The 127,605-nt window shown below is 48.0% G+C and overlaps 9 protein-coding genes and 1 pseudogene across 13 annotated transcripts; 7 read left to right on the forward strand and 3 right to left on the reverse strand.

Annotated features, from left to right (window-relative positions):
• Nucleotides 1-36,640: 36,640 nt before the first annotated feature.
• On the forward strand, nt 36,641-39,777 carry LOC120698090 (annotated as a pseudogene).
• Nucleotides 39,778-40,212: 435 nt separating this feature from the next.
• Nucleotides 40,213-42,593, forward strand: LOC120698091 (nuclear pore complex protein NUP35-like). The gene is made up of 3 exons (XM_039981571.1): nt 40,213-40,943; nt 41,217-41,328; nt 42,076-42,593. Exons 1-3 carry the CDS (start codon nt 40,414-40,416, stop codon nt 42,412-42,414), a joined length of 981 nt encoding a protein of 326 aa, XP_039837505.1. The 5' UTR covers nt 40,213-40,413; the 3' UTR covers nt 42,415-42,593.
• A 2,794-nt stretch (nt 42,594-45,387) lies between these two features.
• Nucleotides 45,388-51,626, forward strand: LOC120698093 (dolichyl-diphosphooligosaccharide--protein glycosyltransferase subunit STT3A-like). Its single transcript, XM_039981573.1, has 23 exons — nt 45,388-45,622; nt 45,724-45,786; nt 46,050-46,105; nt 46,211-46,282; nt 46,367-46,472; nt 46,555-46,605; nt 47,161-47,256; nt 47,339-47,398; nt 47,467-47,580; nt 47,673-47,759; nt 48,325-48,428; nt 48,606-48,701; nt 48,961-49,081; nt 49,164-49,244; nt 49,333-49,473; nt 49,567-49,800; nt 49,890-50,033; nt 50,111-50,297; nt 50,380-50,477; nt 50,607-50,686; nt 50,835-50,922; nt 51,029-51,118; nt 51,210-51,626. The coding sequence occupies exons 1-23, from the start codon at nt 45,491-45,493 to the stop codon at nt 51,264-51,266; spliced, it is 2,358 nt and encodes a 785-aa protein (XP_039837507.1). The 5' UTR covers nt 45,388-45,490; the 3' UTR covers nt 51,267-51,626.
• A 335-nt stretch (nt 51,627-51,961) lies between these two features.
• LOC120698094 (probable transcriptional regulatory protein At2g25830) lies at nt 51,962-55,461 on the reverse strand. 3 transcript variants are annotated; one of them, XM_039981576.1, is made up of 7 exons: nt 55,177-55,461; nt 54,953-55,068; nt 53,974-54,130; nt 53,232-53,509; nt 52,718-52,838; nt 52,309-52,418; nt 51,962-52,247 (listed from the first exon to the last, which is right to left on the reverse strand). In XM_039981576.1, exons 1-6 carry the CDS (start codon nt 55,444-55,446, stop codon nt 52,320-52,322), a joined length of 1,041 nt encoding a protein of 346 aa, XP_039837510.1. In that variant the 5' UTR covers nt 55,447-55,461; the 3' UTR covers nt 51,962-52,247; nt 52,309-52,319. The 3 variants fall into 3 exon arrangements, with proteins under 3 accessions (XP_039837510.1, XP_039837511.1, XP_039837509.1); XM_039981577.1 differs by adding an exon at nt 54,566-54,627 and having other exon boundaries at nt 51,962-52,418; nt 55,177-55,369; XM_039981575.1 differs by having other exon boundaries at nt 51,962-52,418.
• A 394-nt stretch (nt 55,462-55,855) lies between these two features.
• LOC120698092 (chaperone protein ClpB1) lies at nt 55,856-59,594 on the forward strand. Its single transcript, XM_039981572.1, has 6 exons — nt 55,856-57,400; nt 57,528-57,809; nt 57,910-58,250; nt 58,350-58,629; nt 58,729-58,926; nt 59,037-59,594. Exons 1-6 carry the CDS (start codon nt 56,063-56,065, stop codon nt 59,334-59,336), a joined length of 2,739 nt encoding a protein of 912 aa, XP_039837506.1. The 5' UTR covers nt 55,856-56,062; the 3' UTR covers nt 59,337-59,594.
• A 10,628-nt stretch (nt 59,595-70,222) lies between these two features.
• Nucleotides 70,223-72,501, reverse strand: LOC120698095. 3 transcript variants are annotated; one of them, XM_039981578.1, is made up of 3 exons: nt 72,106-72,501; nt 71,444-71,767; nt 70,223-71,368 (listed from the first exon to the last, which is right to left on the reverse strand). In XM_039981578.1, exons 2-3 carry the CDS (start codon nt 71,707-71,709, stop codon nt 70,441-70,443), a joined length of 1,194 nt encoding a protein of 397 aa, XP_039837512.1. In that variant the 5' UTR covers nt 71,710-71,767; nt 72,106-72,501; the 3' UTR covers nt 70,223-70,440. The 3 variants fall into 3 exon arrangements, with proteins under 3 accessions (XP_039837512.1, XP_039837513.1, XP_039837514.1); XM_039981579.1 differs by having other exon boundaries at nt 72,071-72,501; XM_039981580.1 differs by having other exon boundaries at nt 71,509-71,767; nt 72,106-72,499.
• Nucleotides 72,502-74,326: 1,825 nt separating this feature from the next.
• LOC120698096 (periodic tryptophan protein 2-like) lies at nt 74,327-78,722 on the forward strand. The gene is made up of 7 exons (XM_039981581.1): nt 74,327-75,621; nt 75,969-76,220; nt 76,303-76,395; nt 76,562-76,933; nt 77,333-77,677; nt 77,765-77,992; nt 78,069-78,722. The coding sequence occupies exons 1-7, from the start codon at nt 74,428-74,430 to the stop codon at nt 78,237-78,239; spliced, it is 2,655 nt and encodes an 884-aa protein (XP_039837515.1). The 5' UTR covers nt 74,327-74,427; the 3' UTR covers nt 78,240-78,722.
• A 389-nt stretch (nt 78,723-79,111) lies between these two features.
• LOC120698097 (vesicle-fusing ATPase-like) lies at nt 79,112-86,217 on the forward strand. The gene is made up of 20 exons (XM_039981582.1): nt 79,112-79,412; nt 80,085-80,180; nt 80,266-80,350; nt 80,430-80,480; nt 80,661-80,831; nt 80,925-81,079; nt 81,159-81,267; nt 81,806-81,905; nt 81,987-82,042; nt 82,472-82,537; nt 82,625-82,707; nt 83,330-83,463; nt 83,735-83,945; nt 84,456-84,587; nt 84,669-84,729; nt 84,814-84,932; nt 85,037-85,124; nt 85,280-85,402; nt 85,619-85,684; nt 85,767-86,217. Exons 1-20 carry the CDS (start codon nt 79,237-79,239, stop codon nt 85,908-85,910), a joined length of 2,226 nt encoding a protein of 741 aa, XP_039837516.1. The 5' UTR covers nt 79,112-79,236; the 3' UTR covers nt 85,911-86,217.
• Nucleotides 86,218-86,795: 578 nt separating this feature from the next.
• LOC120701285 (metalloendoproteinase 1-MMP-like) lies at nt 86,796-87,858 on the reverse strand. Its single transcript, XM_039985399.1, has one exon. The coding sequence runs from the start codon at nt 87,856-87,858 to the stop codon at nt 86,806-86,808; it is 1,053 nt and encodes a 350-aa protein (XP_039841333.1). The 3' UTR covers nt 86,796-86,805.
• Nucleotides 87,859-88,189: 331 nt separating this feature from the next.
• On the forward strand, nt 88,190-88,831 carry LOC120700683. Its single transcript, XM_039984928.1, has one exon. The coding sequence runs from the start codon at nt 88,190-88,192 to the stop codon at nt 88,829-88,831; it is 642 nt and encodes a 213-aa protein (XP_039840862.1).
• Nucleotides 88,832-127,605: the final 38,774 nt, after the last annotated feature.

A 127,605-nucleotide genomic window follows, 5' to 3' on the forward strand; every position in this document is an offset into this window, starting at 1 on the left:
ACAAAGATGATTAGCTAGGGCAGCCTTGCTAATTAATACTCCCTCCGTTCTAAATTATAAGTCATTTCAAGAATTTTGGAGAGTCAAAGTTTTTCAAATTTGACCAAATTTATATGACAAGATAATAACATTTATGATACCAATTAAGTATTATTAGATTCTTTGTTAGCTATATTTTTATAGTGCACCCATAAATTTTTATATTTCTCTCTATAATTTTAGTCAAACTTTGAGATGGTTTGACTCTCTAAGATTCTTGAAATGACTTATAATTTGGAACGGAGGGAGTGTCTCTTTCAATTTCCTTGTCGCTTTGTGTTTTATTTGGCCATGTCGCTCTAATCTCTTGTTAGTACAGAGCGGGTAATGCGCTTCGGTATCCTTCACGGAGGGAATGCTCTGTTTCGCCTTGCCTCGTCACGTACCCGGGGTGGGGGGAGGAGGGGGGAGTCAGGCGGGGAGGGTGACACCGACACGCACAACAACACACAATCTGGCAGCAAATTAAAAGGCGAGAGAAAAAGGAGGGCTTCGGTTTGGTCACCAGGCACAAATTTCGCCTTTCTTACGACCATCGATCGAATGGCGAGCGCTTTCACGTCCGAAAACGAAGCTTTGCACCGCAGAATTGCAACAAATTAGGCGAAGATATATATAGATGCAAGTATTCTGCTGTCCGTGCTACGCGCCGAACTCGCTTTCTGCCAGACTAGAATGCCTGCCCAAATGAAGAAGCACGGGCGACGACGACACACACGCATACGATTGCCAAGCATACGTTTGGGAAATCCAATGCGAATGTAGCATGCGTGGGAGCAACATAAGAGCATCTCCAAGAGCTCTTGTATCTTTGGTGAGTTTTCTACTCCCTCCATACTACATGTTGTTTCAGACCAGAACTTTGAACTAAAATGAACTAAAAGATCTTGTCAGAACGTCATCTATTGATGATCGGAGGGAGTAAAAAAAGAAAAGAAAGACAAAATATCCTCATCCAACAGAAATTCTATCTACCTCGTCTTCCATCCTCGTTTTCTATTCAGGGGATGACGCTAGGCATCGTTGCCTAGCGCTGAGCGCTAGCCATATTTTTTTAAATTTTGGAGAAGCTATTGAATTTAATCCTTTTTCGCTAGCTATTTTGTTTTACATAATATCTATATTAGAATTTTAACTATTCATAGATGTAAAAGCTCTTGAAGATGCTTTAAGCACGCATCGCCTCCCGTTGGCACGAGCCCATGGGAGATCAATCGACCATTCGACCCCCCTGAGGTACGTACTCCTTGGCAATTGCAAGTAACGAAACACATGATCATCCGGACATAGAGAAGAAATGGAACGAGACAAGTCGGCAACTTTTGCATGCTGACTACTTCTGCCCATCGTCGATGATTGATTGTGTCGTGTCCGTCTTTCACTAGTTTTTTTTAGAAATGTCTGTCTTTCACTAGTGTTCTTCGATGCCATGCTATAAAATTTCGGCCTTCGTAAGGAGCGGTTTTTTTATTTTTTTATTTTCGTTTTTTACAAAAATATATTTTCGATTTGGAAATTTACAGGAATATACCCTGGCCGCCCAGCTGCCGGGCGGCCGGGACCTGGCCGCCCGGCAGCGGGGCGGCAAGGGCTTCTGTGCAAAAAAATTTGAAAAAATAATTGCACGCAGGTCCCTGGGGCCGGTCGCCCGGCAGCCGGGCGGCCGGCCCCCCCAGGCCGCCCGGCTGCTGGGCGACCGGCTCTCCCACCCTTATATAAGGGTTGGCTGGTCCCCCGCCCCTCATTTGCTCTCCCACCCAGATTCTGAACATGCCGCAATGACATGGGAGCATGGTAAGTGAAGAAGCTGTGGCTTCTTGCATCTGCAAGAAACCTTGCCTTCCGGCGTTATCAAGCAATCCTGAACGACCCTTTGTCTGCGGACACCCTGCCCTGTCCTTGCATGAAACCTCAAACCTTTGATCCTTTGTGCCCATGGAGACCACTCTGTGATATTGAGCCTTTTCAATCTTTTCTTTCATGTAGTTAGTGACCCTATTACAAAAAATCACTCCTGGATCATTAAATAAGACAACAGCTACCTGGTACCGCTCTCTAAAGTACCTTGTGCATCCGTACATGATGAACTCAACTATACCAACAAGAGGAAATCCACGAACATGACGCATTACCATATTGTAACACTCTGCGTGATTGGTTGTCTCGATCCCATATCGACGACCACTAGTGTCGTATAGAATTGACCACTTCTCCTTAGGTGCATCCTTAATCCACTGTGTGAAAGGCCCGCCGCAGGAACGTCTCCGGCTGGAGGTTGAGGCCTGTTCCTTTAGCAGCTCGGCGTACATGTTATCTAGCACCTGCCACAATGCATCAAACTTCCGCTGCTGATTCTGAGTGCACAATTTCTTGAACAAATTCATAAGTTCCTTATTCTTGAAGCGCTCATAAAAGTTTGCACTCATATGTCTTATGCACCACCTACTCACAACATCTGGCCATAGAGGAGGCTGTCCTCGACTTCCTTCATGTAGTTGCCTTATTGCTGCTAGAAGACCAGCATGTCTGTCACTGATGCGGCAAACATCAGGCCTTCCAGCAACAACGTGAATCTTCACACGTTCAAGGAACCAGTACCAGCTCTCTGTGTTCTCATTCTCAACAAAAGCATAGGCGATGGGAACCACCTGCTTGTTGCAATCAACTCCTATCGCTGTCAGTATTGTCCCCTTATATCTTCCTGTCAAGAATGTGCCGTCAATACATAAAAACAGGAAGACAATACATAAATGCCCTCACACATGCATCAAGGTAGAAGAAAGCACGAAGCAGAAACCCAGGTCCCCCATCTAAACTCAGTACAATGTAGGTATCAGCCGTGCTTCCAGGATTTCTCTGCACAATTGCTGACAGCATGTGAGGCAGGTTATCATATGATGCCTCATATGTACCAAATCTCATCTCAAACACCTTTTGTTTTGCCCGCCAAGCCTTTGTATAGCTGATTTTGTATTGAAAACGGTCGTCGATGTTCCTAATTATCAATTTTGGCTCATAATCAATTTTGTCCATAATCACCCCATACATCTTCTTGGCCACGAAAGTGGATGTGATGTTACGGTGAGTTTGCGCAACATCAATTAATCTACATGTATGTGGTGTAACAATTGAACACTCCCAGTGTGTCTTGTACTTGCCCTTGTAGGCAAGTACTCGCCATGTATAATCGCCATTGACACACTGCACCTCATATTCTTTGCTGCTAGACTTCACAACTCTGAATTCCTTCCTCAACGATATAGCCCAAAGCTTCACAACATCTTTCATAGCTTCAATGCTAGGATACTTTGCCCCCTGCACAACCTCATTTTCTCTGTATTCGTACTCATTACTCATAATATCCTGTATCACTGGATTTCCAAAACCCTTGCCTCGCCATTCACCTAGCAACAGGTGTAAGCATCTAGGCCCTCAAGGTATGTTTCGGTGATTAATGACAACCATTATTGTGACTAATGAGTTTGTGCAGCTTAATAGATCATTATTGCTCATTTGGTCATATGTCAAAAGAGGCCCCTCAATTTCATTATTCAAAAAGGCGATCTCGGTATTCAACTCAATTATATGTCAAGATTAAGGATCTTTCTAGTCCTAAGTGTCATAAGGATGAGAAGGACACTTAGGTTAGTATATGTTTTATAGTTTTGTAGTGATCGCACTATTAAGAGGGGTTAAGGCCAAGTAATTTGAGCATGGACATGGTCAATCAAAAATGGATGCACACTATGGTCTCTCAGGTTTCTAGAAGTTCAAATAAGTGGTTTTCAACTTATATCTCAAGAATATTTGGATTTCATTCAAGACTCAAATCAGAAAAGGCAAAATCAGAAAAAGTCTTTAACACCGGTTTAACCGACGCTTTCATTTTTCTATACGTCGGTTAAACAAAGTCAGAAGAGTCTGGACAAGTCAATACACCGGTTAAACCGACGTGGTTGAATTTAACATCGGTGCATTAGTCCAGAGTTGGTTTTTCCAGGGTGTTTCAAGGTTCTATACACCGGTTAAACCAACGCTATTTGAATTGAGACGTCGGTGCAATTGACCAGTGAGATGGTTTTTCCAGGGATTTCTGAAGTTGTACTCACCGGTTAAACCGACGATGGTTTTGAGTTAACGTCGGTGCAGTTGTCCAGAGACTTAGTTTTTCAGTTGATCAGTGGACAACTACACTCACCGGTTAAACCGATGATACGTCGGTTAATCTGCCCAAGTTGTAACGGCTAGTTTTCAGAAGGGGCAGTTTACATTCATCGGTTAAACCGACACTGGCTATTGGAGGATCGTCGGATTAACCGGCGCTACGCAGTTTTCTGGCAGCTTTTCTCCAACGGCTCTATTCATGTGAGCTGCCTATATATACCCCTCCAATGGGTCATTTTGCACACTCTTAACACCAGACAACATTCATACACTTATACTTTGTTGAGAGCCACCTTGAGCTTCATCTTTCACATACTTGTTCATTCAATCAATCAAGAAGCAAGACTAAGGACTTGAGTAGAGAGAAGCTTGTGTGCATCCGTTCTTGGTGATCGGTTCTTGCTCAAGTGAAGGCCCTAGCTTGTTACTCTTAGTGATTGGCAGCACCTAGGCGATCTTGGTGATTGAAGGTGTTTCTTCCGGAGCTTGCCAACGATTGTGGGAGCCCGAAGAAGTTTGTACGTGGCTTGAGCTCCACCACGCCGGGATGGTGAACAGAGACTCTTAGTGAGCGCCCTCGTCTCTGTGACTTGGGAGGTGACAAGACTCTTAGTGAGTGTCACAACGTGGATTAGGGGTGTGTTCCAACACATCGACACCACGGAAAAAAATCCGGTTGTCTCTTGCCCACTCCTTACTTTCAAGCACTTACTTTCATGCAATTATTCATGTGCTTGACCTTAGAGATTATAGCTTAGCTCTTCCTTGCTTAGTTTAATATCTAGTTTTATCTTTGTAAGCTTGTGTAGTTTGCTTAGCTAGCCGGTTGGTGAATTGAGCCTTACTAGTTTTGCATAGGTTAAGATTGCTTTACTTTGTTTTAGAAATTTGAAAAAGGCCCAATTCACCCCCCCTCTTGGTCCATCGATCCTTACAATTGGTATCAGAGCCTCGTTGCTCATTTGGATCATTAGGCTTCACCGCCTAGAGCTATGGCCAAGATGGGTGGTTCGCCGCCTCACTTCGAGGGCAATAACTTTGCTTATTGGAAAGTTCGCATGGCCGCATACCTTGATGCGATTGCCCCCGAAGTGTGGTTGGCAACAAAAACCGGGTTCACCGGAACTCCCACCACAGAACAACTAAAGTGGAATGCAAAGGCTAGAAATGCAATTTTCGAAGCCATTAGTGAGGAAGTCTTTGCTAAAGTAAATGGCATGGACTTAGCAAGTGATATATGGAAAGAGCTAATTGAAATTCATGAAGGCTCTACAAAAGTTCGTGAACAAAAGTATCACTTGTTTAGAGCTAAATATGATTCCTTTAAGATGCTAGCTCATGAAAATTGCAATGATATGTATTCTCGCTTGAATGTCATTGTCAAGGACATTAATGCTCTTGAAGTTTCTAAAATTTACAGTGGCTCCATCAACCGCAAGATTCTCATGCTCCTACCGAAGCCCAAGTATAACATCATCAATACTATGCTTCAAAAGGAGAATCTTGATACAATAGAAGTGGGAGAGCTTGTGGCCGAAATTCGCGCTCATGAAATGGGAATCCTTGGTATGTCCGAAGAGCCAACTACAAGCAAGTCAATTGCTCTCAAAACCAAGGCAAACAAGCCCCGCAAGCTCAAGATGGTTAAGCAAGAATCAAGCTCAAGCAATGAAGAAGAAGATCATCATGAAAGTTCATCCGATAATGAAGATGATGGAGAACTTGCTCTCATGATGAGAAAGTTCACTCGCTTGAATGACAAGATCAACAAGAAGGGTTTCAACTTTGACCCTAAAAGAAGAATGTTCCGGCCATGGGGAGATGTCAAGAATAGAAATTGCTACAATTGTGGAGAAAAAGGTCACATTGCTCCAAATTGCCCCAAGCCGGACAAGAGAAAGAAGGACAACAAGAGCAAGCATCGCCATGATTCAAGTGATGATGATGAAGATGAGAAGAAGAACAAAAACAAGAAACTTGGGAAGAAGAAGAGCCATGACAAGAAGACCAAGCTCTTCCCAAAGAAAAAGGGCAACACCAAGAGAAGCTTCTTGGTAGAAAAACAAGAGTGGGTGACCGATGTCTCCTCAAGTGAAGATTCAAGTGATGAAGAAGACATCGTCACCATCGCCCTCACCAATGAAGAACCACCACTACCTCCGCCTCCCATGTGCCTCATGGCAAAAGGTAAAACAAAGGTATGTAAGGAGGATAGTGATAGTGACAATGATAGTGATGAAGAGATTGACCCTTATGAATTCACTAACCTCATTAATGAGTTGTAACACCCCGAAAACTCACCAAAAATAAATCATGCGCTAAAGTTGTTTTTATCGTTGAGCTCGACTCAAACCCTGAACCCTAATCCCCAGAACCTCTCCCAAACAACCCGACACCCGAATTCAATCCACGTCCCATCTCTTCCCTATCCTACGCGATGCGTCGTGACCGGCCGCCGCGAATCCCGCCCCCCTCTTTTCCCCCTCTCCTCCGACCGCGTGCCCCACCTCCCGCGTTCCGCACGCCACGCGTGGCCAACCGCAGCCGCGGTCGCCGCTGGCGCGCACCGCTTTCCCCCTCCCTCCTTTTTCCTTTCCCTCCCTCCCATTTTCTTTTTCCCTATTTCTTTTTCCTTTTTCCCATTTCTTTTTCCTCTTTCCTCTTTTTCTTTTCTCTTCCCCCCTTCCTTTCTCCCTCCTCTGCCTCGCTCCCACTCGCCCCGAGCCCCGCCAGGCCCGGTTTCCTTCCCCGACGCCTTTGGCCAGCTCGGCCTGCCACCGGACGTCGCGGACGCGCCTCGCCCCGGCTCCCAGTGCGCGCCCCTTCTCCCTCTCCTCCCCGTGGCCCACGCACCCGCGCGTGCCGAACCCAGCGCGCGCCACGGTAGGCCGCGCCGCCGCAGCCTCACCGCGCCCGAGCCGCACCCCCGGACCACGGCACCGCAGCGCGCACGCGTGCGCCCACGCACGCCAGGCCGAGGCGGCCGAGCCACAGCCCAGGCGCCGCGGCGTGCCCCGCCGAACCACGACAAGCACGCGAGTCACGCGCCCGGGGCGCCGCCGTGCTGCCCGACGCCTCCACACCGCGTGCCCTTGATGCCCGCCGGCCGCACCAGCACCAGGGCCGCTGAGCCGCTCGCCGCCTCGGTGCACGCACACACGCGTGCGCGCGCCGCTCGCCGGCCACCGGCCCCGCTTGCCCTGTTCCCGGTCCGCCCGCGTGCGCTGCCCCGTGCTTGCCGCGGCCTCGCCGCTAGCGCCACCGCCCTGGACCGCACAACCCCGCCCTGTGCTCGCCGCTGCCGCTCGCGTCCCGTCACCAGTGGCCGCCCTCACCACCCGTGCCCCGCTCCGCGACGCTCGCAAGGGGGCCAAAGCGCCATCAATGGCCGCCGCGGGCCTCGCTGAGCCGGCCACCCACCTCCGCTGCTCCACCGACCTACTTCCGCTATAAAAGCCCCGGCATCGCCTTCGCCCCCACAAGCTTCCCTGCCAGCCCTAGCCCTTCTCCCCAGCCGCAGCACCGCCGCCGCGCACGACCTCCGCCGCCGCCACTGGCTGCCGTGGCCAGGCCACCACGCGCCGCCGCCGCTCGAGGTGAGGCGGGGAATCAGTTTCCCGCGGCCCCCTCTCCCTGTTCCCCTCAAATCCGGCCGCCGCCGAGGACCAGGGAGCCCGAATCGGGCCGCCGCCGTCCCGCACGGCCCCTCCCCTGTTTCCCGAGGAGGGAGGAAGGGGATGGAAATTTTACCAGAAGCCCCTCCCTCTTTCCTCTATTCCAAAAAGAACCCCCCCACCTAATGGCTTATATCCAAAGAGAACCCTGCCCATTGCTCTAATTTCAAGTAAACCCTTTCACGTAAAAACATAATTCTAAGCTTACCCCTGACTTTTCCAGCTTAGTCCAAATATTTCTAGAAATTACAAATAGGCCCCTACCTTCTCCAGATTATTTACAACTAGGCCCCTGCCCCTTTATCCGATCCCAAACCTTTACTAAACCTATCATTTCATGTAACAAACAACCTCTGATCAACCCGAAACTGTACCACGCCTCTCATAACTAAGTCTTGGCCATGCCATTAGGAAACCACTCAAAGATGTCACTTCCATCTCCATATTTTATGTGTTTCTGATTCGAGCTCAACGATAGATCTTTGTGTTGATTGGATGCTTGTTTGTGTGTGCTGTAGACCACGGTGTGAACGAAGGAGAGCCCGCTAGCGAGCAGTACTGTGAGCAAGGGAACGAGGATCAGATCCACGACCCCGAGCCCAAAAGACAGGACTTTCCCGAAGGCTACGAAGACGGCAAGTTCAATCTCATCCTTTGATGCATGTTTCGGTCCTAGTTTTTATAAACACAACCCAATGGCTTGTTTTATAAAAAATTGCATATGTTTTGCTTGCATGAAAACACGGTTGGATAGCCACCCCTTGTTTTGTGATGACCATTCCTTGACCACCTAGATTAATGTCTGATTTTGCTTGGACGTTAATCGACACTAGAACGCTTAGGACTTTACTCATAATATGATTTATTTGATAAAGAAAATGTGTGCGTGTGGGATGGGATAAATGTGGTGTTTTTGTAAAGAAAGTTTAGACGGGATGGATGGCATTTCTACGGATTTGCCATTTGGTGTGCTCGTGCCGATGTGGCAGGGCAAAGAAGGGAGATATCCATCTTGTCGTGTCTAAGGACCGAGTTGATGTGTCATCTCACCTAACTCCACTATCGTGCAAACCACTCGACCGTTGAATGGGCAACGGCGTAGCATAAATCCCACTAGTTGGTGTGGTAGCCATCAGGAGAGCTGAGAGCAACGGGTGACTAAGGAAAAGGGATAAGCCCCGAGTGACTTATGCCCGGTTATACCTAAGTGAACGGTCGATGACCCCTTGGTACATCCCGTGATGGCTAGTCAGGCTTAGCTATGGTGGGTAATGGCTATGTTGGGATCTACACCGACACGACGGTGTTCGAGATGTGGTATCCTACTTGTGGGTAAAGTTGCACACCTCTGCAGAGTTAAGAATCTATTCGAATAGTCCGTGCCCACGGTATTGGGCGAGTTACGGTGTGGTCACATAACTAGTGTTTCTTTGGGATGGGCTGGTGTGAGTTGTTTTGGAATTGGTTCCGGTAGTTGTGCCGTGTGCTACGACGGACGGGGAGTCCGGTAGCAGTTTTAAAACCTGAACTCTGTGTTACTGCCAAAAAACTGATTTCTAAATGGTTTTCTATAAAATAAACCCCTGCATAAAATATCGTTTTTCTGCAAATTAAACCGTAACCTTATCCTTGACTTACCTATGCATATTATTCTGTTATAACCCCTCCGTGGGTGTGGTTGGACTTGCTGAGTACGTTTGTACTCACCCCACTCTTACTTTTTACAGAAGAAGACCCAGACTTCGTACCAGACGACGCCGAGTAGGGTTATCGTTCTACACCCAACCTTGCCTGTGGAACCGGCCCTGTTGAGATGCCTCCGCTGTCGCAGTACTCAGAGCCCGTGGTAGACCCCATGTGGTTTGCGGTCTGGTGTTACGTCGTAGCTTGGTTAATTATTATTATCATCTGTATCGAGTGTCCTCCAAGGTTTGTACGGTTTTGAACCATCTGATGTAATAAATGTGGCATCAGCCTCCTGGGACTGGTGCTTTTTATCACATTTAAGTCTTCTCTTATGAGGGGACGCTTCAGGTGGTATCAGAGCCGTAGGTTGGCCGTAGGACGTGACCCTAGGAGCGAAACCCGTTTTCAGGACCTTTCACCTTAGGACTTTTCTATCTTTAATCCTTCCCTCACACAAACACTTACCTTTGGTTCTTGCCCTGTTCCAGATGGCTGACAATGGATGGATCGGCGGAATCTGTTTCGCAGAGCCCGGCCTTCCTAAGTTGCTGATACTCAGCCTGGAACGCATTGGAGTCGTGGATCCGCCAGAGTTTCTTTACCGGGAGTACGACTCCAAGGGCACTCTTCGGTGTGACCTGATGATCTTCATAGCAAGGAGCACCCGCTACCCTGATGTGGACCCTTGGTTCATCTCCACCACTGGATTTTTCCCGTAAAGCCCTGCGACGGCTCCGAATGATCTACAAATATCACCTTCAGAGGACTCCTATGGGATTTTTCCCGCCGACTGAAGGAAGAGGACGCACCTGGATCGCCCGGATGAGAGGACTCGGAAGGGAAGAAGAAGATTTGGAAGACACAGTATCTCACCTATCCATCTATCTCACCGGCCTGGATGAGCTCTACCGCGAGCAGGCAGCACAACTGAAGCAACAAGTCCGCAGAGCAGAAAAGGCAACCCAGGAGCTGGATGAACAACGGACAAGAATTGTACACGCCGAGTATTCCCTAGCCGCCCTCCAAGTCCAAATGGATGAAAAAGAGGCAGAACTGGAAGAGCAAAAGGCAAGAGCCACACGTGCCGAGAATTCACTAGCCGCTCTCCAAGCTCGGATGCAGAGGTACGAGGCTCGCTGTGGAATAGGTGGATGGATAGAGGAAGATGAAGAAGAAGAACCCATGGAAACCCATTGGGACGTAGGTACTCAGACAGAGGAAGAAGAGCCCGAGGAAACCCATTGGGATAAGGGTACTCAGACCGATGACACCACGAATCATTATCTCCCACTGAAGAAGCGCTCCCTTAGGATTGAGGAAGAATCCCCATGATAGGAGTAGTCTCTCAGCTAGAACCTTTGCTCTAATAATCATGTACCCATGAAGTTGTACCCACCATGATGCCATAAATAAAAATCATCTACCCCTTTTGTGTACCGCAAATATTCGTGCAAGATCTTCACCCTATCTTTGTTTTCAGATGGCTGAGGAAGGATGGACCCAGGGCGACTGCCAAGCTACGCCTGGCTTCCCCAGCCTGTTGATCAACACCCTGGAGAGCCTTGGCGTCACGGAACGCCCAAGGTACTACAGCAGAGAGCACGAACATCATGGCACTCTCCGCTGCAGGGTGATCCTAGTCATCGCCAGAAGTGATCGCTACCCCGACATCCAGTCCTGGTGAGTGACCGCTACGGGATTTAGGCACCATGACACCTATCCCTTGGCTATCAGAAAGACACTCCGCTACCTGTGCCGGATTTTCGAAGAACACCTAGCACCCACACCAATGAGGTTCTTCCCGCCGGCAATCAGGACCCCTGTTTGGGAAGCTCGCATGAGGAGTCTGGAATGACGCCGCCATGAAGAGGACCCTCTGTACCAAGTGGCTAACTACCTAGCCGCTTTGGATCAACTCTTCGATGAGCAGGCCCACCTGCTGAGGGAGCAGACCCATCGTGCCGAGCAAGCTGAACTCGCGGTGAGGCTCCAACAGGTCCGAGCAGCCCAAGCCGAGGCAAGAGCCGCAGCCGCGATCAGCAGTGAAGCAGTTGCACAGGAGAGTCTCAGACAGGCCCGAGACCGGCGCATGCAAGAATGGACCAGAAGTGGGACCCCAGTTCTGGCCATCGGAGAAGACCATGTTCTACTTGGGACACCCGTCATAGGATGGGGAACGCTCTTTGGAAGCCCTCGAGCCCCACCCGAGAACCCCGAAGGGTCTACTGCTGTCGGAGAAAGAGAAGTTGCTGCTCAGCCCCAAGAGAACGGGAACCCGGAGGACGGCGAGCCGTTTGCTTCCCCGGAAGCACGTACCGCCCCAGAAGAAGACTCGCCACGCGAGTAGAATGTCCAACCCTACCCTGTTGTTGTACCCTTCTAGCCCTTTCAGTTTAAGTTGTATCCCTAGTTTGAACCTGTACCCGGACGTGTAGTACGCGTTCTAGTCGTGTTCCCGTGTCATACCCTACCTCGCTCTAGTGAAAGCTGCTTGTTTGCCTTGTTGTGTGCTTGTTGTGTGTGTGCCTTTCGGCAGAAGGTTAAATCTGCCTTTTTCAAAAATGCGAATTAAACAACTTAAACATCACCTAGTCCCAATCTCACGAAAACCCTACCCAATCTGCAGATGGTTTCCCGAAGTGTCACGAGGGCCTCCCGTGTCAGGGACCCTGCAGCTGCTGATGCAGGAATGCGTCCTAACGGGCAAAACCATCCTCAGGAAGAACAAGAAGTGAGTCAGGGCAGAGGAGAAAACCATGATGCACATCTGCCACCACCACCACCCCCCTTCGTGGACCTGGCACAAATAATCCATAACCAGACTCTCATACTGGAGACACTGGCCAATGCTCTAGTGAACAGGCAGCCACGAGAGCAGACCTTCAATGACAAGCTGACAGCTTTTCTGAGGGCCAAGCCACCTACTTTTGCCGGATCCAGCAACCCCTTGGATGCAGATGATTGGCTCCGCGTGATCCAGAGGAAGCTCGAGCCGTTTGGGTGCCAGGATCGAGATAAAGTCCTTCTGGTAGCACATCAACTCACCGGGACTGCCTTAGCCTGGTGGGAAAATTACTGCGCTGCTGCCAGAGATGCCACCACCATCACCTGGAATGAATTCGTGAGGGAGTTCCGCCGTTATCACATCCCCTCGGCCACCATGAAGCGCAAGGCAGATGAATTCCGCGCACTTCAGCAGGGGAATATGTCGGTGGAAGAGTATACCCATCAGTTTATGGAACTGGCTCGCTATGCACCAGAAGAAGTGAACGACGACGAGAAGAAGCAGGATATGTTCAAGAAGGGACTAAACCCAGAACTCAGGACCCTGCTCACCCCTCAGATTTATCCTGACTTCAACACCTTGATGAACAAAGCAATCCTCACTGAGAAGGCCAAGAGTGATGAAAGAAAAGATAACAAGCGCAAGTTCCTGGAGAGCAAGGCCCGCCAGCAGGATCGTTCCCAGAAGGCCAGAAGCTTCAGCTACAATGCACCAAGGTCCCAAGCCCCAATGCAGTACAGAACTCAGTCGCAAGCAACAGGACCACGGGCCCCTAACACCCAGCTTAGAAGCCAGAACACCATGAGGGCCCCTCAGAGTAATGCAAGCCAGGTCACCAACAGCAACAACAATGTGTGGGCCTGCTTCAACTACCGAGAGACAGGGCATTTCATCGCCGACTGCCCTTATGCCAAGAACAAGCCAGCTACTTCAGCTTTCTCCAACACAGTGAACGGACCCAAGCCAGTGCTGACCGGTGCCAACCGAGTGCCCCTCCGTGGCAACACCACCAACAACAACAATCAGCAGAGGCAATCCCAGCAGTCTTTCGGACAAGCCCGCGTCAACCACATCGACGCGCAGGAAGCTCAAGGAGCTCAGGGCGTAGTACTCGGTGAGTACCTAGTCAGCTCAACTCTTGCAACAGTACTGTTTGATTCTGGAGCATCACACTCATTTATATCCTCGAGTTTTGTGGAGAAACATAAAATACCTACAGTACTACTAAAGACACCCCTATTGACCCGGACGCCCGGAGGAGACATCAGGTGTCAACTGGGTTGTCTACGGGTGAGGATTAATTTAAGTGGGGTAGAGTTTCTAGCAGATCTAGTAGTACTTAAGTCAGAAGGGATAGATGTGATCCTTGGAATGGATTGGCTGAGCAAACACAATGGCCTCATAGGTTGTACGGACAAGGTAGTCCACCTAACAAACCCAGAGGGAGTCCGAGTGACCTGTCATACCCGGGACAGTGGAGCAAGCCCGATGGTATTCAGCATGGAGGCCAAGTCCTTGGAAGAAGTCCCAGTAGTAAACGAGTATCCAGATGTCTTCCCGGAAGAACTTCCTGGTATGCCACCAGATAGGGATGTAGAGTTTGTTATTGACCTTGTCCCTGGAACTGCCCCTATAGCCAAGAGACCTTATAGGATGGCAGCCTCCGAGTTGGCGGAGTTAAAGAAACAACTAGAGGAGTTGCAACGGATTGGCTTCATCAGGCTAAGTTCGTCGCCTTGGGGAGCCCCGGTTCTATTTGTCAAAAAGAAGGACGGAAGTATGAGATTATGTGTAGACTACCGAGCACTGAACGAAGTCACTATCAAAAATAAGTACCCCCCTTCCCAGGATCGATGATCTTTTTGATCAGTTAAGAGGCGCCAAGTACTTCTCCAAGATCGATCTGAGATCCGGATATTTTCAGCTCAAGATTAGGGAAAGCGACATCCCGAAGACAGCCTTTGTCACCCGATATGGGCAGTTTGAGTTCACGGTGATGTCTTTTGGGCTGACAAATGCACCTGCCTATTTCATGAACCTCATGAACAAAGTGTTTATGGATGAGTTAGATAAGTTTGTCGTAGTCTTCATCGACAACATACTTATTTACTCGAAGAGTATTCAGGAGCACGAGCAGCACCTGAGGGTAGTCTTGGAAAAGCTGAGAGTGCATAGGCTATACGCCAAATTCAGCAAGTGTGAGTTTTGGCTAGAGAAAGTAGCCTTCCTTGGTCATATTCTGGCCGCAGAAGGAGTAGCAGTGGACCCCGAGAAGGTCGAAGCGGTCTCCAACTGGCAACCACCGACCAACGTCAGTGAGATCAGAAGCTTTCTTGGATTAGCTGGGTATTATCGGAGATTCATTGAAGGATTTTCTAAAATAGCCCGACCCATGACGGTGCTGCTCAAGAAGGAGAAGAAATTCACCTGGACAGAGTCGTGTGAAAGGAGTTTCCAGGAACTGAAGCGAAGATTGACTACCGCTCCAGTACTGACCCTACCAGATATTCATCGGGATTTTGTCATCTATTTGTGATGCATCCCGACAGGGATTGGGTTGTGTACTGATGCAAGACGGGAAAGTCGTCGCATATGCTTCCCGCCAGCTCAGGTCTCATGAGCTGAACTATCCAACCCATGATTTGGAGCTTGCAGCCGTAGTGCACGCACTTAAGATTTGGAGGCATTATCTGATCGGAAATAAGTGCGAAATCTATACCGACCACAAGAGCCTAAAGTACATTTTCACCCAGCCAGATTTGAATTTAAGGCAAAGAAGGTGGTTGGAGTTGGTTAAAGATTATAACTTGGAAATCCATTACCACCCGGGGAAAGCAAACGTAGTAGCCGATGCCCTAAGCCGGATATCCTACGGGCCCAAGAATGACCATCTACGAGAGGAAATGGCACGATTAAATGTGCACATTGTTCCCCGAGGCTCCAGCCAAGTGCTGAACGTTCAATCCACTCTAGAAGAAAGAATCAGGAAAGCCCAAAGATCAGACAAGGGACTGATGGAAATCCGGAGACAGACCGGAGAAAATAAGGCACCAGACTTTAGAGTGGATAATAAAGGAACGCTATGGTACAAAAATAGAATTTGTGTGCCCCAGAAAGGAGATTTCAGGCAAATAATCATGGATGAAGCCCACAACTTGGCCTACTCCATTCACCCGGGATCCACCAAAATATATATGGATTTAAAACAGAAATATTGGCGGAATGGGATGAAGGCAGATATTGCACGATTCGTCGCCCATTGCGATACTTGCCAGAGGATCAAAGCTGAACACCAGAAGTCGGCAGGATTGTTGCAGCCCCTACCCATTCCGGTTTGGAAATGAGATGAAATAGGGATGGATTTTGTAGTAGGCTTGCCCAGAACCCAGAAAGGACACGATTCCATATGGGTAATAGTGGACCGACTTACTAAATCAGCTCATTTCATACCCGTACGGACCAACTATGGCGGAGAGAAGCTAGCCAAGCTCTATGTGGAGAATATAGTGAAGTTGCATGGTGTGCCCAGTCGTATTGTTTCAGATAGAGGGACCCAGTTCACCTCTAGATTTTGGAAGAGTTTGCATAAAGCCATGGGTACCAAGCTAGACTTTAGCTCCGCTTATCACCCGCAGACAGATGGTCAGACAGAAAGGGTGAACCAGATTATGGAAGATATGTTGAGAGCATGTGTCCTCACTTATGGCAAAGATTGGGAGCAGAGTTTACCCTATGCCGAGTTCTCATACAACAACGGGTATCAAGCAAGCTTGGGCATGTCGCCGTTCGAGGCTCTCTACGGAAGGAAATGCAGAACCCCTCTGATGTGGTCAGAAGTTGGAGAACGTGCTCTAGTCGGGCCCGCCCTCATAAAGGAAGCAGAAGAAAGGGTTGCCGAGATTAGAGGAAAGCTGAAAGCAGCCCAGTCCCGACAGAAGAGCTATGCCGACAAGAAAAGACGGGAAATAAGTTTTAGTCCAGGGGATTTTGTGTATCTCAAGGTATCACCCATTCGAGGAACCCGAAGATTTCAGGTACAAGGAAAATTGGCCCCTCGGTACATTGGACCATACCGAGTTCTGAAGAAAGTTGGAGCAGTAGCATACCGTTTGGAACTACCAGAAGAAATGACAGATATACATCCAGTATTCCACGTCTCGCAGCTAAGAAGATGTTTGAGAGTACCCGAGGCAGAGCATGTGCCAGTGGAAGCGATTGATCTACAGCCAGACCTACGATATCAAGAGGTACCGGTCAAGATTCTCGATACTATCACCAGGAAGACCAGAAACTCCGAAGTACGGATATACAGAGTTCAGTGGAGCAGACACGGAGTGGAAGAAGCTACCTGGGAAAGCGAAGACGCTCTAAAGAAGGAGTTTCCCCACCTGTTTAGGAACCAGCCGAATCTCGAGGACGAGATTCATTTTAAGTGGGGTAGGTTTGTAACACCCCGAAAACTCACCAAAAATAAATCATGCGCTAAAGTTGTTTTTATCGTTGAGCTCGACTCAAACCCTGAACCCTAATCCCCAGAACCTCTCCCGAACAACCCGACACCCGAATTCAATCCACGTCCCATCTCTTCCCTATCCTACGCGACGCGTCGTGACCGGCCGCCGCGAATCTCGCCCCCTCTTTTCCCCCTCTCCTCCGACCGCGTGCCCCACCTCCCACGTTCCGCACGCCACGCGTGGCCGACCGCAGCCGCGGTCGCCGCTGGCGCGCACCGCTTTCCCCCTCCCTCCTTTTTCCTTTCCCTCCCTCCCATTTTCTTTTTCCCTATTTCTTTTTCCTTTTTCCCATTTCTTTTTCCTCTTTTCTCTTTTTCTTTTCTCTTCCCCCCTTCCTTTCTCCCTCCTCTGCCTCGCTCCCGCTCGCCCCGAGCCCCGCCAGGCCCGGTTTCCTTCCCCGATGCCTTTGGCCAGCTCGGCCTGCCACCGGACGTCGCGGACGCGCCTCGCCCCGGCTCCCAGTGCGCGCCCCTTCTCCCTCTCCTCCCCGTGGCCCACGCACCCGCGCGTGCCGAACCCAGCGCGCGCCACGGTAGGCCGCGCCGCCGCGGCCTCACCGCGCCCGAGCCGCACCCCCGGACCACGGCACCGCAGCGCGCACGCGTGCGCCCACGCACGCCAGGCCGAGGCGGCCGAGCCACAGCCCAGGCGCCGCGGCGTGCCCCGCCGAACCACGACAAGCACGCGAGTCACGTGCCCGGGGCGCCGCCGTGCTGCCCGACACCTCCACACCGCGTGCCCTTGATGCCCGCCGGCCGCACCAGCACCAGGGCCGCTGAGCCGCTCGCCGCCTCGGCGCACGCACACACGCGTGCGCGCGCCGCTCGCCGGCCACCGGCCCCGCTTGCCCTGTTCCCGGTCCGCCCGCGTGCGCTGCCCCGTGCTTGCCACGGCCTCGCCGCTAGCGCCACCGCCCTGGACCGCACAGCCCCGCCCTGTGCTCGCCGCTGCCGCTCGCGTCCCGTCACCAGTGGCCGCCCTCGCCACCCGTGCCCCGCTCCGCGACGCTCGCAAGGGGGCCAAAGCGCCATCAATGGCCACCGCGGGCCTCGCTGAGCCGGCCACCCACCTCCGCTGCTCCACCGACCTACTTCCGCTATAAAAGCCCCGGCATCGCCTTCGCCCCCACAAGCTTCCCTGCCAGCCCTAGCCCTTCTCCCCGGCCGCAGCACCGCCGCCGTGCACGACCTCCGCCGCCGCCACTGGCTGCCGTGGCCAGGCCACCACGCACCGCCGCCGCTCGAGGTGAGGCGGGGAATCAGTTTCCCGCGGCCCCCTCTCCCTGTTCCCCTCAAATCCGGCCGCCGCCGAGGACCAGGGAGCCCGAATCGGGCCGCCGCCGTCCCGCACGGCCCCTCCCCTGTTTCCCGAGGAGGGAGGAAGGGGATGGAAATTTTACCAGAAGCCCCTCCCTCTTTCCTCTATTCCAAAAAGAACCCCCCCACCTAATGGCTTATATCCAAAGAGAACCCTGCCCATTGCTCTAATTTCAAGTAAACCCTTTCACGTAAAAACATAATTCTAAGCTTACCCCTGACTTTTCCAGCTTAGTCCAAATATTTCTAGAAATTACAAATAGGCCCCTACCTTCTCCAGATTATTTACAACTAGGCCCCTGCCCCTTTATCCGATCCCAAACCTTTACTAAACCTATCATTTCATGTAACAAACAACCTCTGATCAACCCGAAACTGTACCACGCCTCTCATAACTAAGTCTTGGCCATGCCATTAGGAAACCACTCAAAGATGTCACTTCCATCTCCATATTTTATGTGTTTCTGATTCGAGCTCAACGATAGATCTTTGTGTTGATTGGATGCTTGTTTGTGTGTGCTGTAGACCACGGTGTGAACGAAGGAGAGCCCGCTAGCGAGCAGTACTGTGAGCAAGGGAACGAGGATCAGATCCACGACCCCGAGCCCAAAAGACAGGACTTTCCCGAAGGCTACGAAGACGGCAAGTTCAATCTCATCCTTTGATGCATGTTTCGGTCCTAGTTTTTATAAACACAACCCAATGGCTTGTTTTATAAAAAATTGCATATGTTTTGCTTGCATGAAAACACGGTTGGATAGCCACCCCTTGTTTTGTGATGACCATTCCTTGACCACCTAGATTAATGTCTGATTTTGCTTGGACGTTAATCGACACTAGAACGCTTAGGACTTTACTCATAATATGATTTATTTGATAAAGAAAATGTGTGCGTGTGGGATGGGATAAATGTGGTGTTTTTGTAAAGAAAGTTTAGACGGGATGGATGGCATTTCTACGGATTTGCCATTTGGTGTGCTCGTGCCGATGTGGCAGGGCAAAGAAGGGAGATATCCATCTTGTCGTGTCTAAGGACCGAGTTGATGTGTCATCTCACCTAACTCCACTATCGTGCAAACCACTCGACCGTTGAATGGGCAACGGCGTAGCATAAATCCCACTAGTTGGTGTGGTAGCCATCAGGAGAGCTGAGAGCAACGGGTGACTAAGGAAAAGGGATAAGCCCCGAGTGACTTATGCCCGGTTATACCTAAGTGAACGGTCGATGACCCCTTGGTACATCCCGTGATGGCTAGTCAGGCTTAGCTATGGTGGGTAATGGCTATGTTGGGATCTACACCGACACGACGGTGTTCGAGATGTGGTATCCTACTTGTGGGTAAAGTTGCACACCTCTGCAGAGTTAAGAATCTATTCGAATAGTCCGTGCCCACGGTATTGGGCGAGTTACGGTGTGGTCACATAACTAGTGTTTCTTTGGGATGGGCTGGTGTGAGTTGTTTTGGAATTGGTTCCGGTAGTTGTGCCGTGTGCTACGACGGACGGGGAGTCCGGTAGCAGTTTTAAAACCTGAACTCTGTGTTACTGCCAAAAAACTGATTTCTAAATGGTTTTCTATAAAATAAACCCCTGCATAAAATATCGTTTTTCTGCAAATTAAACCGTAACCTTATCCTTGACTTACCTATGCATATTATTCTGTTATAACCCCTCCGTGGGTGTGGTTGGACTTGCTGAGTACGTTTGTACTCACCCCACTCTTACTTTTTACAGAAGAAGACCCAGACTTCGTACCAGACGACGCCGAGTAGGGTTATCGTTCTACACCCAACCTTGCCTGTGGAACCGGCCCTGTTGAGATGCCTCCGCTGTCGCAGTACTCAGAGCCCGTGGTAGACCCCATGTGGTTTGCGGTCTGGTGTTACGTCGTAGCTTGGTTAATTATTATTATCATCTGTATCGAGTGTCCTCCAAGGTTTGTACGGTTTTGAACCATCTGATGTAATAAATGTGGCATCAGCCTCCTGGGACTGGTGCTTTTTATCACATTTAAGTCTTCTCTTATGAGGGGACGCTTCATGAGTATACATCCGTCATCAAGAGGGAAAAGGGCAAAGTCAAGATTCTTGAGAGCACTCATGCCAAGTTAGAGCTTGCCCACTCCGACTTACTTGGCAAGTACAATGACTTACTCAAAAAGCACAATGAGTCAATTGTACTTGCTAAACAAGTTGAAGAGAGCCACAAAAAGCTTAAACAAGAGCATAGGGAGTTGGCTCACAAGTATCAAGAACTTGAATTTGCCTATGAAGCAATTGACCCAAGTCTTGAGAACTTTGTCAATGAAACTATTGAAAAGGTCAATGCTTCTACTTCATGTGATGACCTACTCATTGATACAAATGACACTAATATTGTGCCCGAGCTTGCTCCTTCTAGGGAAAAGGAATTGATGGATCAAGTAGCAAGTCTCAAAAGTAGTGTGGAGAAGCTCTCAAGAGGAGAATACATCCACAAGAAAATTCTCTTCAACAATGTATGTGACTATGGCAAGAGAGGTCTTGGTTCATTTCCGGAGCCAAATCAAGGTACCACTCCTTCTCCGGAGATCAAGACTAGCTTCATCAAGAAAGTTGGTTCATATTGCCAACATTGCCAAGTCACCAGGCACCACACTAGTGAGTGCACCTTACCATCACGCCCTCTTCCCACTTTACCTAAGAATTACTCATCAATGTTTCAAAATAACCATTTTCTCTTGAGTAAAGTGAAGGGCAAGGTGAAGGCCAAATTCATTGGCAAAATTGCTAAGGAGTCAAAGAAGAAGCTCCCCAAGCAACTTTGGGTCCCAAAAGCTCTTGTCACATATGTGCAAGGCCCAAAGCTTATTTGGGTTCCAAAAACTCAAAAGTGAATTCTCATGTGTGTAGGTGAACTACAAAGCCGGTGGAAAACATTGGGTACTTGATAGCGATTGCTCTCAACACATGACCGGTAATGATAGCATGTTCACCTCTCTTGAAGACCCCGGCGATCATGAACATGTCACCTATGGTGATAACTCAAGGGGAAAAGTTTTAGGTTTGGGTAGAATAGCAATCTCTAAAGATTTATCTATTTCTAATGTCTTATTTGTTGAAGCACTTAGTTTTAATCTTATTTCAATTGCTCAATTATGTGATCTTGGACTAACGTATACCTTTGACAAGAATGGTGTTGTAGTAACTCTTGAAGAAGACAAGTCATTGGTATTCACGGGGTTTAGGCATGGCAACATTTATTTGGTGGATTTCTCTTCAAAGCAAATAAGCTCTATGACATGCCTCTTCACCAAGTCGTCTCTTGGGTGGTTCTGGCATAGAAGAATTACTCATATCGGCATGAGCAACCTCAAGAAAGCCCACAAGAGAGGGATGATCACCGGGTTGAAGGATGTCACTTTTGACAAGAACAAGTTATGCAAAGCATGCCAAGCCGGGAAGCAAGTTGCAACACATCATCCCATCAAGACGATGTTGTCTACCTCCAAGCCGCTCGAGCTACTACACATGGATCTCTTTGGTCCAACTACATACAAGAGCATTGGTGGTAACCTCTATTGCCTAGTAATCGTTGATGATTTTTCACGTTACACTTGGGTCATGTTTCTAGGCGATAAGGGTGAAACTCCGGAAATCTTCAAGACATTTGCAAGAAGAGCTCAAATGGAGTACAACTCCCCAATAGTGAAGATCCGGAGTGACAACGTCACCGAGTTCAAGAATATGAAGATTGAAGAATGGTGCGATGAAGAGAGCATCAAGCATGAGTTCTCCGCCACCTACACGCCTCAACAAAATAGAGTTGTGGAAAGAAAGAACAAGACACTCATCACCCTAGCAAGAGCAATGTTGGATGATTATGGCACGTCCAAAAAGTTTTGGGCAGAAGCAATCAACACGACGTGTCATGCATCCAACCGAGTGTATCCTCACCGACTCCTCAAGAAAACTCCATATGAGCTCATCACCGGGAAAAAACCAAATATATCCTACTATCGAGTCTTTGGTTGCAAATGCTTCATCTATAAGAAGAAAAGGCTCGGTAAGTTTGAAAGTAGATGTGACGAGGGTTTCTTTCTTGGTTATGCATCAAACTCCAAAGCATATAGAGTATTCAATCAAACCTCCGGGTTAGTTGAAGAAACATGTGATGTGGAGTTTGATGAATCTAATGGCTCCCAAGAGGAGGTTGTTGGCTATGACAATGTAGGTGATGAGGAGATTGATGAAGCTTTGAAGAAGATGTCCATTGGGGATATCAAGCCGAAAGAGGTGCATGAAGGCAATGATCAAGGGGGAGGACCTTCCTCATCTACACCAAGCACCTCTACGGCACCCCAAGTGGATGAAGATCAAGACAAAGATGATACACAACCTCAAGAGAATGTGCCAATGCCAACACCCCAAGTCCAAGAACAAGAAGAGCAAAGTGTTCCACCACAAGCACAAGTCACCCATGAACCACCCCAACAAGCATCCACGCAAGTACCGCTAGTGAAGCATGGTCGCATCTCCAAGGATCATCCAATTGGTCAAATCATTGGTAGTCCTTCCAAGGGAGTAAGAACTCGCTCCAAGCATGCTTCATTTTGCGAATATTACTCGTTTGTTTCTTGTATTGAACCCACTAGCATAGAAGAAGCACTTGAGGACTCGGATTGGGTGATAGCCATGCAAGAAGAATTAAACAACTTCACCCGCAATGAAGTTTGGGTCCTCAAAGCTCCTCCGAAAGACAAGAACATCATCGGCACTAAGTGGGTCTTTCGAAACAAGCAAGATGAACATGGGGTGGTGATACGCAACAAAACAAGACTTGTGGCAAAAGGGTTTTCTCAAGTTGAAGGTTTGGATTTTGGTGAAACTTTTGCTCCGGTCGCAAGACTTGAAGCTATCCGCATCCTTCTTGCTTACTCTTCACATCACAATATTAAGTTATATCAAATGGATGTGAAAAGTGCTTTCTTAAATGGCGTAATTAACGAACTTGTTTATGTTGAGCAACCTCCCGGGTTTGAAGATCCGAGGAATCCTAACCATGTTTATAGGTTGCACAAGGCACTCTATGGACTCAAACAAGCTCCAAGGGCTTGGTATGAGAGGCATCGTGACTTCCTAATCATGCAAGGCTTCAAGATCGGGAGGGTGGACACCACTTTGTTCACAAAAGACGTCAATGGGGATCTTTTCATTTGTCAAATTTATGTTGACGATATTATCTTTGGCTCAACTAACGATTCACTAAGCCATGAGTTTGCTACCATGATGTCTAGGGAATTCGAGATGTCCATGATTGGCGAATTGACCTTCTTCCTTGGTTTTCAAGTCAAACAATTGAAGGAAGGGACATTCATCCATCAAGAAAAGTATACTAAAGATATCTTGAAGAAGTTCAAGATGGATGAGTGCAAGCCAATCAAGACACCCATGGCAACTAATAGCCTTATCGACTTGGATGTGGACGGTAAACCGGTTGATCAATCCCTCTATCGTTCTATGATAGGGTCTTTGCTTTACCTTACCGCATCTAGGCCCGATATAATGTTTAGTGTGTGCTTGTGTGCCCGCTTTCAATCTAACCCAAAGGAATCACACCTCTCGGCTGTGAATAGGATCCTTCGGTATCTCAAGCACACCCCAAGCATAGGCTTGTGGTACCCCAAAGGCGCTAGCTTAGATCTCTTGGGATACTCGGATATGGATTTTGCCGGAAGCCAGGTAGATCGCAAGAGTACCTCCGGGGGTTGCCACTTGCTTGGGAGTTCTCTAGTTTCTTGGTCGAGTAAGAAGCAAAATTCTGTGGCTTTGTCCACCGCGAAAGCGGAATATATAGCGGCCGGTGCATGTTGTGCCCAAATTCTATATATGAAGCAAACCCTTTTGGACTTTGGTGTGAAACTAGATAGGATCCCACTCCTTTGTGACAATGAAAGTGCCGTAAAAATTACCAAGAATCCGGTTCAACACTCTCGCACAAAGCACATTGATATTTGCCATCACTTCTTGCGTGATCACGAAGCCAAAGGAGACATATCTCTTCAAGGCGTGAGATCCGAGGAGCAATTGGCGGATATCTTCACAAAACCATTAGACGAGAGTACTTTTGTAAGGCTAAGGAATGAGCTTAATGTGCTAGATGCGGCAAACGTCATGTAAGTTGCCATGTCATATAAAAAAATGCATACATATAGTACACTTGTCTAACCATAGTAAGATAGTGATGAGCAAGGGTTTAGCTAGAGGTGGTGGTCCACTTATTTTCCTCTAGGCTTGAAGAAAGGCTCATCATGAAGAAGCTTCCCGTGGGTTCAAACTTGACAAGTAGATCGTAAATTCTAGTTATGCATTTCTTGTCATATAGATGTGCACTTCATGTTTACTTTACTTTCGCATGTGGTTGTAGCTTGCACCATCATTGCATGCGTAAGGGTCACAAAGGAGATCACTTGATGAAAATGAGACTTGTTTCATATACAAGATCTTAATTCATGAAAAGTGAAAAGAGCAAAGTGTTAGGTGCGTTATTGCCTAGTGAGCAAGGTCATGATGAGTTTGAAGCTTTCTATCTTCAATATTCCTATGACATGGCTCATATATTTTATTTGGCGTTTTGTCTCGCTTTGCGGCTTTTCCTTGTATTCAAAAAGAAAACTATTTAAGCTAGTGTGCTATCCTATTTATTTTGAGGGGTAAAGTCGCCTATGCAAGTCCATTAACTTGAGTTTAGTTGAATTTTATAAGTTTTGGACTTAGCATAGAAGAGTGAGCTGAGTGAAGGGTTTTTGGGTTCACCGGTTAAACCGACGTTCAATGGACCTATACCCATCGGTTTAACCAGCGTTACTAAGTTGTGTCTCAGCTCAGTCAGTTTCAGGTGTTCAACCGGCGTATGCAAAAGTCAGGACATCGGATCAACCGGTGAACGTAATGAAGTTCTGTCCCAGCAATCAACCGGTGTTAACAACGTTTAACCGGCGAGTTCAAAATGCATTACGTCGGATCAATCGGCGATCAGATGAATTTTTGCTGGAGTCTCGGGTCAACTAAACCGACGCAATCAACCGGCGTTCAAACCCTATGCGTCGGATCGATCGGTGTTAAAGAAAATCGCAGGGCCCACCTATCATATATCCCTTGCCCGCGGCCTCTGTTTTCTCAGTTCCTTCTCCTCGCCGCCGCCGCTCCGCACCGCACCGACTCGAGCCGCCGCCATCGCCGTTTCCACGCCGCCGCTCGCCTGCACGCCGCTGGCCCAAGCCAAGTCGTCGTGCCTCACACCACCGCAGGCCATCCTCGTCGCCAGCGCTTCCCTAACGCGCTGACTGCGCCCGCGCCGCTCAGTTCGCGCGCCGCCCGTGCACCACCGCCGCCTGCGCCGCCCACTGCTCACGCCGCCACTCGCCCACTGCTTGCATGCCGACACCCACACAGCCGAGCCTCCACGTTTTCCACGCCGCAGCCGCCGCCGCTCAGCGCTCACCAAGTGCTCGACGTTTTGCTCGATCCGTTCTTCGCACCGCTTTCACGCCGCGTTTGTGTTCCCACACACCCGCGCCACCGCCAGTCGAGATGGGTCGCGAGAAGAGGAAGGGGAAGGAGGTTGTGGTGGAGAAGCCCGTCCGCAAGCGGACTCGTGCTAAGAGGGAGGCCGAGATGGTGGCCAAGGCCGCCGAGGAGCAGGCGTCAGGCCGTGCTCGCCCATTCGCGATCAGGGAGCAGCCAGCCAGAGGCAGAGGCAGAGGTCGAGGTATGGGCAGGGTCAGAGGTGCCAGGGCCATCAAAGCCATGATAGAGGCAGCAGCAGAGTCAGATCAGTCAGTTTCAGCTGCAGAGTCAGATGCAGATTCAGAGGCAGAGCAATCTGAGCAGTCGCAGGGGCATGGCACATAGGAGTCTCCGACTCTACGACGTTTTGGCCGCACTCGGCAGACGTCCCCAGCAGGAGAGTCTTCTCCGGCGACCGAGCGTCGCACTGGACCGAGGACGCGAGGAGGTCACCAGCCACAGGAGCCTCGCAGGTCCGCAGCAGCAGCTCGTAGAGCCGAGGCCTAAAGGCCGAGCGCGCAGTGTTCCGTATGGACACTGTTGTGCGTCTGGAGCCAGGTGTGCTGCTTCAGAACTTGACCAAGGCCAACGTGGCAAAGGTCAAGAGGCTCAGGTGGAGTGTTGGGGAGGAGGACTGGTTCCCCGTGACCCGTGACAGCAGGGTCGACCGTAGGTTCTGGATGCTTCTTCAGGCCAGTTTCTACGAGAGCTACCAGAGGCGGGGCCACAGGATCTTTCCGCATAGAGTGCTTGACTGGGTGTCACTGAGGACAGCCGCAGGGGGTGCAGACGTCAGAGAGCACTTCGCTCACTTCAGAGGCCTGCCTAGGTTACTTCAGATAGAGCAGAACAGATATATCGAGGACTGGGTCAGAGTTTTCTATGCCACAGCCTGGATAGCTCCCGAGCGTAGAGCAGTACACTTCGTGTTTGGAGGTCAGGTCTTTGGTCTGTCCAGGGCGACTATAGCAGGGATTCTTGGAGTTGACTTCGTCGACGTCTCCCTGCACGAGATGGTATTCAGAGATGCAGATCCACCGCGCAGAGCCATGATTGGCGGGATTGCACCTTCTCACGAGGCGATCTCTCAGTGCTTCCGCCAGCCATTTCCAGCTTCGTACGCCAGAGTCCCCAGCCTGCTGACCCCAGAGGCGTACGCTGTTCACATGGCACTCCGGAGGACTTTGCTACTGTGACACCCCGGCCTACAGTTAGTACAAGAGAAGTTGAGAATCTCTCAGACGAAACAGAAGAGTTATGCTCTAGTTCCTTGTTCCCGGATTTATGTAACACCTATCTGGAGTTATCAGCAGTAATGCCTGTGCAGTGTTGTCTAAATAGGATAGAACCTTAAATAATGGAGTTTTTCTCTCTTCCTTGACCTTACCAATCTGTATTTCCTTTTATCCCAGCTCAGATGTCGGTAGAACAAAAAGACCTTGGAGACAGTGCAATGGGTGATGGTGAGAAAACTTGCCCGTGTTGCCAATTCTATGGCGTTCCTTGTCGTCAAGTTCGTGCAACTGAAGATGAAGCCACAACTAGAAGGAACCAGAGGTTGTTCTCCGGTACAAAGAGAAAGATGTCTCATCAAGAGTAGCTAGCAGAGGATTCCCTTTTCCTTGACTCTCCATCGGTCGATGAGCTACAGACCATCCAGAAGAGAAAGGTTCCTAAGTGCTCTAGAGATACACAGGCCGAGAATCAAGCTCTCCATGATTATGTTGATGGGTTGACTATCACTATGAATGTGATTCAGCCACGCGGTCGCAAGGAGTCCAAAGAGCAAGCAGCAGAAATGATGCAAGATGTGATGCTAAGTTCACATGGAGGTCAACCAAGTAACGCCATTCACCACCACCGCATGTGCTACCAATGCGGGCAAAAAGTTCATTATGCCAAAAGTTGTCCACAGAAGCGCCTTCCACCGGCTCCACGGCAGGCAGGACAGCAGGGGCACCCAGCCCAACCCAGAGCACCACGACAGGGGAAGGTGAACCATGTGACGGCTGAGTCTCCGAACGTGGTTATTGGTACGTCCATGGTCAACTCATATCCAGCTACGGTGCTGTTCGATACTGGTGCTATGCATTCCTTTATTGCACAGTCTTTTGTCGAGCATCATGGTATTCGTACTAACACTTTAAAGAAGTGCATGTTAGTATTTTCACCTGGAGGACAATTGAGGTCTCATATCTCCTGCCCCCGAGTCAGTGTTTCCATAGGGAGAGTAAAGTTCAGTACAAATCTGATGGTGATAGACACCAAGGGTATTGATGTGATTCTGGGAATAGATACTCTTGCCAAGTGGGGAGTCAGAATTGATTGTGCTCAGCGGTCAGTTCACTTATTAGCATCTAATGGCCAAGAGGTGACAGTCAGTGCTACAGAGCCTTCTGGTTTTCTTCATCAGATGGAGGCTAGACCCACGGATGGTATTCGCGTGGTGTCTGAATTCCCAGACGTCTTTCCGGAAGACTTGCCAGAAGAAGGAAGATGAGTTGATGAAGACATATATGGATCTCTTTGCTAGCCAGCCCAGAATCTCGGGACGAGATTCCTGTAAGGGGGTAGGATTTATAACACTCTAATTTAATTTTCAGCTTTAATAATAAATTTAATTGGCTTTAATTAAATTTCTAAGGTTTATTGTGTCTAGACTTGCATTTAATCTAATTTTGATCCTCAAGTAATTAAAATTTATCATAGAGTTAAAATGTTTGAGCATTCATGCTGGAGCATTGTTTTATTTGTTTGAGTGCTAGAGTTGAATTCAATTCGAATTTGAATTCAAATAGGTTGTGTGAAGTTTGGAAAAGAAAAAGAAGAGAGAAAACTAGAAATAGAAAATGAAAACACCAAAACCGGCCCGATTCCGCAGCCCAGCAGCGCCCTTTTTCCCTCTCGGCCCAGGACGCCCGCTCGGCCCGTCCACACCCCGCACGCGAACCGCACACCGACCCAGCCCGCTCTCCGACCGGTCCGCTTCGCCGCTGCGCAGCGCCCCACTCCCGCACGGCCCACGCCGCGGCCTGCTTCCGCCCGCTCGCGCACGTCCCGCCTCTGACACGCTGGTCCCACGCGCCAGCTCCCTCTTCTCCCTTCCTGTCTTCCTCCGTGCGCTAACTGAAACCGGTGATCTCGCCGGGGATCACGCCCGCGCTCCCCACGGCACGCCCCCCCCCCCCCCCGAGATTCTCGGCCCTTCTCTTTAAACCACCCCACAGTCGCACCCTGGACCTTCCCATCTTCCAGCGCCGCCACCCAAACCCTAGCTAGCCACGCCCGCGTCGCCCCGCCGCGCAGAGTCGCCTGCGCCGCCGTGACCATAATGCTCCGCCGCGCCCCAGCTTCATAGGAGCCGCGCAAAAGCTCCGCCCCGTGCCCTGGGATCTTCCCGAGCCCGCAACCTTCGACTCCAGTCCGCAACTCGCCGGGAATTTCACGCGAACCCCCACTGCAGGTAACCCGCTCGCCGCCCTGATTCCTCGCCGCCGGCAACTCCGGAGCCCCCCTGACCCCCGTAGCCTTTCCACAGCGCCGCCAGGAGTCGAACCAAGAGGATCAGAAGGCTGGAGCTCCACTCCAGCAACCCCGTCATCGTGCTCCGCCGAGCTTCGCCGCCGGACGCCGCCGTCACGCCCTCTGCACGGCTTCCCCGACCGACTTGCACCCCGGTGAGCACCTCTTGGCACCCCTTCCTGGTTTGCGCACGCTAAAGAGGCGAATAGGCCACTCTAGTGGTCAGAACGCCATCGCCGACGAGACCCGCCATGGCCCAGCACCTCCCCGCCGCCGCGCACGACATCCCGAGCCCTAAACCCCTTCCCTGAGTGGCCAGGTGGATTACACGTTCCACGCTGGCCCTCCCCGGCCAAATCCCAGCCCAAACGGAGGTCTGTAAACCCAGATGTCAAAACTCCGGCCGCCACCGCGGAGTAGAGCTCCGGCGACGTCCCGCCGCCGCCCCGTGCGCCCGAACCGCCCTGGCCGCCCGATCTCAGATGGACGCCCACGATTAGATCCATAACCCATTGATTACTAACCCTCAGATCCAAATCCTACGGCCGAGATCTAAACGTACCCCTTCGCTTGGCCTTTTTGTGAAAGAGTCCCTGGAATTTTTGCTATTCAACCCGCGGTCCTGTTAGTTCAAAAGAAATTACGGATGGGCCCTGTTTTTATCGTTTTAGCCCCCAACCTTTCCAAAAATAGTACCCGCCGTCCTTGGCTGCCGATTTCGCGAGTTAGACCCCAGAACTACCCTTTATTTACGTTTAGGCCCTCGGTTTTTGCAAAAAACCCCCTGGAACTTAGTTTTTCTCGCAGATAAGCCCCTAGAACTTGTTTTTGGCCTAAATTATGTGTTTTAGCTCCGTTCTAGACGTTCTTTATATCCACGCGATCGTTGTAATGCGTAGAGTAGTTCTAGCCTAGTTTTGTATGCTATTTTCATGTATTGTTGTACTGTTTCTTAGTTTTTGCTATTGTTTGCATGTATGTATATGTTGTGGACTTGTTTTGGCGTTGCGAACGTGAGTAGACGTTGAGCTACTGGAGGAGTAGTACGAGGAAGGCAAGTATAACATGAACAACCTATCACTTTAAATACATTTTCATACTGCATTTTAATACTGTATGCCTATAAGGACTTTCCTAGCCACTTTATATCCTTTATATATATCCTTGGGTTGCATTTTGGTTAGTTGTGCTAGGTGCCGCGCTATAACACATTATGGTCCTTTTTAATTAATTTGATTAATGGTATATGCAACTTAATTCTGAGAGTGGCCCTCTGTGTGGCTTGAGTGGCTCACGTCTCGTTTAAAATTGGTTTTGTTAGAAACTTGTAGTAAATAGCTTTAATAAAATTTTGCCAAGATTAAAAGCTAATGCAGTTGAGTCAGCCAACCTTAGAGCCTCATAGTTTGTGTTATACTTGTTGAGTACAAGTTGTGTACTCACTCTTGCCTACTCTACTCTTTTTCCTCTTGGGGATACTCTACTGCTGCTCAGTTCCTGCCGACACGAGGGAGTTCATCCGGAGCTACCAGGAGTACGAGGACTTCTAGGCGTTCGTCTCCCAGTCGACGTCCTTGTGGCGCCCTGCTCAGCTTCCGACGAGAGTTATTGTTTATGTATTACGCTTCCGCATACTCTGTACCAGACTTTTGTCATTAATGTAATAAATATCATTCATATTCGCTTTATTATATCTTTTTACGTGATATGTGCTGTGATATACTGTTCATTCTGTTGTATATACGTGTGACTTGATCCTGGCACGTATATGATTGCTCGGTTTATGTCCTTTTATAAACCGGGTGTTACAGAGTGGTATCAGATCCGTATCGACTGTAGGACGAAAACCTAGATAGAACTGTTGTCACCAGAGGCACAGGCCCGTGTGGCACAGGAGGATGAGGCACTGCTAGCTGCTGAGGCACAGCTTCCCGGAGGAGACGATGAGATACACTGGTCTGAGCTTGAGTCAGACTCCTCCGAGGACGTCGAGTACTTTCCTGCTGTAGCCCAAGCTAGTCACGACCACGAGGCAGGGGGGTCTAGAGAGCCAGCTCCAGAGTCACCAGCAGCTACCACTGTCACAGAGTCCCAGGTGACTCAACCATCCGAGCTCACCTCTCTTCTTCAGCAGCTTGTTACTCAGTAGAGAGAGGATCGGACCACTCAGGAGGAGGCCAGGAGAGCCCATGAGGCTCAGCTTGCAGCGATACAGAGGGAGGCCGCCCGAGAGCGTGCTGCAGCGGAGGAGTAGTTTGTCGGGCTTATCGACAGAGTATCACAGAGGACAGACGCTCAGTTCCAGCAGATGCAGCAGGGGATGATGGCGATGTTCGGGATGATTACTCAGTTGTACACTCACACTGGACTCGTCCCGCAGCAGCCAGGACAGCCAGGCCTTCAGGGTGTTGGAGCACCTCAGCTTGCAGTCACTCCAGCTCCAGCCCCTACTGTAGCTCCAGCTACCTCAGCGACACTGGAGACCACGTTCTCGATGTCCGCACTACTTGGGTCTGCCGGTCGTCCACTCTTCTCACCACAGCCAGTGACTTCACTCTTCCAGGAGTCTCCTTCGGCAGTCCAGTCAGTCGCCCTCCCCATCGTACCACAGACACTACCTTCAGGGGGAGGAGGAGAGGGTTCTTTACTTCAGCAGTCGACACAGCCGGCAGCTTCAGCACTTACTACTTCAGATGTTGACACATCTTCTGCTGAGCCGGTTACCACTTCTACGGACCCTCTTCCAGGCAGTGCCAGCACGAGAGCCTCGACGACAGCTACACCCCCAGTCAGTTCAGATCCAGCAGGCAGTTCTGACCAGCAGCTCCCGTCTGTCACCGAGGGTTCACCGTTTGACGACGACGACGACGATGACGACCCGGACCGCTTCCTTGCCGTGCCACGACAGCCGGATCAGTAGCTCGCCTTTTTGGTGCTTTGATGCCAAAGGGGAGAGAGTCAGGGGGAGTTGGAGTCAGGGGGAGGGTAGAGTTAGAGAGAGTCCGTAGTTATCAGGACTTTGATGCTTTGTATCACATTTGGTGTTAGTTCATGGATATGTACATTTGACGCTTGAGTATGCTGTGGTTTGAGACATATCTATGGATTTCGTTTGAGCTGTTGAGCTCTTTGGTCCTTTTTCGAGTTTGCTTGTGTTTATCCTGTTTTATCTTTCTCGCTCTCTCGTTATTTATGTTTGTGTCGTCATCAATCACCAAAAAGAGGGAGATTGTAAGCATCTAGGCCCTCAAGGTATGTTTCGGTGATTAATGACAACCATTATTGTGACTAATGAGTTTGTGCAGCTTAATAGATCATTATCGCTCATTTGGTCATATGTCAAAAGAGGCCCCTCAATTTCATTATTCAAAAAGGCGATCTCGGTATTCAACTCAATTATAAGTCAAGACTAAGGATCTTTCTAGTCCTAAGTGTCATAAGGATGAGAAGGACACTTAGGTTAGTATAGGTTTTATAGTTTTGTAGTGATCGCACTATTAAGAGGGGTTAAGGCCAAGTAATTTGAGCTTGGACATGGTCAATCAAAAATGGATGCACACTATGGTCACTCAGGTTTCTAGAAGTTTAAATAAGTGGTTTTCAACTTATATCTCAAGAATATTTGGATTTCATTCAAGACTCAAATCAGAAAAGGCAAAATCAGAAAAAGTCTTTAACACCGGTTTAACCGACACTTTCATTTTTCTATACGTCGGTTAAACGAAGTCAGCAGAGTCTGGACAAGTCAATACACCGGTTAAACCGACGTGGTTGAATTTAACGTCGGTGCATTAGTCCAGAGTTGGTTTTTCCAGGGTGTTTCAAGGTTCTATACACCGGTTAAACCGACGCTGTTTGAATTGAGACGTCGGTGTAATTGACCAGTGAGATGGTTTTTCCAGGGATTTCTGAAGTTGTACTCACCGGTTAAACCAACAATGGTTTTGAGTTAACATCGGTGCAGTTGTCCAGAGACTTGGTTTTTCAGTTGATCAGTGGACAACTACACTCACCGGTTAAACCGATGATACGTCGGTTAATCTACCCAAGTTGTAACGGCTAGTTTTCAGAAGGGGCAGTTTACATTCATCGGTTAAACCGACGTTGGCTATTGGAGGATCGTCGGATTAACCGGCGCTACGTAGTTTTCTAGCAGCTTTTCTCCAACGGCTCTATTCATGTGAGCTACCTATATATACCCCTCCAGTGGGTCATTTTGCACACTCTTAACACCAGACAACATTCATACACTCATATTTTGTTGAGAGCCACCTTGAGCTTCATCTTTCACATACTTGTTCATTCAATCAATCAAGAAGCAAGACTAAGGACTTGAGTAGAGAGAAGCTTGTGTGCATCCGTTCTTGGTGATCGGTTCTTGCTCAAGTGAAGGCCCTAGCTTGTTACTCTTGGTGATTGGCAGCACCTAGACGATCTTGGTGATTGAAGGTGTTTCTTCCGGAGCTTGCCAACGATTGTGGGAGCCCGAAGAAGTTTGTACGTGGCTTGAGCTCCACCACGCCGGGATGGTGAATGGAGACTCTTAGTGAGCGCCCTCGTCTCGGTGACTTGGGAGGTGACAAGACTCTTAGTGAGTGTCACGACGTGGATTAGGGGTGTGTGCCAACACATCGACACCACGAAAAAAAATCCGGTTGTCTCTTGCCCACTCCTTACTTTCAAGCACTTACTTTCATGCAATTATTCATGTGCTTGACCTTAGAGATCATAGCTTAGCTCTTCCTTGCTTAGTTTAATATCTAGTTTTATCTTTGTAAGCTTGTGTAGTTTGCTTAGCTAGCCGGTTGGTGAATTGAGCCTTACTAGTTTTGCATAGGTTAAGGTTGCTTCACTTTGTTTTAGAAATTTGAAAAAGGCCCAATTCACCCCCCTCTTGGTCCATCGATCCTTACAACAGGTAGTCCTTATCGTCTGATGAGTCCCCACATTCTTCCATCATTCGAGCCTCTTGGTCTTCATTATGTACAGCTTCCACTATTCCAGGTATCCGCTCCCCCTCATCAGCTAAACCTTGCGGCTCAGGTTGAATGACATGCACGTTCTGATATACCTTGCGGCTCAGGTTCTGTGACATGCATGTTCTGATCTTCATTTTCTTGTTCCACTGCTTGGTTCATATGGGATGATGTACTTGTTGACCCTTCACCGAAATGGGCTGCCTTCTGGTGAATCTGAATTAGCATTGCAAGAGGCCACCCGCGGTCAAGAGCTGCTTGCATGTAAGTCCGCCATTCTTCGGTGTTTGCTATAAGCATCAACTCCCAGAAATCCCCTTCAGTTCCCCAATTTGTCAGAGTCTGAACGGTTAGGAAATGAGTCTTTGTATTCACATTGAATTTCTCGTGAAGCCATTTGCGTATGGAACCAAAACTGCTATCTAAGGGTTTATCTATTCCGCACTCTCTTCGTTCAAAAGCTGATAGATCTACTCCATACGCATCATGAGAAATATATCCATCACCATAATGAACTTGAAAACGAAGCTTGCTCGACATATCTGGACACATAATCATGATATTAAATTGATTGCTAATCTACTGTTTCAACAAAAATAATTACAACAAAAATAATTGCTCGACATATCTGAACACACAATCATGATATTTGTAAAGTGTAGAAGAATTTTGGTTACCTGCCGTCGCCGGCTCGAAAATCTGGCAGGGCTTCGCCTCTCTCTGCCCCCCCCCCCTCTCTCTCTTTTTTCTTGGTTTCTGGAATTTTTGTGATGCAAATGAGGGATGTGGGGACCAGCCAACCCTTATATAAGGGAGGGAGAGCAGGTCGCCCAGCAGCCGGGCGGCCAGGGCCGGCCGCCCGTCCCCAGGGACCTGTGCGCAATTATTTTTGCAAATTTTTTTGCACAGAAGCCCCTGCGCCCCACTGCCGGGCGGCCAAGTCCCGGCCGCCCGGCAGCTGGGCGGCCGGGGTATATTCCTGTAAATTTCCAAATCAAATATATATTTTTGTAAAAAACGAAAATAAAAAATAAAAAAATAAAAAAAACCGCTCGTAAGGATGCCGAGGCCATACGGCCCAAGTGAGCAATGTCACTATGGCACTGTTTGTTTCTGCTTATAATCCGATTCTAGATGGAAATAAGCCAAAATCCCACCCAAACGTGTTGATTATTTTTCGATTCTGTCGATCGCCGCTTCCCACGGAATTCTCGGAACAACGGAGGACCCGATTCTCCCCAAAGCGACCCAGAACTCGCGTACCTGGTAATCGAGCGATTTTCCCCCAACTGCCATCTCTCCCGACGCCAGTCCCCTGCGCCCCTTCCCCGCCGCCCCTCTCCCTGCGCCGCCTCTGCTCGGGCTCCGGCGTGCCTCACCCTTGCCCTGTAGTGCGCCGACGCCCAGGAACCGCGCCGGCCCTCTGCCGCCCAGGAACCGCGCCGGCCCTCTTCCCAAGAGCGAGCGGGGGCGAACGAACGGCGAGGAGGACACGGAGATGGCGCTCGCGGACCAGGACGAGCTCCCCACGCCCAGCACCCTGGGCTCCGCGGGTGTCGCCGCCAACCTCTTCCGAAAGAAGGCCACGCTCCTGCGCCATCCGCCGCCCCCTCCTGCGCCCTCGCCTCCCTGCTGCCGCGGCGCCGCCTGCCCTTCCCCTGCTGTTGCCGCGCCGCTCGGCCGCCCCTGCTGCCGCGCCACCGCCCTCCCTGCTGGTGCTGCACCGCCCAGCTGCCCCTGCTGCCGCACGACCGCCCTCCCTCCCCTGCTACCGCGCCGCCGTCCGCCCGCCCCTGCTGCCGCGCCGCCGCCCTCCCTTGCTGCTGCAGCGCCGGGGCCAAGGCCGCTTTGGCCTGCACACCCAGCCACGGGAGCTGGCATGGAGCCTGGCAATCGGCGCAGGGCCGTGGAGCCATGAATCACAATTGGATGATCCTTCCTCAAGCTATACTCCGGTATACGTCTGGATACTCCAGACAAACTCGATCCATAAATTCCAAAATGATATATTTGAGACATTAATCTATTTGATCTAATAGTAATATAATTATGTAGTCAAGATACTCAAAAAATATGAGAATTATTGAATTCTACTCGGCTTCAGCAAAAAAATGAGATATCATCAGCCTCGAGGGCATTTCAGACATTTTACCACTCAACTCAGAGAATCGACTCAAAATAATCAGGATTGCCAAACACTCAGCTTATCCAGACAGTCGATTCTTCAGACAGCTGGCTTATCTCAGAATCCTGATTCTCAGAAAAGCGAGGTCCAGAAAAGCAGAAACAAACGGGGGCCTGTGTCAGCCCGATGATCCATTGCAGCCGTCCGGCCCATGCAGCGGCCAGTGTTATCGACAAGCACACCACCTCTGTTCCGTCTCTTCTCTTCCCGGAACCGACAGCTCCAATCCTCCATGGCTCCTCCGCCGCGGCGAAACTCGCCGCAAAACCCCGCCCGGAGGAAGGTACGCCCGCGCGCGCCACCTGACGGACCCCGTCCTCTCCTCTCTCTCCATCAGTTCCGTGGCCCCACGTCCCTAACCCTCTCGGCTACTCCCCACCCGCAGGGCGAGGAGCCGTGGCTGGCGGCGAGCCTCGCCCCGCGAACTTCCTCCCGGGCATCGCCATCGGGTTCCTCCTCGGCCTCCTCCTCGACCTGTCCTCGTCGTGGAGGCCCAGATCAAGCCCCGCACCGGCTCAGGCCGCGTCCAGCTCGAAGCGGGCGTCCAAGGGTTCGTTCGGCTCCGGCGGCGAAGAGCTGAAGATGGTAAGTCGAGCTGCGAGTGTACTGCGTAAGCAGACACGCGGAGGCCTCTGTTGCTGCAGCTAGTTCGGCACGCGCTATATACAGCCTACATTCGATTGATTTGACTCTGGTCCTTAAATCTTATCGTTCGACATGCGCCGAGTTGTGTTTCACACTAATGATGCTTTGTTAGAATCTTACAACTACAGAGTTGAGCTTGTTCTCAGTAATTGCAGTGTGATTTGCAGGTTTTGGTCGTGCGTCAGGACCTCAAGATGGGGGCTGGGAAAATAGCGTCTCAATGTGCTCGTAAGTTCTTCCCCAAGTGGACGCATGCCGTTTGTTTTGGATGCACCTTTGTTTGATCATCCATAGGCGGCTATTGTACTTCGCTAAAATAGATTACATAAACTGCATCTGTTCTGCAGTGACAAAATTTTAGCCAGAGCAGCACCATTTCCGGGGCCAATAGGGATAGTTGTTGATTTAGTTTTATGTACTAAACTTTTTTATGATAATTTACATCTCTTTCATTGCTAATCACTTGCAGATGCAGCGACCGGCATGTATGCAGAGCTGATGTCAAGGTGCTAATGCAGTTTGCAATCTTGCCTCATTAGGTAGTTTTAGTTGAAGGATGTCCCAATCTCCGCCTTTCTCTTCAGAAACATAAATCTTCCTTAGTGTTACACGTCTGTAGGGTTGAACTTGCATAGGTACACACATGATTGATACTGACAAGTTTTCACTGAATAAATGCTGTTGATCACAACAATGGTTAGTTTATTTCTGCAAAGGTATTGATTGACCTTTGTTTATTGGATATTTGTTTGAAGGCTCACTAACTAATCTATCTTGTCTAAGTAGCCACTGAGTTTTAAGCACTGAATAGTTGAGCTATTGTGTTAGCCACATGGCGTTAACTATTGCATCATCCATCTGTGGAGTCTCCAGAGATGAGGCCTTAGCTATTGCAGCACTCATATGTGGCCTTAACTGTAGTGTTAGCCCTTTTGCTGTTCGTTATGTTGTCGACTTAACACTTCATGGGGAAAGGTAATTTTTTCAAATAATTAGTCATGTGGACATGTGGTAAATGTAGAGACTGAAATTGATGGTCAGCCCTCTATTTGTCTACCTTGTTCTCTTCATTATTTTGTGAAAACTAGAGTTCTTCTTTTCATTATCTGATATATCATTTGCAGCAATCGAGGTCTTTTGAGACAGTGGGAGCAACTTGGACAAGCTAAGATTGTTTTGACATGCAAGAATCAACAGGAAATGTTAGCCATTGCTCTCTTACTACCTGCATTCCTGTTGAGCATATTTACATGATGGCGATGCATACGTTTCAATTTTACTTTAACGCGCTTTCCCCCTGTGCTCTATCATCAGGAATAGGCTAAAGGAAACTGCAGAACATCAAGGTATCCCTACGTTTATTGTGGCTGATGCAGGCCGCACACAGGTTCATTCTGTCAATTTCGTGGTTCTACCTATTTTGATCTGTAAAAATAGCCCTCTTGGCAGCCACCACAAACATCAAGAAAACACCTTCCATTTATATTTCTGATATTCAACATATTCAAGTGACCCATAGTCTAAAAATTACTTGATTTATCATTATTTGGGTAATTTTCTTACTAAAATGATATACTTCAACTATTAGTTCTGCACAGGGCCTTTCCGTCCGGATGTTTTTATTTTACATTTACGATTTTAATGATATGATGTTTCCATCCTCCATGCATAAGAAACAGGGTGGCAGCAATATTATCAAATGGGGGTGGTTCCATCTACCCTGACCATCGCTTATTTTCTTTGTAGGTGTTGGCTGGATCTAAAACAGTTCTTGCAATAGGGCCAGGTTAGATTCTCAATCAGAAGTTCAGAACTCATTGCTTTTTATCTCTCTATTTATCTTTCAATTTGCAAGCTTAACCTGTATGTCTGAATTTGAGAATCCTTAGATTTCCTTAGTGCCAATGCAACACGAATTTTTCATGACTTGGGGATATGTGCTGCAATTAACTTGTGCAGGGAGGAAAGCTGACATCGATGCAGTTACTAGGAAATTACGTTTGCTATGATCTGCATCCCCGAGATGGTCAGTCTTCTATTCTTGTGATTTTTTTGCATCTTGCCGACATAGTATTACTTTGCGAGTTCTTTTGAAATTATAGTAAACAGCAGTACTTCTTGATGCAAATAGCATCTTCATGGCTTCCGTCATACATTTGACAGTCACTTTCTGGGCATAAGCAGTGCTAAATTTGGACATTATGTTTTTTTTTTGGTTTCTCTCCAGATTATTTCCTATGGACCTCACTGTGTTCCTGATTAGCATCCAAACATTTGCCGGTTTGAGATTCAAACCAGTTGCTGGTCGAGGTCATGGAGCAATATTATGGTCCAATCGCTGTTTGAGGCATTATAATTAACCAATTGATGTAATTCTGTATGCAATTGGATGCTAGAATGTTTCAGGATGATGCGCCGTAGCCATTTGTAGGTTAACCTGGAGTGATTCGTTGAGATTAGTTTCAGGGTGGTCAACATGAGTTGTTTTTGTTCGTAATCTTGTATGCTTCATCTTGTTGCACGTTTGTGATGCTGGAAGGGTATTTGTAGTTTCGGGATAGGTATCGTACTATAATTCCTCTCCAAAAAGTAACGATTACTTTATTTACACCGTGTGCCAAGAGGCAAGAGGAAACATGAAACTTCTGTAATTCTCACGGAGTGGGCCGGGTAGCCTTTCTCGTCAAGCATTTGTAGCATGTCCAGCTGCCTGCACTTCTGTTGGATGTTCTGCGTGCCTTCCTGGTTCCTGCAAAAACTGCAGATCACACGGGATTCCTGAACTATCATGAAGTGTTCCTGCCGATTCTTTTCTCGAACATGCAAGTTGCTCGGAACGGCGAACGGCACTTGTAATTGCAATGCCTTGTTAAGTTTCCATTTTAAACAGTCCAAGCTAAGCCGTGGAAAGAGCTACGTCGATCAGACACTACATCGCGAAAGTTCGCATTAAGTTTGTAGGTGCAAGTATAGTTCAGAATTGGAAATTGGAATGTGTGCAGTAGTTTACAACAGCTAGTTTGAAATTTCTGCCAAGATTTCTATTCTCGTCAATGTGAATTCGGGCTGGCCCAGGCCAATTGGGCAATTGCCAGCGTCAAGGCACGGACCGGCCCAATAAAAAGCTAGCAACCAGGCAGAGGAGCAGGCAGCAGCAGCTTCCGCGCCCCGCCCCCGCCGCAACAACCAGCTCGGCCGCCTCCCCCCGCTCCTCCACCTCCACGGCTCCACCGCAGGCCAAGCTCACTAAAGGAGGGCAAGGGCGCACCAACTCCGGGCGGAGCCCAAACCCTCAACCCCCCCCCCCCCCCCCCCCCCCCACCGGGCCACCGCGCCGCTCCCCTACGCCCATCCGCGCCCATGGCCTCCCTCTCCCGCTCCCCCGCCGCCTCGCGCCGCGGCTGCAGCGTGCGGCAGTCCCCCTTCTTCCGCGACCTCGCCTGCCCGATCCCGTCCCACCGCGGCGTCTCCCGCTTCGCGTCTGCCGCGTCCCCCGCCGCGGCCCCCTCCGCCACGCCGCCGCCGCCGCCCATCTTCACCCTCGACGACCGCTACGCCTCCGAGGACTTCTCCCCGGACCCCACCGCCTCCGACCTACTTCCCCTGGCTTCGTCCCCTTCCCCCCGCGCCGCCGCCAGCCGCTCGCCGTCATGGGACCGGCCCCGGGGCCGGACATCGCTCTCGGCACCGGGATCCCCCATGGATGGGGTCGTGGAGCCGGCCCGGAAGGAGGTGCTTGCTTTGCCTCCACCCGCGAGCCCTGGCAGCCCGCCTCCTGCTACGACAGCGGAGGCGCAGTCGCCGGTGCCCCCTGCGCAAGCACCGGTTAGGACGGAGCCGGTGGCTAACGGAGGGGAGGCTGAACGGGAGGAGTGGGTCACCGTATTCGGGTGAGAATATGATGCTTCTGCTTTTTTTGTTTTGGTGTTGTATTAGCTTAGAAATATGTGTTGGCAGGCGCGTATGCACATGGTAGAGTTGGTTCTCGAAATAGCTTTGTTGACTATTCGTCATGACTCATGAGTTGACCCTCCTGGCATAGTGGCATTTGCTTGCTCATGTTTTGATTTTCCAGGATGGTAATTTGGTAACCCCAAATTGTAGGTACCTTGTAATATTATATGATATAAATTGAGTTCTTTTCGTCTGTACTCTTCATACAGATTCTCTACTGGAGATACCAACCTTGTTCTTCGGGAATTCGAGAAATGTGGAGTAATATTGAGACATCAGTCTGGTCCAAGATATGGTAACTGGATCCACATATTGTACCAGGTAATGATACATTCGACCACTGGTGTGCTTCCATTTTGTGTTACCGTTTGATTTCCTGTATCTTTGTTATCCGAAACAGTTGTAACTCAGGTTGCTCTGTTGCTTACGAGCAGTTTTCAGTTGCTAGTGAACTGTAACATCTCCATAAATCATTTATGCTCCCGCGGCTCCACAAGGTTGAATAAATGCTTATCATATCATTTTCAGTTAATAGGTTAGCGTTGAGCTGAGCCACCATTGGCACCAAGTTTTTTCTGTTTGTGTAAATGCGAATATGGATTGGTTATCCTTTGAACATGAAGCATATTGGCCTGCTATGTTTTCGTACACGTCCTCAAGTATAGTGCCACAAGGATTTGGAACTATTATGTTTCAATTTTTTCAACTTGTAGAACAACCCATCGTTGTGTGTCTACTGACAATGGGTCTGTGGACATCCATGCATTCTGTTGGAGTGTTGGTAGATGTTGGAAGAACAAAGACAAAAGATGTAGCCAGTGAGGCTTGCTAAATAACCTTGGCACCGTCGAGCTATTAGGCTTATTCACATAGCAATTCTCAGAACCCTTTCTTTACCATCAAGTAGTTCTGTTGTTGGTAGCAATGTTTTTTTTTGCATGTATTTAAACTAAGAACATGCTACTATCAAATTTTATCTTTCTAGATGGACTTTTTCTTCATCAAAGTTCAAGAGTTTCAGATAAATTTAAACTGACTGCTTTCGGCATTGTATATTTTTTTTTGAAGCGCTCATATGACGCTCGGAAGGCCCTTCAGAAAAATGGTATCCAATTAAGCAGTGGGCTCATAGTTGGAGTGAAGTCCATTGATCCAGTGCACCGGAAGCAGCTGGATGAGAGGTTAATTGGAAGCAATCAAGGAGGTTTCATGGTGTCCTTGCCTTCAAAGTCACTTACCCTGAAGATCACAGGTGCATCCAACCAGCTAGGAGCTTTGCCCCGGCCATATGACCCGAAGACTAACACAAATGTTAACCGAGATGCAGGCCGTCGTGCAACCGGCAGCGTTGCTGCACCAGCAAAATCAATTGTAACCAATGTCATGGATTTGATATTTGGCATTTGATATGCCAATGATGACCTATGAATCGTGAGCATTCTCTGTTTATTTTGTCTACCCATTTGAGAATGCCAGTGCGCCAAAGAATCGGCAACAAATTTTGCTGAAATCGAGATTACAGAGAGCAAACTTCTTTCTTTTGGTGTTGTAACATTCATATTGTGCAATTTTCACGTTTAGTTGCACTTCTGTTGTCTTATGACCATGCACTTCTGTTGTCTTCTGACCAGGGTTTACAAATCCGACCGGTCCGGACCGGTTTGACCGGAAACCGGTAGAAACCGGTTGAATTCAAATCCAAATTCAAAATCACATGTGCAACCGGTTCCAACCAATATACCGTTTTGACCGGTTTACCAGCAGGGATGACCGGTTTACCGGCCGGGATGACCAGTTTGAGAATTTTTTATTTTTTGAATTCAAATTTGAATTTTGAATAGGGGCCGGTAGACCGGTTTGACCGGTTTACTGACTGGTATGACCGGTTTGGGAATTTTTATTTTTTGAATTCAAATTTGAATTTTGAATTGGGGCCGGTTTGGTACCGGTCCAAACCGTAACCGGGCCGGTCCGGTTTGACCGGTAACCGGTCAAACCGGACCGGTTCCCACCGGTTTTGTTAACCCTGCTTATGACCTGCCCAGATGAGATGAGGGCGGCTCTCGGATGTTGGTGGCTTATGATATACCATTTGGATTGGGAGATTTTGATATTTTCAACTGGCACTAATCTTTTGTTACCTGCTTTAAACTGGTGAAATTCTGTTAAAATTGTGGTGCCCTTGTAAAATATGGAATTGAGACCGATCAGGTTAAAACTGAAGTTCGGATTGTATATTTGGGTTCCAAGTTCTAACACAAGTCCAGCTTGAGATTTCACTTTTCTGCTTTGCGCACCAAATATTTCCTGTGGTCCCAAGCTACTATTGCTTGTCCGGACATGTGGTGGTAACACCACTGACTTTCCTATTAACATAGGCCTACACCAGGGGTCAGCATTGAGCCCTTATTTATTTGCTTTAGTGATGGATGAGGTCACAAGGGATATACAAGGTGAGATCCCTTGGTGTATGTTTTTTGCTGATGATGTAGTGCTAGTTGACTAGAGTAGGGCAGGGGTTAATAGGAAGTTAGAGCTGTGGAGACGCACGTTAGAGTCGAAAGTGTTCAGACTTAGTAGGACCAAGACCGAGTACATGATGTGCGATTTCAGCGCGACTAGGCATGAGGGGGGAGACGTTAGTCTAGATGGACAAGTGGTGGTCCAGAAGGATATTTTTCGGTATTTAGGATCAGTGCTACAAAAGAATGGCGACATTGATGAAGATGTTAGGCATAGAATTTCAGCTGGCCGGTTGAAATGGCGGCAAGCTTCTGGCATCATTTGTGACAAGAGGGTGCCACAAAAGCTAAAAGGCAAATTCTATAGGACAACAATTCGTCCGGCGATGCTATACGGTGCTGAATGTTGGCCTACAAAAAGGCGACATGTCCAGCAACTGAGTTTAGCAGAGATGCGGATGTTGCGGTGGTTTTGCGGGCACACAAGGAGGGATAGAGTCCGAAACGAAGTTATTCGGGATAGGGTCGGAGTGGCACCAATTGAGGAGAAACTTACCCAGCATCGGCTGAGATAGTTTGGACATGTCCAACGAAGGCCTCCTGAGGCGCCGGTGCGTAATGGGGTTCTTGAGCGGGTCGATAATGTAAAGAGGGGTAGAGGTAGACCTAAACTGACGTGGGATGAGTCGGTCAAGAGAGACCTTAAGGATTGGAATATCTCTAAAGAGATAGTTTTGGATAGGAGCGCTTGGAGGCCAGCTATCAATGTGCCTGAACCTTGAACTTATTTCTTTCGGATTTCATCTCTAGCCTACTCCAACTTGTTTGGGGAAAAAGGCTATGTTGTTGTTGTCCCAAGCTACTATTGCCTGTTTGCTTTCCTTTCCTTTTTTTTTTGTGAGAGAGAGCTGCTGCTTTCTGATTGGCTAATTTCCTGGAAAACATGTCATCGAACCAAATCAACGCCTACTTTGTTCGCTCCCCTCGAATTTTCACATTAGTCCTTGGGCTTTATCAACGTAACACATTATTTATTATCTCCAATTTATCACTCCAAAACCATCTATTCCATCATTTGGATTTTGGACTGGAGACCAAGCTCATTTTCGGGCAAAGTAATTTCTCCATCCAAACAAGGAATCTATTAACTCGAAATTAACCTTCCTATAAGGCTATAACTATAACCAAGAAAAAAAAAGCAACAATCAACCTCTTCGTGCAAACTATAAAAATTTCAATCTGAGTCATCGAATCAACATCCAAGGGGAGGGCATAGGAGGGTGGGAGGGGGGATGTGCAAAAGTGTGATTACCCAATCTAAGGATGGGTCCAGATTGGAAAATTACTCAATCCTTCATTCCTCTTGGATGTTGATCCGATGACTCAAATTGAAGTTTTTATAGTTTGCACGGAGATATTGGTTTGCACTTAATACATTCTCTTATAATGTGGGTAGAGAGGAATTGAGAACCTTTCAGCAGGGGACTTTTGAATGAAATAACACTATTTTCAGGGGCTTATTAGCAAAAGCGCAATAAACCCCCCGTCCCCGGAGCTTAGACCTGGGCATGGGTTACCCGACCCGAACAACCCGTCCGAAAAAAACCCGACCCAACCCGACCCGACCCGAGCTACGTGGCGGGTGGGTACGGGCCGTATTTTTTGACCCGCAACAATCAACGGGCTGGCACGGGCCGTGATTTTGACCCAAAACCCGACCCAACCCGAAAAACCCGACCCAAAGACAAAAAAAACCCGACCCAACCCGAAAAAACCCGACCCGACACGCCCGCGCGGGGTACACAGGCCAACCCGACCCGACCCGGTGATAGGTACGGGTCAAGCGCGGGCCGTCCTATGCGACCCGTGATCCGACCTTAACCCGACCCGACCCGACGTTTGCCCAGTTCTACCGGAGCTGGACTGGAGCCCCCTGTTCGCGATCGCGAGGTCTTCCGTCTCCGCCTGGGTCCAGCGCTGGGTTTTCCGCACCCTCCACCCACAACCAACGAGCGGCTGCAATGGCGGAGCCCGAGGTCTCCTCCGCGGCGGCCGGCGGCGGCGGAAGACTCCGTAACGCCTTCGGCGGCGTGCTCTGCGCCTTCACGCTCCTCCTCATCGGCGTGGTCGCGTTCTCGATCCGCCTCTTCTCTGTGAGATCCGTTTTGCCCTCGAGGCTCCAGATCCAGTGCGGTGCTCGCAAACCGCTCCCGGAATTGTGAGTGCTCATCCGTTATCGCTGTTGGCTGCGCAGGTAATCAAGTACGAGAGCGTGATCCACGAGTTCGACCCCTACTTCAACTTCCGCGTCACTCAGGTGTGACTGCTGGTTCCGTTCATTTCACTTTTTCGTTTCGTTCTGGAGTATGTGGAATTGAGCTCAGGCCATAGGATATAAGTGTGCTGTATTGATTTGAGCTTGGGTGTTTGGAGGGTTCTGGGTTTTGGAAATTGACTATTGTCTGGTAGATTTAGTTTACTAAGAGATGATTAGCGAAAGTATAAAGCAAGCGAAGGTCACATAGGGGCATAAATTGTTGGCTCAACCAGGTTTTTGGTCTAAATTTTCCCTTGTTACAGTTTTTGTCAAAGAATGGAATTTACGAGTTCTGGAACTGGTTTGATGATAGGACATGGTAAGAGAGCTCAAACTCCAATTGTTCAGTACTGCACGACTACTATGTAAAATGGAATATACCAAACAAATAGTTGGCTGATTTTTGCTGTTGTTGTCGTTTTAGGTACCCTCTTGGCCGTGTGATTGGTGGCACTGTGTATCCTGGTTTGACATTGACTGCTGGAACTATTTGGTGGTATGTCATCAAAGGCACACACTCTAGTGTCATGCATTCTGTCTGATTACCACAAAATGTGCCTAAATATTTGATTGTTCCTAGGTTGGTGAACTCTCTTAACATCCCATTGTCTGTGGAGACAGTTTGTGTGTTCACAGCTCCAATTTTCTCAGCAAATGCTTCTTGGGCTACTTACCTGTTAACAAAGGTTGTTTTTTCAAGGAAGCATGGGCTCTCATACTATTCTTAACCATCTGCAAATTATGTGCTTACTTTGACTTTTGCTATAGGAAGCAAAGGGCACTGGAGCTGGACTAATGGCAGCAGCCATTTTGGCAATGGTAAATTGCACCAACAACTTACCTACCACTTTTGACCATGATAAAAGAAAAGGCTAAATTGTTACAGATAAACTTATTTGCTTGATTTGTTGATATCTAGCCATATTATTCATGTCATGGTTGAAATGGAATAAATGTCATGGTTGAAATGGAATAAAAATTTTCTTTGATTAAGTTAGAGGTATTGTTAGTTAATAAATTAATATCATCTTAAACATTGAAGTAGGTATAAAAACAAGAGTGCTACTACTTATGATTGTTGATTTATTTATCCTAAATTAATATTCCTAAACTCGCTGCGAGTCACTAAATGGCTGACTGAGTTTGTGTTATGTTGATACTTGCGTACTTGACAATTTGAATTTCTTGCAATACATTTTTTACAGGATTTTTTTTGTGCTGCGAAATTGTAACACATTCAGATAGCAGCACAACATTTAATTTCTATCTACTCTCGTAGTTCCTAGAATACTGCATTATCAAAGCATTTTTGCTTCCATACTCTAACAATACTGTATCGTTAATTGGAGTTTTGTTCTCTTGACATCATCACAGGTCCCCTCGTACATCTCAAGATCAGTTGCAGGCAGCTATGATAATGAAGCTGTAGCAATATTCGCCTTGATATTTACATTTTATCTGTATGTAAAGGTAATGGTCCTCAAGATCTGTCTCCCATTTCGCTTCTTTTTACATAATTCAATCCTCTGACCTGTATGCAAATGATATACAGACACTGAACACAGGGTCGCTCTTTTATGCAACGCTCAATGCCCTCTCATATTTCTACATGGTAAACTTTTTGAATTTTGATCCATGTTTTCCAAATGTATTTTGTAATCATATATTAGCCTTTTCCAGGTGTGCTCTTGGGGAGGCTACACATTCATTATCAACCTTATCCCGATGCATGTTCTATTGTGCATTGTAACTGGTCGTTATTCTTCGCGGCTCTACATTGCATATGCTCCCCTTGTAAGTGCACAAGCTTCCTCCCATAGGTGTGCTCTTCTTGCCAGAGTTCTCGTCCAGAACCATGGCTTATCATACCAATGTGCTTTTTGCAGGTTATACTTGGAACACTTCTGGCAGCCTTAGTACCTGTGGTTGGTTTTAATGCAGTAATGACCTCTGAGCACTTCGCATCATTTCTGGTACCTAGATGTCTTCTCTCCTTTCTTGATTATTTTCTCCATCCCACAGAACACTGTCCTTGCCAACTCTTGCAAATGTTTTGCATCTTGAGTTTGGGTTTCAAATTTTAGTATTCCTGATTTCTCAAGTACGAGAGGATGTTGGAGTAAGATCAAATACATTTCCTAGATATTGAGACCAGATGCAAGCATGCATTGACATTCTTCATTGCAGTTCATATATACTCCCTCCGTTCCAAATTATTAGTCATTTTAGGTTTTCGATTCATAGGATTTGCTATGCACCTAGACATAATGTATATGTAGATGCATAACAAAATATACAAATCTAGAAAATCTAAAACAACTAATAATTTGGGATGGAGGGAGTAGTATGTGTACAAATAATTCCCAGATTTCACAATATTTGTGCAACTACATTGACAGTGCGCACATACTAATAGAATCTGTATATCTGTATAAAAGTAACAAGGCCATATATCATTGCTAGTTTGTTGCCACTACCATATTAAACAAATGCAAAATTGCACTTTCAATATTGTTGATGACAGTGTACTTATTGCAGGTGTTCATAATCCTTCATGTGGTTGCTCTTGTGTATTACATCAAAGGGCTTTTGTCTCCTAGGCTGTTCAAAGTTGCTATGACTCTTGTCATATCTGTTGGCCTGTAAGTCTCTAACCTTACCAATCTTGCATAATACACAATAAACTATTAACCATATAACTATATATTTGGACCTGAAACCAATAAACATCTCATCCTCAAAATATAGATGACTGTTTTTCTAAGTCGATCTACCATCATCTCAACCTCCAAATGCTGATTGCAAGATCATTCCTGCAGAGCCGTTTGTTTTGCAGTAGTAGCTGTGCTCATCGCGTTGGTGGCATCTAGTCCAACAAAAGGCTGGAGTGGCCGCAGTTTGAGTCTACTTGACCCGTAAGTTCTTCTAAAATGAATACTTAACTATAATCTGACCTGGGAATTGATAGACATGAACTAATACTTAATTATAACCTGCTGTCTGTTAATGGTTTTATTATTTTAGTGTGGCTGGCAAAATAATGTCATCCTTTGATTCTTAGCCTCTGAGACAAAAAAGTGGTGTAAATCGATATTGCCACATCTTAAAGTGTCCTGTTGTGTTTGTTCTGCTTCTCTTGTATTAATTGCCCCTTCATTCTTGCTTTTCTGACAGAACTTATGCAAGCAAGTATATCCCCATCATTGCCAGTGTCAGTGAACACCAACCTCCTACCTGGCCCTCTTATTTTATGGATATCAATGTGTTGGCCTTCCTGATTCCTGCTGGGATTATTGTAAGAAATACTCCTTTTAAATTGAAAAATTGTACTAGCAATAGTCTTAGTTCTGATTAATCGATATCTACATGATCTACAGTCATGCTTCTTGCCTTTGTCCGACGCAAGCTCCTTCATGGTCTTGTACTTAGTCACTGCAGTTTATTTTTCTGGAGTAATGGTAAGAATCCTTGCAGTATGAAGAATCTCATAGTATCATATGTTTTCAATTTTAATTGTTAACTTTCTGATGCATCCATGCTTTTTAGGTGCGGCTTATGCTTGTCCTTGCTCCTGCTGCATGCATTCTATCTGGGATTGCTCTCTCTGAAGTTTTTGGTGTCCTCACACGATCCATTAAATTTCAGCTGTCAAAATTTTTTGATGATAGCTCTGCTGCTGTTTCTGCTGTACGGTTGCTTCATTTTTTTTTTACTTTCTTTGTAAGAGTTGATGTACCCTTTCCATCACTTGTTAACAATCTGTTTCTTCTGGAACTAAAGTCAGGTGACAGTAGCCCAGAGAGTTCTACAAATTCAACAAAAAGTGAAAATAGGAATGAAAAATCTGAAACAGCTGCAAAGGAAAAACCATCAAAGAAGAACCGAAAGAAGGAAAAAGAAGTGGCAGAGAGTGTTCCTGTAAAGACTAAAAAGGAAAAGAGGCTTTTGGTTCTGCCTTTTGAATTATCCATTATGGGTATTTTGTTGCTGATTGTGTTAGGTGGTTTCTATGTGGTAAGTCATCAGTTCTTTGTCTTTATCTGAAAGAATTTGTCTTCATAGAAAGAGTGGCATCTTTACCATTGTTGATGCCACTTTTGCAGGTCCATTGTGTATGGGCAGCAGCTGAAGCGTACTCTGCGCCTTCAATTGTGCTGACATCTCGCTCACGTGATGGATTGCATGTTTTTGATGATTTCCGTGAAGCTTATGCATGGCTGAGCCATAACACAGATGTTGACGACAAGGTATGCTCACAGCTCATCCCTTGGCTTACTCTAGGTTGAACTGGCTTTTATCCTTACAGTAAGATGTTTTATTCTAGGTTGCTTCCTGGTGGGACTATGGTTACCAAACAACTGCAATGGCCAACAGAACTGTGATTGTAGACAATAATACCTGGAACAACACTCACATAGCAACAGTTGGTACAGCATTGTCATCCCCGGAAAAAGCAGCTTGGGAAATCTTCAATTCTTTAGATGTCAAATACGTGCTTGTTGTCTTTGGAGGTTTGTGCTTGGTAGCGCATAGGGGGAATTGATTCAATTTACCTTTGGTCTCAAATCCTGACATTGGATGTTTCCTTTACAGGGCTTGTTGGCTACCCTAGTGATGATATCAATAAGTTCCTTTGGATGGTTCGCATAGGAGGTGGTGTATTCCCTCACATCAAGGAGCCAGATTATCTTGTGAGTTGTAAACTCTATATTCATCAATGTCTTATACATACCCTTTTGGTAGCATAAGAACAAAATAGTGAAATATACACACATTTGCTTCCTCCTTTATTCTGATTTCTGAGTTAATATTATCAACAGAGGGATGGCCAGTACCGTGTTGATGCTCAAGCCACTCCAACTATGCTCAATTGCCTCATGTACAAGCTTTGCTATTACAGGTTTGGTACACTTATCTAGTAAACATTATTTTTTTTCCTTGAACACACAGGAGATCTGCATATCTTTGTCCTCAGCATAACAGTTTTAGTTGGAAAATCCAATCGCCATTCATTCCCTGTTGACATTTACTTCCTTTGTGCCTTCTAGGTTTGTGGAGACTGATGGAAAAGGCTTTGACAGAGTAAGAGGATATGAAATAGGAAAGAAGCATTTCAAGCTGACACATTTTGAGGAGGTATTATGATGCTACTCTCTGTTCCAATTGGCAACTGTTTGAAATTTCACCTATTTTCTAACTTGGCCCTTTGCTTGATGTTTACCCATCTTGGTCCTGAATAAAGGTATTCACAACTCACCATTGGATGGTCCGTATTTACAAACTGAAACCCCAAAAGAACAGGGTTCGAGGCAAGTTGAAGAAGTTGAAATCTGTAAGCACGACAACCTACCATCATGACTTGTCCTTTTTTGTGACTTGTGTGCACATCCTAAACGCGTTTTATGGCTATTTTGTACCTGCAGAATGCCAAAACTAGTTCCACCCTTGCGGCAGGCCGAAAGAAGAACCCGTGGCAATAGATGAAGTTAACAATAGTGTCGTTTACTTGATATTTGCTGTTGCTAGGTCAACTGCTCTAAGTTTGTGAACTAGAAAACCACAGAACTAGAATAGAGATATCTGCACTGTTGTTGTATTTGACCCTTATGTTCTTGGAACCAGCCAGGGTGCTGATGAAATTTTTGATAGACCCGAGCAAGTTTTTCGCGACCTTATCTGGCAATGCAGTTTCGTGCACGTGCAATCAAGGTGTCAAGGTTGTCATACGGTGAAAGGTGTCGTTTAGAATGATGTCGCTATGGTCGTTGGTATATTCGTTTCATTATTGATTTCGGGACGAATCACGCACCTTGAAGTTTCAATGCAACTATTTTATTGGCCAAAAATATAATTATGGGTTGCTTTGCTATTCGTTTTATTGGATGTTGCTTGCTATTTTGTGCTGAGCTGACAAGTTCTTCCGTCGATGTAGAAAAAAAAAAGACAAGTTCTTCCGTCATCTCATGCAAGCACTATGCAAGAAGTGCATAAGATTGTGTATTTGTGTAGCGGTTAGTTAAATAAAATTCGGATCCCAAAGTGCTAGGGTGAATAATTGCCGATGTGATCTTGGCACGGAATCCACAGCGCATATGAAACCTAGACAACATGCATATGTATGCGCTCAGCATTTCTAGATTCTCCACAAACCTGAGTACATTGTCATTCTTTTCAGTGTGCCAAAGCATTTTGCATTTTCATTATAGTGCTCATCACGACCACAAGTGGGTCAGTGTTATGCTATTATTTTACAATGACTTCTCAGATCTGCTATCTGAACAAAGAAATTTCCAGAAAACGGAATGGATGGGCAAAAATCCAAGGTTTGAGATTACGCTAGTATGCTGACGTATTAAAATATGTTGTATCATCAAGTCCAGTTTTCAGGAACTGTAAAATTGGTAATGCTCAATTGCCAAGCATCATGAGGTCAACTATCAATATTTATCCCGTAAATGGATGAGAAGTGAACACGCTCTACAAAGGGTCATCAAGTGTCTTGAATTGAAAGCTGTAGACTATAGCTCATCAATTCACTCACACTTTTGGTCTGTATAGACAGCATCAACATCATCAAGCTCTAGCAATTTTGATACAAGCTCCTTGTTTAGTTCCATGGCCTCGTCATCCACCTACAACAACAATATGGAAAATGTCAGATACTATGATGCTTGCAACAAAAGAATCCAAATGTGTAACATGGTTGTGGCCTACATTATAAAGAATTGGAAAAATTGGTCTTTGTACATTCAATTGTCATTTGTTCACACACTTATCTTGGCTGCCTTGTAATACAGATAACATAAATAGCTTACTAGTAGTTTTCGCATGCATTGAACCATTTATTCAAATATGGAGAAAAACTATTATAACATTAATTCCCTATCTTGTAACTCTGCGGGCTAGACCATAGAAAGGGAAAACAGCATACCTCAATTGGGTTGAGAGGAAGAAGTTCGTAGCCATTATCAGTTTCAAACTTCACTCCTTCCTCTTGTAGCTTTGATAGCACAACTGGATAGTTTTCTGATGTAGTAACTATCTTGTAGAACCTAGGACAGAAAGGGGAAGTTTTCAGATGAAAGGAGAATTTCTACAAAGGAATTTTGTGGCTAAATGCACTAAGCATGAAATTAAAAGTACCAGGAATCTCGCATGAAATTTGTATAGTAACTATAGAGCCACCTTAAATATGATCCGGAAATTAAAGCATGCTAAGTGCCCAAGTACAGACATTGTTGAGTTCATTTTGTTCTCTGATTTTGAACAAAGCATTTCTGTATGCCTTTGAAAAAGTGACCACATAACCTAATTTGGTTTTACTGGTACTTAAAAGGAAAATGGACAAACAAACAAATGTATTGTAACTTAAATTTTCATTGATGTTCTAGTAAACACTGTGTGTGAAGCAAAAATGTGTGCGACTTTATATGAATAATAAGTACCTTTCTATTTCTTCTTCAGAACCATCATCATCATCAAAATTTGGTTCAAGGACATCATCAACACCAGCATCTAACGCAACGGAGAGCAGTTGGTCCTTATCAGCATCAGTAACTTTTATGTTGACCACTCGAGCTTGTTTGAATCTGAAGGTAACAGACCCGGGATCAGCCAATTTTGCTCCGCAGTCTTTTACCACATTTCTAATGTCAGCAACTGATCTTGTAATTTTGTCAGTTAGGACCTCGACAATCATACCTACTCCACCAAAACCATAGACCTGTGAAAATGCTACATATATTTAAAAACATATGTAAAACACATAAGAATGATTATCTGCACTCTGAATAACTCCTATCCCTCTGTTTCAAATTATAGGTCGTTCGATTTTTTTTCGACCCCAAGTTTGACCACTCGTCTTATTCAAAAATTTGTGCAAAATATCACTTCTTTTATTATGGGTTGCTTTATCAATACAAGATCTTCAAGAATGGCTTAAATTTGGCAATGTTTGCACAAAGTTTTTGAATAAGACGAGTGGTCAAACTTAGGGTCAAAAAAGTCAAACGAACTACAATTTGGAACGGGGGTAGTAGCAGACAAGCCTACTCCATATCTGAACTGACCAAATTTATTTTGCGCATGCAAATATAGTATATTGCCACTAGACAATCGATATCTATGTCATAAAATGAGAATCTGTTAACAAAGTATCACATCAGACTAGCAGCAGAGAAAGTTTACCTCATAAACCTTTTCCGTGTAAGTATTTTGGTCCTTTTCTGATGCCCTTTTGATGTTACGCTCCAAAATTTCTCTGGGGATATCAAGTTCCCTAGCTTTCTCCAATATTGCTGCTAAAGCTGTGTTGGATGAAGGGCTTGGGCCACCCTTCTTAATGCTGTATGATACCCATAAAAAGAGACAGATTAATTTATATGAATGGCACCTTGCGCTATAATGCTTGGTCACGTGCCATTTTAACAAGGCCTACCTCTTGCTAGGATTCAACGATATTCACTCTACTAAGGTACTAATTAGGTAATGATTAATCATAGAACACAACATCAATGCCCTAAACAGATATATATGAGTAAAAACGGGTAAGCTACTAACAGATAATGTATAGCAGACGTATTGTATCATATCCGGGTTATTTAAAACAACAAAAAAGAAAATGACAGCCAGATTATTCAAAGAGATGGTGGCAATAGATGTCAGCAGGCAACAATGTAATGGATTAACCTATGCTCAAAACAGTACAAATTACAAAATCAATTGGAACACCAAGCTGTGATGAAGATAATGCAAGATCATAGGGTCCAGCAGCACCTACGCAGCAACAATTTCTTTTCCAATTTTGCTGTTGCGCTTCATCTTTTTCAAATTCTGGGCATCCTGAACCGAAGAAAATTTGATGTGAAAATACATATTGAGATGTTAAAGCTAGCTAAACTAAACAAGCAACGGTTGTTTATTCCTGTTATTTGTTTATCTGTACGCATTTCTCCTTATGCAAGGTAAATTGATACTACTTAGAAGCAAAGTTTGCTCAGAGACATGGAAAATACTAAACACATAACATTTGTTGCAGCATCTGCGTCCACTTCCATTATTCCAGACAGAGGCTTGCCAACCAAAATACCAAAATATGCATAGCGAGTCGTCATAAATTTCGAACTACTGTAACATTGTGCAGAATATCATGCCAAGAGCCCGTCACCTTCCGTCCGGCGATCTTGCAGGAGCGTCGTCCCATGCAGAGCGGCTGGAACGTCGAAATCCTTCGCCTCGCCTCATGCCTCCGGAACAGGCCGGCGTTGCCCATAGCTTCATTCCCTGACGACACCAACCAAACAATCAAAACACCGAACATTTCGACAGCCCAAGAGAACTAGATCCGGGCGGAGGTGAGAAGGAGCGCGCGAGCGGGGAAGGGCGGGTTACCGCGGAGGACAGAGGCTCTCCGGAGAGCGGAAGCGGAGGAGGACAGAGACGAGGCCCTGTGGAGAAGCGCCCCCAGAGCCCGCGCGGCGGACGCCATGGTGCCCTGGTGGCCGCGGGGGAGGAAGCGCGCGCGGCAACTGTTCGACGAATTGCGGCGCCCGGGCGCGGCGCGGCGCGGCTGCGCTGCAGGAGAGAGTAGTCGGCCGGGCGGAACCGGATCTGATGGGGATTGGAGAGCAACGGCTCTGATTTTACGCTTGGCATGCCCATCGGCAAATCTGAACCGTTGGATCCACCGTGCGCTGCCAGTCTGCAGCGTTGACACCTTGACTAGCTGTCCGAGACATGTCAGGACCGCAGACCGCAGAAGAAAATTGTCAGTTGTCACGTGCTGGATGACTCTAGAAGAAAAATGCCGCCGACCGGCGTGTGGATGACTGTGGGCCCAGACCGCTGCCCTGTGCCCCACCTGCCAGAGACTCCGGGAACTGCATCAAAGCCGACACCGACCTGCCGCGTCCGGACGCGCCCAAGCGTCGCGCATCGGAGCACTCCCGTCAACGATCCAACGGCCTGCAGGCGTGATGGCCCACATGTCATAGAAGGATCTCGCGCCCTCCAGCTGCTTCGCTCCCTGTCCCGTCCCTTCTTCCCGGGCTTTCCACGCGCTTCTAGACTCCCGCCGAACGCTCCACTCCGCCTTCTTATGCTCACCGCTCTCCGGCGCCGAGGCACCATCCAAGCAGACACGCTAGCTGAAGCAAAGCAATTTCAGCAGGAACACCTGGTGATCTTTATCTCGCTCGGAAAGCAGTAGAGGTAGAGAGAGATTTCATTGCCGCTTGTTGTAGCCGAAGAGTGTGAGGAGTAGCAGAGAGCAGCAGCCATGAATCCCGACAACTTCACGCACAAGACCAACGAGGCGCTGGTGGCAGCGCACGAGATGGCGTCGGAGGCCGGCCACGCGCAGCTCACGCCGCTGCACCTGGCTGCGGCGCTGGCGGCGGACAAGGGCGGCATCCTGCGGCAGGCCATCACGGGGGCGTCCGGCGGCGACGGGTCCGCCGGGGACTCGTTCGAGCGCGTGCTGGCCAGCGCGCTCAAGAAGCTGCCGTCGCAGTCCCCGCCGCCGGACTCGGTCCCGGCGTCCACGGCGCTGATCAAGGCCATCCGCCGCGCGCAGTCCGCGCAGAAGAAGCGCGGCGACTCCCACCTCGCCGTCGACCAGCTGCTGCTCGGCCTGCTCGAGGACTCGCAGATCTCCGACTGCCTCAAGGAGGCCGGCGTGTCCGCGGCGCGGGTGCGCGCCGAGCTCGAGAAGCTCCGCGGCGGGGAGGGCCGCCGCGTCGAGTCCGCGTCCGGCGACACCAACTTCCAGGCGCTCAAGACCTACGGCCGCGACCTCGTCGAGCAGGCCGGGAAGCTGGACCCCGTCATCGGCCGCGACGAGGAGATCCGCCGCGTGGTGCGCATCCTCTCGCGCCGCACCAAGAACAACCCGGTCCTCATCGGCGAGCCCGGCGTGGGGAAGACGGCCGTCGTGGAGGGCCTCGCGCAGCGCATCGTCCGCGGCGACGTGCCCAGCAACCTCCTCGACGTCCGCCTCATCGCGCTCGACATGGGCGCGCTCGTCGCCGGCGCCAAGTACCGCGGCGAGTTCGAGGAGCGCCTCAAGGCCGTGCTCAAGGAGGTCGAGGAGGCCGAGGGGAAGGTCATCCTCTTCATCGACGAGATCCACCTCGTCCTCGGCGCGGGCAGGACGGAGGGGTCCATGGACGCCGCCAACCTGTTCAAGCCCATGCTCGCGAGGGGCCAGCTCCGGTGCATCGGCGCCACCACGCTGGAGGAGTACCGCAAGTACGTGGAGAAGGACGCCGCGTTCGAGCGGCGCTTCCAGCAGGTGTTCGTCGCCGAGCCGAGCGTGGCCGACACCGTCAGCATCCTGAGGGGGCTCAAGGAGAAGTACGAGGGGCACCATGGTGTGAGGATCCAGGACCGCGCCCTCGTCGTCGCCGCGCAGCTCTCCGCGAGGTACATCATGGGTCGGCACCTGCCTGACAAAGCCATAGACCTGGTGGACGAGGCCTGCGCCAATGTGAGGGTGCAGCTCGACAGCCAGCCGGAGGAGATTGATAACCTCGAGAGGAAGAGGATTCAGCTTGAAGTCGAGCTCCACGCGCTCGAGAAGGAGAAGGACAAGGCCAGCAAAGCACGGCTGGTTGAGGTGCGTATCTGAATCTTCTTTCTTGTCATCTGAATTACTGAATTTTCAAGTAATGTCCGCGAGTAAACAATCCTCTCTATGCTCTGTTTGGTAGTACTGATGTTGCTTAACTGTGGCCATTCTTCAGGTCAAAAAGGAATTGGACGATTTGAGGGACAAGCTGCAACCCCTGACAATGAAGTACAGGAAGGAGAAGGAGAGGATCGATGAGATCAGGAAGCTGAAGCAGCGCCGCGAGGAGCTGATGTTCAGCCTGCAGGAGGCCGAGCGCCGGATGGACTTGGCTCGTGTGGCCGACCTCAAGTACGGCGCCCTCCAGGAGCTCGACGCCGCCATCGCCAAGCTCGAGAGCGAAACGGGGGAGAACCTGATGCTCACTGAAACCGTCGGCCCTGAACAAATTGCAGAGGTATGGTTGCAGCTACAGAATTTTCCAGAGAACGAGCAATCCTGATTCTCCTGGTGCGCATTGTGCATCTTGCTGAAATGGTGATCTTTCTTGTGAGCAGGTGGTGAGCCGATGGACGGGCATTCCGGTGACCCGGCTCGGGCAGAACGACAAGGAGAGGCTGGTTGGCCTGGCAGACAGGCTGCACCAGAGGGTGGTCGGCCAGACGGAGGCCGTGAACGCTGTTGCAGAGGCGGTGCTGAGGTCGAGGGCCGGTCTCGGCCGGCCGCAGCAGCCCACCGGGTCCTTCCTCTTCCTGGGTCCGACCGGTGTGGGCAAAACTGAGCTCGCCAAGGCCCTCGCTGAGCAGCTGTTCGACGACGAGAACCTGCTTGTCCGCATTGACATGTCCGAGTACATGGAGCAGCACTCGGTTGCTCGACTGATCGGAGCACCACCTGGGTAAGTAGAAAAATGCAATCCTCGGTTTTTCAGTGACATTTGTAGATTGCAAACAACTGAATTTTGGGTGCTGACTTGGGATTTCTTTCGTGGCTGAAGCTATGTTGGACACGAGGAGGGTGGGCAGCTGACCGAGCAAGTGAGGAGGCGGCCGTACAGCGTGATCCTCTTCGATGAGGTGGAGAAGGCGCACGTGTCCGTGTTCAACACCCTGCTCCAGGTGCTCGACGACGGGAGGCTGACCGACGGGCAAGGCAGGACGGTGGACTTCAGGAACACCGTGATCATCATGACATCCAACCTCGGCGCCGAGCACCTTCTCGCCGGGATGGTGGGCAAGAACTCCATGAAGGTCGCTCGCGATCTCGTCATGCAGGAGGTATGCGCTCGAAGCATCCGGAACCATCTATGTCCATTCAGATTTCTTTCTCTTTATTGCGATGTGATGCTCATTATTCTTGTGGTTTTGTGTGTGCAGGTGAGGAGGCACTTCCGCCCTGAGCTGCTGAACCGGCTCGACGAGATCGTGATCTTCGATCCCCTTTCCCACGAGCAGCTGAGGAAGGTTGCTCGCCTTCAGATGAAGGACGTGGCCGTCCGTCTTGCCGAGAGGGGCATCGCGCTGGCCGTCACCGACGCCGCCCTCGACGTCATCCTCTCGCTGTCCTACGATCCGGTATGTGACCATAGCGTCCATTCATTGGAGTTCAGAAAACTTCTCGTGCGTTTCAATTTGCATCGATGTTGCTGACTCTGTTTCTGTGGTGTCCATCTGATACAATCCAGGTCTATGGAGCGAGGCCCATCAGGAGGTGGATCGAGAAGAGGGTGGTGACGCAGCTGTCGAAGATGCTGATCCAGGAGGAGATCGACGAGAACTGCACGGTGTACATCGACGCCGCGCCGGCCAAGGACGAGCTGGCCTACAAGGTGGACCGGAGCGGCGGGCTGGTGAACGCCGAGACGGGCCAGAAGTCGGACATCCTGATCCAGGTCCCGAGCGCCGCCGGCAGGGGCGACGCCGCGCAGGCCGTGAAGAAGATGCGGATCATGGAGGACGACGAGGACGGCATGGACGAGGAGTAGAGAGGCCCGGGCGTGCCGAGGAGCGTCCCATCCTGCTCCGGGGCTCCGGGCTCCGGCGGCGCCCCCGGGTGTTTGCCAAATAAGTGTGTAGATAAGTCGTGTTGCGAAGGCACAATGTGACGCTTTGTGAAGATGATGTGTTTCTGAACTTCTCATGCTTTTGTAAGGAGGGTTGTGTTTGTTGAAAACATCTTCAGCGGAATCGATGGAATGAATGATGCTTTTGTAATAAGTTTCAAGCACATTTGACGCCTGTAATCGCAAAAGAAAAAGAACATTTGACGCCGCAAAAAGAGTCCAGTGCATCTGTGGAGGACCAAACTGAATACTGAAAGTTCATCTTTTTAGTGTGTTCGTCGGAAGTTCAGAACTATCAAAAAACAAAATAGCACCTCGGAATAATGTGGAACTCTGAAGCAAACTTAGCTCAATTTCTTTGATAATCCGATCCTTTGCAACTATAGATTTTAGGCTATTTGCAACGGTGGCCCCTAAACCATCGTGAATTAGTACTGTAGCATTTTTCTCTCAAAAATTATCCGCAACGGCATCTTGAATCCCATCCTCCACTGTTTAGGGACGCCGTCCCCTTCCTCAAATTTCGGGGAGGTCTTCTCCTCCGCTATTTCCTCCTCGTCGCCGCCTCCCTCTGGCCGTCGCCGTCTCCCCCTCCTCGCCACCTCCCTGTCGCCGTTGCCGCCTCTCCCTCCTCGCCACCTCCCTGTCGCCGTCGCCGCCTCTCCCTCCTCGCCACTTCCCCGTCATCGTCGACGCCTCCCCCAAGTCCTCCACCCAGTGGATCCGCGCGCTCGCCGGCTCCCCGGTTCTCGACTTCACCGACCAGGACTTCGCCCGCGGACAGCCGCTGGCGCGGGCCGCGGCCACAGTGGGTCGCTGCCTCCGGCTCCACGCCGAGCGCGGCGCGCTGCTCGACACGGCCGCGGTGGCCAGGGGCGCCAGGGAGGTGAATGTGGACACCGTCGCAGGAGGACGCCGCTCACGGGAGCGTCGCCGCCGCATTCTTGGATCTCCCCGGCAACCTGTTCCATCCACGCCGTGCCGCTCCATCCACGCCGTCGGCACCACCCGCTGCGCCCGTCCCCGACAGCGATGCAACACCCACCACATGTAGCGAAAATGACATCTCATGCCATATTTCAATATAATGTTTTGGCGATTGATGACACACACAACACTTGGACTAATATGATGGTTAAGATGATCATTCTCAGACTTTTAGGTTCAAGTGATGACAAAGACAAGATATGCGTAGTTAGGCCCGAAGGGCCGCCCCTACGGTGGTTGTCAAAGAAATCAAGACAGAGATAGTTTAGTATCACCGGTTGAATCGACGCTGAGAAAATCACATACGTCGGTGCATTGACTTGGAGCACACCCGGAACTTTGGTTTCACCGGTTGAACCGACGTTAGGGAAGTTGAATACGTCGGTGCAATTGACCCAGAAGCTGAGGCAAGGTCTATACACCGGATGAACCGATGATAGGGTCTTGGTGAACGTCGGTGCAGTTGTCCAGAGAGTTGGTTTTTCAGAGTTCACAGGACAACTACACTCACCGGTTAAACCGACGCAGCATCGGTTGATTGCCCGTACACGTAACGGCTAGTTTTTGAGGCGGGCAGTTTAGTATCACCGGTTGAACCGACGATGGCTATTGGAGGTGCGTCGGATTAACCGGCGTTAAATATTTTTCTGGCAGCTTTTCTCCAACGGCTATATTTGCTTGTGCTGACTATATATACCCCCAAGGCTAGGTCATTTGAGGTTGTTGGAGACTATGAAAGCATAAAAGAGTTGAAGAACATCTCCAACCACCTTAGAGCTTCATTGTACATCATATAGGCTTAAGCACACTTGTGAGAGTGCTTAATGCTTGTTTAGGCTTAGTTCTTGAGAGAACTAGTTTGAGTGAAATCTTGCTTCGGCAAGCATCTTGTGTACTCGTCGTGTGCCCCTCCGACTTGGTGTGGAGTGGCAACGACACTTTGTGCGGGGAAAGAGACCCCTCTTGGTGAGAAGCTCCAATAGTGAAGACGGTGCCGTGGGTGATGCTTCAAGAGAGACGGTGACGGTGGCGCCTTGTCTTGGTGACTTGGGGTCACTTAGCCTTTGCTTGCCGGGAATCTTGGTGGCGAAAGCAAGACGGTGATCAAGCGAAGAGACTCGACATCACACTTGTTCGTGTTGGACAAGTGGCCGTGGACGTAGGGAGGGATTTGGTGTCCTAACCGAACCACGTTAAATCATGTGTCTTGGTGTCTTCACGAGAGTTTGTATATTCTCTCCCTTACCTCTTTACTTACCGTATTACGTTTCTGCATTTACTCTATCTTGCGTGCCTTTACTTTCCTAGTTAGTTTGATTAGAATTGGCTATAAGTTGCAAGTCTTTTAGGGGTAAGTAGAGAGTAGCATAGATAAACCTTAGTCATAATTAGCATGTGTAGGACGTGTTAGGTTTATCTCATGCAAATAGTTTGAGCCATAGGATAGAAAGCGATTAGCGACCCTATTCACCCCCTCCCCCTCTAGGGTCGGACACCCGGTGATCCTTACACCACAGCGGCATCTCTGGAGAGCACCGGATCGACCCAATCGCCTCCAGAGTATGTTTCCTGCTCTACTGCAAATCATTAGATCTAGATTTCTGCTCTACTGCTGTGTGGACGAGCCACCTAGGTTCAGATTAGTTCGCAAATTTTTCACTAGTGAGTAGACCGGATTTTTCAGATTAGTTCAGATTAGTGCCGGACCGGATTATCAATCAATACTACGCACCACTTGGATTTGCAAGTGAATAGACTAGATGGTGTGGAACTGGCTTTGCTCTTTACATTGCAGAAAGTCAGTGGTAAAGTCTGCAAAATAAAAATGGTCAGAAACAGATAGCTGTATGCGATCTCAAAAATCTATCCATGCATCAAGCGAATGACTACTGACTGCAATTCTGAATTCCTGTTCATGTGGGTTTGATAAGATATTATTGAAATGCGTATACATCAATAATTTTAAGCAAGAGCCCATACTATGCTGAAACATGTACTTCAATAAATTGATTTGTTCTTTGTGATAGAATGCACATGTATATCATAGTTAAAGCATCACTTGAAACCAATGGTTTATGTTTCTGCAATTAGAAAAATAAGCTCGCCCAAACAAGTCCTGGTGCCATATATTAGCTAACTTTCAGTTCATATTCTTGCAACTATTCAGGTTTAAGTGTCTATTCTTCGCAATCCTTCTATAAGATAGGTAATTCTATAGGTCCTATCCATGTGTATGTTCCTGCTGTTTGAAAGCCTGGCAGCTTGGACTGATATTTTCATCTTCCAAACAAAGTTGGAGAAGAAATGGCAAGGAAAACTTATCAGGCACCGTGTTGCTTCTGCCCAGAAGCAGGTGCTGCTGGTGGGAGAGGAGCAGGTGCTCCTGTAGCTATGCAAGTAGTCATGTTTTTTTTTTCAAGTCCAAAAACAGTAACCATGCTTCATTTATCCTACCAAAACCATGATTCATTGATCATCTTGCTCTTTCTTTACTATATATGTTGACTACAATTTTCTTTGGAACAATGTAGGATGGGTGATTTCTTTATCGATCTCAACGATGCAGCACAGGGTGTTGGTGTTGGAGAAATTTCTGAATTTTCCATGAGCGGTTCTGCTTTCAAGGTGGGGGCAACAAGGAACAAACAGACCAACTGTTAGCAGCTCAATTTTCACTCTCATTGAGCTGAGAGGATGACACTCAAGTTGGGGAAGTTTTCTGGGTTTTTCTTCATTCACACTCACAATGCCATGCCATCCCAAGGGGGGGCTGGGGATACATTTATACAAGGGGCTGCAGGGCAGTCAAGCTAGATGCTAAGGACACTAGTCCAAGATGCTAACTGCTAGTCCTAACTGCTGTCCTAGATGTTGTCCTAGATGCCAACTGAAAGGTAGTCAAGATGCTGTCCTTGCTGTCCTCTAGGGGCAACAAAGCACAACGTGCTGCAGCAAGAGCATCTCCTCTTGTGCAGCCCCACAAAGACCAAGTACACAGACTTATCCATCATTCTCCCCCTAAGTCTTGTGCGTCGTCTTGTGGGAAGATTGAATCATCCCGGTCCTGGAGCAGAGCTCAAGGAACTTGATCCTCCCAAGGGGCTTGGTGAGCAGGTCCGCAAGCTGATCCTTGGTGTTGATGTAGCTCGCCTTGATGCTTCCTTCCTCCAAGCAGCCTCGGATGAAGTGATACCTCACCCGGATGTGCTTGCTCCGTTCGTGGAAAACGGGGTTCTTCGTCAAGGCCAGAGCGGACTTGCTGTCCACCCTGAGCTCCACTGCTCCAGTGTCTCTGCCGAGTAGATCACCAAGCAGTCGAGCGAGCCAGAGCGCCTGAGTCGACGCGGTGGAGGCCGCTATGTACTCGGCCTCGCAGCTGGACAAGGCCACCACCTGCTGCTTGACCGACTGCCAGCTAACGAGGCACTTGCCGAGGAAGAAGAGGATCCCGCTCGTGCTCTTGCTGGTGTCGATGTCGCCGGCGTGGTCGCTGTCACTGTACCCGACGAAGTGTGCCGCTCCAGGGCACCTTGGGTAGTGGAGACCGTGGTCGAGAGTCCCCGCAACATAGCGGATGATCCTCTTCACGGCCTGCTGGTGCTCCGTCGTCGGTCGCTGCATGAACCGACTGACGTAGCCGACGGAGAACGCCAAGTCCGGCCGTGTGTGGGCGAGGTAGCGGAGGCTCCCCACAAGACGCCGGTACTGAGTAGCGTCTACCTCCTCCACCGTGCTGTCACGGCTCAGCTTTAGCCTCTCCTCCATCGGAGTGAGAGCTGGGTTGCAGTCGGTGAGCCCAGCGAGCTCGACGACGCGCTTGGCATAGGCGGTCTGTCGAAGTGTGATCCCGGAGTCGTCCTGGTGCACCTCGATCCCCAGGTAGAAGGAGAGAGGCCCCAGGTCGCTCATCTGGAAGGTGGCCTTCATCTCCTCCTTGAACGCCGCCACCTCCGCATCCTTGGTGCCGGTGATCACCAAGTCGTCGACGTAGACACCCACCAGCAGGGCATTGCCTCCTTTGCCCCGCCGGTAGATGGCCGCCTCGTGCGGGCTTTGCTCGAAGCCCATCCCCTTGAGCGTGGAGTCTAGCTTGGTGTTCCATGCCCTCGGGGCCTGCCGCAAGCCATAGAGGGCCTTGCGCAGACGTAGCACCTTACCCTCCTTGCCGGGGATCGCAAACCCCGGCGGCTGGTGCACGTAGACCTCCTCCTTCAAGTCGCCGTTGAGAAACGCCGACTTGACGTCCATGTGATGGACACGCCAGCCCTCCTGGGCAGCTAGCGCAAGGAGGAGTCGCACGGACTCCATCCGTGCCATGGGAGCGAAGGCATCGTCGAAGTCGACTCCCTCCTGCAGCACGAAACCTCGTGCCACCAGGCGAGCCTTGTGCTTGACGACGGTGCCGGCCTCATCCCTCTTCAGCTTGAACACCCACTTAAGGGTGATCGCGCGGTGACCGCGAGGGAGGTCAGCAAGCTCCCAAGTGCGGTTCTTCTCAACCGCATCCATCTCCGACTGCATCGCGGCACGCCATGCCGCGTGTCCCTCGGCCTCTGCAAAAGACCGAGGCTCGCCGTCGTCGCACGCGAGGTGCAACTGCGCCTCCAGGTCGTGAGGCACCAGTCCCGGCACCGGCTGATCGCCGAGAAGGTCCTCCATCGTACGGTACCGCAGCGGCTCACCGTCGTGGTACACGTCGATGCGCTCCTCGTCGTGAGAGAGAGGAGTAGCGAACTCCACCGGGCTGTGAGCAGGTGCTGGAGTAGGCGTGCCCAGAGGAGTGGCTGTCGGTGCTGGAGTGCGCGGCGTCGCCGGCTGTGGTGGTACAGCTGAGGAACTCGGCGCAGCCGGAGTCGTAGCTGAAGGGCGTGGTGCCGCCGGTGTGGCGGGCGTCGGAGTCGGTGGAGGCTCGGGGACCGGGGTAGGCACGCTCGGCGAAGAAGAGCTGCCTACTCCCCCAGCTCCCTCGAAGTGGACGTACTCAACGGTGAAGTCGTCGTACGTCGGAGTCGAGCCGTCGTCCACCGCCTTGTCCCACGCCCATCCTTGCCCTTTGTCGAACACAACGTCGCGCGCCGTGCGCACACGCTGTGTCTCCGGGTCGAGAATGCGGTAGGCCTTCGAACCCGCCGCGTAGCCGATGAACACTCCCAGAGTGCTCCTGTCGTCGAGCTTGCCGATGTGGCCAAGCTCCTTGGCGAACGCGAGGCAGCCGAAGACCCGCAGGTGAGAGACCGCCGGCTTGCGCCCATGTCAAGCCTCATACGGCGTCATGCCGTCGAGTGCCTTGGTGGGCGAGCGGTTGAGGATGTAGACGGCCGTCACCACCGCCTCTCCCCAGAAGACAGTCGGCATCCCCCTCTGCTTGAGGAGGGCCCGGGCCATCCCCACAACCGTCTGGTTGCGCCGCTCGATGACGCCGTTCTGCTGCGGGCTGTACGGCGCGGAGTAGTGGCGCTGGATGCCCTCATCCGCGCAGTATGCCGCGAACTCAGCCGCCGTGAACTCACCGCCGTTGTCGGTGCGCAGCACGCGCAACTTGCGGCCGCTCTCCGCCTCCGCAGCAGCCTGAGCACGCCTGATGACGTCCGCAGCCTCTCCCTTGCTGCCGAGGATCATCACCCACATGAAGCGGGAGAGGTCATCGACGAGCAGCAGGAAGTAGCGCCGTCCTCCTGGTGTGACTGGTGTCACCGGGCCACACAAGTCCCCGTGTACGAGCTCGAGCCGCTCCTTGGCTCGGAAGCTCGCCTGCTGGGGGAAGGAGTGCCGCCTTTGCTTCGTCAACACGCAGACGTCGCAGAGCTGCTCCACGTGGTCGAGGCACGGGAGGCCTCGCACCATCTCCTTGGCGCCGAGCCGCTTCAGGGCCTCAAAGTGGAGGTGCCCAAAGCGCTCGTGCCACTGCCATGCCTCGTCGTCCCTGCGAGCTGCAAGACAAAGAGGCTGGGCCACCCCGACATGGAGGATGTAGAGGCGGTTCTTCCCTCGAACCACCCTGGCGAGAAGCTGGCGACGGTGGTCCCAGATACGGAGGACCCCGCTGTCGATCACCACGCGGGAGCCGCTCTCATCGAGCTGCCCAAGGCTGATGATGGAGTTCCGCAGCGCTGGGATGTAGTAGACTCCGGTGAGCATCCGGTGCTCTCCGGACTTGGCGGTGAAGATCACGGAGCCCACGCCCTTGATCTCCACGGCGGAGGAGTCCCCGAACCTGACGGAGCCACCTACGTCGACGTCCAGGTCGGAGAAGAACTCCCGCCGCCCGGTCATGTGGTGCGTGGCGCCAGAGTCGAGGTACCAGCCATCGACCCTGTCGTCGTCGGAGCCGTTGCCGAGGAGAACTCGGGCACGCGGCTCGTCGAGGTGGAGTAGAGCGGTGACAAGCGGTGCCGCCGGCTGCGGCTCCATGTCCCCGTGGAGTAGGAACAGAGCCGGCTCGTCATCCGACTGGGCCTCCGTGACGTGGGCTTGGCCCCCACGCCTCCGCTGCGGGCAGTCCCTGGCCCAGTGGCCGGGCCTGCCACAGTTGTGGCAGGCGTCGTCTCGTGCCGCCTTGGGCCTGTCAGCGGTGCCACCCTGAGCATCTCCGCGGGCGCCACCCTCGGCGCGCCCTCGTGCCCCGGCTTGGGCACCTCCGCGCCCCTTTCGCTGCTTGCCGCGCTTGCGGCCACCAGTCGAGGAAGAGGGCTCCCCCCTCCTCCTGTCACCGCGCCGAGCCTCCCACCGCTCCTGAGTGAGGTGGAGCTTCCCACCGATGGAGATGCCTCCCGAGGGAGGCTGTGGCTCGTCGCTGTCGGCGACCTTGAGGTGACCTATCGCCTCCTCGATCGTCATGGTGGAGAGGTCTAGCAGAGACTCGATCGAGCGAGCGGTCTGCCTGTACCTCTCGGGGACGCAGCGGAAGAGCTTCTCGACGGCTCTCTCCTCGTCGTAGGTGTCGTTGCCGAACTGCACCACCTTCTGCAGTAGAGTGTTGAGACGGAGGGCGAAGTCATCAACATCCTCACCTGGCTTGAAGGCCAGGTTCTCCCACTCCTTGCGAAGTGCCTGGAGAGTGGTCTTGCGGGTGCGGGCGCTGCCGATACGTGCCGCAGCGATGGAGTCCCAGGCCTCCTTGGCAGTTCGCTTCTTGGAAAGCGTGAACTGCATCTCGGGTGGGGCTGCTGCGAGGAGAGCATCCAGCGCCCGTCGATCCTCATCGTAGTCGACGTCGCCGTACCGGACTGCCTCCCACATATGCCGCACCTGGAGCTTCACCTCCATGACTGCGGCCCACTCGACGTAGTTGGTCTTGGTGAGGGTGGGCCACCCACCACCAGGACCGACGTCCCTGACCACCGCCTGGAGGCCGTGGTAGCCGGGGGCGCCGCCGCGCGCACCCCAGCCAGGAGCGCCGCCACCGCCCTGCGCGCCGCCGCCACGGGCGCGGCGGCCGCCGCCGGGCGCGCGGCCCCCTGGGCCGCCGCCGGGCGCGCGGGCCCCTGGACCGTCGCCGGGCACGCCGTCGGGCGCACCGCCATCTAGGCCGCCGCCGGGCGCGCGGGCCCCTGGACCGCCGCCGAGCGCGCCGCCGTCCAGGCCGCCGCCGCCGGGGTGGACTGCTGCCCACCGCGCGGTCCATTCCCGCGCTCTCTCCCTCTCCAACTCCTCAAGGTCCTTGTCGGCGGTGGCGTCGCCGGCGATGGAGCCGCTGAGGCTGTCGCGCAAGGTCTCAACCTCGACCTCCGCCGCACGCGCTGCATCCTCCACCGCCTCTGCTTCCACCTCCGCCCTGGCCGCCGCCAGCTCCGCTGCAGCCAGCCTGGCCGCCCTCACCGCTGCTGCAGTGGCTTGTGCCGTCGCTCGCCTGCGCTCCTCTGCCGCGGCGAGCTCGGCATCTCGCTGACGCCGTGCGCTCGAGGCGACCGAGCGCTGAGACGGTGCGTCGGACATGGCGCGCCTCCAGGGGGCTGCTGCGTGGAGAAGACGCAGCCTCAGACGAGCTGCCGCTCGTCTGCTCGGGTGAGGAAGGTGGAGTAGAGGGTGCAACAGGTGCTGCTGCGCTAGCCGCTGCTGCTGCGCTAACTGCCGCTGCTGCTGCGCTAGCTGCTGCTGTGCTAGCTGCTGCTTGGGAGGGAGAAGTGCAGGAGATGTCTAACCTACAGGAAAGTACGGCTCGGATACCAGATGTTAGCAGCTCAATTTTCACTCTCATTGAGCTGAGAGGATGACACTCAAGTTGGGGAAGTTTTCTGGGTTTTTCTTCATTCACACTCACAATGCCATGCCATCCCAAGGGGGGGCTGGGGATACATTTATACAAGGGGCTGCAGGGCAGCCAAGCTAGATGCTAAGGACACTAGTCCAAGATGCTAACTGCTAGTCCTAACTGCTGTCCTAGATGCCAACTGAAAGGTAGTCAAGATGCTGTCCTTGCTGTCCTCTAGGGGCAGCAAAGCACAACGTGCTGCAGCAAGAGCATCTCCTCTTGTGCAGCCCCACAAAGACCAAGTACACAGACTTATTCATCACCAACTTCTCAGCGTATGAAGACAACATGCTCTGCAAATCGTGGCTAGAAATTAGCTGCGATCCTGTTGTCAACACCGGCCAGAGGAAGGAAACCTTTTGGATTCGTGTGCTCAACAGATATAATTCCAAATGCGGCAGCCATCCGATGAGGACCCAAAAATCCATTATGAGTCGTTGGGATCACATCAAGGCTGAAGTAAGCAAGTTCTCTGGACACATGACTGAGATGATCCGTTCCAATCCTAGTGGCATGTCGAATGCAGATAAGTCAGTGGCTGCTACTGTTGATTTTGCTAGTGTGGAGAAGCACAATTTCACTCTCATGCACTGCTGGCACATCCTGAAGGACGAGCCCAAATGGATGGAGCTTAAAAGAAAAATGGACACCCCTCAAAATAGTGATTCCAGAGAAAATGCCCCCCCAGTGTGCAGCGAGACATTTTCGATCTTCATCCCGAAAAGTCCTCATCAAGTAGCCCATCAAAAAAACGTCCCATGGGGAGGTACACATCAAAAGAGGCTAAGAAGAAAGCTGATTCAACGTCCTCTGAGTACTTGTCCAAGATGCATGATCTATCTGTTCAGAAGATTGAGTTGGTCAAGGAAACAGAGGGTGAGCGCAAGACCCGGCTAGATGAAATTGTTACTATAGAGAAAGTAGAGACAGGGGAAGCTCGCGAGCACCGCAAGGTGATGCTGGACATAGAGAGGGAAATGTTGGCTCCGGATAAGCAATGACTTCAAAACAAGGCTGAAAAGAAAGAGAAGGAAGAGGACGAGCACATTTTAGCCATTAACCTTGATCAGTGTCTACCCATGCAACGCATGTACTATCAAGTGCTTCAAGAAGATATCATTCAGAAGTTGATGTCTCGACGTCGTGGACCAACTCAGTGAGGAAGTTGGTGGCAAATCATGTCAGTGGGATCTATGTAATCTGGGATCTTGTGCTTGAAATGAGAGTTTCATTTCAGCTGGTTGTGTTAAGACTTGTGACTTTCAGTCTATATATCTGCTGTTGTGTGATATGAGATCACAGCATTGTCTTCTGTAATGTTATCTGGGATTATGGTTCATAATAATGTTGTCTATGTACTTATATTTGAGAACACAGTTTATATATGCTTCTAGTTGTATCTCTTAGTTGAAACATTAATCTTTTTGTGGACACTGTTAACTCAGTATTTCTTTTACTAATCAGTTCCATATTTCTTTTATTCATTAAAGCATAAGATTCATTAAATAAGATTCACTAATCAGTTCTTTTAGCATCAAGTGTTCCATATTTCTTGATCATTTCAGCAAAGTTCAGTCCACTTCTCTAGATCATTTTATTTCGTCCAATCATAAATGTTACAAAAGAAAAAAAAGAAAAAACTACAGTTTCTGAAGCATTACAACTGAAGAAAAGGAAAAAAAACTAGATTGAACCATATCGCATCCAGTTGTGCTCTATGAGATCCTTCTGAAGTTGGATATGGCAAGCTTGGTCACGCAACTTGTGATGTGCTGCTACAAAGGCTTCTCATTCCGCTACATTTCCACCTGAAGGGTTGACTTGTCTGCCAATGTTGTCAAAGTTGGTATTGATTGCCTCAGACTTCTCATCCTCGACAATCATGTTATGCATGATAATACAAGCGGTCATAATATCAGAAAGCTGCTCCCTATCCCATCCATAAGCCGGCCCACAGATTACTGCCCACCTAGCTTGAAGAACTCCAAAAGCTCTCTCAATATCCTTGCGCGCACCCTCTTGCACAGCAGCAAAATGTTGTGTCTTCCTCTCCATAGGATGGCGAACACTCTTGACAAATGCTGGCCAATCAGGGTATATACCATCTGCAAGGTAGTACCCCATGTCATATGTCTGTCCGTTGACGGTGAAGTGAACAGGAGGTGACTCTCCTCGGATATATGCTGAGAAAATAGGCGACCTCTGCAGAACATTGATAACATTGCAGCTGCCTGGAAGGCCAAAGTAGGCATGCCATATCCAAAGGTCATGAGATGCTACAGCCTCCAAGATCATGGATGGGTGCTTCCCGCGTCCAGTGAACATGCCCTTCCAAACAGTAGGGCAGTTCCGCCATTCCCAGTGCATACAATCTATGCTACCAAGCATACCTGGGAAACCTCGTCTCTCACCCTCTTGCAGTACACGAGCCACATCGACAGGGGTTAGAGAATGCAGGTATTCCTCCCCAAAGGCAACTATAACAGCACTGTAGAAATGGTTAAGAGCCTCACGAGCAGTTGACGTGCCAATTTGCACATACTCATCAACGGCGTCTAACGGCAAACCATACGCCAGTATGCGCATTGCGGCTACCACCTTCTGCAAAGCACTCAATCCTAAAAGCCCAGTACAATCCTCGCGTTGCTGGAAGTAGCTGTCCACAGACTGAACTGCATTAAGAATGCGGATGAACACGTGACGCTTCATACGGAACCTGCAAGATAGAAAATATAAGCAACATGCACATATTGAGAGAAAAGACAATAATTTGACATGCCATGTCCTATACCTTTCACGAAACTTTTCAGAGATGTAAATAGGATTGGCAGCAAAGTATTGGCGTATGATCCTTACCTCTCCATCAGCACGTTCTCTGGGGACAAATCGTCTCACATGTATTAAGCCGTGGTAGGAGCTCTCTGCATCCATGGCTGACACCAGAATGTGTATGTCGTCATCATCATCGAGAAACTCATAATTCGGGTTATCCTCAGCAATCAAGTAACGAACAAAGGGTACAATCTTCGTCCTCCATTGTTTGGTGTATGCAATCATTGGGTATATGCAATCATTGAGTATGCATCATATACATTCATCATTCTCAGTACAGCTTCTGCAATTTAAAATAAAAGATAAAGGCAAAAAATAGTTAAGGTAGATAGAATGGTGCTGCCCTCTCATTTTGAATACATGGTGCTGTGAATTTTGCAAGGTGTCAACTGAATGTTTATTTCTATCTATTCCAAATCTTATATTTTAGAGTTCATATTCACTATGTAACCTTCAGCTAAAACCAAGCTTACATTAGTGGTACAGAAATTTATTTATGCTACTGATTGTCTCCATATAGAAAGCATCATTCTCAGTTCAGAAACTGATTTATGCTACTGATTGTCTACAAGAAGAAGTACCATACAATGCAAAAGATTTGGTGTCAGTTATCATTCACACCTTATGGCAAGAGATGATGCAACATATTCCATTCCCTGGAAAATACTGTAGATGATGAATCAAAGATGAGGTGAAGCAATCCAGGGCATTTGCTCCATGGATCAGCTGAAGTAATGCAAGTTCATTGGAATTGGGTAATAGCGCCGACGCAGAAGAGGAACACCAGCAACCACGCGGACCAGCTGGACTTGAAGAAGAAGAGGAACACCAGCGCGGTCTGGGTCTGCAGCTCCACGACCTCGGCCTCGGGATTCTCCTCCCCGCCAAGCTTGGGATCGACGATGGCGCGGCCGCAGCTGTGGGGAGGAGCGAGGGCGCGATCGCCGATGTGGGTAGGAGCGAGGGAGCGGCGGCGTCGGCGTTGGCAGCGAGCACGGGATGGATACGGGGCACCGTTGCAATTGAGTTAGGATATAGAGGATGGAAATTTTACAGGGTACTGAATATATTAGGTTGGAGGGTGAAATTTAGGGGGGTACTATTGCAGATAGCCTATTATCTGAAATTTAAATACTGTAATAGGTATCCATGTCTCAAACTCCGAAGAGCGTGTTCAGGGGCAACAGCCAACTGACACACGCCGCACAACATTGGAGCTTGTTTTCTGAATGGTCTTCTTGCAATTACGCAGTTCTTTACGAAACTGGTGAGTTCCCGGCCTTGCCTCGGAGTAAATATACCGGGTGGTTCTCTTGCATCTTCTGCAGAGACTTAGATTAACTAGCAGTAAACAAAGATGATTTTTCCTGAATGATGCAATTGTGGATTGCACGTACGAGCAATTCAGTAAAATTAGTTCTACCGCTTAGAATTGCAGGCTTGCAGCTGCCAGCTGCCTTTTATTTGCAGTTGTGACATTTCACATTTGATGGCGATCGGTAAAGGGACATTTCTCTTCTTTTTTTTTGAAATTTGTCCACAACACACTGCGAAAGCGTGGTTGTGCAGAGCACACTGCCAAACTCGATTTAGTATCCAGCACATCGTGAAATAATTTTTTAGTCTGCAGCACACCACATTGAATAAACTAAACATTGGTAGTTCAAAGGAGGATGAAAAACCCATTTTACCCTTAGGCCCACTTGTCATCATCTTCCACGCTCATTTGCTTCATCCTCCCTTCCCTTCCAAACTTTTGCTGCTGCTTTGCTTCTGCTTGCGCGAGAGTGGAGGCCGGCGACGACCGCGGGCGTGGAGGAGACCGCAATTGCGCCGCCCGTAGAGCTCACGACCGCACCGGTTGTCGCGCGGAGCCGGCGACCGCGACACCCATCCGTGCACGGCCCTGGCGACCTCCATGTGCGCGGCGGCACTGGTGGTGGCGAGCACGGGCTAGATGGCGACGATGAGTAGCACGACCATGGCGCAGAGCAAGGCAGCGCAGGTGGGGAGGGCGGAGACGAAGCAGACTGACGGTAAGGGGCTCGCGAGGCACGCACCGGCATCGAGGGCTGCGGCGGCGCGGACCGACAACGAGGGGATGGCGAGGCGCAAACTGGCGTCAAGGGGCCGAGGCGGCGCGGACCAACAGCGAGGCGCGGTGCGGACCGGCAGCAAGGCGTGGACTAGTGTCGAGGGTCCACGGCGGCGCAGATCGGCATCGAGTGGCCATGGCGAGGCACGGGCCGCCGCTGTAGAGCGCGAGGTGGGGCGGCCAAGGAGGCCACAATGGGGGCAGCGGAAGGGGGAGGGACTGCGGGAGGAAGGAGAGGATTTCGCAGGTCCAAGAGAGTCCAAGAGAGGGTAGCGATTGTGAGGAGACGGAGGGGAAAGAGAGAAGAGAGGTGAGAAAGAAGATGACAGGTAGGTCCCAGTAAAAGGCAAAACAATCCTTTTATCTAACCTCTCAGTTGAAAATGAATAGTTTATTGTATGCATGAATAGTTATTGGATGCAATGTGTGGTAGACCAAATGACGCTTTCGCGGTGTGATAGAAACAAAATCAATTTGGCCGGTGTGCTCTGCACAAAACCATGCTTTTCACAATGTGCTGGGCACAAATTTCCCCTTTTTTCCTGCCATTTCTCCCAATATATATAGAGATCTTAAAATGATTTCAATTCATGTACCTAGTCGATTTTTTCTTTTGGTAAAAAATCCAACAAAAGTTCAGCATGAAAAGAAATGTACAATTTGTGAAACGGCTGCTAACTTGGGCCAAATTCAACCAAACAATAAGGCCCATCAAACCCAAGTCAATCAAAAATCAAAATCCACTAAAACCCTCTCGTCGTCGTCGAGAGCCCCGGTTCCCCTCCTCCCCCAAAACCCTAGCCGGCCGCCCACCGTCCCGCCGCCTCCTCCTCTGCTCTTCTCCCGCCATGAACTATCGCTTCCAGAACCTCCTCGGCGCGCCGTACCGCGGCGGCGACGCCGTATTCGCCGGCGATTCCCCCGTCCTCCTCTCCGCGGTCGGCAACCGCGTCGCCTCCACCGACCTCGCCGCCTCCTCCTCCCTCACCCTGCCCTTCGAGTCCTCCTCCAACGTCACCCGTCTCGCCGTCTCTCCCTCGGGCGACTTCCTCCTCGCGGCCGATGACAACGGCCGCGCGCTCTACGCCAACCTCCGCCGCCGCGCCGTCCTTCACCGCGTCTCCTTCAAGGGTGCGCCGTCAGCCGTCCGCTTCAGCCCCGACGGACAGCTCATCGCGGTGGCTGTCGGGAAGGTGGTGCAGATCTGGCGGTCGCCGGGGTTCCGCAAGGAGTTCTTCCCCTTCCACCTTCTCCGCACATTCCCAGGCTTCGCGGCCGGCGTGACAGCATTCGACTGGTCCCCGGACTCCGCTTTCCTCCTCGCGTCCTGCAAAGACCTGACAGCTCGGCTATTGCCCGTCAAGAATGGACTAAGAGGCAAGCCCTTCCTCTTCCTTAGCCACCGCTCGGCTGTCGTGGGGGCCTTCTTTGCCACGGATAAGAAGACAGGGAGAGTCAAGGGGGTTTATACAGTCTCCAAGGATGGAGCTATCTTTACATGGAATTTAGTGGAAGGAAATGAAGACAATGATACTTCACCTCCACCATCACCAGGGACGCCGGAGCAGGGGTCGGAACAGAATGATGCCATGGAACTGGATGGTGGGAGCAGGAAAAGGAAGATTTTGGGAGAATCGGGAAATTTGGACACTACTCCACTTCATTTGGCAAAATGGGAGCTGCAGGAAAAGCACTTCTTTATGCAGTCACCAGCCAAGTTAACAGCCTGCGATTACCACCGTGAGCTTGACATGGTGGTTGTAGGATTCTCTAATGGAGTATTTGGCCTGTACCAGATGCCAGACTTTGTGTGCCTCCACTTGCTGTCAATATCAAGGGAAAAGATCACCACTGCTATTTTCAATAGTTTGGGGAATTGGCTCGTTTTTGGATGTGCCAAACTTGGGCAGCTGCTGGTATGGGAGTGGCGGTCGGAGAGCTACATTTTGAAGCAGCAGGGGCACTACTTTGATGTGAACTGCATCGCATACTCTCCAGATTCTCAGTTATTGGCCACTGGAGCTGATGATAACAAAGTCAAGGTTTGTGCAAAGCAAAAGCATTTGCAATCTCTATGATGCCCTGCACTTCTTGTTTGCTTATGCGAGAAATGAGTGTAGAATCTCACCGCACATGATTTTTTGTTATTTTGTTATGCACTCTTTTTTGCCAAGTCACTGAAACTTAAATGTTTCTTATGATTACGATGACATTTTGCCTGATCACCCAACTGCACAAGCAAGTGTTGCATAATACGGCCAGAGAAACCTTGGTCCATATTTTAGCCCAAACTACGAATCTGATTCTTCCACTTCATATGATTAGAACGGAATCCAGTGCTTGCCTCATTGAGCTGCTACTCATACCAAGCTTATTCAATTTGGTGCAGGTCTGGACAGTTTCTTCTGGGTTCTGTTTCATAACATTTTCAGAGCATACAAATGCTGTTACTGCAGTTCATTTTATGGCCAATAACCATTCTCTTCTAAGTGCCTCCCTTGATGGGACAATCCGAGCGTGGGATTTGTTTCGCTATCGCAATTTCAGGACATTTACCACCCCTTCGCCTAGGCAGTTTGTTTCTTTAACCACGGACCAGAGTGGCGAAGTAATATGTGCTGGAACACTTGATTCATTTGAGGTGTGTAAGCCGCGATCCTTTCCCCTCCAAAATTTCAGTTCAAGTTTCCTGTTTCCTTGACAACCAAAACATCTTCATGCAGATATTTGTTTGGTCAATGAAAACTGGTCGATTGTTGGATGTACTCAGTGGCCATGAAGGAGCAGTGCATGGTCTAATGTTTTCACCAATCAATGTAAGAGATAATGCTTTGCTGTATTTTGTTAATTTTTTTGGTTTTCAGAACTACAATTAATTAGAAAAAAGGCAATACTTTTTACTCCCATTTTGTTGCATTACATCATTTCCGTTCTCTAAGCTCTGTAACTTCATTGAAACAATAACTTGGCTTTGTTTGGTAGGCTATTCTAGCTTCATCATCATGGGACAAAACTGTTCACCTTTGGGATGTATTTGAGAGCAAGGGTGCTGTGGAGACTTTTCAACACTCACATGATGTTCTTACTCTGGCTTATCGACCCGATGGAAGGCAGATAGCATGCAGTACTTTAGATGGACTAATCAATTTCTGGGACCCATCTGATGGTTTGTTGATGTATACAATTGAGGGTCGCAGGGATATCGCTGGGGGTCGCCTCATGACTGATAGGAGATCTGCAGCTAATACAAGCATAGGGAAGTACTTCACTACATTGTGCTATTCTGCGGATGGAAGTTATATTTTAGCTGGAGGAAACACCAAATATATTTGCATGTATGATGTTGGAGAACAGGTCAGCAAATCTTTCTTGTGATAATTGTAACTTTGAGGCATAATTAATATCAATACTATTAAAAGTGTCCCCAATTCTTAACTTTGAGGCATTGTGATCATGCATTTTGTATATTCTCTACAAACTTGCTGGACGTCATCTATTACTGTTTTCTACCCAATGTTCTGCCGTGCAACTTAGTATCAGAAATATTGGTGTCATGAATTGTAAGGCATTGAAGTTAGCAACCCAAATCTTAAGCCACTTTCTGAATTTTCTCCTTATAAAATATTTTTTGTTGTTGTGTGAGTCTAATTGTTTGTCAGACATTACAAGGTTTGAATTTTGAAATGCGTGCGCCTTATATTTTGGGAAGTTAGATAGGGAATCACCCTGGTTTTTATGTTTTTCTTCGAGCAGGTGCTGTTGCGCAGATTCCAGATCACTCGCAATCTCTCATTGGATGGAGTTCTTGATTTTCTAAACTCAAAGAAGATGACAGATGCGGGTGCATTAGATCTCATTGATGATGAAGACAGTGATGTTGAAGAAGGAATTGATCAACATACAAGAGGAAATTTAGGGCTTGGTTTACCTGGATCAATGGCAAATCGTGGAAGACCCATAGCTCGGACAAAATGTGTGAAGTTCGCTCCAACTGGAAGATCTTTTGCTGCAGCTACCACTGATGGTGTTTTGTTGTACTCAGTTGATGAATCCTTTATTTTTGATCCAACAGACCTTGACATTGATGTTACACCTGAGGTATTTACTTCTTCGTGCCCTTCCTTGCGGCTTGTTGCCTCAATGTTATACTCAATTTGCAAATATCTGTAATTGATGTTTCTGTAGAAAGTTGAGGAAGCGCTTGCAGAAAACCAACACCAGAGAGCCCTTATACTTAGCCTTCGGTTAAACGAGGACTCCTTAATTAAGAAGTGCATATTTGCTGTGGATCCATCCAATGTAAAAGCAATTTGTTCTGCAATTCCTTACAAGTACATCCAAAGATTGATCGATGCATTTGCTGACCTTTTGGAAAGTTGTCCCCATCTGGAATTTGTGCTCCTCTGGTCTCAGGTACCATCCTCATTTTCTTCTCTCCCCTTAGCATACCATTTTTTAACTAATTATTTCCCCCCTTGTTTAATCACAGGAGCTATGTAAGGTTCATGGTCAGTATATTCAACAGAACTCCAGAACCTTACTTCCCGCTCTGAAATCGTTGCAGAGGTCTATAACCAGGCTGCATCAGGATTTGGCAGACACCTGCTCGTCTAACGAGTACTTGTTGAAGTATCTGTGCTCGGCTGGTACAAAGAATTAGGGTGTGTTGAGGTCCAGTGAGTACATTTTTGCTGATCGACATGCTTGCAGTTTCCACAGAAGCTTGATGTGTTTGCCATCCCAGAGAAAGGATGTGAGCGCAGTGAACTTCGGCATCATCTGTGAATCCTGCTGTCTGTTGGATGGGCATTCGTGCTTAATGACTTGGGCGGTGTCTTTTCTGCAGTAATGCTCAACATAGTGAAGCAACACGACTGATCCTCAGGATGAATTTGTGCAAGTCCGGCAGGAATTTGGGTGGTTTGGTCATAGTGGTCCTGGACCGTGGATAGTTGGTGCCTTTTTTTTATGTATTTTCCATCGTTGTATCAGGATGGCATTTGCATCCACAATTGAAAAAGGAATGTTGCCCAGTTTTGTTAAAAAAACGAGATACAAACTGATAAAAGCATGCAAAATGTTATGTGATCTCAAATACAAATTGATAAAAGCATGCAAAACGAGATACAATGGAATTTGATAACTTATGACTGTTCTGCAGGCTGCGGCTGGTGGTTGGTGCTGGTTTGTTGTGAGAGAAAATTACTGCTGAATGACTGGTGGCTGGTGCTGGTTTGTTGTGAGAGTAAAACACTGTTGGCTGGCTGGTGAAGCAGCAAGTAGAACAGAGCCTATGTTCAGGGGCCAAAGTGGACTTGACTATGTTATATTCACTGCTGTTATCGTTTCTGCCGTGCCTGTGATGCTCTGATCGACAGATGTACATCTGAAATGTCATGCGTTGGCATGGTTTGCATGCGACGTGGATTTTCCAGAGCCTGGCAAAAAAGTTGTGTTAAATATATAGAGCCCATTTGGCCCATGAGCCCAATGGAATATATCTAACGGGGCCCAAAGGCCCTTCCTTCGGACCGAAGCGAGAGCACACACACGCCAGCGGGCTCAGAACACAACCGGAGTCCTTCCTCTACGCGAGCAGCGCGACATCACGCGCCTGCACGATCTCCTCCCGTGAGCGAGATCTCACCACCGCAGCCATGGCGGGGAGGTACAACCAGGGGTACGGCGGCGGCGGTGGCGCGTCCATGGAGGTGGTCAGCACGCCGAACCAGGAGCTCGCCCTCACCAACTGCGCCTACGTCTCCCCAGGCGACCTCCGCCGCTTTCCCAACGCGCTCGCCCTCGTCGCCGACGTCTGGGTCTTCACCCTACGATATCCTTTTCTAGATGAGTCTCGTAATCGATCCGTGCTATTCTGAGATCTCTCGCGCACGAGCCTGCCTGGCGCTTTGATCTGGTCTGGTAGCTTCAGTTCGGATCCCGGGTGTAGAGAATTCCGCGTCGATGTTTTGATTTCGGTAGCATATATTTAAACTTCTGGCCATCTTGTGGTGATGAGTCGGAAATTCGATTGCATTGAAATTTCGGTCGTCGTAGAATTAGTCCCAGCATCGATGCCCCATTTGGCTTAAGTAGACTTGTAGTCGACTCCACTATTCTAATTATGGCCGTTTAGATAAGGGAATTGGTAGCTGTTACTGAAACTTTTGATCTGGTCCTTGCCATTTGCTTGCACTGGAGAAGCCTTAAATGGTGAACCAATTTCGAAATATACTATCATGATCTGTTTACTTAGCATGTTAGCATGCTAGTGTTGTACTGTTATTTATCATTCTAATGCTGTGCTCAAGTTTTGTAGTCAGTTCACCAATGTGACTATTGGTGTTGTGGCCGCAAAATCTTTTTATTTCATAAATAACATAACCTTGCTTCAACTTTTAGAAGATTTAGCAGATTCCTGTGCGAATTTGATAATATTGTGTCTTGTCCTTCCTAAGGATTTTTACCTTTTCCTTGTCATGTTTGATTCTTAACAAATGTCCACTGCCCATGATGCTGTTACAAGTGGACGCATTGCTTTGAATGCTATTCAGCGTCGGCAGGCGAAGGTTTCAACTGGGGATTCTGTTACCATTAGCAGGTAGGAAGTTTTGACTGCCCACTGAAATAAATATCTTTATGGTGCTGTGTTGCTTTACTGTTTAACATGATAATGTTCTGTCCAGTTTTGCCCCTCCTGATGATTTCAAGTTAGCATTGCTCACTTTAGAACTAGAGTATGCCAAGGCAAGAGCCAACCGAAATGACGAGGTAAGCTATAACTGTTCATGGTGCAGATCTTACTTTGTGCTTGATCAATGTGGTCTCATGCATTATCTTGGCTTCTCAGCTGGATGCTGTTGTGCTTGCCCAACAACTTCGGAAGAGGTTTCTGGATCAGGTATGGCACAATCAGTTACCATAATTTCTCCAAGCAGTGTTCATTTTCATTGGGTTAACTTTAATGTGAATGCTATTCATGATATGTCATTTGTGTGTTAATTGGATTATGGATTGCTGTAGTTTACTACTGTCTACTTATTATATGCCCTAAATGTTGATCTGCTGGTTTTGTTTACAGGTCATGACCTCAGGGCAAAGGGTGCCATTTGAATTTTATGGAACAAACTATGTATTCACTGTCAATCAAGCTTTGCTAGAGGGTCAAGAGAGTTCCACACCGTTGGACAGAGGATTCCTATCAAGTGATACATACATCATATTTGAGGCTGCTCCTAATTCAGGAATTAAGGTTCTTCAAAACGTCCTCTATGATTGTTAGTACTCATTTTAGTGGCGGATGTGGCACAAGCATGATCTATACCCTGTTTTTGTTATATTGTAGGTGATCAACCAAAAGGAAGCTGCTAGCAGCAAGCTTTTCAAGCATAAAGAGTTTAACCTAGAAAAATTGGGGATAGGTGGGCTAAGCGCTGAATTCACTGACATATTTCGTAGGGCATTTGCTTCAAGAGTATTTCCTCCTCACGTTGTTAGTAAGTAAGTATGGTATATACTTCACTACTTTTGCTATTTTTTGTAACTTTATGTCCTTTTTGCTAACCATCAAATTCCGTAGATTGGGCATCAAACATGTAAAGGGTATATTGCTATATGGACCTCCTGGTACTGGCAAGACTCTTATGGCCCGGCAAATTGGAAAGTTGTTGAATGGAAAAGATCCCAAGGTATGGATTACAAGTCTGCCATTTACCTAACTATTTGTGCGATGCCTGTCGGTACCATCCGTTTTCTATACGTACTTGAAGGACATAGATTCAAAACTTGGATTGAGGAAGTTTGTTATCGATTTTTGATGGATCAGAACTGAAAATAACTTTTCAGGTACTCTCAGTTTTGTAATTGTAAATACTAATTCAACGAAAAAGCTATAATCCTAGTCCATGTTGTGTCAATAAATTGCCTTGTACTATTAATAGTATACTTGAATGCTGGTGAGGTAGCCAGTGGCCAGTGGGTCTTTACTTGTTTGATTTGTCAAAACTAACACCATAATCCCAGATGCAAAGCTAGAAAATTTAACCTGCAGGCTCAAGTATATGTTAGTCATATTGTCCATATGTAAGAGGGTTTGTAAAAACCTGTGGAGTTAAAAAAAAAGCAGTCATTTGACTACACAGATTTTACCTTTCTTCTCTACTGCATAATGCTAGATGTCTGTCCATTAAGTCTCTTACATACCTAATATCTTTTTTCCAAGCTCAGATTGTGAATGGACCTGAAGTTCTGAGCAAGTTTGTTGGAGAAACAGAGAAGAACGTGAGAGATTTGTTTGCTGATGCTGAAAATGAGCAGAAGACACGAGGTATGTTACCTCATTAGGAAAAGGCTTCCCATATTTATTTGTGGAATGGACCCTTTTCAAAACATCATTCTTTTGACACAGGTGATCAGAGTGACCTCCATGTTATCATATTTGATGAAATTGATGCCATCTGCAAGGTGAAGTTCTGTTACCTTTACGTCATCATCTGTATTCTACTATTTTCATTTGCCTGCAGCTTTCACATAATTCCATATTTCTCAAATACAACATGGTGCCAGATCAAAAACTTGGATTTCAACTATCATATCACTAGTCCACTAGATAAGCACAGGGTGCTCTTATCAGTTTAGATCTCAGTAGAGTCTGCAAGGGTACTAGTGCTTTTCTCCATTGTACTTGTTGCGTTCGAGAAACAAATTCGTTTAATTTGTTACATAAGTCCTTTAACTCCCACATTGAACTCTTTCATCTCTGTAGATCTTCTGTAGTTTGCAACTTTTGTCAATTGGATGCACCACTGCACTGCATAATTCAATCATTACAGCATCATTCATTTTCATTTAACACAATAGCCAAGTTTGCCTAAATGAAATCTAATTGTGCAGTCTAGAGGATCAACTCGTGATGGTACAGGTGTACATGATAGCATTGTAAATCAGCTCCTGACAAAGGTGCGTTCTCTAGAATCTGTAGTTTACATTTCTTTTATGCTCTATACATTTATGTACTGAGTTATAATCAAAATTTGTACCTTTTAGATAGATGGTGTTGAGGCGTTGAATAATGTGTTGCTTATTGGGATGACAAATCGTAAGGATTTACTTGATGAAGCTTTATTGAGGTAAGCTCTGTTTCTGTTTACTTCATTTTCTAGTTATTTCGTGAGCTTTATTGAGGTCAGTTCTGTTTCTCTTTGCTTCATTTTTCTAGTTATTTCGTGAAGTCATCAGTTTAGTAGTTTAGGGCCTGTTTGGATGTGTTGTTCTATAAAACAGTGGTATGAAGAAACTGTAAGTTTAGAAACAAGAGGGGTGCACAACCACTGGTCAGAAAGAAAAGATGCCCTGGTTGGAGTTTCTAAAACTACAAATAATACTATACTGTTTTAGCAAATGCTGTGATTTTCAAAACTACAAGATTTGTTGCACTCAAACACCTTATAGCTTTCCAAAACCATAGTGTTAACTTTGTATCCAAGCAGGCCCAGTAGATCCAAATGTGTCATAATGATAGTGGAGTTGCTTGATAAGATAAATAGGTATATTAAATGTGTCTAACTGTCTATCAATGAATGCAAACTAGATCCTGAAAAACATACTAGATCATGGAATCGAGTCCATGCAGTGCTAGTTTGTCATTTATTTCGCACCTTCATTCACTCTCTGGTGTTGATTGCTTTATGAATTCTGCACCTTAACAGCAGTTACTTTACTTCTGCATAAGTTCATTGCTCTGTGTTGCAGACCTGGACGATTGGAAGTTCACATCGAGATAAACTTGCCTGACGAAAATGGTCGTTTGCAAATCCTTCAAATTCATACAAATAAGATGAAAGAGAATTCTTTCCTATCTCCGGATATTAATCTTCATGAGCTAGGTCCGTCTTTTTTTGGTGAATTAATATACTTTCAGGCATTGCATTCACAATAGCAGAGGTTTCCAGTATTTTCCATAGCATGTACTAAGTTGGCTGAATCGTGCTAGTGCTATCGTTGAACTTGTAATATTTGAATTTTTCTTTTCAAAATAATTATTGCAACATGACTTCTGTACTTAGCAATCAGTTATTATTGCAAATTATTTATTTATCGAATGGATTAATGACCATTAAAACTATATCCAAATGACACCTGATCTTCTGAATGAAGCTGCACGGACAAAGAACTACAGTGGAGCAGAGCTGGAAGGTGTTGTCAAAAGTGCTGTCTCATTTGCTTTGAACCGGCAGATAACCATGGATGACCTCACTAAACCTTTGGATGAGGAAAGCATTAAGGTCACTATGGATGATTTTGTGAATGCACTTCATGAAATTACTCCTGCATTTGGTGCTTCTACTGATGACCTCGAAAGATGCAGGTGTGTGCTGTAATATCTTTGAAATTAATTTAGCAATATGATATTTGTACATATGTCAAATGCAAAATAACTGGCTTCTTTTAAGGGTATTGCTGGGATCCACTCTCGTTGCATACCACATATCTTCTTTCAATGAGTCCATGGGTCTTTTTTTTTTCTGTGTAGATTTAGGTCTCCTTCTGTCCATGTTCTATAGAGCTCTACACACTTTTGTTGAATATCTGAAACTTTATGGATTCTTTTCTATCTTTTAGCTAGCTTAGTAGGACGTTCTCTCTTTTTTTATTTTTGGGTATAAATATTTTTTGTGCTGTGTCATGGACAATTTAATTTGACACTAACTGATTGCATGTTGTAGCATTTTCAGCAGCTCAGCATATGAGAGTTATTTGCTTAGTTTCCTGTCATCCTGTGTGTCTTATTTATAACTACTGTTTGCCTCCATGTTTAGTAGAACAAAATTATTGTTTGGTTTTATCAACGGCTTCATCTTTATTTGAAAATATGCAGATTGCGTGGTATTGTTGACTGTGGCAAGGCACATAAGCACATTTACCAAAGAGCTATGCTTCTTGTGGAGCAAGTTAAAGTAAGCAGAAGTAGCCCACTTGTGACTTGCCTCTTGGAAGGTCCTGCTGGAAGGTACAGTATCTAAAGGCTAAAGCTTGTCCTCGTTGTCTTTAAAAACTTTGGTGGAAACTTATGTCACGTTTACTGCTTCAGTGGTAAATCAGCTATGGCCGCCAGTGTTGGCATTGACAGTGATTTTGCGTATGTCAAAATTGTAAGTTTCCTTTATTTCTGGTTTTCCTACATACTCAATATTAAGTTATAGGACTAAAATTCTGAATTGTGCTTTTCACTATAGATATCAGCAGAAACCATGATTGGTTTCAGTGAAAGCAGCAAATGTGCACAGATTTGCAAGGTTTTTGAGGATGCATACAAATCTCAATTCAGCATCATAATTCTTGATGATATCGAAAGGTACTTGAGCTCTTGATACTAAAAGAGTACTCACTGCCATGCAAACCTATGTACTTCCCATTTTGCTTCGACCGTGTTATTAATATTCTGATATGATCTTGTAGGTTACTGGAGTATGTGGCCATTGGACCACGCTTCTCAAATTTGATCTCACAAACTCTTCTGGTTCTCCTCAAGAGGGTCCCTCCTAAGGTTTGCATATTGCACTTTAGTACAGTATTATCCTTGAGAGCTGCTAACATGTTGGAAATTGATGCTACCTGCTCTTCTTTTTCCTTTTCTGAAAATAAGGTGAAATCCCCCTTTCCTAATCTTATTTCACCTGCATACCTCTTTGTATTTTGCAGGGAAAAAACTTGCTTGTTATTGGAACAACAAGCGAGGTAGGCTTCCTAGAATCTGTTGGAATGTGTGATGTGTTCTCTGTGACCTACCATGTTCCCAAACTGAAAAAGGAAGATGCCAAAAAGGTAAGAAAAATACCATAACGGGTTTGTTGTCTCATGAGTAGTTGGAATGCTATATACTGCATTTGTAAGATTGTGGCAACATGGGCACGTGGCAGGGATACTATGGAATGGAATAAACTGCTTTATTGCTGTTCTCTGCATATTTAATGATCACAGCATAGTTTAAAGTTTTTGCCTTGGATTTGTTAGGTGAACGTTTTCTGTTTTTTTCTGCAGGTGCTGCAGCATCTTAATGTGTTCGATGAAGGAGATCTTGATGCGGCAGCAGAAGCACTGGACGATGTAACCTTCTTTCTAGGATTCTTAGTAGCTGTTCAATCAAAACCCTGAATGATCAAATACTGATAATGCTTCCTTGCTGCAGATGCCAATCAAGAAGTTGTACACACTTGTCGAGATGGCTGCACAGGGGCCAACAGGGGGAAGCGCAGAAGCAATTTATGCTGGAGAGGAGAAGATAGATATCAACCATTTCTTTAGCATCTTGAGTGATATTATCCGTTATTAAGCATGCTTGGAATGGAAATGGACTGTTTGGTGTCCAACTAGGAATTTGTTTGCACCTTTACTTCATCACTACTGTCACCCTCACGGTGTGTAGAGTGGTTTGGTGAGTTGTGTTTCTTTGATGCGCCTATCCGAGCTGTTGCTGTTGTGCTGATTAGATCATAGGTGAATTACACGATGTAGCATTTATGTATTTTTTCCCCAGAAAGATGTACTCCATTTTGTATTGTATGCTGATATGTATACAGTTGATGTGGATCCAGATATACACCACAGAATAGAACTGAATTTGATTCTCTTTCTATATCGTTACAGCTCTCTCCTTTGTTGATGTTAGATACGAACAATCTGTCATCTTGAAAGGTCGCAGTACAATTTACAGTGATAGTCGTTTGGCTTTAGTGGCTATAACTTTTTTTTTTTGAGATCCGCATGTCTATAATTTTGACAAGCCATCTATGAATGCTAATGCTTGCTGGAAGTACAAGGATTGTGTTGAGTATTGCGCAGTGGGTACCTTACAAGCTTTGATTATGGTTAAATAGATGGCAAAATTTCTTGTACATGTATTTCTAATTTCTATTCTTCATATTTATATCCTTTGCTTTGGCTTGGTCCGGATCTTCTTCTTGAAAACAAAAATGTGGACGTCATCACGCAATCCTCATGAACTTAGGATAAGAAAAACAAGGGGACAGAAATATCAAAGAAATTTGTGAGGAATGTGTGTAAAATGGAGAACTATGAAAGTGAAACACTAGACCAGAAAGAAACGCCTTTCTCTCTATATTAGAATCGCGCTAATGTGTTCACTATATTGCTTAGTTATACTTGCTCATAAAATGTGCTCCTTATAATTATGATTTATGAACTTGGATACTGAAAACATGTCTATTTTACAAGTGTGTCACTAGCATGACTAAGACTGCACAAACAAAGCTAACTGAACAAAGCCAGCTTCTTCCCGGTGACACGGACGGAGAGGGGTCCTGTTGCTCGTGCCTGAACCGTGGGTTAGACCCGTACAGCAGCTGAACGCCCTCGATGTCGTCTACGCTGAGCTCCACCTTCCTTTCCCCGAAGTTGATGTACGGGTACATGACCGCCTCCGGCGACGACGAGTGCCCGATCTCATGTATCGCCACGGATTCCAGGTCTATGGCCTCCGTTTCGCTGTCCGCGTCCAGTGTCCAACGCTCCGCCGCGTTGAAGTGGACCCGCCCGTCCTTGGGGCCGTAGGCGTGGGCGACGACGCCTTCCTCCCCGTCGAACGGCGACCCGTCCCCGTGGTCGCCCTCGTAGAAGCCCACCCTGATGTCGGCCTCGTGGTAGGAGTCGATCTCGACGAACTCCACGGGGATGACCTTCGCCCACCACGCGAACGCGCTCCGGAACGCGGCGCGCACGGCCTCGGGCGGCAGGTAGTAGCCGGCGGTGGCCGCCGACGAGACGGAGTACGTCAGCAACAGAGGGCCCGGCCCGGTCCACCGCGGCTCGCCGTCGAAGAAGGTGAACCGGCTAGCCGCTGTGTCCGACATAACCACGGGCACGCCGCCGTCGGAGACGCCGCAGCGCGGCGAGGTGATCCGGCCGAGCGTGGCGGGGTCGAGCCGGCCGGTGACCGGCAAGCCGAGCCTCGACTGGTACTGCTTCACGGCCGCCTCCATGCTGTCGTCGAACGCGTCGTCGTGCTCCGCCCCGGGACGCAGGTACCCGAACCACGCCAAGTGCCTCTTCAGCTCGGCGAGGCCCGCGACGCGGCTGCCCCGCCCCGCGCCCTGCAGGTGCTTCAGCGAGCGCAACGGCGCCGCGCCGTCCGGGCGTCGGTGCAGCCCCGCGGCGGCCGCCGGCGCGGGGCGTGCGGCGTTGGCTCCGTGGCGGCACGAGAGGATGCTAACCAGCAGCGCCACCAGCAGGAGGCACGCCGCCGCCCGGCGCGACGGGAGCATCGGAGCCACGCTGCTGAGGTGGTAGTACGTGGCGGTCGGTTTATTCTCGTTAGCTCGACGGACGCGTCGGGGTCAAAGCGCAGTCAACTAACTGTTTTGCTTCTAATTGCGCCGTCAAAAGTACGCTGCTCATTTATTATCAATACAGAAGACACGGCTTTGTTGAGGCATGTCGGATTCGGATTCCTAATCTCCAGCTGGCCGGCAGCTCTTCCGACTCCGACTCGACGGCGACCTCCGTTCCGAACTCGAAGAAGGCACCCATAAAACGTCGCGATCCTTCTCAGAATGGCCGCCCCGATCCAGTGAAGCCCAAAACCACAGCCGCGCTATGGCGTGCCCCACCTCGCTCCTCCCCGCGGCGGCGCCGTTCTTGCCGGTCCCGTGCCACCGCGCGCCGCAGCTGTCGCCGTCGGCGCGGCCGTTCCAGCCGTCGCCCCGCGTCGTGCTGGTGCGGTGGACGCCGCCGCCTCACGGGTGGTTCAAGATTAACTTTGACGGATCCGTCTACCACGACGGCTCCGGGCGCGCCAGCATCGGCGGCGCGATCCGCGACAGCGCCGGCCGCGTCGTGCTCGCCTTCGCCGAGCCGACGGAGCACTCGACGGTGGGCATCGTCGAGGCGCGCGCCATGATCCGCGGCCTGCGCCTCGCGCTCGGGCTGGGCGTGCGGCGGGTGGTGGTTGAGGGCGACGACCTCGTGCTGGTGCAGCTGCTGCGCGGCGAGGAGACGCAGACGAGGATTCCGGCAGCAATGCAGGAAGAGATCGTCGGGCTGCTGCTACGCTTCGCCGGCTGCGACGTCCGCCATGTGTACCGAGAGGGGAACACGGTGGCGCACACCCTCTGCCGCCTGGCGTACCACGGCCCGGGGGTGTGGGTAGGGATTGTGCCGTCCGCCGTGTTTGAGAAGGCCGAGGATGACCGGCGTGGCGTGCTGCACGAGCGCGAGGTGGTCCGGCGACCGGCGTAGGAGGTTCCCTGACTTCTCGGGGATCGAGCAAGACTAAAGGCCGATAGATGCAAGACGAGAAGATCGACGCGTGTGCGCGAGGAAGGAAGCCAGAGCTCGGAACGACATGGTGCGCGGCAGGGCTGGTCCGGCGACCGGCGTAGAAGGTTCCCCCTGACCTCTTGTGGATCGAGCAAAGAGTACTAGAAGGCCGACGCGAGACGAGAAGATCGACGTGTGTACACGAGGAAGGAAGCCAGTGCCCGGAACGACATGGCGGCAGGGCTGACCGGTCACCGGTGCATCTGAGGCAGCAGAGAGGGAGGCGGCGGAGGGCCAGCCGGGCGACCGGGCCAAGGACGTGAGAGCAAGCGTTGCAGAAGTGGCCAAACCCTGCGCAGATCAAGAATGGCCCGAGCAAGCGCTCGATCAAGCGAGACTGCTTCGGATAGTCATTACTGTAACTTCATCCCTATGATTAACAGTTTTAACTCTTGAGGTATCTGTAAAGTTAATAATGGTCCTTGAAACATAGTTTTAGTTTGGTTTCCTAGAATTCTAGAATCAACACATTGACTGCTAATTACGGTGTCAAACAAAGTCAATTTTCAAAACCAACTGCAGAACCCATGCGCTAGGAACCCTGACGAATCTAATGAAGCATTTGACCGCGTGATTAGAGTATGGTTACGGTAGCATTACTGTAGCAAATCATCGATCAATTACCATCATTAGATTCGTCGCGAAAAGTTACATCCATCCATGAATTTTTTTTGCAAATATACTTTATTTAGTACTCCATGCATGCGAGATTCTTTTTTTGGGAAACGTGCATTCTAGAATCCTAGAATGAAATAAACAGGGCATCTTGCAATGCGTATACGACCATTTGTCATTCAGATGACACGCTGACCCACGAGCTCAAACTAGAATCAGATGACAATGCTACAGTTGAGACAGGTGGAAGGAGCGGCGAATCCGTGTCCGGGGCCGATTCCGGCGGCTCCCCTCTTCTCCGGCGTCCCTTCCGGCGCCGGCGAAGCAGGGGAGCGGGGAATCGGCCGCCGGTTGTGCATACTTCCTAGGTAAGTAGATCTAGGGTAGTTTAGGTTTGGTCCGTGGCGCCGTGGTCGCCTGTGATCTTTTGTTCCTCGGCGGTGGCGGTGGTCCGGTGAGCATCGACGAGGTCTCTCCTCCGTCGTTGCGCTGGTGTGGATGCGGATGCTGCTGTCTGGAGGGTGGTGTTGCCGGTGCTACTTTTGGGCTGGCGAATAAATTTCCTCGAGCTCTTCGATGTCGACGATGGCGGAGCCGGCTTCGGCGGAGGCATCTTCCTCACCGAAGATGTTGCGAGGTTCGGGGTCTTTCTTCTTGCGAAGGGGAAGGATCTGTGCTCCCCCTGGGGCTGCTTATTCCTCGTCGGTGACTCCGTCGCCGGCGGTGGATCTCCTTCTAGGCCGCCGGCTCTGCCTGGGAGCGGCAGCGCTAGCTTCCCCTCTGGTTGCCTGGCCTTGCCGGGGCTGGAGGGCTCTGCTTCGTTTTCTCCGCCGGGTGGATCGCCGATGTTCGTTCTGCGTCTTAAATCCATCTTGGTTGGAGCTACGGGACGGTGGCTCTTGCGGCTTCATCAAGCATTGAGGTCTTCCGGCGGAGGAGACGAAGCTCCAGGCTTCAGGTCTGCTCGTGCTTCACGGCTGGGCGGACTGTCCGTTTCTGCTTCACGGCCGGGCGGAACAATGGAGGGGAGGAAAATGAACCGGGCTCCGAGGGATCTCCTTGTAATTTTTCCTTGTGCCAGGGTCTTGGTTGTAAGAGGGGGATGTACTGTGCTCCTTTTTAATATGGCCTTGTTTGGTTAGGGGTGAAAAAGTTTTCATGAAAACTTTTTGCCTCTTTGACCACTAATTAGAGGTATTAAATGAAGTCTAATTACAAAACAACCTCCACAATTATGGTACTGTAGCATGTGCTGTAGCTAATAAAGCCTTTGACCGCATGATTGGAGAATGATTAGGGGTCGGTTACTGTAGCATCAATGTAGTCAATTATGGTGGAACTTGGCTCATTAGATTCATCTCGAAAAGTTATACTCATCTGCGAAAAAGTTTCACAAATAAACTTCATTTAGTACTCCATGCATGCATTCGTCTTTTTTTGAAAAAAAATTCAGGACCTAACCAAACATGGCCTATATATGTCTCCCTTTCGCAAAAAAAGAATCAGATGACAATGCAATCGCAACAGATAAACGGTTGTTCAACGAGCGAGTGGGAGGAACATGTAGCTTTGTTACTTCACACCTTACCCTTTCTTTTTTTCAAGAACTTGCCTGAGCAAGATTAGGAAGGAGCAACAGTAAGTTTAGAACACACTCGACCTCAAACCAAAATAGAAGGAAAAAAAATACTGCGAATAAAATAGAAAAAAATGACCTACTGCAAGATTTTTTTTTCGAGGAGCAAGAGTAAGTTTCATATCCCTCGTAAACAGTTAAACAATGGATTCTATGTTCAATTTTACCTTTATTTTGTAAATTAAAATTTAGTATGGTGGTACGGTGCCCACAGATTCTATTGGTGCCGTTTATTTAACGAACCACACGAGATAATGCGAGTTTCTATTGATATAGTAGAAAAAAATACAAGACCACAACCCTGAGAGGCCATACCGCCATAGGCAGGAAAAAGGAAAAAGTCCACTTTTGGCCATCCAACTCTTGCCTCGGTTTGATTTTAGCCATTGAATTTCAAAATCGGGTATTTTTGATCACTCAATTGTGAAAACCATTCATTTTTACAATCAGTCTGTTTTGATGGCTGGTTTTGCTGGGCCCACTTGTCAGTCATCCTCTCTCCTCTTTCCCTTTCTTTTCTCGTCCCTCTTTCTTCTCTCCTCTCTCCGCCGTCGGCAGCCGCCGGACGCCCATGGGCATGCTTCCACCACGCAAGCCTCCCCAACGCCGGCTGCCCTCGTGCCTCTCCTGCGCCGCCCGCCGCCCTCCCCGGGGCCAGCCACTGCCCTTCCCCGCACCTCCCCTGCGCCGGCCACAGGCGCCGCCGCCGTCTTGGGCCCGCGACACTGGGTGCTCGCGGATCCGCATGCCGGCCCCTCCGTCAGCCTCACCCGCAGCGGAGCTCGAGCTCGACCGAGCGGTCGCGGTGGGGTACGCCGGCTCGAGGCAGCATTGGGAGGCCGGCCGCAGCGGGGTGGCGCGGGGCTGTGGCAGAGGCCTGCACGGGTCCTCGGCGGTGGGGCACCACAGGAAGATGAGCTGGCGGCGTGGAGCCACGGGAGGACGAGGTGGCGTGCGACGCAGGGGAGGAGAAAGAGAGAGGAGATGGAGATGGTGCTGACAAGTGGGCCCACTATCATGTGGCGTTCACGTCAGCGAAACTGGCCACCAAAACAGCTCGATGGTAAAAAATAAACGGTTTTCATACTTGAGTGGTCAAATATATCCGGTTTTGGAGTTCAATGGCCAAAACCAAACCAAGGAAAAAGTTGGATGGCCAAAAATAGACTTTTTTCCAGAAAATAAGGAGAAAAAACAACTACTCATCCAGTTTGATTGGGGACAGATTTTATGAAGTTTCTTCATATGAAGTTATTAGTCAGTTTCACAATCTCAAACAAACTGGCACAATACATGATTGTGTGGATACATTTTAAGAATTGATGGAATTAGTTAAGAGAGCAAACCCTTCTCTACCTGATGATTACTTCACCACTAGTTTTGTTTCTGGATTAAAGGATTATATCCAGCATCATCTTCAGTGTCACAAACCTGCAACATTAACTGAAGCCTTTTGGTTTGCCAAGAGACTGGAGCAAGCTACTCTGGCTCCAAGAAGATATTTACCTCCAAATGCAAATTACAAACTTGTCAAGCAGTGGACACCTCACACTAAAGGCAAAGAGCCACCAGGCAATTCTATAGCTGAGGAATGTGGAGTACTCGATCTTGCTTGTGATGAGTGAATTGTCAACCGTGCGGTGTGATCGTGCGCTTGGTCTTTGGATTGTAGGTACACGGGTGTCGAGTGTTGACGGAGAGTTGCCGTGGAGGAGCTCGGGCCGGGCGGCAGCTGTGGCGTCCACTCCTGGATCGAGGACGCAAGCGACGACGGAAGGCGGGTTTCTTGGTTTGCGCCACAAAACCAAGGAGGCGGACGGCGGTTGAAGACGCCAAGTCATGGAGGCACGGGCGTCGGTCTCGGGACTGACGGAGGCGACGGGCGTCGACGGCGTCTAGGGCCTCGCTGCGGGCGAGGAGATGACGGGTGTCGGGCGGCATCTAGGGCTGTCAGAAGGCCGAGGCAGGAACGACGTCTAGGGTCACGACGTGGAGGCGGGAATCTTCCCGCGCGTGGAGTTTTGGCGGTTTTCTCAAAACCGTCCACCTACCCGGGTTCCGCGAACCCCCAAAACCGCGAACCGTATCTTCATCGACATGGTGGCATCGCGGAGAAGACTTCAATCCGAAGAAAGAACCTCGGCCGTCGGATGAATTCATGTATCTTTTCCGGTTTTGCCCCTACAGGCCTTCTAGTTTAGTTTCAACTCTAGGGGTAGTTTAGTCTTTTGGGTGGAGAGTTGTTGGGGTTAAAAACCCCCCTCACCCTCTGTGGCTCTCCTTCCCTGCGTCCAGAACAGGCAGCCGCCTCATCTCCTGGCGTCTCCCCCTCTCTTCTCTCTTGTTCTTCCTCCCTCTCCTCTCTAGGGATTTGAGGTATGGATTGTTGAGATTTTTGTACTGAGATTTGATGGGAAAGGAGGCCCTTCCCTCCTTGTGCCCTCCGGGGTGTTGACTTCGATTCATTTTCGTTCATCTTGTGACTCGTTTTGGTTAAAATTCGATTTTCCCTTGTCAATTCTTGAGCACGAGATGATGGGCTACTTCTTGATGACTTCGTGACTCCTTGGAGTGATCCTAATCCATCTAGCCTAGTGCTACAATCCCTGAAATCACGAGTCTCTACGATTCGAAGTTTTTGCGTTCTAGAGAAGACCCCGCTTTAGCTCCGATTTCTTCCGATTCCTCTCAATCCGTGAGGACTTTTGTCGAAATATTTTGGGGATGTGTTCTTGAAGTCATCATCTCCATCACCCCAAAATTTGAGCTCCTTTGGACTTGATTTGATCGTCCAATCGTCAAGTTTTTCAAAGTTCGCGGGCTGGAAAAACCCTGTTCTGCTCGGGCAGGATTTTTCATTATCGCCGGTTGAACTGACGATCACATTCTTTTGCATCGGATCAACCGGTGAGTGGAATTTTCACGTGTTAGGGTTTTTGGGGTTTTCGGTGGTTGCACCGTTGCATCAAACTCTACATGCATCGGATCAACCGGTGCTACTACTGAATTTGCTGTTTTGCTCGTTCAACCGGCGTATACTTTTTCCTAGACGTCGGTTAAACTGGTGCTCAGGTGGTTTCGGATTGCTGCTCCTCTGGACAACTGCACCGGTGCTTTGGTTTTGCTAGCGTCGGTTTAACCGGTGCTCGCTAAGTCATTTTGCAGTTCCTCTGGACAACTGTACCGGCGTTTTGATTTGATTTTGCCGGATCATCCGGTGTGTGCTAACACCGGTTGAACCGATGCCGTGTCAATCTCCACGTCGGATCAACCGGTGCTTGCTTCTCTCTGCTGCCGGTTCTGCTCATCGGTTGAACCGACGCTGTTCCAATCTGTGCGTCGGATCAACCGGTGAGTTATACCATGCTGTGTCTAGCTGTTTCTCGCGTAGCTTTTCGGTGTTTCCTTCCGCGTTGAATTTTGGTTGTTCCTAGAGCTTTCTTGTGCTGGTACAGCTTCTCCATAGCTACTCCACACTGTGTCTAGGACTCTAGGGTTGGGCGTGTACTTCGGGACTAAGCCGAGCTTTCCGATTGCAAGAAATTTTAATCGGCTCCCATTCAACCCCCTCCGGTCGCCCTTTCGGTCCCTCGATAGCTGAATTAAAGGCTGCTGGGAAGTGTTTCAAATGCAAAGAACCATGGATACCTAGACATGCAAAAGTATGCAAGGGCAAACAGGTTTATTCTGTGATTCTCTTGGAAAATCCTGAGGGAAAAGAGGAAGTAGCAGTAGTGGAAGATGGAACAGACTCTGAAGTTGAGTTTCAAGATGCTGAACAAACACCAACATTACAGCTTTCTATGCATGCCTTGGGTTACACTTCTCATGATTCAGCTGCTTTCACACTGAAAATCAAGATTGGTCACCTAACAGCAATTGCACTGGTTGATAGTGGTAGTGATGCCTCTTTTATCAATGCCAAATTTGCTAATTCATGTTGCTGCAACTAGTGGAAGTCAAATGAGCAGCACATCTACTTGCCTACAATGCCCTTACACTGTACAAGGCCATCACTTTACTTCTGATTTCAGATTGATAGAGCTCAAGGGATATGATAACTGACTCGATCTCTGCACACAACCCCATTGGTCTCAACCTGAAAACAAGAGAACTCTCTATAACTAAGGATGGTAATTCTCTAATTACATTCGTCGATGAAGCTTTACTACCAAAGCATCTGCTTATCGGTACTAAGAAGTTGTGTCAATTGTTCAAGAGAAGAGTTGTATCCAATGTCATAGTTCTGAACAACAGTGACTCTACAACCTTAGCCACCACTGAAGTTCAAATCATTGATGAAATACAATCACTGTTGCAAGAGTTTGGGGGATATTTTTAAAGAACCAGTAGAGCTACCACCCAAGAGAACAATTGATCATGCAATTGCTTTACTTGATGAAGCAAAGGTTGTCAATCGAAGACCCTACAGATTACCATTTCACCAAAAGAATACAATGGAAGAACTCATCAAGCACCTTTTGCTCTCAAATATAATAAGACCCAGCATTAGTCCTTTTTCTTCCCCTGTTATTCTGGTCAAAAAGAAGGATGGCACCTGGCGACTGTGTGTAGATTACAGACAGTTGAATTCCAATACCATCAAGAACAAATATCCCATACCCATAACTAAAGATTTGTTGGATGAATTATTTGGGGCAGAAGTATTTTCAAAAATTGATTTAAGATTTGGGTACCATCAAATTAGGATGAAAGAGGAGGACATCCCAAAAACAGCTTTCACCAATCATATGGGCCATTTCGAGTATGTGGACTACCTTTTGGCTTAACTAATGCTCCAGCCACTTTTCAATCCCTCATGAACAATGTACTGGCAGCATTTGTTAGGAAATTGCTCTAGTATTCTTTGATGACATCCTTATATATAGTGCATTTATGCAAGAGCATCTTCAACATTTGAGAACAATCTTACGGGTGGTAAGAGAACATCAACTTTTTGCTAAGTTGAGTAAATGCATTTTTGGTCAAAAGGAGGTGGAATATTTGGGTCATATTATCAGCAAATTAGGATTGGCTTCCGATCCAACTAAGATCAGCATCATACAAATATGGCCTCCTCCTCAAAATGTAACTCAATTAAGAGCATTCCTAGGCTTGACGGGATATTATAGAAGGTTCATCAAAGGATATGGCATCATTTGTCAACCATTATTTGATGTTTTGAAAAAAGACGCATTCAGCTGGACAGAACAACAAGAAAAAGCATTTCAGCAATTGAAATTGGTCATGTCTTCTCCACCAGTACTTGCTCTTCCTGATTTCAGTCGGCCTTTCATCTTAGAAACTGATGCTAGTGGACATGGCATTGGGGCTGTCATTATGCAGAATGGACAACCAATTGCATTTTTTAGAAAAAAAAACACTTGGACCAAAGGCAACAACCGCATCTACTTATGAAAAAGAAGCCATGGCAACTCTAGAGGCCTTAAAAAAGTGGAAACATTATTTTGCCAGCTCTTCTATTATTATTAGAACTAATCAACTTAGCCTCAAATATATCCATGACCAAAGGTTAGTTGAAGGAGTACAACATAAATTGCTCGTGAAACTGTTGGGCTACAACTATACAGTTGAATACAAAAAGGCAAAGAGAATAAGATTGCTGATGCTTTGCCTAGAGCTTCTCATTTTTAATTACTAGCACTTACATGTGTCATTCCTGCTTGGATTGAACAAGTTTCTGAATCCTACAACCAAGACCAAAAATGCCTGGATCTCATCACCAAACTGACTATTGATAGCAACTCGGCTCCCTAATGCCTGGATCTTAGATTCAAAGGCAAACTATATATTGGCAACACAGGGAATCTAAAACAACAATTGTTGGCAACCTTTCATAACTCAGCATTGGGTACTCAGTCTGGAGAAAGAGCCACTTATCATATATTAAAGTTGGTGTTTCACTGGCCCAACATGAATCAAGAAGTGAAGGAATACATCAAAGCTTGTCCTGTGTGCCAGAAAAACAAGGCTGAACACAACCCATACCCACGATTACTAGAGCCTTTACCTGTACCTGACATGGCATGGACTCATATATCCATTGACTTTGTTGAAGGATTGCCTAAGTCAAACAACAAAGATGTGATATTAGTGGTGGTTGACAGATTTACAAAATATGCTCATTTTCTTACACTCAGCCATCCATTCACAGTTTCTAATGTGATTACACTATTCTTAGATAACATATTCAAACTACATGGTCTCCCAGCTGTAATAGTAACTGACAGGGATATGATCTTCACCAATAACTTATGGAAAGCTTTGTTCAAATCTCTAGGCATCAAATTGCATTTGAGTACAGCATATCATCCTGAGATTGATGGACAAACAGAAAGGGTCAATCAACGTGTGAAAAATTATCTCAGATGTATGTGTTTCAACACTCCAAAAAGATGGTATTATTGGCTCTCACTGGCTGAATGGTGGTACAACACTTCATTCCACACCTCTTTCAACATCACTCCTTTTCAAGCACTGTATGGATTTCCTCCACCCATGGTAGCAGAAGTAGTGCTCCCTGATTGCCCTGATGACAATGCCAGAGAATTGTTACAAAATAGGCAACTAGCTACTCAACTTATCAGAGACAATCTCATCAAAGCTCAGTCGCGAATTAAGCAGCAGGCTGACAAACACAAAACAGAAAGAGTTTTTGAAGTTGGAGATATGGTATATTTGAAACTACAAGCTTACCAGTAGACTTCTCTAAGCATCCATAGTTCACTGAAGTTACACTCTAAATATTATGGCCCCTTCCGAATCTTGAAAAAAATTGGGAAGGTGGCATACAAATTGTTGTTACCAAAAGGATGTTTGCTTCACCCTATTTTCCACGTCAGTCAGCTCAAAAAACACATTGGCCCTCATGCAGTTCCCACAAAACATTTACCTCTGATTGATGACCAAGGCAACACGAAAGTGGCACCAGTCTATATTCTTGAAAGAAGGTTGATTCCTCGAAACAACGAACATGTCGTCCAATTGCTCATTCAATTGTCAAATCTTGCTCCTACTCAGGCAACATGGGAAGATGCTGATTTCATTCGGAAGGTTTTTCCATCATTCCACCCTTGAGGACAAGGATGTTAAGGAGGGGGCAATTGTCAGGCATATGCCATGGATGCATATTCAGTTTCATCATAGTAGCACTGGTCTTTGGCATTCAGAAGAAGTCGGCACTCTGCATACCCCTTCATCGACTTCAATTATGGACCTTTGATCGGCATCCCACGGCTGTTATTTATTTCATGGGCACACCTTGTTTTATTATTGTAATTCTGTATTTACTTTTGACCAGGCCACTCGTATTTAGGCTGGTCTGAATCTGGGACTCGGTATCGAAGAAGAACAAACCCTAACACTAGTCTAGAGTAGCAGTTGTCTTGTCTTCAGCCGCCATGGCTGCTAGCAGTGCCTGAACTTCGTTGGTTGGATTGTAATTTGATTACTGTTACTCTGAATCGGGTTTTGTTCTCCCTTATTTCCTATTCTATATTTCTATCCTCATTCGTGCTCCTCACAATGTGCTCCCCCGTCCGGTGCTTGGTTCACCGGTTGTCTTTCCCCACCACCTGCGGTCGGCGGCTCCCATCACCACGCGCCGCGACGCCACCTCAACCCACTACCGCAGTCGGGCCTCCTTGTCACTTTCCTCCCAACCTCATTCCACGTCCGGTGGTTACCGATTCCTCACGCCATAGCAGCCCCCTCCTCGAACCCGGTGGATATCGTGAGGGGGATACATCCGCTTGCACCAGCATGTGAACTCCTAGTATTTCCAGAGTGTTCCCATCATCGGCCTACACGCTGATAATTATTATTTTTAGACTACAAGCGCTCCCTAGGTAGGGCCATCTAGAGCAAAGTTAGAGATGCCATCAGGTGGACTTAGGAACCACACATATCGACCAACGTGCATGCCGAGGGCTCCCCTCGCTAGTCTATGAGCATCAACATTCAACATCCTCCCTTCATGGTAGGAGCCAGAGGCTAGAATGACCCCCTATGTCGCAGGACACTAGGGATCAGATTCTCTGTGTGACTCGCCTGACTAGGCGTGAAGGGTGTCTTCCGCTAGCTTGATGCAACTGGCTAGAGATGCATTGACTCGATCCATTTCTGAGAAAATATTGCCCGTTCGATCGAGTCGAGGGCTAGGTTGCTTAGGGACATGAGGGATTTTAGTGCTGTAGTGCTGGAGAGTTGACTCCGCAAGGTTAATGTAGCCTTCAATGTTGTGAGAGACCCGATCTACTCCATCGAGTAGTTCGGTATTGCTTATCTTTCGGCGTTTGATAGTTTTGAGACCTTGGATGCAATTTCCGAGTAGATCGGAAATTTGGGTTGTGTTGGTGATCGAAGAAGACTCGATGTCAGGGATGGATGGCTCCCACAAGATGGTGGCTTCCTCCTCCCCGATCTTGAGTAGTTGATCCAAATCCTTCTTGAGTTCAGAGAGGGATTTGGGTCGAATTGGGTTTTCGACGTGGACTGGAAGTGAAATTTCGTCGAGTTGATCGACGAAGTCGTCGATGCTGTTGCATCAAGTTGTAGCAGGTGTCTCCGGTTCCTCAGGATTGGCCAGGTGTTGGCACCTACTAGCGTCACCACCGGGAAATAGCGATGACGCCCGCAGACGCCAATTGGGGTGGCAGGTATTTCATGAACCACGAATAAATCCGCAAGTACATGGAATACCGCTGTTGCATTTTACCCGGGAGTATACCGGGGTGTCATTTATATTTCTGCAGGGAAGGCGGTGAATGAAGAGATATAGACTAGTTGATGAACTTTATCTAGATTGGATATTCTCTTGCATAAACAGGGGTAAGATATAACATGGTAGCAGGTAGTGTGACACACATACAAACTATCCTCTAGATAAATAAACAAGAAAGATGCTAAAGGCCGGGAGCAAGGCAGAAGTTAGAGCTCGAGTCAACTGTGCTAGCTAGATATATCTATGCTATCTTATGGTTAGATCATTAGAGATTAAACTACACAACAGGGAGACCGCTATCGAAGCAATGGGAGGAGCCCGTACACCCCGGCGGCTTTATGCACCTCCTACCCCCCATACCGAACATGAAGGATTACTAGGGCTTGAACAGGGCTATCACCACCTACCGGCTACCTCTACAAACCGTGGGTATAGTTGACATCCAACAACTCTTAGCTAATCTAGACACTATATCTACACTAGTAAGCGATACTCTAGTGTTCCGCGTGGAGCCCCCACCCTCCGAATGGACAGACATCACACTAGAGCAAACATACGAATACTGGAGTAGTTGATAGAGTTCTAAGGCCGATATGTTAACCATCGCAAGCACAGGGCGATCATGCAATGCAAGCATTGAATAATAATGCAACCAGATCAAGAAGCATATATCCGATAACTCAGAATATACTTCGAGCAGATATTGATAACCATAGTCTAATTCTATTACAAACAACCAAATATTACAAGAGAGAGCTAGAGATGAACCCATACCAGAACTCCCGAGCAACTCCGACGACTCGATGATTCCTAGACTTCTCCTAAACTCCACTAAGCCTAAAGACTATGCAAGATAAACTTGAGAAGAGGTGTGTTGACAGAAAAAATCAACACACTGGAATCCGAGGGCAAGTGTTCGCCGAGTCACGGAAAAGTCAACCAAGCGTGCCAGTCAATTTGACCTGTAATTGACAAGGGAGAAAACAAAGTCAAATTCGAGAGCGTATCGGCTGGGATTCCGAATATCTCTCGGGTGGGCACATCGGCAAGCTTTGCCGATACTATAGACGATAAAAAGATATTAAATGCGAGCGCGTAATAAAGGAGCGTATCGGCAGAATCAGCCGATACACTAGGCGACAAAACTGGCTTTTTAGGCAGCCGATCGCGTATGTATGGTAAGATCTAAGCTACGAATGTGTAACTTAGATGATGCGAAGCTAAAAACAGATCTAAACCGGCTCTTGAGATAACAAAAGTGTCACTCCAAAACCTAACGCCGATCTAGTATGTTTTTAGATGTGATAATGGCCAAAAAACATAGGGAAAACCTACAAATCTAGCCGATATCGATAATTAGTGAATAAATCTAGACGAGACGACAGCGATGCTCCCGGAAGTCAAAGCCTAGATAAACTCGATAACTTTTGAATAGATTTGAACGAAGCCACAGCGATGCGCCCGGTAGCTAAAGCTCAAATATACTCGGTAAAAAGAAAACTCACCAGCAAATCAAGTCGCTCGAATGTGAGGCGTCCTTGATCAACTTGAAAGAACTCGTCGAAAAAAGAAGAGAAAAGGCGAAGTCGCCAAAAAAGTGCAAAGGAATTGTAAAGTTTGTTGTATTGGATGTGTATCAAGTTTTTCCGGTCCCTTACAACTCATATTTATAGCCTAGCGCTATCAAGTCCTAGACGATTACGGCAAACATTACTTGACCCTAAAGAAAAGACTATTTAAAAGATAAACTACCTAAAATATTGCAACCGAATCATCAAGATTTTCGTAGAGTCCGGATCCTCTTCTCCTTCCTTGACTTCATCGGCAACTTTTCCATCGGCCGAGCACCAGAGCTGGCGGATTAGCATCTTCGCAGAATATTCCCCTGGCCCATCGGACGGTCTTCCATCGGCCGATTCCTACTCTGTACATCTTTTGGTTTCTTTTGAATCGGCCATCTTTTCTTCACCGAAATCACCTTCCTTGGCACGTGTCAAAAAACGGTGTCAACACATGACCCCCAGTTTTGGAGTAATTTGTTTTGCTCCGAAATTAACTCCAGCCAACGTTTAAATGAATCTCTGTCTTCCAAACAAACATAGTGTCAAATCCCCATTTTGCCCTCGAGCAAAGGTTATAAATATCTCCATCTTCTTCTCAACTGGCATCTTTCCTGTAGCACATCCGCTTCCTTCTTTGTTCAAGAACACAATCGCTCTGCCGTCGCCACTGTAGCTTCCTAGGGTTTCAAGGATCTAAGTCCAAGAACTCTTCCTCCGGCAATGGCTTCCATCTCTGAGATCCCAGAGGTACGTCTTTTTCCTCCACCTGCATCTTTGCCCCCCCCCCCATTCTTTTTCCGATCCCTTCAATTGCATTTCTTATTTCCGCCTTTATTTTACAAAATCTTAGGGGTAACACAATTATCCCACTAGAAAACCAATCTGGCATGGTTTGCTTAGGTCCCATGGGAGATCCAGATCCAACTAGTGTAATTAACCTGGAAACCAGCTGGATCCCTCTTAAGTCTTCCAACATGAATCTAGATTGAACTCCAGCCTTCAGATCTTGGCCGAATGTTACTCCCGGATGGTGAAATTGGTTCCGCAGAATAGCAAGTTCCCAAAGGACCAATTGGGAACAGTACGATATTAGCCATTGCTTGGACCTATCTTTATCGGAGATGATCAGGAACGAGCCGATGCTTATATTGGCTTCTTACTTTTGGTCTGATGCACTCAACGCATTTATGTTTAACCATGGACCAATGACACCAACCCTGATGGATGTTGTAATGCTTACTAGCCTGAATATTCATGCTACCGATAGACCATTTCGTTTGCTAGAAAAAGCATCTTTCAAAATTGAAACCAAAAGCATTGGCGGGTGGAAAGGATATATCGGCAAGAACATGAAGTTTGGATCAGTGTCTATCAGACGGCAAGAACATGAAGTTTGGATCAGTGTCTATCAGAGAGCATATTGCATTTCTCAATATGTGGCTCGAGAAATTCATCTTCTGTGGCAAAGCAGTTGGTCCAACAAATAATAATCTCAAGCTGGCAGTAAATCTGGCTACTGGCAATCCTGTTCCTCTCGGTAAACATCTTCTGGGGTCAGTTTACCACCTGCTTCATCAAGTATCATCCAGACTCAAAAAGAACCAGTCGATCACCAATTTGGGAGGCCCCTGGTGGTTTATTCAGTTGTGGCTGCACATGTATATGCACAAAACTATGACAGTCGAATTGTCAGAGATAGAATTCCCATCAGAAAACTTTTCTGAAGAAGAAGAGACCATCACTCGCCGATGCACATCATTTGGTGAAGCAGCTATCATGATTGCCAATGATCCCAAGACCCTTGGCATTACTGACTTTTTCAAGTCCTTTTACAATGGGTTCCCAGAAACCTCCACTATCTGATTTGCATATCAGGATGAAAAAGTCATGTATGAAAACCCCTTCAAGCTTTAGCTCGATTCATGGAAGACCAATGAAGAAGCCACCAAGATCATGAAGGCAATAATTTCCCCAAGAATTCTGCCAATTAACTTCACAGCTGGCAAAGATACTCCTAGCTATGAGTTTTATAATCCATCAGTGGCAGCCTGAAGCGTCCCCTCATAAGAGAAGACTTAAATGTGATACAAAACATCAGTCCCAGGAGGCTGATGCCACATTTATTACATCAGATGGTTCAAAACCTTACAAACCTTGGCGGACACTCGATACAGATGATAATAATAATTAACCAGGCTACGACATAACACCAGACCGCGAACCACATAGGATCTACTACGGGCTCAGAGTACTGCGACAGCGGAGGCATCTTAACAGGGCCGGTTCCACAGGCAAGGTTGGGTGTAGAACGATAACCCTACTCGGCGTCGACTGGTACGAAGTCCGGGTCTTCTTCTGTAAAAAGTAAGAGTGGGGTGAGTACAAACGTACTCAGCAAGTCCAACCACACCCACGGAGGGGGTTATAACAGAATAATATGCATAGGTAAATCAAGGATAAAGTTACGGTTTAATTTGCAGAAAAACGACATTTTATGCGGGGGTTTATTTTACGAAAAACCTTTTAGAAATCAGTTTTTGCAGTAACACAGAGTTCAGGTTTTAAAACTGCTACCGGACTCCCCGTCCGTCGTAGCACACGGCACAACTGCCGGAACCAATTCCAAAACAACTCACACCAGCCCATCCCAAAGAAACACTAGTTATGTGACCACACCATAACTCGCCCAATACCGTGGGCACGGACTATTCGAATAGATTCTTAACTCTGCAGAGGTGTGCAACTTTACCCACAAGTAGGATACCACAACTCGAACACCGTCGTGTCGGTGTAGATCCCAACATAGCCATTACCCACCATAGCTAAGCTTGACTAGCCATCACGGGATGCACCAAGGGGTCATTGACCGTTCACTTAGGTATAACCGGGCATAAGTCACTCGGGACTTATCCCTTTTCCTTAGTTACCCGTTGCTCTCAGCTCTCCTGATGGCTACCACACCAACTAGTGGGATTTATGCTACGCCGTTGCCCATTCAACGGTCGAGTGGCTTGCACGATAGTGGAGTTAGGTGAGATGACACACCAACTCGGTCCTTAGACGCGACAAGATGGATATCTCCCTTCTTTGCCCTGCCACACAGGCATAGGCACACCAATCGGCAATTCACACAGAAATGCCGTCCATCCCGTCCATACTCATCTTTCGAAAATCCACATTTTATCCCTTCCCACACGCACACATTTTCTTTATCAAATAAATTATGTTATGAGTAAAGTCCTAAGCGTTCTAATATCGATTAACGTCCAAGCAAAATCAGACATTAATCTAGGTGGTCAAGGAATGGTCATCACAAATCAAGGGGTGGCTATCCAACCGTGTTTTCATGCAAGTAAAACATATGCAACTTTATAAAACAGGCCATTGGGTTGTGTTCATAAAAACTAGGACAGAAACATGCATCAAAGGATGGGATTGAACTTGCCGTCTTCAAAGCCTTCGGGGAAGTCCTGTCCTTCGGGCTCGGGGTCGCGGAACGGGTCCTCGTCCACCTGCTCACAGCACTGCTCGTCAACGGGTTCTCCTTCGTTCACTCCGTGGTCTACAGCGCACACAAACAAACATTCAATCAAAACAAAGATTTGTCGTCGAGCTCGAAATGGGAACACATGAAATATAGAGCATAGATTGTTATTTTTGAATGGTTTATGAATGGTATGGCCAAAACTGAGTTAGGAGAGGCGGGGTAAAATTTTAGGTTAAGCCGGGGTCGTTAGGCACATAAAATGATAAGTCAAAGGAGTGTTCGGGGCCTAAACAAGGGTCTAGGGACCTAATTGTAATTAAGATTAAGTAGGCAGGGGCTTGGTTTATATTTTAGAAACTTCATGGGTCAATCTAAAAGAGTCAGGGGCTTACTTATAACTAAGTTTATATGGTGAGGGTTTGTTTTGAGAATATAGCAGAAGAGGGGGTTCTAATTGCAAAAATATCAAGAGGTGGAAGGGTTCTTAAGGAAATAGGGGAAAGGGAGGGGGTTCTGGGCGAAATCGCCCTTCTTCTTCCCCCTTCTCGCGTCCTGAACAGGGGAGGGTGGAGGCGGCGCTTGGCGCCGGCGATTCGGCGGCTCTGAGCCTCGCCGGTGGCCCGGGGTAGAGGGGAAAGGAGGTGGGGGCCCTGCGGGGTCGATCCCCGGCCTCACCTTGTGCCGGGGTGGGGCGTGGCGGCCTGGCCACTGCGGCCAGCGGCGGCGGAGCTACAAGGTAGGCGGCGGCGGCGCTAGGGGAGCAAGGAGTGGCTAGGGCGGCGGCTGCGGCTCTTGGTAGTGGATGTGGCACTCGGGGACGCTCCGCGGCCCTTTTTATAGGCGGCCAAGGCGGTGGAGAGGGGTGAGAACGGGGTGGCCGGCGGGGCTCGCGACGCGACTCCTCGACGGCGTTAATGGTGTGGGGCGGGCGCTGCCGGAGCGGTCTTGTCGCCGTGGCGGTGCTGCGTTGAGCGCGTGGTGGCCCGGCGTCAACCCGAACAGCGGCGGCCTGTTGCTGAGGCGACGGCGGCGTTGAAAAGGCAGCAGCGGGGCAGGTTCGGCCGGCGGAAGGGCTGCGGCGAGGCGGGAGTTTGGCAAGGACGGCACGGCGGCGTGCTGGGCGTTTGCGTGTGGCAGGCGGCGGCGGTGTGCGGCCGTCAACGGCGGTGTGCGCGGGCGGCAGGGCGAGCGGGACCGGTGATGTGGCGTGCGCGGGCGCGTAGGTCACGGCGTGACCGCGTGGGCGTGCAGAGGCGGTCTGGGCGGGCGATCTCACGCCGGTGGTGCGGGGCCGAGGTGGGGCTTGGCGCGCGGTCGAGCGGGCGAAGGCCGAGCAGGGAGGGCGACGCGGTGGGGTCGCGCGGCAGAGGGGAGCGGGCGAGCGGGCGGCGCTCGGGAGCGGGCAGAGTAGAGAGGGAGGGAGCCGAGCGCGCGGGTAGGAGAGAGAGGGAGAGGGAAGGAGAGGAAGAAGAAAAAAGAAAATGGGAAAAAGAAAATGGGAAAAAGAAAAGAAATAAAAAGGAGGGGAGAGAAATAAAGAGAGAGAGGGGGCGAGCGCGTCGGCGCTGATCGCGGCCGCGGTCGGCCACGCGCGGTGTCGGCCGCGTGCGACGCGCAGGCCGAGGGCCAAACAGGGATGGGACAGCGGAAGATTTGGGTGTCGGCTCGGTTCCTCGGGGTATCGGGAAGTCAGGCGGAAGATGAAACAAGATGGGATCGAGCTCAACGACAAAACAAGGATTAGCGCGTGATTTATTTTTGCTAGATTTTTGGGATGTTACACAGCCAGACAATTGGGATTTGGCCAAGTGCCCCCCTTTTCCTTCTTTGCTAGTAAAGTTCAGTTTAGAGGAACCCTTGACAATATCTCTCTCTCCTACAGTCGGCTGAAAGATCTGGAGCCTGACGTAGATATGACACTTCTAGCCGATTGGCAGATTGCACCTTTTGCGACAACCCCTTTTACCCAATGGTGGTCTGAATGGCAAGAACATATCTTCTGCAAATCGGCTAATCTATACTGCATGGCTCTGGATAACAATTATCCATCAGGCAAAAATGAGGTAAAAATTAAAATACCTCCCATAATATCTCTTAACATCTTTTGCTTGCAGCCTTTAACCTCTACTCTTTGCAGGATGATGATCGGGATCCTCCAACAATCAGTAGGAGTGGGCAGCTGATCTACTACGCCCTGCCAGCCGATAAACCAAATATCAGCTATGGTGCTCCTACTTTGGCAGATGTGGCCACTAGGAGAAAACATAAGGTATCTTACACCAAGGTGACAACCCGTAAGAAAAAGAAATCTCCAGGCCAATCTTCAGCAGCAGCAGCAGCCCAAACAGACACTCCGATCGACCTTCCTTCCTTTTCTTCAGAAGGTAAAAGCCTGAATCACATGTCTTCACTTTATCTGAATGCTGATCATACCCTGACTTTATAATTAAGTTGTTCCTTAACACCAATCTGGTGGAGAAGAAGACTCTCATAATACACCTCCTCATACATTACCCATTATCTAGGTATGATCCTCCTTACTCAGTAAGTATTTTAAACCTTTTCATGATCCTGAATCTAGTATTGTTTCCTTTTGGTTTCATCAGGCACAACATTCACCTCCAACTCCCGGGAAACTCAGGGCAGAATCTCCATTGATACAGGTAAGATTTCAGAACTTGCTCATGAACATATTCTGTATATTTCTGACAATCATCCTTCAGCTTGCCGACCATGCACTATCTGAATTACTTGGCCAGCCAAACACTGCAATCCCGAACTCTTCATCACAACCCCTCGTCCCTGTTGGCTCCAACATAGAGGAAATACGCCTGAAGCAAGTAAGCATCCTTCCCCTTGGCCGATTTCATCATCCCTCTGCCTTCATCGGCCATCCTAACCATATCTCCCTGTCAGGAACAAGAATCTCCAGACAATAGTCTGTTTTCTTTTCAAATTGGAGCCACTCCCCAGGAAGAAGAAGAAGCAACATCGGTCGATCCAGTTGTATTGTCGGATGAAATCAGGGCCAAACTCCAAGAATCCCTTCAGTTTCTGAATCAAGACATCGGCCAATTAATCAAGAATGCACAGCCGATCCGAGCCATCTTGGAAGAACTAGAGGGTAAGCTTCCAGAACTGATCGAAGAGGCGTTAATTCCTGCAGCCTTTATCGAGAGTCATCATGCAGAATTCAACAAGGCCCAGAAACAACTCGTCGATCGTCTTCAGCAGGAAGAAATTATCAAGCAAAGGGATAACTTCAAAGTTCTAGCAGAATCGGCCATTGGTGAGATCAAATCTCTGAATGATACCCAGGCCAACATTGTGAGAAATAAGGCAACATTGGAAGCTGAATAGGATCGTCTTCTGCAAGAACTTAATCGGGTAAATCAAGCAATAGACATCGCAAATCACGATCTTTCTCAGATTCCACCGGCCATTGCCAAACTCGAGGAAGATAAGCAAAAGAATGCTCGTCAAGCCTATCAACTTCACAAGAGTTTACGGCCGATTTCTGGCTCACCAGTAGACAGCAACCAAGTAATTAAAAACATTGACCAAATTCGCCTGCGTGCGATGAAAGTAATCCAGGAAGCTTTAGGATTACTATAAGAACACCTCATGTAATGTAACCTCCAGAATTAGCAGACAACTTGATCTTAATCCATAAATTTGGCTTTATGATTTATTGCTCTAAGGGCGACTCATATCGCGTCGGCCATATTACAACCGATGCATTCAACTTGCGAATCGGCTTTCATATATTTTTTTGCACTAAAGGCAATACTTCCTAGTATTGGCTATAACTTACAAAATCCGGCCGAGACTACAATCGGTCATACCCCTCTTTGATCAAGACTCTTCCGAAGAATCTCCTGACTTTTCTAATGTAACTTCGTAATCAGTCATCCGAAAGAAATAATTTTCTCTTGCTTGACCAGAAAGACAATTCATCCGAGCATAACTCACTATATGGGCCTGAGCCGATGCCACACTAAATGATGAATCGGCTGACACTATTTCAACAGTATCGTCAACCCACTTAATCAAACATTGATGCATAGTGGATGGAATGCAACAATTGGCATGTATCCAATCCCGACCCAACAACAAACTATACGAACCTTTGCCATTAATAACGAAGAAAGTAGTGGGAAGGGTCTTACTGCCAATTGTGAGATCGACACATAGTGCCCCTAAAGCAGGAGATACGACTCCTTCGAAATCCTTGAGCATCATATCAGTTTTCGTTAGATCATCTTGATTCTTCCCAAACTTGCGTAGCATAACATAGGGCATTATATTCACGGCTGCACCTCCATCAACCAACATCTTTGTAACAGGCTTGCCATCAACGAATCCCTTCATGAACAGTGCCTTAAGATGCTGCCTCTTATCATCTTCTAGCTTCTCAAATGTTGCTGGCATTGGTTCCAAATTTAACTGTGCCATGGCTTCCTCTAATTCTGGTTCATGATCTTCATCATCTGGTGCCATAAACTCTTTTGGCATTATGAAAACCATATTAATTGGTGCAGTTGATGATCCAAAATCTTGATCACCATCGGCCCTGGGCTTAGCACGCCAAACTTGTGACCTGATCCCTTTCTTGCGCAGAATCTGTTCTTGTTCTTCCCCAATGATCTCCAACTGGCGTAACCTCTGAACACGTCGATTCTGAGATCTGGTCAAACCCCCTGGGCACCATTGAGATTGATCTGTGCAATCAGGTTCACGTTCTGGATCTCTTCGCATCGGCTGATCATCTTGTACACTGTCATCGGCCATCTGTTCTAACCGATCATGTACAGGCACTCTTCTCCCAGCAGGATCACATAGCATTGTCCTGCCCCCCAGTCGATTATGCACCGATACCCTTTTTCCTAGCCGATCATGCACAGGAGTGCGTTCACGCCGATAAGGCTCGTGACGCAACCTTTCATATGATCAGCTACCTTGACCATTGCATTCGGGACAATCGTATGCCGATGGCAATGTCAACCCTTCTTCCCAGCAGTAGACAAAAAAGGACACCTCCAATGATCTTGCTCGCGTCACTCCTCTTCTTCTCTACGCTGCCGCCTTTCATGATCACGCTGAAACTTGTTCAACAGCATTTGAGACGTTACACATCTACATAGTGCCGATGAATGTTCAGCATCCCTCAACGGACCCTTTTCTTTGACCTCATCGGCCGCTATCTGCGCTTTAGGATCAATAGCTCCAGATTTCTTGGCCGATGATGACGTCAAAATCTTAGCTTGAGAAGAATCTTCATCTCTAGCCATATCAACCATGTTTGTGGCGAAAGGATGTCCGTCGATCTTCATCGTCTTCTTGGGAGCCTCAAATTTCAATCTCCCTTGTTTGAAAGCCATATGAATCTGCTGTCGGAAGACCTTGCACTCATTTGTATCATGTGATGTGGCGTTGTGCCACTTGCAGTACCTTATATTTTTGAGCTCGTCCTCCGATGGAATCTTGTGATGTGGCTTCAACTTGGTCAACCCTTCCGACAATAATAAGTTAAAGATCTTGTCGGTTTTGGTGATGTCAAACCCATACGACTCAGGATCTTTCTTCCCAAACGGACACATCACCGGCTTTTTACTATTCTGTATCCACTCAGCCAATGCGATCGTTTTTTACTCCTCTTCGGACTCATCATTAGCAGAATATTCCACATAGTTGACCTTCTTCTGAAAAGCCTTCTTGGACTCATAGGATCGAGTCTCTCCTGTCATCCGACTTGCGATCTAGCTAATATTTTCAAACTCCTGCGATGCATATTTATCTTTAATGTGTGGCAAGAGTCCACTAAATGCTACATCGGCCAACTGCTCATCGGACAGAACCAAACTGTAACATCGGTTCTTGACATCTCTGAACCTCTAGATAAAAGCAGCAACCGATTCATCATTTCTTTGTCTCAAGCCAGTCAAATCGGTCAACTTTAATTCAGTAATCCCAGAGAAGAAGAACTGATAAAATTGTCCTTCTAGATCGGCCCAATATAATATGGAGTTTGCTAGCAAAGTGGTGAACCAAACAAAGGCCGATCCAGACAAAGAAAAGGAGAACAAACAGACTCTGAGTGCACCCTGGTTGCCCGCTTCTCCCAACTGTAGAAGGAACCTATTAACATGTTCCATCGTAGAAACTTCCCCCTGCCCTGAGAACTTTGTGAAATCAGGCATCTTGTACTTGTGTGGGAGAGGACTCTGATCATAATCCGGAGGATAAGGAGTCTTGTACATAACAGATTGTTGTTTTGGCCTCAAACCAAACTGCTCCCTCACCACTTCAGTTATCTTTGTGCTCCAATCAACTTGTGGCTCAACTATTGGCATATGCTAAGGAGAAAGCATGTTCGATGTATTGGTCATAATCGCAAGTTATTGAGCTACATGGTTCATCGACTGTCCAGCCAATTGCATCTGTTGGCCTTGCTGAGCTATCCGATTGGGTGTTTGTTGAGTCATCATCGGCTGCGTAGCTGATGGGTTAGCCGATTGTTGACCAGCAATATCCATGTACGGCACATTAACATACCGTATCTGTCCAGTCGCTTGATTGTGGAATACCCAGTTGATTCCCTTCTGATGTGGAGATTGCGACAATAACACTTCTGAAGGAGACTGGGGTTGGAGCAGGATAGCAAGACGCTGCTGTGGGGTCATCGGCGGTGGCGCCGATGCATTAGCTTGTGTCATCTATTGTGGACTCCATGCGCCTTGTGCATTCGGCTGTGTTGCCAATGCATTCTGCTGTGCACCCATCGGCTGAACAGCCGATGGATCAGGCTGAGAGGCTATCGGCTGAGAAGCCGATGCATTAAACTGCATCTTGGGTGGCGTAGAAAAGAAATCTGGATGCATACCATACCCAGTAGCAGGATCCCATCCTTTAGGAAATACAGACGTAGATCCACCTTGCACATTTGTAGCAATCGGCGGCGTGGTTGAGTATATAGGATCTGATGTACCCACCGATGCTGCAGTAGTCATCTGAGGTGGATTTTGATTGTTGCTTGTTCCTGTCTGGCTATCTTGAGCCGACAGGGCTGCTGCCATAGACACCTCCAAGGAAGTATATTGCATCTGATCTGGTTGTATATAGCAAGGACCCATGCACTCTGGTAATGTGCCTTCAGCAAAAGCCTTGACCACTGCATTGTGCACCATGTTGCCCATGACTATTGCACTCTTGATGAAGGCTTGTGCCACAGCCTGGCTAACTGCGTCTATCATCTTGCTTTCACGTTGATCCTCTGTCAATGGCTGAAAAGATGGAAGATTAAACCTCTTGATCACCTCACCAGATCTGTTGATGTTGTACGACTTGAGGCATTAACGCTTGAATTTCTCCACCAGATCTTCAAATTCCTTCTTTTGTTCTTCTTTGTGCTTGTCTTCAGGAATAGAAATCTGGTTTTCTTCGCTAACTACAGATTTATCTGTGATTTCCACCATGTTAAATCTTTCGTGTCCCACCGAGCGTGCCAAAAGATGTGTTGACGCAAAAATCAACACACTAGAATCCGAGAGCAAGTGTTCGCCGAGTCACGGAAAAGTCAACCAAGCGTGCCAGTCAATTTGACCTGTAATTGACAAGGGAGAAAATAAAGTCAAATTCAAGAGCCTATCAGCTGGGATTCCAAATATCTCTCAGGTGGGCGCATCGGCAAGCTTTGCCGATACTATAGATGACAAAAAGATATTAAATGCGAGCGCGTAATAAAGGAGCGTATCGGCAGAATCAGCCGATACACTAGGCGACAAAACCAGCTTTTTAGGCAGCCGATCGCGTATGTATGTCAAGATCTAAGCTACGAATGTGTAACTTAGACGATGCGAAGCTAAAAACAGATCTAAACCGGCTCTTGAGATAACAAAAGTGTCACTCCAAAACCTAAAGCCGATCTAGTATGTTTTTAGATGTGATAATGGCCAAAAAGCATAGGGAAAACCTACAAATCTAGCTGATATCGATAATTGGTGAATAAATCTAGACGAGACGACAGCGATGTGCCCGGAAGTCAAAGCCTAGATAAACTCGATAACTTTTGAATAGATTTGAACGAAGCCACAGCGATGCACCTGGTAGCTAAAGCTCAAATATACTCGGTAAAACAAAAACTCACTAGCAAATCAAGTCGCTCAAATATGAGGCGTCCTTGATCAACTTGAAAGAACTCGTCGAAAAAAGAAGAGAAAAGGCGAAGTCGCCGAAAAAGTGCAAAGGAATTGTAAAGTTTGTTGTATTGGATGTGTATCAAGTTTTTCCAGTCCCTTACAACTCATATTTATAGCCTAGCGCTATCAAGTCCTAGCCGATTACGGCAAACATTACTTGACCCTAAAGAAAAGACTATTTAAAAGATAAACTACCTAAAATATTACAACCGAATCATCAAGATTTTCGTAGAGTCCGGGTCCTCTTCTCCTTCCTTGACTTCATTGGCAACTTTTCCATTGGTCGAGCACCAGAGCTGGCGGATTAGCATCTTCGCAGAATATTCTCCTGGCCCATCGGACGGTCTTCCATCGGCCGATTCCTACTCTGTATATCTTTTGGTTTCTTTTGAATTGGCCATCTTTCCTTCACCGAAATCACCTTCCTTGGCACGTGTCAAAAAATAGTGTCAACAAGGTGAGTATGGTGTGTGTGTTCTATTCTCTACCCTCCTGTATTTATAGCAGGGAGCCACGGGGTGAGACCCTTGCAACCGACCTAAGGGACCAACAGGGAGGCGACACATGGCATGGTTAAGGAGGTGGGGCCCACGGGCCTGGTCGGCCGACGGCCCAGGGGCTCCAACCGCCCCCAACTTCTTCTGATGGGCTGTGCTGGGCTGCCTTGTTCGAACTCCGTTGGTCTTGGCTCATCTTGGGTGGTCTAAACTGAGTTCTTGGGCTACACTTGGTTCATTTGAGCCTGAATCAGTGCTCTGATAATTTCTGTGATTTTATGTCGAGCCAAAGTGTGCTTGCAACCTGCATATTAGCTCAAAAATACAACTTGCATTTTCTAGAAGGTGAAGTATGGTTTAGGGACTTTATTGGATAAAGATGCGTGTAAGAAATACAAACTCTTATGATTTTCTGATCAAGTTGACGCCTGGAAATGGTCGTTAGTGAGCGTCAACACCAGGTGGGTTGCGAATCCACCTGAGCCTTTGGCGGTGCAAACCTGGGAGCCGAAGACAATGGTTGTGCCCTCTGGCACGGCGTTGGAGTCGTCGGAGTTGGCCATCGAGTTCTCTAGGTGATCTTTGGGGAAGCCCTCTACCTGGCACGCCAGCTGTCGGTGTTTTACTGCCAAGTCTACCGTGGGTATCCCTAAGGTAGTTGATTGTAGTCAGAGACTCGCCGAGACCAAGAACGCGATGGTGCAAGGAATATAAAGATTTATATAAGTTTGGGCCGCCGAGAGCGTAAATCTCTACGTCCTGTGTGATTGTTTATATTGCCTTGAGGGTTGATCAATGATTGTATAAGGTTGTCTATGCTTCGGAGAGGTCCTGCTCGCCCTTATATAGCCTGGGGGACGGAGTTAAATGGAAAGTCCCTGCTCGCCCTTATATAGTTGGCGGCGGCGGCGCGCAGGAGGCGGTGTCGGCGGGTGCCTGCAGCGTTGGCGGCGCGCGGGAAGCGTCAATGGTGGTGCAGGTGTCAGCTGCGGCGGGTGCACGAGAGGGAAGGAGGAACATGAGGATTAGAGTATGACTGGGTAGATTCAATAGTTGTAGATAATTACATAAATTTCAAATAGTAGGTGGAAAAGGAAACAATCTTGCGAAACATATAGATAGGTTTGGCGCATGCTCCATGGTCTTAACCAACATTCGGTGTACTGACCCAACAGAGAGCGGTTTTTTCTTTTTTATATTTAAAAAAAAAATTAAAATTTCAAAAATATATGTCCGTTTTGGAAAATTTCAAAAATATACCCCGATCGCCCTATGGGGGGGCGACAGGGCTCAAATGTAATTTTTTTTTCTTCTTCAAATTTGCAACAAAGTCCCTGGAGAAAAAAAGAGAGGGGGCCTGTCGCCCACCCCAGGGGCGACAGGGGCCTGTCGCCCGTTGGGGGGGCGACAGGGGCCTTCCCCTCTATTTAAGCCCTGGCCGCCATTCGCCGCCATTGCAGGTGGTGCAGGCGGTGGTGCCGGAGGCGCAGGGCCCTTCTTTTTGTGACAAGGGAAGTTGAAGTAAGGAATAGTGCATGATTCATCCTGTGAACCGGCTGCATTGCTGGTATCATCAACTTCGTCGTCTTTGTTTCCCTCGCTCACTTCCTCATAATGGTTCATCTTGCATTCCAGATCAAAGATCTTTATCTGGAGGTACTCGATGAACTCCTGAACAGAATCAATTGGTGCAGGATCTACCCACCTAGTAAAACCACAGTTTTCTAGAGCATCGGAAGACTGCAAAACAAATTTCATGTAAGGTGTCTCATTGAAGATAAAGAAATGAAACAATCGAGTATTACCCATGCGTGTGGACATTTAAAGAAACGCCGACCGCCATCCATCCCGTCGGTGCACATCTGCACTAAGCAGTCCGCACCATGTCTGCATTTTGGCCACGGTTTTCTACGATTATCGTATTGTCGAAGAGGAGTTTCATTGGTAAATTCACTCTTGTGCTGTGGCGGAAACTCAAACACTGGTTCCGGAAAGGAATCAGGTCCAAGAGGCCCCTCCCAAATTATGGGGTCTCCCTTTCTTCCCCCTTTTCCTTTCTCAAAACCATAGTAATTGTTCCCGCTAGACCCACCTCCAGACATTGGGTATACAATGAGGTTTGGTGTTTGAGTTGTGCTGGGAGTTCAAAAACTTGGGAGTATTTATAGGCGCACAAAGGTCTGATACCCGGAGTGTGGAGTGTAAATGCACCTAAAAAACCTACATGACAACACAGTGAAGAGGCTAGCTGACCTAACACTGAAAAGGCTAGATTCGATGCTCGAAATGACTACTCGATGCATCTCTGTGCATGCAGACTCACAGCACTGCATTGCTGCCGCTCGGTCGATCGCGCCTAGATGCCGCCTTCCCCACTACACGCCACAGACCTTCACTGTAGAATGACAGGTCCGTCGTCCTCGCCAGAGAGACTGCTTTGAAGGTGAGCTGGTGTGGTTGCCGTCTTGTCACATCTATTTGAAATGGTGGAAGAGCACTGCTATTTGAAACCCGTGATCGTCGTGCTGAGCAGTGGCAACCTGTGATCTCGTACTCGCAGCTAGATACACTATGGTTCCTATTTTGAGCTATTCGAGCGTGTAGTCGTCATCATTGTCGGCGGGTGAGGTCTCCGGGTGCTTTTTAGTATTCTAGTGACATGAAAATGTGTGCTTTTTAGCAGCAGACCCCGATGTATTTCTTAGTTCTTAATTCTTATCGTTATATTAATAAAATGTGTGTTTTTTAGTATTCTAGTGACATGAAAATCTCCTAAAATATTAAGGACAAGTTCAAAGATTTAATAGACTCCCGGCTACAACTACAAATTAATGGTAAAGGCTACAACACACAAAGTTAAGCTCTCAACTTAAAACATAAACAACTAATTGCAGTGGCATGTGCACGCGACAAGATAATTTCTTGTTGCATCTAAACCTACCATGACTTATGGAATGTAAAATGCCGGGATTACATGGTACTACTCTACTGAGTGCACCTAGGATATTTGCCCATCCTAATTGCTTCGGCCCCGGCTTCCTTCGCACGGCGTGCCCTCTCTCACTTTCTCTCCCTGTCAGCTTCACGTTCGGCCGCCGCCTTACGATCCACCTCCTCAATCCTCTTGCGGATTTCTTCTTGCTCTTTCTTGCGCTTCTCCTCTTGCTGTTCCTCGTGCTTCATTCGGCGCCAACGTTCTGCAGCCCACCTTGCTTTTTGTTCCACAATGTCCTTTGCCTACTGCGACTGCACGGTGTCGAACCACTGCATAAAATCACAAAGAGGCGGAGGAGACTTTGTCCAACACAAGTTAGAATCATAACTCAATGTTAGGTCACAGAGAAAAATAGCGTATGTTCTCCTGCTACCTTGGCCCGGTCTTTGCTGTATCGCTTAGGTGGATCATATTCGTAGTTCTCACACATAAAGAACCTCATACCGTAGTCATCTCCTAAAACCTCAGATTGCATGAACTTGCATAACGAATCGCAGAAGCACATTGGCACATCAATTCCTTCGGGTACGGTGGCTTTACACTTGCTCCACGGAATGTAGGTTGATCCTGATGAAGACATTGGCGCTATTGTGTGGTGCGCCAAATAAAAAAACAATGATTTAAGCAATGCACATATCGTATACCAAATCGATGCGTGAAAATATAGGTACTGTCATAATTCTATTGTCTTATACTGCAATATCAATAAGGTACTGTCATAATTCTATTCTAATGTATAATTATTTTATTTGAAAAAGTCTGTAATAGTACTCAAATTGTAATACTAAACCAGTGTTCTAAAGCACCAAATCTAATTCAGCTAATCCACTAATTAAATTAAATTGTTATACAATATCAACGAATTTATACGGAAGTTACCGGTAGATCACAAGTGCGGAATTCGGCAGAGCTTCGCCGCTTCCCTTCTCCTTACCCCTCTCTTTTTTCTGGATTTTAGGTGGATTTTTTGAGGTCAAATGAGGAGGGAATGAGGGGGGGAGGCCTTATATAGGGAGGGCTGACCCGGTCGCCCTCGGGGGGGGGGGGGGGGCGACAGGCCCCCAGTCGCCCGCGGGAGGGGCGACCGGCCCCTTGGCGCGTGTAGGCTGGGCCCACTGGTCGGTTGCCCCTGGTCGATCGCCCCTAGTGTGGGCGACAGGGGCCTGTCGCCCATTGGGGGGGCGACAGGCCCCCTCTTTTTTTTTCTCCAGGGACTTTGTTGCAAATTTGAAGAAGAAAAAAATTACATTTGAGCCCTGTCGCCCCCCATAGGGCGACCGGGGTATATTTTTGAAATTTTCCAAAACCGACATATATTTTTGAAATTTTAATTTTTTTAAATATAAAAAAGAAAAAACCGCCAACAGAGAAGCCTCCGGGCCACTGATAATTTAGTGGACTGTCCTGGGCTGCTGGCCTTTTTTTCATTTTTATATTAAAAAAAATAAAATTTCAAAAATATATGCCGAATAGGGAAATTTTCAAAAATGGGTGTCTGTCGCCCCTTAATGGGCGACAGGGTGCCTGTCGTCCATCCAGTTGGCGACATGACCTAAATATAAAAAAAATTACATTTAGGTCCTGGCGCCTAGGGCGCATTAAACAGTGAACTTGTAAAATCGATATAAAATCGTAGAAAAATCAGAAAAATACAAACTCAACTGTTTTAGATTTTATGAAATAAGATCTACAACTTTTGTTATATAAAGGTTTTCATTTGATCAATGTATCTAAATCAAGAAAAATAGTTTTTGTACCTAGAAAAATCTAAAATAATTCATTTGGTCTAGTTGTGCTTATCTAAAATTTACCAAACTTTTTTTATAGCTCTTAGGAAATAAAATAATGGTACTGCAAAAGTTATGGCTTCTAATACTCAGTATAGCAGCATGGATAAATAACCCATTTAAACTAGACATAATGCAAAATCTAATTTAAAAACTTATTCTAGAAATGTTTTCTGGGCCTACAAATTTTGTACAAGCCTATGCTCACCATATGTAACACTCTGACCAAAGATGACATGCATCCAAAGGATGGATCTTGAGATTTAAATAAAATTGCATTAAATTGGTATTTACAATAGAGCAAGATACATTGATCAAATGAAAAACTTTATATAACAAAAGTTGTAGATCTTGTTTCATAGAATCCAGAACAGTTGAGTTTGTATTTTTTTGATTTTTCTTTATATCGATTTTACAAGTTCACTGTTTAATGCGCCCGGGGCGCCAGGACCTAAATGTAAATTTTTTTATATTTAGTTCCTGTCGCCAACTGGATGGGCGACAGACACTCATTTTTGAAAATTTCCCTATTCGGTATATATCTTTGAAATTTTGTTTTTTAAAATATAAAAATGAAAAAAGCGCGGGCCGCTGGGCCTGTCCAATTTGGTGGTCTCCCTCGGACGTGGACCAAATACATGATTTGCTTCATCCTCCTCCACGTGAAAGGCTAAATGGCACGGTATTGGTGATCGAGAGAGCCAGGCAGCCAGCGGGGTCGGGGGCGCGGCGCGGGTGGAAGGAGGGGAGCTGCCGCCGCGGAAAAATGGAGGCGGCGCCGAAGTTGTTGCGGCTCCTGTCGCGGCGTGCGCTCACCGCGCTTCCTGCGCTGCCTACAGCCGCCTCAACTACTCGTCGGTACCTCATCGCCCCAGCCGCCCCGCCACCACCTTATCGATCTCCTCGCCACCAGCCTCTCCCATATGGCGCCGTCGCGCCGTAGCCGACGTCGGCTTCGGCGTCTCCTACGCGCTACATTGGAAGCCTTACCGCGCCACCGCCTCCAACGCCGGCGTCGGCGCCTCCGCCTATCAACTTCTCGAGCCCAGCCGCGCCGCAGCCGACGTCGGCCTCAGTGCCTCATCCACGCTACTTGGAAAGGCCCGCCGCCCCACCGCTTCCAACACCGCATCGGCGCCTCCCACGATCTACGATCTCCGAAGCCTGGCCGCGCCGCTCTCTCCGACGTCGGCTTCAGCGCTTCCACGACGCCTCCTTCGAAGCTCTACCGTACCCCCACTGCCACAGTAATTGATCGTCTCGCGAAGTATCCAATCGCTCACACAAAGGATTCGCGACGACAAGCGCACCGCCGAGTGCCATGCGCGAGCCCAGACCTGCACCAACCTCACCGGGCCAATATGTTTGTCGCCCTTGCGGGGACTCATCTTCGGGACGCCGCGCACCATGCCGTGGTGGTACTCACCGTCCCACTCATTCTCCACTGTTGGCGCAGCGGCTGATCAACAGACCAGTGGCGAAGCTCCTGATGAAAATCTAAGGTAAGGCCTCCTCACTCCTAAGATGCCGTGCAAACTCATTGTTCTCTGAAGCTCTAGCAGCACTCAAAATCAGTTAATTACAGGCTCCCTGTTCTGATCTAAAGTTGATGTGAGTGTTGAGGTTCTTACTCTGAATGCAGATTATACAACTACTGACTTGCTTACTATCTGCTGCTATAGTCCTATGTGCTGAAAAATTTGCATCTTATGCTATATGCATGTCCTGAACTTAGTCGAAGGTTATGTAAATTGACATGCTGAGGTAGATTCTATTGCAATATTCGAAGTGAGGTAACTTCTGATTGCAATATTCAGAGTATAGTTTCTGATTGCAATATTCAGGGTGAGATATTTATGAAATTCACATGTACTGCTTCAATTTCTGCACCTGCATGCAATTTTCCAGTGCCTTGTGGTATTCTGTTGGATTTATTTAACTGAATGCAGTGCAGAAATGGGACTGAATTTCCATGTTTGTACAACTCATTTTGACTGTTTTTTGAAAATGTGTTTGCTAGTGTTCTGGTTTTATATCATCTCAATACACCGTGGAGTTGCAATTGATTAGAAACTGGGCTCTGTGATTTAGTACCTGAACTGTTAGCATGCTGAGTTTTCCCTTACTTCTTTAGGTTAGCTGGAGATGAGGTACCAAGCGATAAGTGTGAAAAGGCTGTAGATTATTTCAGAAAGAATGGAATACTTATCAATGTTCCTGATCTGACAGCTGGATCTGACTATAATCTGATCACGTTCAATGCACAACAACCATTCATGCTGAAAGAAGCTGCAAAAAGATCCTTCCGATCCCTGCTTCAAAGAGTTGTCAGCATCCACAGTGGAAACAAATGCATTACATCACCAATAGATATGGAAAATATTTTGGCAAGTAAGAGTGGAATTCTTCAATTCGCAGAGGCAGAAACCACGGATCAAACACCAGATGGAGTTAACACGAACTATGCTGATCTCGAGAGGTGTATGGTTTCTATGATGAGAGAACTGTACGGTGAAGATGTCTGCAGTAAACTGCCTAAAGGCTTTCAACATTTGCTAAGTGGCATGCTGAATGATTCTTTGGACAGATCTTATCTTCTGCCGAACCATACATCCCTCTTGCCAACTTGTACCCGTTCCATTGCAGTTCTCAAGATCTATATGCTTCTATTTGAACAGCAACCGAAAATTGATAAGACACATGCCAACCTTGCTTCGTCGATACTGATGTCTGCTGCCAGTCCGTATATGCATGGCTCCAGGTAATCACTGGTACGACATGGCACAAAATGATGCAATGCTAAGCAAACGGTTAAATTACCGAGGTGGGTCCCTGTACCGTAGAGATGAAAACAGTTTGATGACCTTGCATCGACATGTTAGCCACCATTGCATGGAGCACTGGACTCTAAGCAGCCCATGTGGCGCATATACTTATGAGGCTGTGCAGAACTTATTGGAACATACATTCCCAGAATTCATTCCCAGGCTTCAATTCGGCTGGCTGAAACCACTGAAATTGCACAAACTATTTACGTCATCCTCGGAGCCTTATGATGATTGACCAACTGTGTTGATTTGCTGCTGATTCGGTACGTGAATTTTCCTTGATAACCTTTGCATACATTATTCCTACTATCTATATATACTTTCATTCATACACCATGAACGGGCGTGCTGGCAGCCAATTTTTGTTGTTATATCGTTTCTGAGGATTTCCTTGTTGGATTTTTCAATTTCAGGATGAACCTGAGATGATGGTAACCTTGTGTGCTGAGGCGCTCCAGCATGAAGTTTGGGCGGGTCACGAATGCCATGGGTAGGGTGGCTAAGTAGGCTGAGATTTAGTATCCGAACAAGTATAGAACTATTAGCTCTTTAGTACGCTATAATCAGGTACATGTACATATGCGGAGATATACAGTGAAAAAGAGAGATGTCATGACTTCACGAGCAAATACTCTTCATTACAAAGACTTCAACACCATGAATCTGTGGTGTCTTCCTGTAATTTCTGCTATCCAAAAAAATGCAAGCATTGAATTGCTTCTGAAGAATGGCTCAGGGTTTCGCTCCTGCTTTCTGAACAATGCCTCAGGGTTTTGCTGTTGCTTTACGAAGAATGCCTCAGGTTCATGCAAGTACAATACCCAATACTGACATGTCGTTTTACATTTTTCCTATACATCTTTGCTGTTGCTTTCTGAAGAATGCCTCTGGTTCATGCAAATACAATACCCAATACTGACATGTGGTTTTACATTTTCCTATAAAAGTGTTGAAAATGCTGCTCCAATTTCTGCACCCAAACATTTAGTAAGCACACGCCAAGCGGAGAACACAATACAACCTGCCCATTATTGATTGTCGCTGACACCTGCTCCCGTTTGTTTCATACGTACTCCATCTGCATTTACCTTTACCCAATCCTCAATAGGAGGCAGGGCATCATTCATTCAGACCTTCACTACCGTCTACCACTACCGGGGCTAGGACGAATCTGAGGCCGGCTTATCCCTTCATGTTCTCCTCTGACTCCTTTTGTATGATCCGCTACAGTAAAAATGTTGAGATAGCATATTCGAAAATGGAAATTACCTCGAGTCACTTGATTTCGTAATAAGATACGGAGACTTGCTTCACATTTGGAATTACACAAAAAAGATTTTTCATCGGAAAGAGGTCTACGAAGACTTTTGGGAAAACGTCAACGTTTGCTGGCTTATTTGGCAAAGAAAAATAGAGTACGTTATAAGAAATTAATCAGTCAGTTGGATATTCGGGAGAAGTAATTTAATCGTTCGAATTTTTTTCTTATTTTATTAGTAGTCTTATAGTAGCCTTAGATTTTGCATTTTGATGAGCCTTGTTTTGTGGAATTCATGGAATAATCCATTTTCATGGAAACCCCGCAAGTCACCGGCCTCGCGGCCACGCCGATCGCCATGGCGCGCGCCCTCCTCCGCCACCGGCGCCTCCTCTTCCCGGGGTCGGGGAGAGGCGCCGCCCACCCCTTCACCGCTGCCGTCTCCGCCTCCCGGGCAGCCTCATCCGCCTACACCGCTCGGTTCGCCTCTAACTCCGCACCGCAGCGGCGGCCGCGGGCACCCAAGCGGACCCGGCGGCGCCAGCGGCGGCCGCATCCTCCGCGGCTGAGGGGTTTTGATATTTGGGGTTCAATTCGTGAGCCTTTAGGGTTTTGGGTTTAGAAATTTCTCGTCCTCGGCCGGAGCGGGCGAGAAGCCCTTGCAGCCGCCTCCCCTCGCGGCGCGCGGGCGGTGGGGCCTGCTCAAGTTCGGCGCCCTCGCGGCGGTCGCCGGAGCCATCGGCGGCGTCGGATACGCCACCTACGGTGCGATCCCCCGGTCCCTCGTCGCGATCTCGCCTCCTGTGGCGGTGTTATCTTTTGTACAGATTCGGTTTGGGGTTTGGCCTGGCCTTTTGCGCGTCTGACTTGTGCTGTTTGTCCCTGTATAAGCATGCGTGTATCGTATTCGCTACCGGAGGTCGAAAAACAACCCAGCGCCGCCTGCCCCCTGAGGATGCTTCCGCGTTCGAGGTATTTTCACAAACGGGGAGAATTGTCAATCGAAATAAAGAGCGAATGTTTCTCCTGTTGAGTGTGAAATTATGTTTTGACTTCAAATTATTGCTGTTTCTCGCATGCAGAAGTACAAGGCTCTGGCATACTCGACAGCTATGAAAGGTACAAACTACAGTATGCTCTTGTTTTTTGCTGTTCTCTTTGTTTTCTAAGAATTTAAGAGTTATTGCTGCAAACGTCTTTCTTCTCCCTAGATCAAATACTAAGCACTCTCTGAACACACCTCTGAATGGCAATGTGGTAATGTATGATGAGTTCATAGACTCATAGCAGTACTTATTGTATCTCGACAGTTGAAAAACTTACCTTTGGTTTCTATTAAATACTTCAATCTGCATGCTCAAGAATTCAAGCAAACGTGCAAATGAATTTAGAAATAATTGAAACGGGCTAATGTGACGGAACCGCCAAATTAAAACTCTAAATTAAGCGTAATGGCCGTCATTTGAACACATCGGGCGCATTAGCTTAATGACTTAATTTGACGGTCCTTTCTCAACCCACGGCCCGATCGAAACATCGGTAGTCCCACGCGAAGGTGGGCGCAGATGGTACAAGCACGACGAATACTTGAAAATATAACCATGTGACAAACAGGAATAAACATAACTTTTTACAAACGAGATCAAATACCAAAATTTTACAAACCTGGTTCAAATACATATACATAATTTACACAGTTTACAACTTTAGAAGGGATGCAGCCAAAGTTCAAAGGAAAAGAGTCTACATCTACACTAATGCCACATTCACTGCCATTGTCCAACCGGTCAGACCGGTTCACTGACCGGTCAGGGTTAGACCGGTCCATGCAAAAATTGGGGGCTACAACTCTGCCCTCGAGTGTGCAACCCAATCGACGCTCAGCCTAAGGGTCTCTCTCCACGACCTGCCACCCCCTCTGCATTGCGGCAGATGAACTTGGCACAACAAGGGCAGAAATCGACGTCCTGGGCTTCTGAAATAATTTGGGTAGCAACAAACCCTGAGCAACTAATACTCAGCAAGACTTACCAGTGGTATAACTTAACCACATACCTAGACATGCGAGGCTTTCTGGCTGGTGGTTGGTTTTTGCAGAAATAGCACTAGAAGTGAGTTCTTATTTTCCAAGTTTTAGCTTCCATTTATATCAATAGCTTCACTAATTATCTATGATTTGCAACTTCTACATCAATCAACGGTGAGCAGAACATTAATTAAATAACAACAACCCTCATTGTATCTCTTCTTATTATATTCCATTTCCTTTCTACGATGTGACTAAGAGATCAAGGCTCTCATAACCGCGAGACACGGCGAATCGATTCGATTTAACCTTACAAGGTGGACCTAACCAACATGACATGTACTTTCGAAGCAAGACAGTACTCGGCTTACCGGTTTCGACTACCTCCTACTCCCGTCATACGGTTAGTACAGTTCAATCCCCGATCAGCACAGCCGACAACAAAACGGTCCTTAATCAACACAGATGGGGCTACACGTATGCATATGATATGAGTTAATGCAAGTATAATTTTATAATTACAAATAACCATTGATCGAGCACAACTACTAAGGATCTACCCCAATTGCTCTTATTCACCTAAAAATACCCAAAAATCCGGAGTATTCGGACACCTACTCGGAGTATCCGGACTCCCAAGTCCGGAGTTTTCGGGCCTATACCCGGAGTTTCCCCCGGAGTGTTCCAAGTCTGGAGTATCCGGACTTATACCCGGAGTTTCCCCCGGAGTGTTCCAAATCTGGAGTATCCGAGCTTATACCCGGAGTCTCCGAGCAGACCTAACAAAAGGGCAAAAATAGCATACATGTCACGGGGTGCAGCGGCGCCCATGACATTCCCAGTGCGCCGGCAAGGAAAAGTGTGGGAAAAAGAGGCCGGAAAGGTTGAGAAGGATGCGGTGAAGCTTACCCATTGCTCAATTCGTGCGAAGGAAGGCCGAACAGTGGGCTCGACGCGTGAGGCGGAGCTTCAAGGGGTCAACAATGGGGTACGTCCATGGAGAGCCGATTCCGGCCGAGGAATGGATCAAACGGGCTTGGGGAAAGGTGGAGAACGAGGAGAGGAAGATGCTCGTGGAAGGAATCGACGATCCGGCGGCCGAAGGTCGAGATCGATGGGTGGGTGGTGGGGAACGAGCCCAGCTCGGGGAGGAAGAAGAAGGAAACAAGAGAGAGCCGAGTGAGAGTGGAAAGGCTAAGACTTGGATTTAAACACGTCCCAACCGTTTTGGTCCGGAGTTTCCGGGCCTACTGCCGGAGTATCCGGACAGGGTGTTACAATCCTCCCCCCTAAAAGAAATCTCGTCCCGAGATTTAGAATGAAGATGCCAATTTGAAAAGAAGTCGGAAATTTATATACCTTGGTATGTTTGGAGTATCTCAGGACATTTGGCCCGAACAAATTCCTCTGTTTCCCAAGTAGCTTCTCGCTCGGAGTGATTACTCCATTGTACTTTATAGAATTTGCTAACTTGGTTCCGAGTAACCCGAGTCTTGTAATCCACTATTTTCACCGGGTGCTCTGGATAGACAAGATCGGACTCCAGTTGTATATTCTCCATCTCAATGATCTTGGTTGGAACACGGAGACATTTTCTGAGCTGAGAGACATGGAATTTGTTATGCACTGCGGATAATTGTGCAGGGAGTTCCAAACGATAAGCTATGGGGCCATACCGCTCAATAATAACATAAGGCCCAATATAGCGTGGTGCGAGCTTTCCTTTCACCCCGAACTGTTGGACCCCCTTCATTTGAGATACCCGTAAATAGACATGATCTCCCACTTGGAATGAGATAGCTTGTCGTTTCTTGTCCGCATAACTCTTTTGGCAGGATTGTGTAATTTTCAAATTTTTCTGTATGGTCTGGACTTGTTCTTCGGCTTCATGATATATCAGGGCCAAAGAAATTTCTCTCCCCTGCTTCCGACCAATTCAATGGTGTTCTGCACCTCCGTCCATATAATGCCTCAAAAGGAGCCATTTTGATACTCTCTTGATAGTTGTTGTTGTAAGAAAACTCTGCGAGTGGCAAACATTCATCCCACTTTTTACTGTAAGAGAGTACACAAGCTCGCAGCATATCTTCCAGAATTTGATTGATTCTTTCTGTTTGACCGTCAGTCTGAGGGTGATAGGCTGAACTACGAACGAGCTGAGTACCGAGAGCTGAGTGTAACTGCTCCCAAAAGCGTGCAACAAACTGGGCACCACGGTCAGAAATAATAGTCCGAGGTACCCCATGCAGACTGAGGATTCGACTGATATACAACTCAGCATAATGTTGTGCTCGATAAATGATCTTCACATGTAGGAAATGGGCTGACTTCATGAGACGGTCCACAATCACCCAAATAGAGTCATACCCTTCTGAGGTCTTGGGAAGCCCAACAATGAAATCCATACTAATATCTTTCCACTTCCATGATGGTATACTCAGGGGCTGCAAGGGACCGGCTGATCTCAAATGACTCGCCTTCACCCTTTTACAAATGTCACACTCAGACACATATCTAGCAATTTCCCGCTTCATCCTTGTCCACCAAAATCGATGTTTCAGGTCTTGATACATTTTATTACTGCCGGGATGGATGGAATACCTAGAGAGGTGAGCCTCATCAAGAATCTGCTCCCTAAGATCTAAATTTTTAGGTACCACTAATCGATTCTTGAACCATAACACCCCCTTATTATCTTGATGAAAACACTGAACTCTGGGATCATTTTCACTAAGCCTCTGTCTAATTTTACCCATGCCCACATCACTTTTCTGAGCAGCAATAATCTAATCTTGAAGTGTAAGGATAAGGGTAATATTAGCAATTATGCCTTCAGATACAATAGCTAAATTCATCTTCTCAATTTTTTGGCACAAAGTTTCTTGCAGAACTGTAGCTGAGACAAAGCTGCAACTCGCCTTGCGACTCAGTGCATCGGCAACGACATTAGCCTTGCCGGGGTGATAATGAATCTCTAGATCATAGTCCTTGATCAATTCTAACCACCGCCTATGGCGCAAATTTAGCTCACTCTAGGTAAAGATATACTTGATACTCTTGT

Source organism: Panicum virgatum, chromosome 3K (assembly GCF_016808335.1).
Source record: "Panicum virgatum strain AP13 chromosome 3K, P.virgatum_v5, whole genome shotgun sequence".
In the NCBI taxonomy this organism is placed as follows: domain Eukaryota; kingdom Viridiplantae; phylum Streptophyta; class Magnoliopsida; order Poales; family Poaceae; genus Panicum; species Panicum virgatum.

Coding starts and splice junctions, on each gene's coding strand:
- LOC120698094 (XM_039981576.1), bottom strand. CDS start 55,446: ATGGGCATGCCAAGCGTAAAATCAGAGCCGTTGCTCTCCAATCCCCAT. Junction 54,131..54,952: donor GCAAGATCGCCGGACGGAAG/GTGACGGGCTCT, acceptor GGTATCATACAG/CATTAAGAAGGGTGGCCCAA. Junction 53,510..53,973: donor ACACGGAAAAGGTTTATGAG/GTAAACTTTCTC, acceptor GCATTTTCACAG/GTCTATGGTTTTGGTGGAGT.
- LOC120701285 (XM_039985399.1), bottom strand. CDS start 87,858: ATGCTCCCGTCGCGCCGGGCGGCGGCGTGCCTCCTGCTGGTGGCGCTG.
- LOC120698092 (XM_039981572.1), top strand. CDS start 56,063: ATGAATCCCGACAACTTCACGCACAAGACCAACGAGGCGCTGGTGGCA. Junction 57,810..57,909: donor GCCCTGAACAAATTGCAGAG/GTATGGTTGCAG, acceptor TCTTGTGAGCAG/GTGGTGAGCCGATGGACGGG. Junction 58,630..58,728: donor GCGATCTCGTCATGCAGGAG/GTATGCGCTCGA, acceptor TTGTGTGTGCAG/GTGAGGAGGCACTTCCGCCC.
- LOC120698093 (XM_039981573.1), top strand. CDS start 45,491: ATGGCGGAGCCCGAGGTCTCCTCCGCGGCGGCCGGCGGCGGCGGAAGA. Junction 48,702..48,960: donor AGTTTGAGTCTACTTGACCC/GTAAGTTCTTCT, acceptor CTTTTCTGACAG/AACTTATGCAAGCAAGTATA. Junction 49,801..49,889: donor TGTTAGGTGGTTTCTATGTG/GTAAGTCATCAG, acceptor CCACTTTTGCAG/GTCCATTGTGTATGGGCAGC.
- LOC120698096 (XM_039981581.1), top strand. CDS start 74,428: ATGAACTATCGCTTCCAGAACCTCCTCGGCGCGCCGTACCGCGGCGGC. Junction 76,396..76,561: donor TAATGTTTTCACCAATCAAT/GTAAGAGATAAT, acceptor TTTGTTTGGTAG/GCTATTCTAGCTTCATCATC. Junction 77,993..78,068: donor TTGTGCTCCTCTGGTCTCAG/GTACCATCCTCA, acceptor GTTTAATCACAG/GAGCTATGTAAGGTTCATGG.
- LOC120698097 (XM_039981582.1), top strand. CDS start 79,237: ATGGCGGGGAGGTACAACCAGGGGTACGGCGGCGGCGGTGGCGCGTCC. Junction 80,832..80,924: donor CTCCTAATTCAGGAATTAAG/GTTCTTCAAAAC, acceptor GTTATATTGTAG/GTGATCAACCAAAAGGAAGC. Junction 82,538..82,624: donor TAAATCAGCTCCTGACAAAG/GTGCGTTCTCTA, acceptor TGTACCTTTTAG/ATAGATGGTGTTGAGGCGTT.
- LOC120700683 (XM_039984928.1), top strand. CDS start 88,190: ATGGCGTGCCCCACCTCGCTCCTCCCCGCGGCGGCGCCGTTCTTGCCG.
- LOC120698091 (XM_039981571.1), top strand. CDS start 40,414: ATGGCCTCCCTCTCCCGCTCCCCCGCCGCCTCGCGCCGCGGCTGCAGC. Junction 40,944..41,216: donor GAGTGGGTCACCGTATTCGG/GTGAGAATATGA, acceptor CTCTTCATACAG/ATTCTCTACTGGAGATACCA. Junction 41,329..42,075: donor GGATCCACATATTGTACCAG/GTAATGATACAT, acceptor TTTTTTTTGAAG/CGCTCATATGACGCTCGGAA.
- LOC120698095 (XM_039981578.1), bottom strand. CDS start 71,709: ATGATTGCATACACCAAACAATGGAGGACGAAGATTGTACCCTTTGTT. Junction 71,369..71,443: donor TCTGAAAAGTTTCGTGAAAG/GTATAGGACATG, acceptor TCTATCTTGCAG/GTTCCGTATGAAGCGTCACG.